The sequence below is a fragment of the Pituophis catenifer genome, unplaced genomic scaffold (assembly GCF_029215685.1).
Source record: "Pituophis catenifer annectens isolate HBS135680 unplaced genomic scaffold, rPitCat1.0.hap2 SCAF_1, whole genome shotgun sequence".
In the NCBI taxonomy this organism is placed as follows: Eukaryota; Metazoa; Chordata; class Lepidosauria; order Squamata; family Colubridae; genus Pituophis; species Pituophis catenifer.
Genome location: NW_027256881.1, coordinates 144,833,575 through 144,977,753, shown reverse-complemented (window position 1 = coordinate 144,977,753; position 144,179 = coordinate 144,833,575). Strand labels below are relative to the sequence as shown.

At 38.3% G+C, this 144,179-nt stretch overlaps 5 protein-coding genes across 7 annotated transcripts in view; 2 read left to right on the top strand and 3 right to left on the bottom strand.

Moving 5' to 3' along the window:
* FOXO1 (forkhead box O1) overlaps positions 1-33,348 on the bottom strand; it is a 47,578-nt gene extending 14,230 nt beyond the window's left edge. The window contains exon 1 of the mRNA XM_070933024.1: positions 32,607-33,348. Coding sequence (XP_070789125.1) covers positions 32,607-33,179 — 573 coding nt within the window. The 5' untranslated portion in view covers positions 33,180-33,348. The remainder of the gene's footprint in view (positions 1-32,606) is intronic.
* Positions 33,349-56,140: 22,792 nt separating this feature from the next.
* MRPS31 (mitochondrial ribosomal protein S31) lies at positions 56,141-71,255 on the bottom strand. 2 transcript variants are annotated; one of them, XM_070956018.1, is made up of 7 exons: positions 71,115-71,255; positions 69,342-69,557; positions 67,129-67,275; positions 63,978-64,112; positions 61,428-61,492; positions 58,233-58,382; positions 56,141-57,103 (listed from the first exon to the last, which is right to left on the bottom strand). In XM_070956018.1, the coding sequence occupies exons 1-7, from the start codon at positions 71,204-71,206 to the stop codon at positions 56,844-56,846; spliced, it is 1,065 nt and encodes a 354-aa protein (XP_070812119.1). In that variant the 5' UTR covers positions 71,207-71,255; the 3' UTR covers positions 56,141-56,843. The 2 variants fall into 2 exon arrangements, with proteins under 2 accessions (XP_070812119.1, XP_070812127.1); XM_070956026.1 differs by lacking the exon at positions 71,115-71,255 and adding an exon at positions 70,056-70,142.
* A 981-nt stretch (positions 71,256-72,236) lies between these two features.
* SLC25A15 (solute carrier family 25 member 15) lies at positions 72,237-91,839 on the top strand. 2 transcript variants are annotated; one of them, XM_070955998.1, is made up of 7 exons: positions 72,237-72,555; positions 75,138-75,269; positions 79,656-79,914; positions 88,284-88,421; positions 89,548-89,717; positions 90,297-90,455; positions 91,570-91,839. In XM_070955998.1, exons 2-7 carry the CDS (start codon positions 75,215-75,217, stop codon positions 91,689-91,691), a joined length of 903 nt encoding a protein of 300 aa, XP_070812099.1. In that variant the 5' UTR covers positions 72,237-72,555; positions 75,138-75,214; the 3' UTR covers positions 91,692-91,839. The 2 variants fall into 2 exon arrangements, with proteins under 2 accessions (XP_070812099.1, XP_070812107.1); XM_070956006.1 differs by lacking the exon at positions 72,237-72,555 and adding an exon at positions 72,739-72,775.
* A 1,584-nt stretch (positions 91,840-93,423) lies between these two features.
* On the bottom strand, positions 93,424-130,672 carry LOC139325935 (phosphatidylinositol 3,4,5-trisphosphate 3-phosphatase TPTE2-like). Its single transcript, XM_070955984.1, has 18 exons — positions 130,635-130,672; positions 126,784-126,864; positions 124,625-124,672; positions 123,787-123,948; positions 116,841-116,960; positions 115,799-115,898; positions 114,034-114,097; positions 111,019-111,083; positions 106,739-106,799; positions 103,485-103,566; positions 101,590-101,678; positions 100,975-101,036; positions 100,109-100,189; positions 99,214-99,319; positions 96,268-96,365; positions 95,200-95,295; positions 94,630-94,700; positions 93,424-93,526 (listed from the first exon to the last, which is right to left on the bottom strand). Exons 1-18 carry the CDS (start codon positions 130,670-130,672, stop codon positions 93,424-93,426), a joined length of 1,527 nt encoding a protein of 508 aa, XP_070812085.1.
* Positions 130,673-136,119: 5,447 nt separating this feature from the next.
* Positions 136,120-144,179, top strand: part of LOC139325926 (fibrinogen-like protein 1) — an 18,628-nt gene continuing 10,568 nt past the window's right edge. Inside the window, exons 1-3 of the mRNA XM_070955972.1 lie at positions 136,120-136,143; positions 142,102-142,191; positions 142,731-142,941. Coding sequence (XP_070812073.1) covers positions 136,120-136,143; positions 142,102-142,191; positions 142,731-142,941 — 325 coding nt within the window. The remainder of the gene's footprint in view (positions 136,144-142,101; positions 142,192-142,730; positions 142,942-144,179) is intronic.

Genomic DNA, 144,179 nt, shown 5'->3' with positions numbered 1-144,179 from the left:
GCAGTTCTCCTTTAAATACAGATCAGAATTGTCCATTAAGACAGTCTCTTGCAATCTGTCTTTAGGTGAGTCAAAGGACTCAGAAAAGTCCTTTGAATTGGGAAATCTCCAGGACAAATATAGACAAAATGATGGATTTGATAAGTCAAAAGTAGAATCATCATGCATTTCCTGGAAAGTAATGAAAAGCCAGCATAGTTGGGGAAATAACTACTTTGTTTAACCCCAAAGACAGGAACCCCTAAATTCAAGATGCTCCCTTCCTGGAATACCAGAATACTGTAAACTAGATTATTAGAAAGCCAAAATATATCCCAAAGTGAGGGTCCTCCAACAAAACTACATGGACATTTCCATAAAGTCATGAAGCGCCTTGTGTGATTGGAAAGGAAGATTAAATAGAAAAAAGGATATATATATATATATTTAAAATTCCTATCTTGTCAACCAGAGTTGCCAATGGCCATTAAAATCAATCCTGGAGATTTCCCAATCCAATAAATGCATGCTTGTAACCCACCTTGTGAATCATGAATATGAATATGAATGAATGAATGAAAACACACATATACAAATGAAAATTTGATTTAAATTAATGATTAATAATTAAAATTACCTGTAAAATAAAGCACCATTGCCCTTACGTGGGGTGCCTTATTTTTGCCAGTATGAAATTACAGATTATTCACGGGTAATTTTTAGGAGAGGAAAGGAAAAACCAATGTATTCTCATTTGTATTGTTTTCTTTTTCATTGTTTATTTTATTGTTCTTTTATTTTACTTCTCTTTCATTTATTTTTTTTCCATTTCTTGCTTTTTATTGTTGTAAACTGCCTAGAGCCGTGATGGTGAACCTGTAGCACGCGTACCAGAGGTGGCACACAGAGCCCTCTCTGTGGGCACATGCGCTGTCACCAGCTGCTCTTCTAGTTTCCAGCCCCCAGCTGGTCATCATGGGTGCTGGAGCGCCAGAAAACGGCCCGAAAAATGGCCATAAATTGCCTGAAAACGGCCCGGAAACAGCCGAAAATGGCCTGAAAACGGCCCGGAAACAGCCAAAAAACAGCCCTGGAAACAGCCCGAAAAACGGCTTGAAAATGGTCTAAAAACAGGCCAAAAAACGGCTAAAAAACAGGCATGCACGCACCAGCCAACTGGTCTTTCGGTTTCCGGTCCTCCGATGCGCGCGAAGACCAGCTGGCTGGCGCGCATGCGCGCGCTGGAAAGCTGAAGACCAGCTGGCCAGTGTGCAGGTTTCTGGAGCTCTGGCATGCTCACATGCATGTGCATGCACGTGTGTTCCAGTTTGGCCACTCGGTGCTGAAAAGGTTCACCATCATTGATGTAGAGTAATCCTATGGTGAGATAGGAAGCAAATAAATTACATACATACATACATACATACATACATACATACATACATACGTACGTATGTACATACATACGTTTTCATTGTGAGTCAAACTTCTTTTATCAGTGCATATCATAAACATTGAAACTTGGCCCATATATTTTTAATTTATGCCTACAGTGAACCATTCATTAGAATTACAGATATTTAGGTATCAAAGGAAACAGTTGTTAGAATCGGTAATGAAAGCTGTCATTTAATTGTCCACCTAGGCCACCTAAACACTTTTGAAAGATCACTGTTTAAAAGCCATCTGAGCTGACAATAAAACGCCACCAACTTCTTTAGCTTATATTTTGTTCCTATTTAGTATTTCCTGCAACTTCAGAATCATAAAACTGGAATGACAGGGCCCTAAGCCAAGAACCTCTATTGTTTTCAATGGAGGCACTCAAGAATTGGCATAACAGGCTGGAAATGACAATGGAAGTGGAACTGGCCAGGCATCCATTCACACTGCCTTCACCCGCTCTTTGTCTCCCCTTCCCCTCACAGGATGAGTTTTGCTCAGAAATTCCAGTACTGTATTACAAACACCAAGGGGAAAAACATGCCATACACACTATATAATGAGAAAGACAAATAGCCTGTTACATTTGTATTCCACCCAACCTCCAAGGAACTCAGTGCAGCCTTTGAAAGTTTCCTGCAGTGCCACAAACACTAGCTTCAAGTTTATGAATGGGGCAGGCAGCAACTGAGATCAAAAGACACGCAAATGGCCCAAAGGGATTTATCAAAGCAACATGCACTAGACTATAAAGTTCTGTTTAGCATAAGTAGTTTCTAACTGCATGGGCATGGTGTTATTCTACACAAAGAATTTATTTCACTGCTGGCAAAACAGTCCAATATCCCAACTTTCATTCTGCTGCTCAGAACAATTCTACTTTTTAACATTTCTGCATGACTTTTTCTTTTAAAGAGAGGTTTGTCCTGGTTCCTAGTATTTATTTGTTTACACGTTAACATATTAGGTATGTAATGTGTTTTCTGTTTCAGAATGTTTGTTTTTCTTCAAGTTACTGTCAATCTTGTCATAATTTCTTTCCAGACCAATTTGAACAGTTAAAAGGAAATAATCAACATTTGTGTAGGGGTTTCTTTTTTCCACAAGGACACACAGATGATGAAATGCAATTCATCAATAGACTGCCTTGTGGTTCCTTTAAGCACTTTTACATTCTGAATTTAATTATCTTACGGAATTCTCCCCTTCCAAAATTTTTCAGCTGTGAAGCACTCAACAAATATTTCTCTTCTCTATTCTCTTTATCACTCTGTGATTTAATTTTTTTTATAATCCCTGAAATAGAGAATACAGCCCCAAAAGGTTTGCCACTACAAGACTTAAAACCAAAGAGAAAGAAAGGAAATACCCTGAGCATATGCATTTTCACATTTTAAACTTACAGTATTTAAATCATTGCAGCTCCATTCTCATAGTCACACTGTAGCTACAGGAATTGAAACCTTGCTTCTGTCAATGCTAAACAATCATACTTTTTTTAAAAAAAGTACACACATTAAAAAAAATAGAAATAAATGTGCCTCCCTCTCTCTCTCCTTCCCCATCCTCTATACACACCCACACCCACCCACACACACACACACACTATGGTTTATATATAAGAAAATAACTGTTTTTATACAACAAATTCAATACACTTGAAAATTTGGTTTCAAATTTGAAATTTGATTTCAAAGATTTACAAATACTTATTAGAATTTGACCTAGCAGAAAATTTAGTTAAAGGACAAATGATAGCTTGGGCAAGGAATATTGGCAAAAATACACAATTGGAAGAATGGGAAAGGGTATGGGAAACCAACTATAGAATAACAAAATCTGTAGCATATAAGGAGAACCACTACAAGATGTGGTACAGATGGTATCTAGCCCCTGCGAGATTGGCGAGGATGTATGAAAATCTTAATCCAACGTGTTGGAAATGCAAGGGAACCTTCTTTCATGTCTGGTGGCTTTGCCCAAAAATTAAGAAATATTGGATAAAAATAAAAATTTGGATATCAGAAATAATTGCGGAGGATATTGAGTTAGAACCAGAATTTTTTTTGTTAGGAATGCTTAAACAAAACATTAGAAAGGAAAAAAAGTACCTAATATTACATATAATTACGACAGCTAGGTTAGCCCTAGCACAAGTCTGGAAAACAGATCAATTGCCAACGGAGCAGCAAATAATTCAAAAAATTTATACATGTACAGAAATGGATAGCCTAACGTTGAAATTGAAAGATAAGGAAGACTCCCAGTATTTTAAGATATGGGACAGTTGGTATGAGTGGATAAACCAATGGAAAAGAAGGTAAAGTCAAAATTTAGTAAGAAATTAAAAGTAATAATTTTACACCATCATTAAGGAAAAAAAAGGGGAAATAAGTTTTTGTATATATGTGTACTTATATACATTATATATACTTTATTTGTTGTTTGTTGATATTGTTGACTGTATTTTAAGGCTGTGAATGTTTTATACAATTTTATTTTTTTTAAATCTAATAAAGTTTGTTTTTAAAACCAAAAAAACAAAACAAAACCCCAGTAGGTTTTTCTTGAATTAAATGCCTTTAGATCAAAAGATACATAGATAACATTGTTTAACGTTAACATTGTTTAAAGGCCAACTCTGTTGATTAATTAATATTGAATGTTCCAATTCCTGTTCCACTATTGTTGCAAATTACTGATACCTACCTGAAAATTTTTCTTTATTAGTCTATTTAAGAAAAGTTGGTCTTAAAAATTTTCCAAAACTATTTACAATAAGCGTTTTGTATGCTGCTGGTGCAAGTCCAAACTGTAATTAAGCAATATTTTAATTATGTACTCTGCCATTCCATGTTTTTAGATAGAGCAAATTGTTCTTCCAGCCCCACAAACATTCTTTAATTGAAAATCAGCTAATCTAAGACATTAACACTATTTCTCTAACCACGAATTTCCCCCAACACCCTTCCCCAAAAGATTTAATTGAAATTCTCAAAACAGTTATCTGATAGATACATTTACTTGGGAAGTAATATTGTTTTGCTGTAGAAAATATGATGGTGTATAAAATAAATGTATATGACTGGCTAACTACTATTTATCTACCTTCGCAGGAGGGAATGATAAGAAAAACATAAGACTATCAGTCCAGTATCCCCATACCAATTCAGCTACTGATGCAGGTGTTTGAGGTTATCACTTTTTGAGTGGGGAACCTTCCTTGTTCTGGGGAACAAGGAAGGTTTGGACTCAGTCCCTGAAATGCCAGGAGATGCTTTTTGCTGAAATGTTTATAAAACTTTTGATCTGGCAGGGCCTTCTTGTAAAATGACAAACATAAGCTGCAACTTCAAATATGAAGGATCATCCGGACTTATGCTATCACTGACATTATTTGGACTTGCACGCTATTCAGATTATACTGCTAGATGACTAAACTCTCAAGATAATTCAGATATACTTACTATGTACTCTTCCTCTATAACAATGAGAATGCCAAGAATAAAAAATAAAATGGACAGCATAGCACTGAAGTCACCCTACTTACATACAGTAAGGTGTGCTACTTTCTAAGAATCTAATTTGCTAATTAAAAAAGAATGGAAACATTTCTATCCGATATGTTTTTAATTAAACAGATTGGGTGGCTGACTGACACTGACTGACTTGTTGGTTATGTACTCAAACTGATGTTGATTCTTAATGACCGCATAGATATTTTTTATAGACAATCTGTTCCTAACCTGGATATTCAGATTTTTCTAATAGCGTGCTTATTACCATTGTAACTAAATCCATCTATCTTGCTGGTGGTCATTCTCCTCTTTCCTTCTACGGTATCTTTGCCAGTCTTACAGCCTTCTGCAGTGAATGAGTCACATAAGGAAATCACTAACAAATTCATAGTATCTGGCAACTATTTATGACCTTGGAGTCAAGAATTAATCTCTTTGTTCTCTAATTTCATATTCAGCCACTGAGTGATGGATTTTGCACTGGCCGTCTTGGAATGGAAATAATGACTTAGATGCTAATTATCAAATTAATAGATGGACTTTAGTAGAAGTGCTTTTGTCATGCTATTGTTATCACAGTCAACGTAATAATACAATCTCTCCCTCTCTTTCTTTCCTTTTCATGGACTCTGTACAGTCATAAGGAACTGCTGATCAAAAAATGGATTGATGAGATTATTATACCCAAAAGAAACTTCATGTTTTCTAAATGATACAGACAGTAATTGTTTCTCCTCATCCTTAAATCTCATTGGAAAAGTTACCACATCCTCAACATGATATACAAAACAACTGATGTCATCCATTAGTCCTGCTACCCAATAAGTAAAAGAAAAAAAGAAAAGAATCTCTTCTATTACTCACACAACAACTCTGAACATACTGTATATTGTGGGGAGAAATTTTGGGTAGTAAAAGCACAATCAAGGCATTTTAATTCTCAGAGACTTCAAATCGTCTACCGTTGAATTCAAAGCAAATACTATCTGGGAACTTCTTTAATCCAGATTAAAGTTATAGTGAGTCTGAAACCTGTGTAAAATGGGATCTGTGTGGGATTAAAACTGGTGCTTCTGTGTCAGAGCAATTAGGTAGATGAAGAATCAACTCCATGTGAAGGTTAAAATTAATTTTATTGAGATTGGTTATATCACCAGAATATTGCAAGTCTGATTGTGCTGTAAATTCCCCACACCGCTCTCTGGCACCTGTATACTTGTACTGAATTAGGGGAAAAAAAATTGAGCCCTCCTTATTTGGGTAAGGATTTTTGCATATTTCTGTCAAGATTGTTAAGGTTATTGTTGTTGTGTTACCAACCAGCAGAGTTGATTGCACAGAGAAACATTGCTGAGAGCAATGAATAAGAGATAAGCAAACTGGTTTATCAAAAGCTTAAAGCTTACTTTATAGTAGAAAAACAGTCTCATAGTCTTTAAACAAATTCCAAGTCTTTGCCAGTAAATCAGTCCAGTAGTTACAGAATCTTCTTACCCAACAAACAGTAGTTGGTTAGAATAACAAACTCACTCTGGTTCACAAACCACGATGGTTGCAGATCCATCAAACGATGATTACAGATATCAACTCCTCTCAATGGTAGCTTATCATATCAGCTTCATCATCTCATCATCTTCATACACAACGGCAGCATAGCATTGCAGCTTCCTCATCAACAGCAGATCATAGCAGCAACTGAACACGTTACAGAAGCTTTGCTTAAATATTCTCACAACCAGTAATTATGTGATTACAGCATGACTCAGCATTAAAGCCACATAATACAGTTTCGGATTAAAGTTACAGTATACTTATATTGCCTGTACAACATAGTTAGGCCCAAACCATATCCTAACAAAGATCATCTTCCTTATTCTGTACATTCTGCAACTTAAGTTTTCTCCCTTAACATGTAATCCAAGAAGGGTTCATGCTTATCATTCCCAATTGCTTTCATTAGTACTTCAATTTGTGTGTGGTCCTTCAGTTGGATAATGATTTCAAACACTATAAATCGAAGCCAAAATAATCAGAAAATGCTTGCAACAAGTCTACAACTTACATCATTCAGTCACCATTCAAAATGACGATGGTGCTGAAAAAGTGACTTGAAGTCATAGCCATTGCAGTGACTATTGATCAAAAATTGCAGTGACTATTGATCACATGATCAAAATTTAGGTGCTTGGCAATCTGCCCACATTTATGATCACAGAGAAGCTTCAACTTTCCTCACCTTCCCCAATTATGCCATTTTGGCTGTTCTGCAGAGCAGCACTTACCAAGAACAGTGGGAGATCTGGGGTTGAAATAGATGCCCAGGGTCTTCAGTAGTCTCAACCAGCTGCCACCTCCCCTAAATCTCGCCCCCTTCCATAGGCCCTGCTATGCCCAGCTGACTTTCTCTATCTTCCTCCCTCTGCTGATCAGGCATGGCTAGCAGAACCATATGTGAGGCATTTACTAGCCACACCAGGCCTTCTCCCCGAGGCTGCTTGCCCCATTCCCCCAATCGCAAGTGTCATTCTCTAAATTGTGTTCCCTCTTCTTGCAGTGCTTTAAAAAGCCTTCAGAAAACTTCTCCAAAACATCCCGAGAATGGGGCATATGTCTTTTTCCATTCTTGTGACGCTTCAGAAAACCAACAAAGGAGAATATTTGTAGCTCAAGGTTGAAATGAGAGGTATTTAGTACTCTCTGAGCTTGGCTGTTTTCTTGCAGACGTTTTGTGCTCTAGCAACTGATGATGTTACTTACTTTGGGTAATGAAACATCTTCAAGAAAGCAACCAAGCTCAGAGAGCACCAAGGACCCCTCACTTCAGAAAACCTTTGGAAAGCTTCTGAGGTTTTCCAAAGCTTTGTGACAATGGTGCATTTGCCATTCTCCAAATGGTGAGCCCGTTTTCATGAGACCTGAGGAAGCCTCAGCAGGAGAAACAGGAACAAGACAGCGAAGGTCATCTAGGATGGTGGGATGCAGGGTGGCAGGGGGCCTGGAGTGCTGGACAGCAAGGGCTGCTGGGATGGGATGGCTGAGAGTGATACCCTCAGAGCTGGGGGCATACCAAAAAGCCCCTCTGTGCCACGCTACTGGGCCAGGCTGTGACAGCTGAGACTTCCAGGGTGGCTACTGCTTCAACTACTCTGAGGATTCTTGCAGCCCACAGCCACAGTGCACTAAGGAGCCCCTGAACGACAGCATATTCTTTCCCCAGCCTTCCTGATCTCGTGCCGCACCACAGCAGCCCCTCTTCCAACTTGTGCGCAGCCTGAACTAGGCTTCCCAGTGACTCCCTTACCTGAGCCCTCCCCCCACCCCCCGTATACTTTACCTGGGATTCCCTCCACTTCTTGCTGTGTCTGGAGTTACAACAACAACTAGGATTGCCTGGATTGCCGTTGCTATGTGATGTAGTCACATTACATTGTGCTCTGCAACCGCATCACTTAGTGATGGCCATTCTGGTCCCTACTGTAGTCTTAAGATAAGGACTACCATACTCTATATAAAAATACGTCTGGGTTATCAGCTATGTAATAGGTGATTATTATTATGATAACTAGTTTTATGTCAAGATGAAAAATCTAGAATGCTCACCACATAAAATTCAGCCACTTGTTAGTTAGAGCTGAGTAAAAATAAAAGCAAAAGGAAGAGTCACAACAACCATTTTGAGGTTCTTGCAAGAACCTGCATGATGAGACTGTCACTTTCACTGATGATTAGCTGTACAGTATGACACAGCTGCCTACAGTATATTAAAAATAAATACGGTTCCTTCTCTTAGCCCGTTTGGTTATACAAACTTTCCTATTCCCTTCCCCATCACTGGTGGGTTTTCTAAAAGTTTGTGCTAGGGATGGAAATACAATTTAAACTGTATAAATTAAGAAGACAACAGTATCTGCCCCAATCTATCTATTATCTACTTTTTCTGAGAGATCCAGCCTCTTGTAAGAATTCGGAAATATTATGAGAACCCTTGTTTTATCTAAATAAAATTATTATATAATTAAATAGGATGGAAGGAAAAAAAAATCCTTAAACTTCCACAATATAGCTTTGCCAGTGCCACCTGCCCACACAGACACATATCTTACAGCAGTAAAGCAAGAATAAAATCTGTGACAAATGTAAAAAAAAAAAAAAACCCACAACATTTAAAATTAGGAAACCAGGGGCCCCAAATTCATTCATCCTTTAAACAGGCCATCAATTATCACCCATCTGCTTCCTGCAATATGTAAAAAAATAACGTTCACTATCCTCAGTCAACCATATATTCTGTATAGCTAGATGGAAAGCAAGCAAGAGACTGCAACGGTCAACCCCCAATCTTTTTCCAATATTATCTTACTATCTCCTACTTGTACAGAACTCTTAATCATTTAAATTTACTTGTTGTCTGTTATAATTTCCTTGCCTGCTCTTTGAGCTGACATCATGATTTTATGAGGAAGACCTGCAGTACGTGAGCAAATTACTTATTCCATAAAGCATACCTTGGTGTACTATAAATAATGAGGAATATATTATTTATTTATTTGTACCTAATAATGAATAATGTATATATTCATCTTAATTAATGACTATCTGCATATAAAAGCCTTTTTAAAATGGAGTTTAAATATTAAGATTATCAACAGCTACTAGTTCTGATGTCTAATATGTGCTCTCTTGTATTATGTGGAATTATTCTAGAACAGGAGTGTCAAACTCAATTTCATTGAGGGCCGCACCGGGGTGTGTTTGACCTCAGGGGGCTGGGGTAGGCGTGGCCAGCATGTCACTCGTGTCAGAGGGAGTGCCTGTGGTGGCCCAAGCGCTCTCCCGAGCTCCATTTTCGGCTGCACTCTCTCAAGCTCAACAACCTCCTGCAACCCTCTGCCAATGAAAACGGTGCTTGGGGAGGGCCACACGCAGCCCTCAAGAGCTCTGTTTTTGGCTGAATGGCCTCCTACAACCCTCTGCCAGAGAAAGGGCTTGGCCCTCATGAGCTCTGTTTTCGCTGGCAGAGGCACTGCAAGCCAGTCTTTTGCTGTTTCCAGGGTGGCCCCAAGGGGCCAGACCTAAGCACCCCACAGGCCGGATCTGGCCCCCGGGCCTTGAGTTTGACACCCCTGTTCTAGAACAAGCTTGGGTGGTGCTATAACAGGGGTGGGCAATTAATTTTCCCAAGGGGCCACATGTGAAATTGGGGCTGTTGTGGAGGGCACAACAAGGGGCGTAGGCACTGATGCATGCACATATGTAAAATTTAAAAAATAGCAATCACCTTCAAAAAAAAGTAATGCAATTGTATTGTATGCACTTATTTGCATTTGATTTCTAATTTCCAATTGACCTCATGCAGGCTAGACGGGAACAGCCAAAGGGCTGTAAAATGCCCAAGTGCTAGAAGATTTGTGTCTTTGTTAATACTGAACTTTTCTCAAACATCTGGGTGCAAAATGTAGAAAATAAGTAACATCATCACAGCATCTTGAACAATTCAGGCTAGTTCCAGATAGAAAGTCCATAAGTGTTATTCATTCAAAAAATGTCCTGCAGCTATTTCATCTTGTCCATGCTGACAGAAAATACGGGAGAGATCCCTGCACGAAGCTATGATTGAGGTGGGGATAACTTCATAGTAGAAATTTTAAATTATCATCATCAAAGTTCAGTCTAATGCATAATTCAGATGGTTAGGTGAGGTGTTAGGTTGTCATATACAAATTACATGATAACTTTAGACTTCAGCAGATGCAAAGAAGGAAAAAGGAAAAGGATAAAAGCATGATTATATCAAACGAGAACATCATCAACAGATCGTTTAAAGGAAAGTCCCCATTTCCTCCCGATCAGCTGGGACTTGGGAAGCAGAGAATAGATGGGAGTGGGGCCAGTCAAAATTTTTACTACCGGTTCTCCGGACTACTCAAAATTTCTGCTACCGGTTCTCCAGAACTGGTCAGAACCTGCTGAAACCCACCTCTGAATCATACCCCTATAAACCTCTCCTTGTTAGTTTTCTCTTGATCTTTACTTTTTGCTTCCTTCCCTACAGATATTCACAGAGTCCACAGTAAGCATGAAATTTGCTTATTTCATAGTGCTTTTGAAACAGAACAATCCTCAAAAGAAGACTATGTCAAAACCAGACTTTTCCCATTTTGAATTATGCTCCTTTGACACACATACACTTCATAAATACACAGTTCTGTCAATTTATGGCTTCTAATTATCAGTTATCATTCTTTTCCCAATAGAATGTCTCCTTAGAATTTTCCTTTGGAGCCCACATGATTCCTCAGACATCTGGGGAAAGAAAATTCAAAAGGCCCTTTTCCTTTTACAAGAAAAGCTGGGACAATAATGAAAATTGGACATGTTACTGACCAGCAAGTTTGTAGGAGGAATTCCTTCCGTTCAAGAGTTTCCTTCCACCCTGTTTCATTTTTTTTTTTTTTCAACTGGAGGGCAGAATTTCTCAGACAATAAACCATGCTCAGTCCTCACTGGCTTATTTTTGCTTTCCCCTCTTTTAAGCTTTTTCCCCTCTAAAACTTCTTTTGGGAGACAGGGTTCTAGAATACACTTGGGTTTCCCGTGTCAGCGGATACCTCCTGCTTGCATAGGGCTGCTGCTGTTTTGATTTCATAATTATGGTAGTCACAGAATGAAATTGGGACAACAATATTGGATGAATCAGCACTGTGTTAGGGTGGGGAAAGTGTCTATCAAAAAGAGATAGAGATGCTTCGAATTAAACCTCCTTAAAAGGCTGTTGCAGTTGTAAAATTATCAGAGACATATAAAGGATATATAGGTAATTCCCTCTATGCAATTACAGAATCTCAGATTTTCTGGGTAAGGGATCAATTACAATAAATCTCCCTTTTCCATTATAAATTGTAACTTTCTGTATGATTTTTGAAGTAATTAACCACAATTGAAGGGATAAGAATTGTATTTTTAGGTGGGAATGCCAGGCTAAGGGAATGGCACAAAGTACCCTAGAAGGCAGCACTCTTGGAGCTATTTTGAAATGAATATTTTAAAAAGACTGTGTAGTAATTTGTGAATTCTCTTTTAGGTTTCTATCTGGTAAGTAGAACAGGAAACGAGTGGGGTAGAGAATAAAAGTAGACCTTGCCAAGTTGTTATTAAATGCATTTTCAAAGGGCCATCTCTGAACATCAAGGATGAGACAAAAACAAAGTGGATTGTATTTTATGTGTATTTATGTAATCAGAATTTAAAGGGAGACATCCTTTTGCAACTTCCTTCCATTCCATTTTTGATTCTTAGGCTGTATCACACATTATTTTGTCCTTAGAGATAGTGTGCATAGATTAGAATAAGAAGTAGAAATTTGCTTGAAGTATCGATTTGACTTTAGCAGCAAGGCTAATAGAATAAAATTTAACACTGCTCAATTTACCATATTGCAGCCAGGAAAATGATAGAACTTGTATGCTTTCTTATAAAAATATAAAAGTAAAGAACATGAGATGCTTCTTCCCAAGAATTTGTCTTGCCTAAAAGTCCCTAACTTTCATAATGAAAGCTGGCAGACATTGCTAAGTAGATCTAGATTAGGCATATCATGACAATAAAAACAAAGCTGAATTTTCTTTGGCTATAACTTAGATTTATTTTAAAATGCAGGCAGCAATTATGCAACTGAAATTTGGCTAGATTACTAAGTAATCTTGGTCATAAAATTCTTACAATATTTTTCAAAGGATACTGTAATAATCTTCACTGGCACTGTCTTCTGATAAATAAATTGATATTTGTTTTAATAAATAAAGTAATTAAACAAACAAACAAATAAACTCTTGTCATTCTGGTACATTTCTTCAGACATTGTTGAAGATACTGTACTAAAATGTAACTTTATCTTATTTTCTGCTCAACGATGGACCATTCATCTAAAATTCAGATCATTTTCATCCACACCCTTTTTAAATATATCATCCCACCAAGGATCTTTTCTATTCTTATCATTAATATTTATTAATATTAATAATATTAATAACAGTTCTGAAGCATGTAATTCTTTTCACTCTATTACAAGCCATTTCCATCTTGATCTCCGTTATATCCACTTTTCACTCATTCTGATGGGAAATTAATATTTTGTATAAAAGAATCATGTCTCTTCCTTCAGATGTTTTATTCTTATTCTAGTATTTTAGAGTTTTTCCTGTTCATTTTTCTTAAGATCTACTCTTGATATTACCAAACATATGCTATATTCTGAACCAATCATCATCTATATACAGTATTTCTGTTTCTTCTATTATCTCCATTTACTGGAGAACAGTGCAAAAACCTATGGATTCCTATTTTCATACATATCATAAGAACCTAGAAGATAACAATTAGTACTTTTGATATACGCTTTTTCTCTTAAATACAGCCTTAACTTTTCTGCATGTACTAATTCCCTCTATTCATCACAAAACTTTCCACTGTATCTTACTTTCAGATGCTTTCTTCCCTCCTTCCTTCCTTTCCTTCCTTTCTCTTCCCTTCCTCTTTACCTACATTACTTATTCTACACGCCAAATCATAATCTTCTGTATTATTATGATTTGTTTGTCATCAGATGGACCCACAAATATTGACCACTACTGATCATTGTCACTTTAGTCAATCAAAGTTTTCATGTAATATATTTTAGTAACATAAAGGATGTAAACCATCTTTACTTATGATAATGCAACACATGTTGCATTAACTACTAATGTTAAGGACAGTGTTCGTCAGTTCGGTATACTTTACCAATATCCTACAAGCATAAACAAATCTCAATTATACTACAAGTTGTATCCCATGCTATTCCATGCAAGCTAGGATCTCTAGTCTACTAAATGTAGACTAAATGTACATTTAATACTAAATGTACTAAATCCCACTGGATAAAAGATATAAGCAGCATATTAACATACATTCAAATGTATTAATTTGTAAAATCTAGTGAATGATACTCCTCCCCATAAAAAAACAAATCTGGGGTTAAGAAAGCTCACTTGGTGATGACTAATCAGGGCAGCTAATTTGAAGAACTTCCTAACATGGAATTTTTGAACATGTGCATCTTTGTGCATCTTCTAAAGTTTGGAAACTCCATTTATAATCCTTCCAACATGTTGATAAGAGATGCTTGAAGTTCTTCAGTTAAGATCTGCTGAAAGTCTTTTTCTGACTGGAAATAAAAGCCTTTGAGATAATTTACTTGGATTTCAGTAGGGCATTTGACAAAGTAGACCATAGCCTACTACTTGATAAAATAGAAAAATGTGGGTTAGACAACATCACCACCAGATGGATTTGTAACTGGCTGACCAACCGTACTCAACATGTAGTCCTCAATGGAACTACATCTACATGGAGGGAAGTATGCAGTGGGGTGCCCAAGGCTCTGTTTTAGGCCCAGTACTCTTCAACATCTTCATCAATGATTTGGACGAGAGGATAGATAGAGAACTCATCAAATTTGCAGACAACACCAAGCTAGCAGGAATAGCCAACACTCCAGAAGATAGGCTTATGATACAGAAGGATCTTGACAGACTTGAACATTGGGCACTATCTATCAAAATGAAATTCAGTGGTGAAAAAAGTAAGGTTCTACATTTAGGCAAGAAAAACAAAATGCACAGGTACAGTGTATGTGGTACCTTGTTCAACAATAGTAACTGTGAGAGGGATCTTGGAGTCCTAGTGGACAGCCATTTAAATATGAGGCAGAGCGTGTAGCAGCTGCCAAAAAAGCCAACACAGTTCTAGACTGCATAAACAGAGGGATAGAATCAAGATCATGTGAAGTGTTAGTACCACATTATAATGCCCTGGTAAGGCCACACTTGGAATACTGCATCCAGTTTTGGTTGCCATGATGTAAAAAAGATGTGGAGACTCTAGAAAGAGTGCAAAGAAGAGCAACAAAGATGATTAGGGGACTAGAGGCTAAAACATAAGAAGAATGGTTGCAGGAACTAGGTATGTTTAGTTTGATGAAAAGGACTAGGGGTGACATGATAACAGTGTTCCAGTATCTCAGGGGTTGCCACAAAGAAGAGGGTGTCAAGCTATGCTCCAAAGCACCTGAGGGTAAGACAAGAAGCAATGAGTGGAAACTAATCAAGGAGAGAAGCGACTTAGAATTAAGGAGAAATTTCCTGAAAGTTAGAACAATTTATCACAACTTGCCTCCAGAAGTTGTGAATGCTCCAACACTGGAAGTTTTAAAGAAGAGATTGGATAACTGTTTGTCTGAAGTGGTGTAGGGTTTCCTGCCTAAGCAGGGGGTTGGACTAGAGTCCCTTCCAACTCTGCTATTCTATTCTATTCTATTCTATTCTATTCTATTCTATTCTATTCTATTCTATTCTATTCTATTCTATTCTATTCTATTCTATTCTACAGTATAGGGAAGTCCTCAATTCTAGCATATGTATTTATTGGTTCCATCTGTTGGGGACCTTCTGAGAATTGAAACTTTTTAAAAAATAAGTAATTTTGATTCTCCAACAGTCCCTTGGTCAACCTCCAGACATTTATATTTAGGAATTCTCATTTCTGGTTTTGACAAACCTGGCTTAGTAGGTATTTCCATCAGGGGATGGAATCAATCCATTCAGCAGAAAACAAGAATTGGAAACTATAAATACCTTGGTTACTTCAGCGTTATGAAGATCTTTTTTAGCCATTAATTTCTTTATTTGTATGATTTTGCTTATCAGTGCCAAAAGAAAGGAGGCACAAAAGAGTTAGATCAATTCAACACTAGACCATCCATTATTGTTACACCGTTCTCTTAGAGCCTAAACCAGTGTTTCTTAAATTTAACGCAATTTAACAATGCATGGACTTCAATTCCTAGCATGATAGCTAGGGAATTTTCATCTTCTTCTGATGTCAAGATTGACAATTAACAAGGAGAGTGAACTGAAGCTATATGAAGGACACCAGCCTCTAAAGTTACAGAGTCCTGGAATCCAGAGATTTAGAGGGGGTTTGCCCTCTCTAGAAATCAGGAAAGTAGAGCTCCTATAATGAAAGCCCAAAAGAAATTATTTTGCTTTATCGTACATGCATTATACTTTATCTGAAAGAAGATACTGTATATTATATTTTTCTTAAGTCACAAGCATCTTGCTTATAGTTCAATATAATAAAAAGGTGCAATTTGGTAACCAGGTTGCTCTTCTAGCATTCTGCATTATTTTGATTTAAAAGACCCAAGAGTCAAAAAGTCATAGCTGAAATAATAAATGAGTTATTTTTCATCCTGGTAAAGGAAATACATCATGACCCATTGTGATACACTCACAGATGCTGTTTTCACAGGAAAGTTTAAAAATAACTGAATCAATCTGCCTTGCTACTAACATTAAAAAAAAAAAGCACCTTCCCACAATTCATTGGGAAAGAAAAGACATGTTTTCAATACATTGAGTGAATTTAGAAGGAAACTGCATCTCAAGTGGAGAAACAACCGAACCTCTAATTAATTTTAAGAAAGGAAATTTTTTTTGGAAAAACATAACCTGACAAGGCTGAACAAATCAACTCTTCCTATAGGCCACTGTTCTTTAACTCTAGAAAAAAGGCATACATTTAGGTTGTATTTATACAGAATTTTTCTGATTCTCCTGAGAAAGTTTTCCAAAAATCAATGAGTGCACACTTCAAGATGAACACCTGAACTCCAAGGGGTGGAAATGAACACTGCTAGATTTAATGGGGCTACTGAGACATACACAAGACAAGGTTCCTCTATGATCTTTAAAAAATTATATCCAGCAGGATTTCCTTATTGCAAGTTCTACTCGTTCATCCTGGCCAGCTATCCATAATTGCAGATTAAGTATGATTAGTATTTAATATTCCTTTAATTGGTGTTTCTTTCCTACAGGAGATTTTTTTAGTTACTGGCTTCCTAGTATCATGGCCTCCTTTTACAGTGAAATATCACTGCCATGAAGAAATGAAAAGATTATGCAAGGTATAGACAGTAATTAACACACCCACCCACTATATGCACATATAAAGAATTAAGTCAACTAATTAACAAGCATTAATCACTAGTCAGGAGGCAATAAGATTGCCAAAATCCATATCGTAAACTTTTAATTCAAGAGTAGAGAATCTGTGTCTTAATTATGTAGTTGTAACATAATGCCAATTGTCTTTCCTTGTTCATCAATCTGGCTGCCACTTCAGCTGTATTTGGAGACCAGATATAGTTACTCTCCAAAGTTTCTGTAATATTTTTTTCCTTTGTTGCATTTTTTTGCATATTAGCACAAAACAGAAAAGAAAAAGAGAGAAAGCTCTGGAATATAATCATTTTAGGTGGTAATGTCATCTATATTATTTGGAAGAGGTAAATGATAGCAATTCTAGAGAAAAAGATTACTGTGGCAGTACCGTAGCAATATATTATTGACCAATATTTGAAAGTCTTCTGAAGAAACCTGTATGAGCCTAAGCAACCTGCATTATGTCTGTCTATAACTACTACCAGTACTACTCCTCTTGGAAATCTGAATCTCAAGATTCAACCATCTAAAAAATAGCCTAATCTTATTATCTACCTCTGGAACAAAAGTTAATTCCATTCTTTCCGCCTACAATTTCTATTAAGTACTGAAATAACAGGGAAGGGTGATGAAAACTGAGACAGAACTGAAAAACAAACAAATAAACCCAGATATCTGACCATAAGGGATATTTCCATTTTTGTTGTTGAGAACAGCCTTTAAAACATCAGGTGCTTTGTAAAGTTGGGTCTGTGAGTGGGCCAGTTATGCCACTTCTTTCTATCAGATAAGAAAGTCTGGTATATCTGAAGTCTCAGAACAAAAATATTATTATCATTTATTTACTATGACAGAGAATCCAGGTAACATTTTTCCATTGGTTGACATTTCATGGTTTGCCACCAGAGCTATTATGTTTACATGAAATATACATCCAGTAACTTTGAATGTTCTCTTCTTACTGGAAAAAAAACCCATTACCATCAAATTTATTTTTGTGGTGTTGTCTGTAAATATAACTGAGGCCTTCTGGATGAATGGGCATCCACCCTATCTTAAAACTCATTTGCCAGATGTTCTGGAAATTAAGTTGTCTTGCATTAACTAAAGAAATGGAGAACACAACCTGGCCCAAGGGCTCTATCGTCTCCTCCTAAACTTGCTGGACCAGACTGAAAGCTCTTCCACACCACAGCTTTAAGTTGTGTGAATGACTCCCATGCATAAACCAGCTAGAAGCCAAGTTCATTCAAGAAATCCCTTTTCTGATTTCAGCTTCCTCCACTTGGCCAAGGAGATGGTCTACTATTGTCTTTGGATTAAAGGACTTGATGTGATCATTTATTTGCTCCATCCATTCATGCTGGGAAAGGAAGCTGGACAGATCTTAAAGGATGTGGCTTCTACTGAGGGACACCGTGTAAGAATCCCCTTACACCCAGTGGCCTAATAGAGAGGGAGGGAGGGAGGGAGGGAGGAAGGAAGGAAGGAAGGAATGAAGGAAGGAAGGAAGGAAGGAAGGAAGGAAGGAAGGAAGGAAGGAAGGAAGGAAGGAAGGACTGACTTTGATTACATGGTTGCAGCTGCTATCTTTACTTCTTTAACTCCTTCTGGATGCCCAAGAGTAGCAATATCAGATACAGAAATACCAGAAAATCATCTTACCGATGTGTTTAATTAAAATGTACACTCAATTGCATTTTGACATGCAATTTCATTAAACATCAATCATGTTCCTGCTTCCCTAAGAAAGGTGATTTCTAAGATAACAGTATTATGTTTAATTTTCCCCAGATAATTAGTTTTACTATTCTTCTTGTCACTTAGTCTAAAAGGGGAATCTGGCAGAACTGTTGTCAATTTCATCTGATTAACAAAAGGCCCACCCTCAGCTGAAATCACACACACACACACACACACGAAAAAAGGAATACATGTTAATCATTCCACCAGTGAACTTGTAAAAGAAATGAAAATGATGAATCATTTAATTGGACCACTAGAAAAGCAAAAAATGGTTCACTGGTTAAGGTCTCTTCAGAAGGGGGCATACAGCTGGGAGATTGATCAGTGACTAGAAGGAAAGGGATATCCTTCACTAACATTGAACCTAGTACTGAAGATGCTACCTAGTCTGGTAATGAAATATCCAAACAACCAAGCTTAGATAGCACTCTGTGGTGTCCTTTCCTCCACCAATTGTAGTGGAGATATTCGTCAACACAAAACGTAAGACAGCACCTTAACCCTAACCCGACAACATTGTTTGCCCCAGAAGAAATCAGAAAGCACTATTTTTGATGCAAAAGTCAAGTGGAAGTTGCCCTCCCAGTGAGCTGGAACTGGGTATATAATAATGACCATATATCTATGTGGTTAACAATGTGATTAATCTAAGAGTTAACAACAATCTGATAGCACATACCCAATCAATCTGATGACAATGTGAGTTCCTGCCCTTGAAAAATGGTTAGTAGGTCATGCTTGCACTGGGACTGCCCGCTGTGCAGAACAATCCCAAATCAAAGAGAGGAACTTCTTCTCGTGAGAGACAGTTTGGTCTAGTGGTTAAGGCACCAGGCTAGAAACAGGAGAGTGTGAAAGCCTTAGGCATGAAAACCAGCTGGATGATCTTGGGCCAGTCTCTCTCTCTCTCTCTCTCTCTCTCTCTCTCTCTCTCTCTCTCTCTCTCTCTCTTTAAGCTCACCGCACCTCACAGGGCTTTTATTATGGGGAAAATAGGAGAGGAAGCTGTGCTGAATATGTTCTCTGCCTTGAGCGATTTCTAAAACAATAAAGACTCAATACAAATAAATAAATAAATAAATATGATAGAGACAAGGAGTGACTGATCTGCAGGCCAATTCTGCTGACTGCCAGCAGTTCAGCAATTCAATTTTCATCGGCTCAAGGTTGACACAGCCTTCCATCCTTTCAAGGTCAGTAAAATGAGGGCCCAAATTGTTAGGGGCAATATGCCAACTCTGTAAACCGCTTAGAGAAGGCTGTAAAGCACTGTGAAGCGGTATATAAGTGCTGTTGCTATTGCTGTTGGTCCCTGGTTCATTGGAGAAAGCAACCTCTTTCTCTAAAGAATGGGAATGCTCCTGATTTTTCATTTTTGGTATTTAGACAAAATTGTAAACAAAATTGCTTTCCTTTGATTTACTGCTGATCAGAAGTAACAGCAATAGTCCTTAGATTTATATACTTACTTGAGATTACAGGAGTTGTTGGCTCGCTGGCTAGATTGGACAGGTGCTCTTCTTGTCTACCCTATTACTTAAAACTGATTTTATGCAGCAATAAAATATTATATGTCTCCAAATTGTAAAGTATATATAAGTGTATAACACCTCATATATATTCTCCCTATATATATTCTCCTGGTATACACAGTTCTGATATGTTACATTTTGAAAAGCAATTTATAAATTGTTTAAATATAAGATTTGGTATCTTACCTCTAATTGCCAATGTTTCAATGTTGCTAATTACCAAATACCTGAATGTGCTATAATCTCAAATAGGAATCTGTCACTTTATATATGCCATATAAAATGCCATTCAGTTTTCAATTCCTTTCAATGGAAGAAAAAGAATTTGAATGTGCTCCCTGCCATAAACCAATGATCCTCTTTAACTTGGATTAGTGATAATACAGTGAAGCCTCAATGCAATGGGCTTGAGATGCAACAGACAAAATTTCCATGGTGCCAATTTGCCTAATAATGTCATTTGCATGAAACTTCAGATAATATACTCTTCAATTTAATAAACCTTAGCATTCTATATATTTGGTTACCAACAATTAAAATCACATGTTTTCAGTTTAATCCATCACACTAAAGGCAGCAAAAGAAAGTGTGAGAATTTATATATTTATTCATTAGTAGGCAGCATATATTTATGGTACTGGTAAAATACTTTGAAAAACTTGGGTTCAGCTTTCCATTCTTGAGTCTTTTAACATAAAATGTATAATAGCTTTTTTCAATCAACTAGAAGCTACTAAAAGAAGAACTATTTTTTTTAATATAGAATTGTATTACCCATCAATGCTCTTCCATCACAACTCTTTATGTAATGTATTCATAATTCATTCTTTACCTCAATTTTTAAATGCAGTTGACCCAATCGCCATGTATATTAAGTGAATATGCATCTGTTCTCATGGCTTTACTCTCTTAGGCTATTATATTTTTAATACCCACAGAAATGTATTTTTAATAAACTAAATCATTTCTGCTCTCCTAATGCTTCTAAATGCTTGTTTACAGGCTCCCCCTATTTTACTACTGTAGGAAGTTAGCACCCACCCCTTTCCTAGAGGAATGAAAAATTTTGGGAAATATTAAAAAGGCAGAATATTATGTTTCCCTGGATGAGAAATGGAGAAGCATGTTTTAAAGATGAAGCAGCTCCCATCTTCCTGCCCCCACCCTTTGTCAATGGGCCAGAGGCGGAAACTCAATTCCCTCCCATCTTTGTCAAAGGACGATCATCTGCAACACAATGGGACCCATCTAGCAGCAGAAACTCACCACATGGCACCTGGGAAGATTACATCAGCCAGCAAGGCTAGATAAGACCTCCACCCCCTGGGAGTCTGACAACCAATCAGGATACTCTTTCAGGGCCCCAGGAAGTTCAAAGCCAGAGAGAGCATAAAACCCAGAGACTCGCTGTGTCTCGCCCCTTTTTCTGTTCAGGAACTCAAACCATGTGATCCTGTCCACCATTAAACCATCTTTCCAAGCAGTCTCCATATTTCCAGTGTCTTTTTCCCCACTTGGAGCTGAACCCAGAAGGATATTTCTTCCTACACTACTTCTTGCTAGTCCAAGTTAAGCTATTATCAAATCACTACTGATTTGTTTCTTGAACAGTCTCACTAAGATTGAGCCATATAGGTCTCTGTTCTAGAGTTATATAGAAGGAAGGCCAGAACAATTCTTGAGTAAAATCTCAGAACTTTTTTCGGCCCTATCTCCCTCCTCATTTTTATATATTCCTAGGGGTATAACTGTAGAGGGACACTTTAATTATTTCCTTTATTTTTTTCTTAAAGTGACAAATAACAATGCCGTTAAAAAATGAGAGTTCAGTAAGGTTCCCCACCCCATCCCAAATAGGAAGAGAAAGTTTTATCTGAACAATGTAGGGATTCTGTTTAAGAATCACATCAGAATTATTATTCATTTGTAATTTTCCCAGCTCAGTTAAAAAAAGAAAAAAGAGAGAGAAAGAAAATCACCAGAATGTGAACTGCAAGCAGAAAAGCAGTATTTAGTTTAGGGCAGAGTTCAGCCTATTTTGCAATCAGTTGCCCTCCGATTAAAAGATAAGGTCTGCAAGGACTCCTTGATTTTCAGCTGCATATAAATTTACTACTATCGGTGGCGGTAGAAATGTTTCACTGTCTATGCCTAATATAGAAGCTACAAATATTTCTGAGTGAATCTGATCTAGCAACAGTGAGAGATAGGTAACATCATTAGTGCTACGGTAGTAAATAGTAAAGAATGGGGTTTCCTCTCACTTTATATAGAAGTAGAATAAACTGAGAGCAAATCCCACTCCCTACTTACACTGATGTTACCTAGTTTGGGTAATGAAATGTCTGCAAGGAAACAATTAAGCTCAGAGAGCCCCAGGGACTCTTTATTTCAACCCTGAACTAGAAATATTCTTCTTTATTGGTCTAGCAATAGTTTTTACATAATCACGATTATACCACGGCAGTGTGATCTATGCAGAAACATCCAGAAGTTCCACTGGAAAAAAATGCAGTGGTTAGGCTGCTAATTGATATACAGTATTGAGCCACTTATCATCTCTTTATTGAGAGATCGGAAAAAAGGGCATTGTTTAGGAACTCTTCAAAGGGTAATTTTCTAACATTTGCTCAAGACCTATCAAGTGAGATTTCCTCTTCCTTGGGTCCTAGTATTTGTAGAAAAACATTATTTATTTGTTTGTTGCACAAAAATAATCTCTGAAAACATTCATAAAGAAAGGTGTTGGGCTAGAAAACAAGAAATCATGAGTTCTAATCCCACCTTAGACATGAAAGCTGGCTAGGTGACTGGGCTAGTCACTCTCTCTTTTTCAGCCCAACCCACATCTCAGGGTTGTTGTTGTTATGGGGAAAATAAGAGGAAGAAGGAGTATTATGTATGTTCATTGCTTTGAGTTGTTTATAAAGTAATGAAGGTGGGGTAAAAAAAAATCTAATAAATAAATTAAATAAATAAGAAAATCAGTTTATTTTTAATTGAATGCACACACCTTGGATTCAGTTGCATCGATCAACTGTGCCTATAAAATAGAAAAGACTGCTTTTCTTATCCAAAAATACATTATTGTTCCTTGCGTACCCTTGTATTAACAAGCAACCTAACTACTGGATTTTGTTATATTCAGATTATATCCCTAAGATTTTTTAAATTGTTTTCTATGTTCTATGTTCACCATTGCACTCATTTCACAAGCTAGTAAGGTTATGCTTAAAATCCTACAAGCTAGGCTCCAGCAGTATGTGGAACGAGAACTACCAGAAGTACAGGCAGAATTTCGAAGAAGCAGAGGAAGTAGAGATCAAATTGCCAACATACATTGGATCATGGAGAAAGCTAGGGAATTCCAGAAAAACATCTACTTCTGCTCCATTGACTATGCTAAAGCCTTTGATTGTGTGGATCACAACAAACTGTGCCAAGTTCTTAAAGAGATGGAAGTACCAGACCATCTTATTTGTCTCTTGAGAAACCTATATGTGGGTCAAGAAGCAACAGTGAGAATTGGACACGGAACCACTGATTGGTTCAAAATTGGGAAAGGAGTCTGGCAAGGCTGTATACTATCGCCCTGCCTATTTAAGACTCCTGCGAGTCCCTTGGACTGCAAGGTGATCAAACCAGTCAGTCCTAGAGGAGATCAACCCTGACTGCTCTTTAGAAGGCCAGATCCTGAAGATGAAACTCAAATACTTTGGCCACCTAATGAGAAGGAAGGACTCACTGGAGAAGAACTTAATGCTGGGAAATATTGAGGGCAAAAGAAGAAGGGGATGACAGAGAATGAGGTGGTTGGATGGAGTCACTGAAGCAGTAGGCGTGAGCTTCATTTTATTCACAACTATTGAAGTTGGAATAAAAAGCTAATAATTCAATTAAAAACAAGAGGAACTTTAAAAAATAAAAATGGTAAAGTACTGTAGGTTATGAAATGTACACTTCTGAATTTAATACAAACTTTTCAAGAATTCACACTTAGTATTTCTGTTCAGAAGGATATTTGTTTAACATATCTGGGCTTAATATTACATTTAAACACTGAGATTATCTTGCTTTTGAAATAAAGCAGATATACATCATTCTTGAAATATTATTATTGGTCTTAATCAATGAAACATATATTATATGAAAGAATGACTAAATGTGACTCATTTGGTATTTATGACATTCTTTTTCCAAAATGTACTGAGTCACAGAAGTAAAATTTATCCTGAAAATACCTCTCCTTTTGGAGGTGGGGGATTTTTTTCTTTCTTTCTTTCTTTTTTTTTTTTGGCATGCAAAAGAATGCTTCTTCTGAATCACTTACATGTTCTTTCTTACAGGTGTGTCTGTTCCCCAGGCTCATAACTTTTGGAAAATAAATTAAATTTTGGTTCTTCAATCAGACCTTTTATGTCATTTTAAAAAATGTAAATCCCATCTTTGAACATTGTTTTGTATCTTTTTATGCGAGTCAGCCTGATCACCCTGACTGGGTAGAAAAGAGGGGTATAAATTAAGTGCGGTAATTTAAAAAACAATTTTTTTAAAAGATATAGAGGCCATTCACAACACTGCCAGAACTTACTTGTGCATAAAAGCTATACAAAATACAGGAAGTTTATTTTAAAAAACTTTAAAATGCAAATGGCCAGAATGACATCATTTAAGTCCATATAAATCAAATAACATATTACATATTAAACCCAGTAAGAGATTTTGATTACATGGCTGCAGCCCCCATCTTTACCTCTGTGTTTAGTTAAAATGTACACTCAGTTGCATTTTTAAAGAAGGAGAGAGAGGAAGAGGGAGGGAGGGAAGGAAAGGGAGAGAGAGAGAGGGAGGGAGGGAGAAAGAGAAAAGTATAAAGAAAGCACAACCAGTAATTCTTCTTGTAATTTCCATCTAACCTGACTGGCTTTAAATTCCTGGGCAAAGCATATAAAAGAAGAACCATTACAGTAATCAGTAAGAGGAAATGTTGAGGCAGTAAAACATGGGAAAGCACATCCTGAAAAAATATTTTTAAACATGCCTCTTGGCAGTCAATTATTGGATGGCAGCAAGCTGTCTTTTTCAAGCTATTTAGTATTAATAAATTCCCTTTGGGGTCTGCTTTTAACATTGCAGCTCTTTAAGCTGTACATTGGGCAGGTGTCAAAATTACACGTGTCCTCAATTAGCATTTAGACATGCAAGTACAGTTTTCTTGCCACTTCTCTAGTAAAATGTGGGAAAATGTAACAAATAGGACCACAGAGTAGAAAAGGATTGCTCAAGATTTTTTTCTACCATTGGGGCAGGAAACAATACATGCAGAAAAAATAATGAAAGCTGGGAAATAACAGGGTCACTGGGAGTTGGGTGGCATATGAATAATAAATTATTATTACTTACATTGGAAACAAAGGAGAAAAAACAATATAATTGTAAAATTGTACAATAGACAGGTTTCAAAATCAAATCCACATCCTCATTCTTAAACTTATAAGTGAAGTCAAGTTGAGCTCAACTGCTCATGATGTGTGTGGCACATCCCTATAGTTTTCTTGGCAGCATTACAGAAGTGGTTGTCACTGCTTTATCTTATTTTTTTAATTTCCCAGCCTCTTATAAGCCTGCTCTTTTGTAGTGACTTCCCAATAAAGTACTAATCAAATGCAGTCCAACTTAAGTTTTTTTGACATCAGCCAAGGCCCACTGATTTCCAGATAAAAAGTGATTTCATATGCAGAAATACAAATCTTTAACAGTCTATTTTTAAGAAATTATATGTAGAAAAAAGTGCCTGAATTACCCTGAAAAAGTTCAAAATAGTTTCTACTGAATAAATATTTTATGATTTTATAGTTAATTGTGTTATCCCAAGCAACAGCATCTTATTGGGCAAAGACATATAAAATAACATTAGAAAGGTATTAGATTACGTATATAAAGTCATAATAAACTGTAAGCCACCCAAAGTGGCTGCATCAGTGAGATGGGCAACATAAAAATTTTAAAATATAATGTAGTATTAGTATGATTACTATAAGTATAGTAGTAGAGTATACAATACAGTATAATAATATAATTAAAACAATGCAAATAGTGTATCAAAGTAAAAAAAAAAAGCAAAGCTATTTTTGATATTAAAAGCAGTTTCCCAGATATGAAGTCCTGGAAATTCACATGTCTTTTGTAAGCTTGCAAAGTGGATAGCAAGGCATATTATGCAGGTAAAAGGATGCCAGATGTTTTGTTATTCCTATGGGGGGGGGAGATGGTGGCAGCATAAAAAAACCAATCAATTTGCCAAAGAGGAAAGCCCTGAAACTCAGCATTTTTCATGCAAATGACTTATATGGGTAAAACTGATATATTTTTCTCATTTAATTTAATCAGTAAAAGTGCAGTGTCACAGTCCCAACATAGGTGGCTAATAAATCACTTAAATAAACAAGTAACATCCAATGATTTATTTACAAATAAGAATTTAAGATGCTCTAAATATAGCAGTTTTTTTCTTCTTCTGTGAACCTTCCTATTAGTGGGCTTTGAATTAACATCACAAACCAGCATTTTTTCTGCAGCGAAGTCTATTCAGGAATAAGCACATTGTCACCATTTCATTATAAAACTTATGTTTAGCATTGCAATGATCCTGCAGATTAAACAGATAAATAGATTCTTAAATATTTTATTTAATATTTCATTAATATTTTATTAATGAGGAGTTGTTGCGAGACATTAAGAATTTCAGTTTCCACCTGAACTAGAAAATTTGACTGTGAGCGCCACCTGAAATACCAGCATACATCCATGCAAGCATAATACACAGACAGTCTGATAAACTTGTGTTGCATGTATGAACCAATAATGCAAAAATAGTATTTTCAATATTATATACTGGACCAGTGATTTTCATTTTTCCAACATAGGAAGCATATGTAAGGCAGTTTAAAGGAAAAATATAATTTTGCAACATAGGATGACTGGGATTTAAAGAAATACAAGCTGTTTTTTACTTTTTGAAAACAGAATGAGGAGGAAACATTGTTAGCACATCACTGAGAGGTCCTGAGTTTCTACACTGTTTCCTATCAGAGGCTGTCATTTTTTCCACTCTAATGAGAGATCATCAAAGTGTCAAATGAAACCAGGAAATCCGAGCTGCAGACAAAGAAATTATCAGTTGTATACTTTCTTATGTCTGTGCCTCAGACAAATAAAGATAATTCAGAATTCATTTCTCACTTCACTTGAAAGGCACATTGGAGCTTCACAATAATTCCACTGTCCAACTGAACTTGATTTTCCTTTTCACCAGAGTTCTCCAAGTTGCAAAAAAATTGGAAAAAAGTGGGACTTTTCTCTCCTCCTCAGCCTAAATACTTTAAAAAATGGAAATATCAGAAAACAGAATAGGCTTTTTTAGTTCACGCGGTATAACTTGGAACAATTATACCAGATGTCACAACCAGATGAGGGTAATTTTTGAGGCAACCCTATTATTTCAGAAAGCAGGTGCAATGAAACTCTTGTTGTTTTCAAACAAAAATTAGTATACTGTTTGAAAATATTTTATATAATGGTATATTGTTATACCAGTCATATCTCTTTAAAAACTTCCTTTTTAAAAATCTACTCTGGTGTGTAGTAGAACTGTATTCATCCTTTTGGGTTGTGGTGTGGAGACTTATTCTTGTGCTTCAGAAGCAGAGCGACTTCTATACTTTTTCACTTTTCAGAATTACTAAGATGACCCCTAAGGATACAATTCTAATTCCTGGATATTTCTAAACTTCAGGTTATCTCTGACCACTGACTATCCTGGCTTGGCTTTACAGAGATTATAGCCCCAAACAGCCAGTTGCCAACTTTTGCCCAAAAGTTTAAGAAACATTTAAGAATGGGAGAGTCACAGTTTTCATTAGCAACAAATGTAGTATTTTAAGTAATGAAAAAGTAAAAATACTCAGGAAACAGATGATCTCTTTTTTTAAAACTGAGAAGAATTGCTGCTTTGTTTGTATATTCCTTTCTAATATGGAATATCAAATTCACATGGATATGCTGAAGCTCCTATTTTATTGGTTATAACATTGTCCTCAATTTTGAGTCCAGAAAACAAGTAAACTGAGTCAAATACACAAATTTCACATAATTTTCACCAGCAGTAACAGGTAATTTTGTCATCAACAATCTGTACTGACTTATGAATATAGAGCACAATGCAATCTACATCATCACTTCGATGTATAGATGAGTAAATCTATTTTACTTGATTTACTTTTTGAGTAAAACTTACATTCAAAAATCAAATTGACAAATCCATCAGTTCAAACAGAGGGCATTGAGAGGTGTGAATAGTTACATCTCCAAGCTTGTTTGAAGAGCTAAAACACTGACAAAAAACCCACATCCTATACTAGAAATCTCCTTTTAATCCTATCATAGCAAACCATCTTTCCACACCAGTTTCTCTATAAAATGGAACAAATTGTTACTGACATTTAACCTGGGCAGATTACAGTTCATTTTTTAAGATTCAAATAAACTGATTCACACAAATTTCTTGGTACTCAAAGGACAAAATTGTATATTTTTTTCCAGAATTACGGTAACAATTAGAGATTGTTGAGGATTAGCTTTATTAGGTTATATCGCCAAAAACATTGAAGGAAATATAGAATTTTAAATACAAATTTTTATGCATTTTTTATCCATTTTTGTACAGAGGCCACTGTGAGCAGAAAAATTATATAGTACTTTTGGCAATTCCTCTTCTCTGTACAATTCACCACACCATTTTCCATGTTGTTTTAAAGCCTTCAAAGCAGATTGGAAATGCAAAAAAAAAAGGGCAAATCACTGAAAACTACTTCTGGCTGCTTCTACTGACAGAAATCGCAGATGACTCAAAGAGCATTTCTGCAGCACAGTGAGCAGTAGGGTGTGATCTACATGCAGATTTTACAACAGAGGTTGCTGGTGGCTTAGTGGCTAAGACACTGAGCTTGTCAATCAGAAAGGTTGGCAGTTCGGTGGTTCGAATTCCTAGTACAGGTTTCCTGCGTGAGCAGGGGTTGGACTAGATGACCTCCAAAGTCCCTTCCAATTCTGTTACTGTTTATTTTTTCTAGGGTCACCAGATCTCGCCTGCAAAACCCAGGACAATTACTAGATGGGAGCAAACAAAATGGAGTTTTCTGTGTCTCTTTCCTGCCATCTAGTGATCACTGGAGTCTTACAGCCCATATCCGATTTCTCTAATTTTATCCATACAAATTATTATACTTTGTTATATGATTCAAGGGATACAGACAGCACATGAACAAACAGATGAAAGGTGCAGCTTTTGCTAAGCCAAACTGTAGTCTGATTAGTTGTTTTTGTAATGTCTTAAGTTTTAAAACTAAAGAATGTAATATATTGTAAGAGCATTTTTCATCTTTAAGAGGTTAAAAGCATGGACAGTCAGGAATGCCTGGCTCACTCATTATACCAGCACTCAAGAAAGACAGGTGTATTTTATTATCATGTATAATTATTTCAAAGTAAATATATTACCAAGATTTATAAAAACTAGATTTTACTTGAATGTTAAAAATTGCTGAATAGAAATGTAATGAAACGTGTAAGTGTCATTTAGTTTTGAATCAATCAAATGCAAGACAATTATTTGTGTCTAGGGATATATTTATTTGATATAAATTTAACCAAATTAAGCTGAAGTTTTCTAGTATAAACCGGAACGCAGTAGTCCTTGATTTCCAATTTTTAAAACTGTATATACTATCAAATGTACTCTCCAGAGAATTGTATAAAAAGGGCATTTCAAGGAAAAGTACTTGCCAAATAATGCAAATATTGAGGCACACACAAATATTTGTATTGGCTTTTTAAGCAATCAGACACTGAGAATAAGATACAACAGATGCATGTTACAGAATACTGAATATTGTACATATTTTTCACCCTATACTAGCCTATTCAGTAGGCATCAGCAGCTAGAACCTTGCACAGCCATGCTATGTAAAAATATTCATCAGCATACATTTTCCTGGGTAAAAAAACTTCACCAAGAAAAGCATTTTTTTTCTCTAAACTAGTTAAAGGCAGGAACGCTTCCTGCTTTCATACTGTATTAGTACATAGCAGATTTCTGTAGAGAAGTTCAGTATTTGTGACATACTCAAATTATAGCTGTCTACATAAACAACAGAGATCAATTATATTTGAAATTACGTCCATACAAAAGGAAACTGGAAATAGTGTCTTATTGAACATTCAATCTCAACAATCCGTAAACATTTGAGCACTTTACTGGATTGCCCGTGACTTCATTGCAGTGTGTCTCCTATTTTCCTTTCCTGAAAATGAAAACTATTGGTCTGTTCGTTGTATTTATGGGATCTATTTATTAGAATTGCAAATATTGAATTAATTAAAGCTAACAATATGAAACTAAACTTTAAATCTGGGGGTCATGCTTTGTTTAATAATATGTTAGCTAAGCAAATGATTACTGTTAACTAGTTTTTTCTCAGAAATGGAGATGGGAAAGCCAACAAACTATTTCTTTTCTCAAATGACTTGCTACCAAGTTCCACTGCTCATATATTTCCATAATGTTCTTCTGGGATTGACAATACTGGACACCACCAAAAGGCTAACTTTGATGAAGACTGCCACCACTCTCCCTCAATACATTTGTCCTTTTTTCTACCAGTAATTATCACATTACAACATTGGGAATTTGTTGTAATTAACAGTATATCTCCTTAATATATTAATAATTTAGTTCTTTTCCTTCTACCAAAAAATCTCGACTCCAATTTTTTCCTTTGAAAAGTGTTCAGATAATATTTGTACGCTACTTTACTGAACTTAAATAGCTAGTGAGAATTCAGGAGCCAAGAAAACATATCCACTCCCATGAGAAATTCTCAAATGTTAGTAAGCTGTAATATCTTGCCAACTGGAAGGAACCCCCAAAAGCTCAAGCATTTCAACTAGTCATTTCCGTCCATTAGGTAACATCTGCACCAAGATACATTAGTAAAATATGAGTGTAGCAGTACCTTTCTTTAAAAAAAAAACACCAAACTATACTGTTGAGATACAGTATTTGTTTTTCCTAATTGTACTTTCTCAAAGCTATCAGATATAGATGCTTTACGTGAATTAACTGACCATGGCTATGAATTCTGGTAGATTTCAGAGAACGAAGAAAATCTGGTATAATGTGGAAGCAGTATAGAAATAAGTCAATGTTGCAATACAGCTAGACCTGTAATATCCAGTTACTCCTCAATCCAACCTTAACCAACCTGACACCCTCCAGATGTGTTGGACTATCGTGTGGGAGCGTGAAAGACTCAAAGAGCATCAAGTTCAGAAAGGTTGCATTAGTCAAGCAAAACTGCTCAAGTGCTTGGTTCACTCAAGGGCCTCTCAAAAATACCAGAGGAAATGACACAGCTGTGCTTGAAACCAGCTGTCTAGCGAGTTATGTATAGCAACTGGGACAAAGACAGGAAAGGACCAAAGGATCTGCAGACCCTTCTTCAACCTAACACTGCCCAAGCGGCTCTTCATCAGCGAACACCAAGAAGAAAGAGGACACAGTGGGAAACTAAAAGTCCACGAAAACCCACCCCTAGACATCCCAGCATCAATAGGAAGGGGAAAAAGCGACTGTATACGAGCCAACTAGAGGTAGTCCTCGACTTACAGTAATTCATTTGGTGACCATTCAAAGGTACAACAGCACTGAAAAAAGCGACTTATGACCATTTTTCAAGACCATTGCAGCATCCCCAAGGTCACGTGATCAAAATTCGGACGCTTGTCAACTGGTTCATATTATGACGGTTGCGGTGTCCTGGGGTCATGTGATTCCCCTTTTGCAACCTTCTGACAAGTCAAGTCAATGGGGAAGCCAGATTCACTTAACAACCCTATTACTAACTTTAACAACTGCAGTAATTCACTTAACGACTGTGGTCGTAAAATGGGGCAAAACTCACTTAACCAATTTCTCAGCAAGATACATTTTGGGCTCAGTTGTGATCATAAATCGAGGGCTACCTGTAGAGATTATCCCGCTGGCTCTCTGCAGATTTGCAGGGGCAGGAAGCGGAGGAAACGACAAGGGTCTTGAGCAGCTACATTGCTCGGCTCTTTCCACTTCCCTCCTCCTCTCCTCCGCCGGCCTCACGTTACCTCTCGGCAAGGCAGAGTCTGTGCCTTTCCACATTTCCTCTACGCCGAAAGCAAAGTTGGCCGGAGTTGGCCGGGCGGGGGAGCGATGCCACCGACCCCAAACCCCATAAATCCCGGTGCCTGCTAACCTTCCATCCGGCGGAGCTGTTGCTGTCTCCCTTGTCCTTGAAGTACGGCACGTTCTTGACCATCCACTCGTAGATCTGGGAGAGGGTGAGCCGCTTCTCCGGGGCGCTTTCGATCGCCTTCGTGATGAGGTCCGCGTAGGACAAGTTGCCCCAAGCGTTGCGGCGGGAAGAGCTGCTCTTGCGAGGGCCCGTCACCGAGGCCAAAGCGGCGGGCCCTGCATGCTGCTGCTGCTGCTGCTGCGGGTGCTGAAGGCACGGGAACTCCCCGCAAAGGCAACCGCCTGAAACTCCGAGGTCTCCGGCTCCGGAGCTGCCCGCCTCGAAGCCTTCGCCTCCGCCCGCTTCCAGCAAACTCAGCAGGTCACCGCCGGCGGAGGAAGAGGAGGAGGCGCCGAGGGCCGTAACCAGCCCGCAGCGGGACGGAGACGCGGCCCTCGCCGGAGTTGCAGTGGGCGTCTGTCCCGGACTGGACGGGGCGAGCTCCGGACGGGGCAGAGGCCAAGTGCAGGACCTCGGGCGAGCCAGCGGCTGGAAATCAGGGTCGGTTTCCACGGGGTGAGGCGCCTCGGCCATGGCGAAGGAGGCGAAGGAGGAGCGGAGCGGGGCGGTGGGGAGAGAGAGAGAGAAAAGAGCGAGCTTTCTTGAGCCGGGCGGGCGGCTTCCTCGTCTGGCAGCGGCCTCCTGTTGAGCGCCAGACGCCACTTGACAAACTCCAACTCCGTCCCGCGGCGGCTGCTCGTTCGCTGGCTGGCTGGGCGACAGGCGGGCAGGGCTCACGCACTTAGCTCGACGTCCTGGCTGAGGAACGAGCATCAGCGCCGCCCACTCCGCCCGGGCCTAAGGGACGAGCGCGAGGGGGCGGCCCAAAGGGCCGAAAGAAACGCCCCTAAGGCTTTGCCCGCCTGGGTGGCGGGAGGCGCTCTCCTCTGCCCTGGGGAGGGAAGCGCGTCGGGGCATTTCCCCCCACCCTACACACACACACACACACACACACACACAGAGAGACACGGACATACACGAACTTTTGCAGTGCAAGTCTCCACACACACACACACAGCTGGACTTTCGCCGTCCAAATCCCCCACCACTCAGCTGGACTTTCGCAGTCCAAGCCCCCCCACACACAAAACAGCTGGACTTTCGCCGTCCAAATCCCCCACCACCACACACAGCTGGACTTTCGCAGTCCAAGCCTCCCCACCACACACACAGCTGGACTTTTGCAGTCCAAGCCCTCCACCACACACACAGCTGGACTTTTGCAGTCCAAGCCCTCCACCACACAGCTGGACTTTTGCAGTCCAAGCCCCCCCACCACACACACAGCTGGACTTTCGCAGTCCAAGCTAAAGGGGGGGAGCGCTGCCCGTGGCGAGTTGTGGTGGGGTCTTCTTGAAGTGCCCCCCCTCCGGCCGCTCAGGGCCAACCCAGCGTCTCCTGTTCCTTCCCGGTGTGTCCCGCCTCGGGACCCCGCTCCTCTTCGGATGGAGCCACCCGCGCGCGTGGAGCGACGGCATGTGCCCGCGGGAGAGGCCGTAGGGGGGGGCGAGGGGTGCGGCTGCGGTGAGCCAGGCAGGATGTGCGGGTGGAGGGTGTGAGCGGCGAGCGCCGTGAGGGAGATCGAAAGCCGCGTTTTAGATCGGTTTAAAAACTCCAGAAACGCGTTCCGATCATCAGTAGTCCTTGGCGGGGCTTTGGAATGAAAGGGGAACGCGAAAATAATAAGATAATATTATTATCTGAAAGAAGCACAACGCAAAGCATAAAGACCGTTTAAAGAAGTTTAAAGACCGGTTTAAATGTGGGTTGTTTACTCGCAGAATAGAGACTGTTCAGATCCGCTGCGATAGACGGGAGGCTAAGAGGAGGAGGGACCCTTTATTAATCTGCTGAGCAAGTTAAGTAAGATCCTCACAACACACACGATCTGGGGTAGGATCTTGCAGGAAGGCCTTTGGGTGCAGCAGAGACCTTCAGGCACAATAAGACTAATGTATGCAAAGACTAGGGCCATGTAAGACCTTTTTTTTTTTTTTCAAAAAAAAGTATATACTGAGCACACTGTTCTCTCTCAGAATAAACTCATGGAAAGCAAAAATAATAAAGTGTGGTAAAGCAAAGATATTAAAAAGCACAAGACTTAAAAAAACCCCTCTTAAACCAACTTTACAGCAACCCCATTCACCCCATGCCTCTCCAAACTCATTTATGCTTACAAACAGTACTCAACTCCATCACATGTGCAGTAGAAACCAGGCCTTCCTGCCTTTTGGAGGATCTCATCAATTGCTTCCAACTACTCCTTCCTCAGTATTCACCTTCCTCTCAATCCAGTCGCTCTTTCTTTGGCAATTTAATTTCCTAAAAATGTGGGGTGGAGGCAGGGGGGGGGGGGAAACGAAGTTCCAGATATATTTTTTTAATGAATAATCAGGTCATTGGCATGCCACCTACTTACAATACTCAAAATGCCCTATGATATAAATATAATAATAATTTAAAAACAGTAATGCAATAATTCAACTAAAATCTAAAAATAAATTCCATACTCTCCCTGTAATGGGAGTTTTCCCTGTGGAAGAGCATTGTTTGCAACTAGAGTATTAACTGGGCGGTTAACCAGAGTATTATTAAGGGTAAGTGGCTTTCTGACAGGAGTAGACAAACTCTTCCAAGATGAGGAGGCTGCATCAAAAAGACCATGATCTGTCACATAATCTCGTTAGATGCTGCTTCCCATTATAATGTATATTGTATTCAGTTTTTTCCTGAAGCAGACCACCTCAAAGGTAGCAAGAAACTAATCCATAAAAGGAGCTAGAGGTGACATCACCACCATGAGTTGAGGCAAGAAGCTTACTGGTGAACTGTGCTGCTCCCACAGGATGGAGATGATTCTGCTACTAAACTTGTTAGTGCTAGTTACAAACTAGGGAGCCACATTCAGTGCCTTTTGTAGCTTCCAGGACAACATCAAGGGCAAGTTCATGTACAACAAATTGCAGTAGCCTAACCGGGAATTGATAACAGCATGGTTCCCTGTGTTTGGAACCTTCTCAGCTAGAAAAGATGGCAAATGGTGCACCACCATTTCTATCTCCTGCTCTAGCAGGAGCCAGAAGTCCAGAAGAATCCACATATTGTAGAGTTGATCCTCCAAATGAAGTGCAACTCCATCAAGACCTACAAATGGATCATCCATAGAACCTGTTCTGTATCAATAGAAACTAGAAGTCGCCACAAAATCCATGCTCCAGGTCAAGACTTTCACCATCTCTTCTACTCAGCCTGGGGGTGCAAATATATAACAGAAGACTCCTCTCTCTCCCACCAACATCAAATGGCACCACCTACTCAGAAAGAACAGTGTCCTCCTAACTCCAGTCTTTAATAAATAGTCCAAAATAATACCATGGTCAAGAGCATTGGATGAATATCATTTAGAGATGCAATAATAGTAGAAGTACACTACACTCATCTAAGTCCCAGTAAACAAATTTTGGGGGACCACCAGCCTGGCAATGAAATCAAAGCTCTTAGGCAGGGAACCTACAGGATATTACATAGACCAGTATACTAGTAGTACTCCCACCTTATGGCTTTTAACAAAAATCACTTATAGTGACTTCAGATTCAGAGGAAAAATACATCTTATTCTCACAGTATATCCCTCCTCCATTTCCTGGTGTAGTGGCTGGTGTACAACTTGAAATCTGTTTCCCAGAGCTTGTTGAGCCAAGGCTCTGTAATACATTCTAGCTCTACTCGCTTCTTCATTCCTGGTAGTCCTCATTTAGTGATCACAATTTGGACTGGCAACTCAATCATTAAGTAAGAGATTGCTAAGTGCAACTGCTGCTGTGCTTACAATCTTATTTCAGCTTTCCTTTGCTTTAAAGATCTGAAAATGTCATAAATGCAAAGATTGGTTGCAAAGTTACTTTTTTTTCATCATCGTCATAACCTCAAATGTTTTTGTTCAAGGCAGTCACTAAATGAGGACTACCTGTAGAGAAGCTTATAACAAACAGACCTACCATGTAGCAAACTTGAATCCAAGATCTTCCTAAGAGATTGTCTAATGTTAGTAGATGAGGTCCCTGCTGAATTTTCTACACTGCCTTCATAGGCTGACTTTTTTTTTTTTATTCCTAGCATTGTCTCATAAATACAGGGGCCACTTCCCCCCCCCCCAGATTCAGCATTTTAATCTATTGTACACTAGAATATAAATAAAAGGTCCAAGGTACCCACCTTTTGGCAGCAAACATAGCTGTATCTCAACAACTTGTGGAACAATTAAGCTTAGAAAGAGGTATTGACACAGCCATCCGAGGAGTTTATGATTTGTGGAAATGTTAATTGTATGCTTTGTTTCCTTTATTTATATATCGGCTTGTTTAGAACAGTGAGCCTAATGTATTTATTTTCAACCATAAAGTTGGAAGGCTATATACACTGCAGGATGTCAGTTCCTCAAGCTCAGGAGAGATTAAAAGTGCAAAAGGTTGTATTGCCAGAAGTCTAAACCATTGTTCCATTTCCCATATAGGAAAACACACAAGTTTATCCAGAAGAACACTAAGTCCTTGTTTTCATGCTTGAAGCGAATAGCAATGTCAAGAAACAGCACGTGTGTGTATATCCACACGTACATATATGCTGAAAGAAGGAATAGCTTTAAATGGGGTTAGATTTAATTAACATGAATATGCCCTCATGAAAATCTCATGTATTATAATCGTTTCATTATCATGCTTAATTATTTTTTAAAAAGTCAATAGCAAATATTTAAAACAGGCTGGTGCAGTACAACTGACTTGGTTATGTGCAGGAACAGACTCGCCTGTTGTGACCTGAAGAGGCCCCCACAATAAGCCTGATTCCCAGGAAGTCTCACACTGCCAGACTTGGAAGAAACAAAAGAACTGTGGTAGTTGAAGAAAGAAATTTGTTTTATGGTCCAGTCAGAAGCCCTGACTGAGAAGTCCTTAGAGTAAAAAATACCGTAACTTTCTCCCAGAAGTGGGGGAATGCACAGTTTCATAGAATCCGATCTATGCAGTCCAGGAGTTTTCCACACTTTCACCTGTTTTCTTTTTTCTTTTGAATTTTCCCTATAGGTGGGAACAATAACAACAAAACTTGGCTTTATTTATAACATACTATCTCGCCATGGCAGCTTGCATTATATCTGAAACAAACATTACAATATTTTAATTGAATAAAATATTTATGATTATTTTGTTGAAAAGTCTCTTTTGTTTCCATTTTATAAGAAATTATAAAACTATAGCTATAAACGTGCATCGTCATGCTGCAAGCTGCAGCAAATTTTCACCAAATTTTACTTAACCTGGCTAAGAAATTCATTTCAAAATTGGGAAATGTCTGACTTCTTGATAGAAATGACTGAAAAGAAAACCCCAAAGAATGCTTCTTAAGGGTGAAGTAAGCTGTCACTTCCTTCCTGTGCTTTTTTTTTTTCCAGAGAGGCACCTATACATCTGGTCAAGTTGCTTGCTTTGCAGACTCCTGGTGTGCACCAAATACACAACACAAAGCGCAGATTCATTTCCTTCAGAAAAAATATGCATATGAAAGCATTTTGATTATTAAGAAGCGCAAAAAAAAATAGTTCTATGAAGAACTATTCCTTTTTGCAATGTTATCTTACTATATTAAAGAATAGACTCTTGATCCTTATGGTAAGCTTTGTTTCCCTTCCCCCAACATAGCTTTTTCCCATCAGAAAACCAAAACAATAGAAAAAGACATTAAAATCTCTTAATAGCAATGATTGGCAAACTAAACTTGGCAAAAGGTGTGCCATGTTTTGCAAAGATGTCTGCATCCTTTTCTTCCCCAAGATAAAACAGACGATGGAGCTGTTGTAGACAAACAGTTAAATATTCAGGGCCTATGACTGGCTTGGCTAAGATCAGGCTAGTTAGGGAGTCAAGGAGCTGCTGGGAAGCACAATTCTGTTCAGGAGAGAGGAATGTCCAGGGAGCTTGGGAGACTGCCGTGCCTGCCCCAATGGGTAAGGCAGTTGCCTTACTACCCAATGAGAGGGCCAACATGGACATTATTATGTCAACTCTGAAGCGAACCTGGCTGAAGCCATCTTTTGCTGCCTCATAGTTGCCACAAGCCCTTAGAGGGGGAAGAGAGGAGGGAAGTAGATAGACCAGCTGATCCGTCAAAACAAAAATATATTCTTTGAGGAATCTACCTGTTGTCAGTCCTGGAAGCCATCTTTTACTTTGGATCTCCAGGGCTGCCACATTTAGTGCTGTGGGAAACTGGGACGGGGGATTGTATGGAGTTGGAGAGATATCTAGCCATAATAACATTCTTTTCTTTGAGAGTCAAGGACATCCTGCCTTGCATCTGGAGTGGCGTGACTGGGAGGCATCTCCAGTTGGGACGGTGCATTGATTGGACCATGTGATGGACATGTGGGAAGGGATTTAGATTTTATTTTGGGTGGGGAAAACCTGGAAGCTTTCAGATTCAGGTTTTTCCAGATGTGTTAATATGACATCTTTAATAAAATGGAAGTTTGAGGAACTTCTAGCCTCGGAGTCTTCTTTCATTGCAGGTATTACTTGGAACCGTGACACCTGCCTTGGAGTTCTGCTTTCAATGTGTGCATTACTAGGAACACTGGCATATTAAAGATATCTTAAAATTACAACATTGTAAATAAACTTACAACAGTTCATTTAGTGACTGTTTGAAGTTACAACAGCACTGAAAAAAGTGATTTACGACCATTTTTCGCACAACTGTTGCAGCATCCCCCTGGTCACATGATCAAAATTCATATGCATGGCAACTGACTGATATTTATGATGGTTGCAATGTCCCAGGGTCATGTGAATGCCTTTTGCGACCTTCTGACAAGCAAAGTCAACAGGGAAGCCTGATTCACTTCACAACCGCGTTACTAACTTAACAACTGCAGTGATTCACTTAGCAGCTGTGGCAAGAAAGGTTGTAAAATGGGGCGACACCCACTTAACAAATGTTTCACTTGGCAACAGAAATTTTGGGCTCAATTGTGGTCGCAAGTTGAAGTCTACCTGTAAGGTAACTGCAGAAATGTAGGCAAGAGTCACACCTGCTGAATTCCAGGCTTTAGTGCAGGGGGTGTCATTTTAATTATATTTCAATGAAATGTGCTCCTGTGTATCTCTGCTCTTGGGTACATGGAGGTCTTGGTCTTGGAGCTATCTGCAGTTCCAGCTTCTCATTCAAAACTCTGACATAACCCTTTTCTGCAGGTTGGTTAGGCAACTCTGTTTCAGGTCTGGTCTTTAAAGGAGGAGGACCATAAAGGAACCGTATTATAATCCTAGCCTTTCCTTGGTCTGTTTGATATTGTGGATGAATGAATGGATGGAACATTTCATGTCAGAATTGCTTAGCCGGTTGTCCAACTGGAAAGGAGCATCAGTAACGTGATGCAATTAACAAGTCACTGCTGACTATTCAGGACCACATTTTGTATACAACCTTAAACCGAATAATCCGTTTCAGTAACAAATACATACTTTATGAATGTTGTTTCAATTAAACATTGTAGAGATTTGCAGCCTGGTTGTAGGGATTCAAAGCGCATATTAAATTATTACTATTCCCCTGGTTATCCAATCACCCTCACTCCCCCATCATTAAGACATTACCATCTGGCAGTATCAAAACACCTAAAAATACATTTCTGGAAATATTGCTGGAGCTCATTACTTTCCATGTATTGTTCATCACCTTGAGTTAAAATGAAGTAAAACATTTTATACATAAATGAAATAAACCTCCTTTTAACAAAAAACAAAACAAAACACACCCTAACTCGTCTGTTTTAATAAAAGCCAGGACTAGTCACAAGACGTAAATGTAGATCATGTTTCAGTATTGATTGTATGATGTGGGTCTACCCATATGCAAAGGGCAATGTACCTGAGAATAAATGCAGCACAAAAAGCTATGTATTTTTCTCAGTATCATGTTGCTGTTTTGATGTGCTGGACAGCTATTATAGTATTGCCCACATACCACCTCTGAGATCCATCCTTTATTTATTTTTGTATTGCAATATGCTGGAAGAGTCTAATCGTACAGAGCACCTTTGTATATTGAATAATTTCAATCCTTGAATAATAACCTGGAAATAATATATTTTGACACATTACACCCCAATTCATTTTTAATTTTAAAAAGTCTCAGGTCAGATTTGCAAAAGGATTAGCATTTTTAAAAATCCATTTTCAATGTTTTACAACCCTGTTTACTTCCTTGACTTCTTGTCATTTTCTGCAGTATATAATCCAACAAATCATGATGTAATGATCTCACAGTTCTAATCACTTTTAAGAAGCATGAAGTTGCTGCAATCGGTCCCCAACTATCCTTCCAAACACTGTTCTTAGTCTGCTTGCAGAGATTAATCAGATTTGACACACTTTTAAAGTCTATAACATTGAAAGAGGTTCCAGAAATGTAACAACCAACTCTTTATTTAAATATGGCTATGAATTATTATTACTTGTGTCATGGCCAATAGCAATTCCCAACCAATCTTGGCACAGCTAAAAGACATAAGCAGAGCTACACCTGGGTGGTAAGCAAGGAAATTCCAGAATTTTAAAATTGTGGAAATACTCTGGAAGTTAAGCATTAATGGCAAGCATTTCAAAATTATTGCAAATCAAATTACATATTTATGTCAAGACAATGCCCAGAATCATGCTTGACTCAAGGGTCTTTTCATCTTTTTACTGTAGGAGAACTTTAAGTAATAGCCAAAGGTGCCTTTTATTCATTCAGACCAGGAATGACCAGTTTGTTCTGGATTGAAGCCTATCCTTGGCCTTTGAGGATCAGACTCCTTGTGGTGATGAAGAGAAAAACTAAATTTGACTTATATATTTAAATTAAGTATAAATGTATATAATATCTTCAGCCATGTAGCCAATACTTCTGGCACATTAAAAATTACACATTTATAATGACTTTGGAAGGTTTCCAGAGGCTGAAGGCAACGTTTTAGATTTCACATGCAGGCTAAAGAGATCAGCTTGTACACATGTGGTTTAGCTCTGCTCCCTCAGAATGGGCCTCACTTTTCAGCCTTGTGGGCACATGGGGTGCCATCAGCCTGAAAAAGTGGGTGTAGCCAGCTTTGGAACATCCATATTGCTGAAGATAAACAAAGCAGGGGGCTCTAGTCCCCCCAAATTTTATTTTTTGAGACTGTTGGTGAGCTCAGCTCTGTTGGTGAGCACATTGTTGTAACCGTCCTTGGCACCTTGCACATGGAATTAGAGATGGATGAAGTATACATCACATTAAAATTTATATTTGAATAAATACATTTCAAACCTTTTGCATAGGACTAGATAGAACATACATATAAGCCAAAATTAACATTTTTTCCAGAATTTGCAGTAAAGTTTGTAATTTGTTGTGTGCCCCTTGTGTATCACATACTAATGTACACAGTAAATGTCAATTTTGTGCATGCATTCTCTGGTACACATAGAAAGAAATGTATATTAGTATACCCTAAATTACTCTGCAAATGTTCATGCACAACTTTTCCAATGAGCTCACAAACAATGTAGCAGTAATGGGCTACTGCATTTCCACTCATTCCCACCCAGCCTAGCAATGAAATGCTTGACTTCAACAATTAAAGGATGAAGCTGAAAAAAAATCAAGAGATCCATGCAAACTCAGCATCAATTTGTATCTTGGTTAATAAGCTTTTCCCTCGTGTTTTCTCATTTTACCTTCAGTTCAAGTATCATACGCTCATATTAAAGCAGTTGTTTTGTAATTTCTCCCAAATTCCCCTTCTGGAACCCTTACATTACATTCACTGTGGTCCCTGTTCCACCAGCACTCGGCCACTCCTGTACATATGCTTTAAAATGTACACATTCTTGCCACTGCTTTTGTCTGTTAACATACAGAGTGACATATACAAAGCCAGCAAGTTTTGTAATTAGTCAGCTTTGCTCTCTCTGCGTTTTAACTGTCAGTTCTCCTTGCATGTGAAGGGAAGACAAGTAGATAATTGCTTATGTTGCAATTTTATCCTATCAGACTTTAATGGTTCAGAAGTTCAGTAAGATAGCAACATTTGCCACTCAGAATTGATGATTTGGTTAGAAAAACTGCCGCTGTAGCAACTGCGGGGGATATCTCCTGTTGTAACAATTTCAAAGGTGTAGCTCTTCAAGGCAGTTATTGTTCCTTGTATGTATACTGAGAGCTTATGCACTAGAGACACAATCCTTGTGTATCCAATCACACTTGGCCAACAAAGAATTATATAAGTTTCTAATGCCTATCCTTAAGTCAAAGAAGGCTGCATGGCAATGTATCTTATGAAACTGGCCTGACCACCAAACTCAGATCTTTATAAAGTATTCACAGGATTTTAAAGTAATTGTTTTCAAAAGATTGTTGGCAATTATTTTGGGGTACAATGGGACACGGTGGCTCAGTGACTAAGATGCTATATCTCCACCATATCTTAATAGAACAAATCCACAAAAAAGTGGGGCTCCTACACATTACCTCAACAATATTGTCCTGCCAATACTAGAAGAGCTTTTACTCTTGCCCACTGTAATTTTCTCCCCTCTCCCCTTTTAGAGGAAGGTCTTTTAACACAGCGTCCCCTAACCTTTTGGGCACCAGGGACTGGTTCCATGGAGAGAGGTTTTTCTGCGGACCGGAGATGGTGTGGTCTTGTGTGCTGCCTGCATCCTGAGGATGGGGCTTCATTTGTTTGCTTGGCCAAATGCCCGTCCACAGACCGTGGGTTGGGGACCCCTGTTTTAACGTACCAAAAGTGCTGTAACTTTGTCCTTGCAATGAGGGGAAAATTGAAACAATGGGTCATGTAATGTATATTTCCCCAGATACTGTATAACGTAATATCTGGGGAGGCCCAAGGTTAATTACTCTTGCTAGCTGTAAAGGTGGCAGAGAACTCAGACAATGTAGCCTGACCTGTGTCAGAACTATGATTAAACAAGAACAACTCTTCCAAATGAGGTGATATCAAGGCTTAACTAGGCTTCCATAACTCAATATATTTTCTTTGCCCCCCACTTTTTTTTTGTTTTTCCTTCCTTCTCCTCCTCTCCACATTTTTCTTTTCTCCTTTTTGTTTCATTTTGCTATTTCTTTGTTATAATTTGCTTCACCATAATTTTCTTAATCCCAACAAACCCTAGCATGGTTTCAGGAGTATTGGAATTAATATAAATTAGCATAGTTTTACATCCTCATAGTGTTCAATAAATTCTAGCATTACTTAAATTATGTCCTTTTATCGATCCCAGTCATTTATAGTGTTTAGATTATTCATTGTAAAATTGGTTGTAATTTTTTTTTAAAATTGGCATTTTAATTTCTATACTCTGTAATTTTATGTTAATACCTTATTTTATTCTATCGATACTTTTTATTTTATGTTAGTGCAATTGTTATGGTAGTTCTATACTCATCTATATAAAATTGATTGATAGTTAGAGCGGATATCACTGGGGTTTATCAACCATGAACCAAAGATATAGAATATCTGAAAATGCCACATCAGTATTTGAAAACCCTTAAAAATGCTTAATTAGAAAACAATAGACTTGAGACTACCATAACATGATTCAGCAAAACATTATATTTCAAATCTATTATACTTCCCAAAGAATATATATTTGAAAGTACGGGGTGGTAGACTGAATCTTGAAAATGTGATTTATCTATTTTGGGAAAGGCAATATTTTCACCTAATCAGAAAATGAAGCAAAGTGTTTTACTTGGTATAGATGTCATGATATTTATTACACTAGAATAGTATCTCTTTCTATTTGATAATTATATAGTATTGTAAGATGATAAATATGTAGATGATAGATAGATGATAGATGATAGATGATATACAGATAGACAAATAGATTAGATTGGTATTTTCATTTTTTGTGTGGTATCTTTTTTTTTTCTTTAAAAGAGAAAAAATGCTATGTTCTATTTAAATTTTTTGGTCATTTATTAATTCTCTTTAGTATTTCATTGTTCCTTTCATTATATAACGTTTGCATTTTTTGTACTCTGCATTTTTAAAATCTTGCTATAAAAATAATATAATGGGAGAAATTTACAAAACCTTAGACCTATATTCAAAATATTCAAAATTCTCTTTTCAACCACATGGTGTTTTTTAAAGCAACTAACTACAATAATGCAAACATAATTAAATGGAATAAATAATAACAAAAGTAAAAAGCATAATATATTTTGAAAGGCAGATAGCTCAAAAATAAATGAAAACCCAGTTAAAATTCCAGAACCTTTAAAGCAGGCACTGTGCCTCAGCTGCTTACCGAATAGACTTCAGATGTTTATGAAATTTTATTGGTATTGCATGTCAAATGCGTATTTTTCCCCATTTGATTGGATCTGGAACGTTACTTTTAATGAGATGAAATAAGGTCAGCTTATTGTAACCCATTTTCTGTTGTTTTCATTTGTTTCTGTGTATTTTCTAAAAGCTTCAGCTCTGCATCTAGAGTCCTAAATATTAGCGGATTTTAGCTTTGAAGAGCAATGATAAAATCGTATGATTTTTTAGGGCCTGGGAGACTAATGTGGAATTTTAAAAGCATATCATGTGCATTCTCACAAAATGGGTAGTGCAGTAGATTTGATCAGTCACAAAACTGACTCCTTGTGATATTCTTTGCCATCCAGGTTACTTTTATTTTTTCTGGGCTACTTGTCACAGTTCCAAACAGCACAGTTTAGTTTAGTTTAGTTTAGTTTAGTTTAGTTTAGTTTAGTTTAGTTTAGTTTAGTTTAGTGATTAGCCCATAGCAGGGGTGAAATGTAAAATTTGTTACTACCGGTTCTGTGGGCGTGGCTTGGTGGGGGGAGGGGTAATGTGACTGGGTAGGCGTGGCCAAGTTTTTTTTTTTAACTTTTCAAAGCATTTTTTCTACAACTTCTTCAGCTGAAGAGGTTGCAAAAAATGCTTTGAAAAGCCTCTGCCGATCAGGCAACACAGCTAGGATCGTCAGAGACTTTTCAAAACATTTTTTTTAACCACTTCTTCGGCTGAAGAGGTTGCAGAAAAAAATGCTTTGAAAAGCCTCTAATGATCCCAGCTGAGCCGCACAATCATCAGAGGCTTTTTTTTTTTACTTTTAAAAGCATTTTTTTGTTGGAAGAGATTGTAGAAAAAATGCTTTTAAAAGTAAAAAAAAAAAGCCTCTGATGATCGTGTGTCTCAGCTGGGTATGGTGTGTGTGTGGGGGGGGGCGCACAGGGATTTTTGGTACCGGTTCTCCGAACCACCTGCTGCCATTGCTACTGGATCGGGTGATCTGGTCTGAACTGGGAGCATTTCACCCCTGGCCCATAGGCCATATCAGAAATTCCAAACATAAATTATTAATAAAACCCTATAAAACAATTTAAAATAAAATTGGAGTAAAATACAATAATTTGATATATAAATAAGTAAAATAAGATAAAGTTATATTTCAGTATCACCCCTACAACCTACCACGATCAATCCCAGATATGCCGATCTCAGCCGAACCATTTTACGCAAGAACTGTGCCGTATTAAACTTTGTTTTTGGATTCTGGCTGCACATAAGGTATGTTGTTTTAATACGGGGTTCCCAATGGGCCATTTGTTTAATATATGAATCAATGTACCGGTCTCTCACCCTCTTATACAGACAACAATCAAATACTATATGAGCCAAGTCTTCTACCTCTACAATATAATTTTATCTTATTTTACTTATTTATATATCGAATTCTTGTATTTTACTCCAATTTCATTTTAAACAGCACTGAATAAAAGCCACTCATAGTTTTAAATTTGTTTCAATGCAACCCAACAGAACGTTCAAAAGAAACTAAGCACAATAAAGGGCTCTGGGCACTGCCCATTTGTCCAGACATCTCTCGGTAGAATAATTCACCCAAAACAGAGCACAACAGGACAACACTATATGTGGGAGAAGACATTGACAAAAGAACAATTAAGTTAGTTAAACTACTATATCAGGTTTTAGACATTCATGTTTACCTGTTGTCATTGATATCAAGAACGGGTGAAATTATGTTAACCTCTAAGGTTTAGCAGAGTGACATTTTAATGAGGTAGGCTGCTCTCGGACATCTAGGTGAGCAGCTGTTGTGAAGTCATCTCAATTTTGATGCCAGATGTTAGGCATTTTTTTTTCCTCCTTTTCATAAATCTTGGGATATTATTATCTTTCCACAGTGGCATTTGAATGATGCATCCTGAATGTTATTGTGAATGTGAAAATTGATCTCCTAAGCTTATATCTGCATGAGAATAGTTAATTAAACCCATGCAAACAGTCAGAAGCACACTGTCAAAGTGGTAACTGGATGTCCTTCCCACCCCCACCCCCTTTCCCCTTCAAAATCCCAGTCCCTTGGCAACCGTTGCCTGTAGCTACACAAGCTTCACTCATCCCATTACTCCTTCACAACAACGAATGGATGAACCCCCTTGTACTTGCCCAGAATAATTACTGCCACCCATCAAGAATCCAGAATTGATTGTAGCTTCCCACTACTGTTAAATGTATTTTATTTATTTTATTATTCATATTTCTATGCCTCCCACTCTCCGAGGACTCTGGGCGGCTTACACCAAAGACAGTATACTAAATAGCATATTGCCCCCAACAATCTGGGTCCTCATGATAAATGATATTCAAATTATATTTGAATGAACTCCAAACAACATTTGTGCAGAGCCTTTGGCTCTATGTTTAGTCCTTTGCTATGAAAACTATGAAATTTAAGATTTGTCTTAAGTATTCAAAGCATCATTGTACAGTATCAGGCTTTTTTTTTAAATGGATTAACCCTGTATTTTGGTTTTAACAATGTTATCAAGCATGGAGCAGGAAAACTGCCACCTGCGGTATATGTAAACCAAACCTACATATAACCATTTGGCAGCTACTGATTAGTTTAAAAAGAAAAAGAAAAGAAAAAAAATATTATTTTGTCAGAGCAGCCAGAAGAGTAAAATATGATGTTTACCTTACCCCCAAATTTAGTTTTTATAGATGGAAAAATGTTTCAAAATCACTTTCTTGTCTATAATGTATTTGCTCAAAAAGTCCATAGGGCACAGAGCATAAGATGTTGGACTAGGCCTGAGAAGAAGCAGGTTCTAATTCATCCTTAGTCCTAGAAGCACGCTGGATGACTTGGCTCAGTTTCTGACTTTCAGCCCAACCTACCTGTCAGGGATGTTGTGGGGAAAATGTGTAGTTGTAAGTTGATGCATCACGTGACTGGGCCCGATTTTTCAACATTTTTTGCAATGGTTAAGTGAATACTTGACCACTGCAAAAGGGACGCAGTGGCTCAGTGGCTAAGATGCTGAGCTTGTTGATCGAAAGGTCAGCAGTTCAGCGGTTCGAATCCCTAGTGCGGCATAACGGGGTGAGCTCCCGTTATTTATCCCAGTTTCTGCCAACCTAGCAGTCTGAAAGCACGTAAAAAATGCAAGTAGAAAAATAGGGACCACCTTTGGTGGGAAGGTAACAATGTTCCATGCGCCTTTGGCGTTTAGTCATGCCGGCCACATGACCACAGAGACGTCTTTGGACAGTGCTGGCTCTTTGGCTTTGAAACGGAGATGAGCACCACTCCCTAAAGTCAGGAACAACTAGCACATATGTGCGAGGGGAACCTTTACCTTTACCTTTAAGTGAATACATGATTGTTAAGTGGATTGGTTTTTCCCAATAGGCATTTTTTTGCCAGAAACTTGAAGTAAACACTGGAATCCAGTGAAAGACTTTGCAAATCGTGGTCATGATAGGACACTGCAAATAAAGGTGAGCATTTGTTAAATGACCGGATGTAAGTCAAGGACTACCTGTACACTACATAGTTCTTCTCTCTCCTGGACATACAGGGTGGCATTCTGTACTATATTATTGGAAGTACAGTTTTATTTCAGGAGCTGCAACCATGAGATGGAACATTATCTCAGTACTGAATTGAAGATTCCAATACTTGGCAGATTATTGTCATTGTCACAGAATCTGTATTCTGTATAAACTCTTGTAAGCCAGTCCTGATACTAATAAATAATATAAAAAGTTTCTTGTTAAATGTTACCATTGTTGGTGGTATGAAGATTTTATGTATTGCATTCATTACAATATACAGGATCTGGCTTTGAGCCTATCCAAAACACAGGGAATGTCCCACAGAAGGCAAATGATCAATCTATGAAGATGAGATAATTACTGGTATAAAAGGTCAGAAGCAAACAGCCTGAAATCAGACTGGCCTCCTATTACAGCAACAATATCCAGAGGTTAACTGTTCCTCTCAGCTAAAGACACAAGGCTCTCAGGCTGTAATGCCCCATAGAATAAAGAAAGCAGCATTCAAATTGAACCTGGCTTCTAATATAAACGGGGCTTGTATTTTACTCTTGGCAGTTACTAGATTTCTACTTTAAGGGCTTTAATTGTTCTCACAATAAACATAACTTATCAAAGATCCACGTTCTTGAATCACTGCCTGTAAGGCTTCTAATATCGGATGTAAGAAACCTGACACCGAATCCAGCAACTTTATGCTCACAATTTATGGGAGGAAAGAATAACACGAGTTCATTGACCCAGGCTATGCTGACCAACCCTCTCGCAATACTGTTTACTTCTGATCAGGTTGCTGGCGTCGACAGAGCAATAGAATTAAACTAGCACAATTGATGCATCAGAGTTAGGTTTTCACTGGTCACTATAGCATCCTTTCGTGCTTAAGATGCTGGAGTTGTAGCTTTAACAGCCATTCTCCTACATTTTCCTGGCTGATTGGTTGGTTGGACAGATTTCTAGGCCACCCAACTCCAGAGTGACTCTGGGTTACTTAATGGGATTAAAATATTAAGGCACCTTCCCCCCTGTAAAATGTGGATGGTTCTCACTCTGTTGTTTAGAAGAGCTGTAAAGACCTGCTTCATCACCCAGGTGTTTGGCAACGGAAACTGACTCCTTGCTTCATTGTGCTTGCCATCTTTTATCTTTATTTTTAAAGCTTTACTTAATGAAATAAGTAAATGCCAAACTCACAAGCTCTGCAATCCCTTTCCATGTAGAACAGGACTTTTCCAATTGCTGGAAATTTACCAGCTGCTCCATAGAGTGTTAAAAATCCTACATAATTCTTTTTACAAAGATGAGAATTGTGCAGGGATTTTTTTTTTCAATAGGTCACAGCATCTGAATATCTTTTTCAAGGTTTCATTGCAACTGCCAAGCTTTATTCTGTGGGATATACCTTTCCTGGTTATTCTTTATGGTCTATAGTCAATCCTGAAAGGCAGAAGCTTCAGTCTCTTCATTATCAGTTTTAAGGCTACAATAGGTGCTACATTGTCATTACTTTGGGCTTTATATTTAACCATAGTCCCTTATTTTCTTTTTTTTTTTTAAATAAACTTTATTGAGGTTTTTTACAAAACAAAAAACAAAAAAAATATAAAAAATAGAAAAAAGAAAAGAGGAAAAACAAACATTCAAACAGAAATGGAAATGTGGCCATGGTCAAGGCACCTTCTTTCACATGTGGTGGACATGCCCGGAAGCGAAAGGATACTGGAATAAAATTAGGAGGTGGTTACAAGAAATAATTGACGAAGATATTGAACTAACACCAGAGATTTTCCTCCTGGGAATAATAAAGAAACCATATAGAAAGGAAATGATACATTTAATGATCCACATAATTACAGCCGCTAGATTGGCATATGCACAGTACTGGAAAGAGAAAACTCAACCACCAGAAGAGCTTACAATTAAGAAAATACTCGAGTGCGCAGAGATGACTAAATTAACTTATGAATTAAATGATGAGAAGTCAGTTTACTATATGGTATGGGAAAGGTGGTACAAGTGGTTGCATGACAAAATGAAAGAAAGATCTAAAGGTGTGTTAAATATTGGTTAAAAGTGAGTTGAAATGTCACCAAATACTATTTATGTAAATAGTTAAAACACTGCACATCCGATACTAATTGAAAATGTTATCATACTTATGTATTTTATGTTTTATGTTTCTGTTTGAATCATAGTCCCTTATTTTCATTAGGCTCCTTGTCTTCTCCTGCAAAATTTGGAGATCATTTGCATTTTAAGCTGTCATCAGCACAGTATTAGGTTCTTTCCGTTTTAAAACAATGCTTATCTTCTTCCAATCTAACCTCCTTCAATTAATGTTCAGCATATAAATTGAATAAATAAGGAGAGCGTATACAGCCTTGTCTCAGTTCCTTGCTGACTTGAAACCAGTCTGTTTCTCCATGTTCCATCCAGATTGTGGCTTCCTGTTCTGCCCCTAGGTTTCATGTGAGCACAATGAAATGTTCTCGGATTCTAATTTTCCTAAAGACATTCCACAGCTTGACACAATCAACACAACTGAAGGTCTTTCTATACAGGTAGTCCTCAACTTACAATAGTTCATTTAAGGACCATTCAAAATTACAACAGCCCTGAAAAATGTGATTTATGACAGTTTTTCAGTTTTGACCTTTAGAGCATCCCCATGATCATGTGATCAAAATTCAGATGCTTGGCAACTGATTCATATTTATGACGGTTGCAGTGTCCCAGGGTCATGTGATCCCCTTTTGCAACCTTCTGACAAGCAAAGTCAACGGGGAAGCCAGATTCATTTAACAACCATGTTACTAATTTAACAGCTGCAGTGATTCACTTAACTGTGGCAAGAAAGGTGGTAAAATAGGGCAAAACTCACTTAATAAATATTTCACTTAGCAACAGAAATTAAGTATGCATACTGACTTTTAGAGGCATTTTTTTTTGGTTCAACTATCCACTATACTTCAGCAAAAATGTACTTTGTTCTCTGACCTGTTTTAAAACCATCTTGAACATCTGGCAGATCCTTTTCTTTCTGGAGTTCTACACTGCCTTGAATGTTCCTAAGCATTATTTTAATAACATATAAAACTAGGGATATTATATGGTGGTTTGCATACCCTATTATGTGCCTTGAAATATCTTGCCATAGATTCTTCATTAATTCCTGTAACTTCCCAACTTGGTGTTAACCAGAGTATATTCTAAGGTATCTTGAATGTTGACATCTCTATAGTACATCCTTTCCTTCTTTCTTTGATCTTCATTGAATCAATAGCGATCCATCCAGTGGCATTCTTTAGCATGCCAGTTCCAGGTAGAAACCACCTTCTGAGTTTGGAAATCTTTTGTAAGACTTTTCCTGTTTTTCCATGTCTATTTCCATTTTCAATATCTTTACAGATGTTGTAATACCGCTACTTGTCTCAACTCTCTGAAATTTAGCGAGAGAATTTGTCTCACATCTTGCTTGCTTATGTTGTCAATTTCAGATTGAACTTGGACATAAAACCTATCAGCTTCCTTTTCTTCGCATCAGTGATTGGAGCATAAATTTGTGTGATTTATATTATCCAGTGATTGACTGTGTTGAACTGAAGTACAGCCTTTGCTACATTCTTCCTTACTATAAAAACAACATTGTTCCTTTTTTATGTTCCGAGTAGTAAATAGCATGATATCATGAGTGAAAATGTCCAGTTCCATTTCAATTCGTTGATGCCTAAGAAGTCAATATATAACCGATTCATTTTATCTTTCACTATGTTGAGGTTTCCCATATTCATGCTTCTTACATTTCATTTTCCCATTGCTATTCTCTCTCTGCACTTTGGATGTTTTTCTCCTGCATGGCAACTGATCAGCAACTTGATGTCCTGAAAGCCTTAATTTAGCCACATCATAAACAGCATTAGTACTCTGAGGTCCTCAGTTCTTCCTCATCTTTAGTGCCATCTGACCTGAAGGGCCCCATCATCTGGCACTATATTGGCATATTTAATATTTTCTATCCATGTGGGGCAGGGGTGGGTTCTACTTACCTTTACTACCGGTTTGCAACGGGATTGCGTGCATGTGGTTGCTTAGCTTGCACAGATGCACAGCATGCACAGATTGCCGATGATGACATCCAGGGCAGTGGGCGGGGCCTCCCGCTGGTTTTACTACCGGTTCTTGCGAACCAGTTCGAACTGGGGGGCAACCAACCACTGATGTGGGGTTTTTTTAGGAAAAAAATATATAGGAGTGGCTTAATCTGCTTTTCTAGTGCAAAATGAAATAATGCATTTGCTATTGTCACTAAAATTATCATCCACCCACCACCACCCTCTGCCCGATATAGGAGCTTGCTTGCTTTAGTTGGGCACTCGGAATGACTTTCACATCTTTAGTGACTCTCCTTGGAGTATATTTCTGGTGTTCTATTCATATCTGCCAGGAACATCCCTACCACGATGGAGCATAGCAGGATAGCCAGGTGTTTAAACTGGATTTGGCATTTTTGTCTACCTATCAAGTCCTTTTCAACAACCTGGGTTAGGCAGATGTTGTTTAATATTATTAAAGGTATTGTCACAGGATGTAAGCTGTTCCAAGTGAAGCTGCCTTTTGCAACTGACTGATGGTGATTTTGTCAATGCCGATACTGTTGTAAAGTGCTCCAGATCTCAGTGGACTTGATTTGTAAATGCCATGCATCACTAAATGTCTAGGAACTCCCAACACCTAGTGTAGTCCATGTTGACTTGGATGATGACCAATCTAGTATGTTTCTGTAATTTATGTCTTGCAATATTGTTTATGAGAGACACTTTTCATCTGGCTCCTCTGATGAGACCTATCCAGTATGATTGAATTGGTTATTATGTTATTTTATCTTGCTCTTTTTAGATATAACTCAAAGTGGTAAACATACCTTTTGTGTCTGAGGCCTCCCTTATACACAAAAAGTGACTGAGTGATTTTGGGCTAGTCATTCTTAGCACAACTAGCTCACAGGGGAAACCATCTCATGGGGAAAATGGGAGGCAAGAATATTAGGTTTAATTATATCTAAAAAGAGCAGGATCAAATAATGATTTTTAGCCAGCACCTTAACCACTACACCAAACTAGATTGCCAGAAGGTAAATTCAAATGTTTGCGACCTAGTTCTGGGGGGCGGGGGGGGGGAGGGGAGGCTAAATTTAGAAACAGAGATAAAAGTTATTAATTTTTAAAAAATCTGAAATATTTTCATGGTATCTTGCTTTAATAGCAAGTTTTTTTTTGCAAGCTATTGTTTAGCTATTATAGGATTACTCGATTAGAGTCTGGGAAGATGTTTACTTTAGTTAGAAGTAGGTCAACACTGACATCTTGTGGGAGAGAAAATGTGGTACAGTATACCGGTAGCTTTTTTTGTAATAATCAAACAAATGTTTGCATATAATCTTCAACTGTCTGAACTATATTAGATCCCATTCTCTAAATGTTTTGTTATGTAGTTAATTATATCTAACTATTGACTTAGATTCTGCTTTCTTTGCTGGTCCTGGCCCTTAATACTGACAGATGGTTTTTAATCCAAGCGATAAGTTATCCTTTAGGCATGCACTGCCCAAGCTTAAGTTTAAACCATCTTATCTACTCCCAGTTATGATCAGGCAATACTATTTCTTAAATCATGCATTATGGATATAAAATGACCCTGACTTAAGTAGATTTCCTAACCTTCCCTAATCAAAAAGCAGATTAACACCTTCTAAGCAGTTTACAAAACTAACAGTCCCAGCCACAGAAGATATTTATAGTAAGTTATATTCAGTTATATTGAAGGAAATATAAGAAAACTTATGGTGCTTATGCCCATGTGAAGATGAACCGTTGAGGATGTTTCTGCACTATAGTTCTATAGTGATATTAGCAGTGCTCTTATTTTCTGAATACCAGGTCACTCGACTCAATTCTCTTTTAAAAAACCTTCCCAATGTTTTGTCTGTGAGGTTGCAAAATTCTTTGCAAGAACACTGATATTTCTACCTTATGCTGGTCCAACACCATCATAAAAATTTGATTGGCTTTACCGGATCATTCTTGATCATCTATGTAGTATTTAATTATGACTGGGCCACGCCATCATTCTTAACTCAATGTAACTCACTAGGATCTTATTGTACAGAAAAGGGGAGGAGGCAGATCTAGTGGTTAAGGTGCTGGCGTAGAAACCAGGAGGCTGTGAGTTCTAGTCCTGTCTTAGACATGAAAGCCAGCTGGGTGACCTTGGGCCAGTTACTTTCTTTCAGCCTGACCCACCTCACAGCGTTGTTGTGAGGAAAATAAGAGGAAGGAGTATTAAGTATGTTTGATGCCTTGAGGTACTTTGATAAAGGTGGGATAAAAACTAACTAAACACATGTCAGGGTTCTGACCGATGCCCCCTGCCTATGGCAACTCGGGAGGTTAGGGAAGCTTCGCAAGTTGACAACATACACACAAACACACACACACTGCCTTGGGCTCCTGAATGAAAAGTAGGATAAAGATAATTTCTACGTTTTTACGTAGAAATCGTAAAAACCAAGCCAATAAACCACAATATTACGCACAGTCACTCATGCCCTCGTCACCTCTCGTCTGGACTATTGTAATGCTCTCTACATGGGGCTCCCCTTGAGGTGCACCCGGAGGCTCCAACTGGCGCAGAGTGCGGCCGCGCGGGTGGTTATGGGAGCAACATGGAGCTCCCATGTAACACCTCTCCTGCGCGAGCTGCACTGGCTCCCGGTGGTCTTCCGGGTGCGCTTCAAGGTTCTGGTTACCACCTTTAAAGTGCTCCATGGCTTGGGACCTGGTTACTTACGGGACCGCCTACTACCATCAACAGCCTCCCACCGACCAGTGCGCTCCCACAGAGAGGGGCTCCTCCAGGTGCCGTCGGCTAAACAATGTCGGCTGTCGGCCCCTAGGGGGAGAGCCTTCTCTGTGGGGGCACCGACGATCTGGAATGAGCTCCCCCCAGAGATACGGAGGATTCTGGATCTGCGCACCTTCCGCCGCGAGTTGAAGACGCTTTTATTTCATCAAGCTGGCCTCGCCTAAATCTTCTCCCTTTTAAGTGTAAATTCTAAATTTTAATGGATTTTAAAATATGGGTATTTTAAATTATGGGTATTAATTCAGCCAAATTTATTTAATTCATTTTATTCGATTTTAAATTTTGTATATCTATGTGTTTTATTTCCTGGCTGTGCACCGCCCTGAGTCCTTCGGGAGTAGGGCGGTATAGAAATTCAATAATAAATAAATAAATAAATAAATAAAATATTGTACTCAACAACCAGCATTTTCTTTGAACTGAAAAGATATCATTTGCATAAATTAATGCCATTATCTTGTCCTTGTAAAACAGTAAACTTACTTGAGATTGTTAAGAAAACTGGAATGTTACTTAAACTGCCTATTGGATGGGATTAAAATATATGTACATTGATCTCATGAGAAACGTTGAAAAGGTATTGAATATAGAAGCATTAACTGAAGTGGCATAATTAGCCAAAAACTGGAATTTACAATACAGGTAAAATGATTTTTTAAAATGATTTTTAAAAAACATTGAAAATAATGGGAGAGGTGAAAAATCAGACAACACTGATAAATACATGGGATTTGTTTTAAAAATATAAGTATTTCGAGCAGTATCTAATATTATTTATCTCCAAATTCCAAAGCAATCAGCGAGTCTGAATAAAATCTTATTTAAGCATTATCTAATTAAATGTACACACACACACACACACAAAGTTGAGGATGAAGGCACAGAAAAGATAAGCTGGTGCAATATGTAGATCCATGTGGAAACAGCATATCCTTTTGCAAGGTATTTCTGGAATAAATCTCAAGCAATAATCAAATTGAATAAATTCTGGGATCTAATTCTATTTTCTATTTTCATTGTTGAAAATGGGGAAATAAAACTATAAAAATACAGAAAGGTTTATCTTAATCCTCACTATTAGTAAGCATTACCAATGAACATCAGTTGATGGTTTCTCTTTAATCTTCAGACTGATTTCACTCCAATATTTTTAAAGCAAAACATTGTAAACACTATTTTAAGAACATTAATAAACAAAGAAACATACATTTTATTCAACAATTTGCAAGCCAGATTAAACCATTGTTGCCAGTTTTGATATTTCTGAATCAGGTTCTTTCCAGATTATGATGTGCAACCTCTCAATGATTATTTACATTAGAACATGACTTTTGGAGTTTTCATTTCGATATATTCTCTATTTGAACCAAGGCTTCCTTCTCATGGGCTTCAATTTCCTTAAGCAACTGTTCTTTTTCCTTGAAATAATCCCGGAACCATTGAATGTGTTCTACTTTTTGTTTCACACTTAAGTAGGGATTTTTGGAAAGTCCGCATGTTACAAGTTCCATGAAGTGGCGAATTGGTCCTTCTTTAGGAAAGTCTGCCAAATGCTTATCCAGAAATATATGTTCATAAAATTCACCATCTATTTCAAGACCTGACAAAGGAAAATATACAATCACTGTCAAAACCTTTCAATTCACAACCTCCCTGAGCGGATTGCCACATCTTGTCTTATAATTTGCAAATGATTTGCAAACATTAATCCCTATGGTCATCTAAGGCAATATTCCCAATGATATCTTGAGCTTTTATAAGCCACTTTGATAATTATTTGTTTTTAAAACAGTTTTTATAAATTCAATACATTGCTCAGCTGACCAAGTGGAATGAAAAGCTTTATACATCCTCTTGTGCTATCTGGATGTCCCAAAAAGACATTTACATTTTTGAGTCTGTCACTCAACTAACATTCTATTAAAAGGATTTTTAAAAAGTCACATTGATAAAGCTGAAGAAGAGCAGATAATTTATTTATATTTATCAAATTTATATACAGTGGTACCTCAGTACTCATCATTAATTGGTTCCAGGAAGCACGATGAGTATCAAAAGCAATGAGTACCAAACAATTTTTTCCCATAATGTACTGTGTCACAAGGCAGCCGACAGCAATAAGGTCTAGCTCATGCATTGAGTACCAAACAAACGATAAGTACAGGGACAAAATTTTTGTGTCAAAATGCGTTGAGTTGAGTACCAAATTCGATGAGTTTCAAAGCAATTGAATACCAAAGTACCACTGTATTGCCCATCTTGCGGTTCAAGGTAACTCTTGATTAAGATGTATCTGATAAGACCACATACATTATCTTTTTCACTTATCAAATGAAATTATGTCCTGTTTTCTTCATTCAAATATTTGCAGTAACCTTTAATTCTCATTTTGGGGACATGAAGTAAAAGGGATCTCTTCTTTTTAAAAAGTGATAAAAAGTGATGGCAATTCAGAATTGGTTTGTTTGTTAATGTATTTAAACAAAACAAAATAAAAAACAACTATGTTTGAAATGAGTCAAAAATAAGTCTCAAAAACTATATGCAAATTCTGCAAATGACTTACCCATCTTTTGTACAATATACTATATAATACTAGACTAGGCTAAACAATATATATAATAATATGAACATTTTTTCAGCTCCCTCCAAATCCACCCCGCAAAACCTCCCTCCCCAATTTTCACTGAGGGGTGGAACCAAGTTCAGAGGCCTTTTAGGATACTCACCAACTTCATTGTTAATTGGGAACTCCCAAAGTTTTCCCTCATTTGTCCACTGTATCATCTCCTCAAAACCATTCTGTGGTGGATGTGAAAAGTTGGATGTAATAGTTTTGGCAAATTCCAGATCCCAAATTGTTGGTATTGCTAGTGAGTCTAAATTGTCAATGTATTAAAAAAACACCATCAAAACAAGTAACTGTTTAGTAAGTCAAGTTATCCACAGAAATGCTATTCAATGAAATTGATTATACATATATATATATATATATATATATATATATATATATATATATATACACCTACTGGTATATTCAATTCACACACACACACACACACACACACATATATATATATATATATATATATATATATATATATATATATATATATATATATATATTTGTCAATAAATATAAATTTAACACAAAATAGTTTGTCGACTGCCTGAGGACTCTTGGATTGGGGCTGAAAGGTGAAAGGAAGCAGTATGCTCCTTCCTATATTTGGGTAGACCAGGTTGCTCTGATAGAAAACCCATATATATATATATATTTCAACTTTACATACATACATGTATGTGTATGTATATATATGTGTGTGTGTGTGTGCATGCATGTATGTGTATATATACACATACATACACGCATACACACATATACATATACATACATGTATGTATGTAAAGTTGAAAAATTTGACACACCCTAACAGCATAGCACAGCTCGATAAAAGGACAACTGTTTTCCATATCACTTTCTGTTTCCTGCTTTATTAGCTCCAAAACTGACTGAACAGATATTACAATTTTAAAAATAATTATTTGAACATATGTTCAAAAATGCTACATGAATGAAGAGTACTATGAAGATAAGTATTTTTTGACATTATTTGAACTAGCAGGAAAAGCGAGAGAAATTATAATTTTATTTCCTTGTGTTTCAGCCTGAAGTGAAAAATAAAAAAAGCTGGAGGAATTTTCTCTAGCTTCCCTATAAAGGAATCTGTTCTTTAAAACAAATGTTGTAGTAAGTCCTTAACTTACAACCACAACCGAGACAGGAATTTTGGTTGCTAAGCAATGTGGTTGTAAAGCCAGATGTCACATGATTGCATCACTTACCAACCACAATCTCTTCTTTTCCTGTTGTGGTTGTTAGGGGTTAGGGTCAACTTTCCCCACTTCCCTATCTCCAATTCTGTGCCTTTTTGGCTACCCTACATTCTGCTTGTGGAACGGCAAGCCTCAGCAAGTGTGGCGTGCGAACAAATGCTGGCGCTTGCAGGGAGTGAATGAATGCAGGTGTGCAAATGAAGACTGTTTTTTTTTTTTAATTTGATTTATATGCTGCCCTTCTCCGGAGACTCAGGGCGGCTTACAATGCGTTAAGCAATAGCCTTCATCCTTTTGTATATTTATACAAAGTCAGCTTATTGCCCCCACAACTGGGTCCTCAATTTACCTACCTTAGAAAGGATGGAAGGCTGAGTCAACCTTGAGCCTTGGCGAGATTCGAACCCTGCAGTAATTGCAGGCAGCTGGTCTTAATAACCAGCTTAATAACAGGGTGCCTTAAACCCCTGTACTACCAAGGCTGTTGCTTGCTAAAGTTTGTTGCCACAGAAGGATGGCCAAAAGGGCATAGATGGAGGAGATAGGTGGTGGGGTTGCAGTGTTCCTGTGGTTGTAAACGTGAACAGACTGCAGTGTCCCTCTGGCTGTGAACGTGAATGGGCTACCAAAGCACTTGAATTTTGATCACACAACCACAGGGGGCTCCAATGGCCATAATTTCAGACATGGGCTGCGAGTCCATTCTTTCAGCACTGTCGCAAATTTTGAACTGTCATTGAATGAATGATTGTAAGTTGAGGACCCCCTGTATATCACTTGAAAACAACCAGTCAATGAATTCTTTGAAATATTTCATGTTTCAAAAGAGAGAGACAGAGAACAGCGTGGACAATTTTCTTCTGATGATACAGATTTTCTGTAATTAGCAGGTAAACACGGTCAAACATCCAAAAATGCTTTGGAATATAATGCCTATGCTGATATAATGCTGATAAAATGCCAATAAGAATATCCTTTCCAACTCCTATTAAAACCTAAAAGGCAATGCAGATAGTCCTCAATTTATGACCACACCTGAGCCCAAATTTTCTGTTGCTAAGTGAAACATTTGTTAAGTTAGTTTGGCCCCCGTTTACTTCTCTTGCCACAGTTGTTAAATGAATCAGTTGTTAAATTAGTAACATGGTTGTTAAGTGAATCTAGATTTCTCATTGGCTTTGCTTGTCAGAAGGTTGCAAAAGAGTCTGAATTTTGATTGGGGATGCTGTGATGGTCATAAGTATGAAAAATGGTCATAAGTCACTTTTTCCAGTGATGTTGTAACTTTGAATGGTCACTAAATGGACTGTTGTAAGTCGAGGGCTACCTGTATCTGCCTCAAGTTCCTCATTAGTGGGAACCTAGGATGCTGCTTTAGATCAAGTCAGATTATTGAACTATTTGGCTGTGTACAACTGTTGAAAGCAGCTTCTGCTACCAGGAATCCTTTAATGCAGGGCTATCGAACTCCCAGCACACAGGCTGGATGCGTCATGTGCTGGCCACGCCCATGTCCAGTTTAGCGAAGGAGAAAAAAGTCCCGATATGTCATGTGACACCGCTGTGACAATGTGAATTTGACACCCCTGCTTTAATGCATTAGCCTACTGCAAGGCATGAATTCTGGGAATTATAGAATTGTCAGTTCAATGGATCTAGAGGGCATCAAACTGGACAAAACTGGTTTGGGCATTCAAATTGGATTTTTTTTTAAAAAAAATCTTATCTAGAGATACCAGGAATTAAAAAGACACTTTTTATATGTGAAGCCTGCACTCAATTACTAAAGTGAACCCTCTTCTCTGGCTGAGAGCCAAATGCCTGCATTTAACATAATTTTCAACACTTCTATGCAAACACCAGGTAAAATTCCCTAAATTTTTATTGATTTACACTGTCTTGAGTATCTGGTTCTAAATTCTCCCTTGCTGTTGAGCAATTAGCCTCTTCTCCAAATACACATAGGGAGTTTCTATAACATGATCTGTGGCATGTTCAAGACTAATGCAATGAGCATAGAATGGATGAGTTTTATTATACTCAAATTATCTTCCTGGTATGATTATAGTAACTATTTTGTTACTAACCTGTTTCATGTGCTCCCTCTGATTTAGGAGTGAAAATCTGTAGCCTTTCTTCAGAATAGAGATTCCTTAAAAAAAAAAAAAAAAATTAAAAATTCTCCTTTTGCTAAAGGATCCAATATAAATAATTCTGAATCTTGTCCTAAACAGTTTGAAAGCTTAAACATACTCCTGATCTGTTTTCAAACAATCATTGGCCACACATTTTTCAACTTTGTAACAATGAAAAATATATTCATGTATTCACACAAACACAAAATTAAATTTATTTATACAAATTTATGTGGCCACCCAACTTGCCAAAATGTGACTCTAGGCAGCGTACAATCATCAGATTAGTTTCCCATAAACAAGAACAAAAACAAATCACATAATTGGGGCGAAACCACATATGATCAGACTCCCAAGACATCTTGAGGGAATATTGACGTCTTCAAAGACTTCGTGAGGGCCAACCAGGCTAGGCCAGTTGAATCATAAGGAGAGACCATTGCACAAGGCAGGCATTGCAGCCAATTACTATGCCTCCTAGATTCCAACAGATGGCATTGTTTTGGGGAAGGGACCTAATAAGGAATGTTCATGGTCACAGGAAGGGATCTGTTGGTTGGGATGTGAACATATGAATTTTTCAATATGAAGACAACATTGCCTTGTTAGCTGAGAACATGAATGATTTTCAGCAAAGGTAAGACAGACTATATGGTCCAAAAAGGAGCATGGATCTAAAAATGTACATATTGAAGAGCAATATACTGTATTTAACAGGGAAATGGACTGAACAATTTCATATTAGACACAAATGTGGTAAAGGTGAGTAGCTGCATTGGTATACTTTGGGGGAATGTTCACGAAAGGCTGGAAAAGGTATAGAAAAATGTTAAGATATGCAAATAATGGCTGAAAGGTAGTATGTGGAATATAGTTTACCCCGAGGAATAAATGCTTGTTAAATGAAGCAAAAATGACTTGTATAAGAGCATGCTTCTGTCCACTGGTGAGAATTTTAACAAACAAAGGGTGATGTATGAAGGAGTGTATGGATGTGGTAGAGGCAACAATGGTTAGTAGGGTAGAGAAATATGGAAGGGTACACTGAATGCTGCTAGTACAATCTAACTTTAGCTATATTTCATTTTTTGTATCATGCTTTACTTTCTTTGCTAACTATTTCTTATTGCCTTCTGAAAAATGTTTAACCCAAAATGTTGCTTACCCCAAAAGGGAATAGTGAGATGGGGAAGAAGTTGATTATAAATAACATTAAAGAGAACTCTCTAAAATTAGTAACCTATTTTGATGATTTTTTAAAATATGCTTGTTTTTCAATATCTATGCTCCATGACTGATATAGCAGTTGGCCAACATCAGGTCCACAGAGGTCATCCCTTCTTTTTGCAGATACCCAACAGCTAAAGAATAATAGCAATAGTAATAGCACTTAGACTTATATACCGCTTCACAATGATTTACAGGCCTTTCTAAGCAGTTTTACAGTCTATTGCCCCCAACAACCTGGGTCCTCATTTTACGACCTCGGAAGGATGGAAGGCTGAGTCAAACTTGAGCCTGGTGAGAATCGAACTGCTGAATTGCAGTCAGTGGCAGTCAGCAGAAGTAGCCTGCAGTTAGTTTACATACCGGTACCTGCCAGCCTTAAGCTATTTTATTAAGTCTGATTTTTATGGCATATTAAAAATGTGACAAGTCTAATCTTCTGTAGCACATGACAATAAAGGTGGGTGGGTAATAAGGAGAAAGAATGTGGCAACATCCTTGTACAGCAAGTCCTTGTGGCAACATCCTTGTACAGCTAGTCCTTGACTTACAACTACAATTGAACCAAAATTTCTGTGGCTAAGCCAGGCAATTGTTAAGTAAGTTGTGCCTCGTTTTGTGACTTTTTGCCACAGGTTTTATGTGAATCACTGAAGCTGTTAAGCGAATCTGGCTTCCCTCATTGACTCTGCTTATCGGGAAACTAGATGGGAAGGTTACAAATGGTAATCCGATGACCCTGGGTCAGCGCAGTGTCATCAATGCACAGCGATTGTTGCCAAGCACCTGAACTTTGAGCATGTGACCATGCGGATGCTACAACAGTCATATCAGTGGTGGGTTCCTCCCGGTTCGGCCGAGCCGGTAGCAGTGACAATATGACGTCACCGAACCAGTTCTCTTTGTTCAGGAGCTGGGCCCTCCCGCCCGCCCCCCCATTATTCCTACCTTTTATTTCTTCTTTTTTAGCCCAGCTGATAGGTGCGGCAGATTGCCACACCTCAGCTGGGCAGATTCGTAACGTGCTTGCACAGAAGCGCATGCATGAAGAGGTGATTGCGTGCAAAGCGTGTGCACAAAGAGAACCGGTAGTAAAGCCGGTTAGAATCCACCACTGAGTCATACGTGTGAAAAATGGTTATAAGTCACTTTTTTGGTGCTGTTGTAACTTCGAATAGTTACTAAACGAATAATTGTAAATCAAGGACTACCCGTAACGGTTTATAGGTTTAAGATTTTAAAGAGATACATGCAGAAAATCATCAAGTAAAGTACCTTTTAATTCTACCGATTTCATTAATATGTGTCATATTGCCATCTTCATCTTCATCACATGCAATTTCACTGGATGCTTTGAAGGCTTTCCGTGCAATAGGCTTTCTTCTAATTTTCATGCTTGCCATAATCTTGCTAAAGTTAAAAATATTAACATGTAAATATTGGCATGTACTGAAGGATGCACGGTACAGATTTTTTGTTCATGTTTGCTATTCTGGTGCAATAAAGAAAAGAAACATAAATACGAAAATATGAAAATGTAAAGAAAAATTCAATTGTGTGGATGTTCTGAAACCTATCCTTTTCCCCCCCTTTCCATCTTCCCCTATTTTTTTAATCTAATGTTTCACAGACCAGAAACCTAGCAGCAATGACTTTATTTTCTGTGTTTGGATTATGGAAATGGGAACCTTATAAACTAAAGAACAGTGCCAAGAATGCTTTTAAACAAACAAATAAACGTTGATATCCATCATCTTTACAATTACAATTTACAAAATAATACAATTCGGTCTATCCTTCTCCGGAAGATCAGCCGGAACAAGGCTATTTTCCCTATTTTCTTAGAATTCAGTAGGAATTGGCGTATATTGGCAATGTCTTGTAGTAATGGTCTTATTAAGCATTAAGGCAGTAACAGAAAATGGTCTGTTTAACCTTGCATTATTTCTAAGTAGTAAACTGAAAAATGATGCCAGACCACAAAGAATTCTGTAAGTCAGTACAAGCACCTTAACTAAATTTGGCTGCTGAAGATCAGAGAAGTTCTATTAAGGAAGTAATGAAGATGCACCTGACTGCTAACCTAGAGGATAAGCAAAAGATGCTGTTAGCAAAACTCCCAGGGTATTTCCAAGGAAAGCATAAGTATCAGTTTTCCAGTATACAAACCTATAGATGGTAGAACAGGAACCTGGAAGCATACCTGAAGAGACCTACCTGGCCACCTATTTTTCTAATAGCAAGCAATTTAAACACATTCCCAGGTGAGATCCTTATATTGGGTTTTAAATAAATAAGAAAGCAATGTCGTTTAACCATAGTCTTCATATTGACTATATACTCCGTCAGCTGACCTGAGAGTTCTATCTGATGTTCTCAAAGATGGTAATAGCATTACTGGGCATTAACAACATATTAATGACATCTTATTCCATAAAGCTCAATATATATCGCCTCTTCCTATAGGTATTAAAAGGTCTTATCAGCACAAGGATCCCCCCTCCCCAAAAATTACATGCCAAACTATTTAACCTTTAGCTATTCAACCTTTAGCCTTCCTAATTGGTATCTTTCAGAAACATTGGGTCTATGAGCTCCTGTAATTTTTAGCCAACTGGCCTAGGAATGCTGACACTGCAGCCCCAACACATCTGGAGAACATCACATTGAAGAAGATCGCTCTACTTTTTTGAGTTGTTTTAAAGGAGGCTTACTTGTCTGCAAGTAAGGCTGACTGCAGCCTTCTAGTTCAGACAAGAAATCTGTAGGACAATGGCCTGGAGAAGATGAGATTAAAGGAAAGCTTTAATGAGTCAAACTAAAGCACTAATTTTTAATTGCATAAATCATTATGTCAGACTGAATATTTTCATCACTGACAGGGCAGTATGATGAACAAGCCAGTTATATTGATTTGGTAAAAACACCAGTTTATTTCATCCATAAAATGGCCAGCTCTGAAATTTTTCTTCAAAATCACTCTTAATAGAAAGAGCAAGCACTCTAGAATGCATTCTTTTCCCCTCTAAGCAACATGTTACTATTGTTGCTGTATTTTTTGTGAGCCATCCGAACTGGAATTAAACAAGATCTGTATTATGCTTGTTCAATTAATTGTTATGTCAGGGCACAGTGGGATAAAGAAAATGTTGTTGTGAACATATACAAAATTAGTGTCTGAATGCCATGCCATCCTTTAAATATCAACTTAAGTTTAAAGACCTGGGATACTGGAGGTGTATCTTGGCGCTAAATTTTACTATTTAAAATTTAAACATTTAATGTATTTTGTGAATTTACGTCATAATTTCCATTGAGAGAATACACATTCCACAGTCAAATTCTGTACTGCTATAATTTCAATTCAGCAAATATTCAGTGTTTCCTATGTTTACAAAAGAAACTGATGGTGAAGATTTTGTAAAGCAGTGATACCCATAGGTTATCTTATATCACTGTAAAAACAGAAAAGCTTAGCCATAATTTTCTGGCAGAAAACAAAGAAATGCAAGTTATAAGGGATACATTAGTTATATAGGGATACATTTATTCATTTCTTCTTGAGAAAAGTAAATTATTTTCTGAAAGATCTGTGTGTGAAGAATTTTGTTTTATACACCAGGCATTTAAATCAGAATAGGTATTAACCTAACTACTGTTGGATTCAACAAGGGATTATTTAATTGAAACATAATACAAGTTTCTATTAATGGGTAAACATTAAATTGAAGAACTAAATGTCTTATAAGGATGTGCAAAATTTGTAAGTCTGAGAATCAGGAACAAATGTGGAAGGCAACAATGTGATCCCAAGAAGCATCACAGCACCTGTACAGAGTTGCTATATTTGTCCTGGATGTGCTCCAAGTCCAAAACATCTTTTAAAGACTGAATCTAAAGTGCTGGACAGCCCAAATATCTTCCGGCTTCAGGCTTATTGTAATTTGGTTTTGCTTAAGTTGTTCTGCAAGAAGTTGGCTAATAGATGGTTTTTCTTCTGAGCTGGCACTTTGATGGATTCAGCAGGTTTAGTATGAATGCATTTTATAAACTTCTCTAACTAATCTCTTAGTTAAACTTGGTAGCCCCAAAACCGTTTCTAGCCAATATTGGGGGGGGGGGGGGGAAATCTGAAATATATTAATGCAAATATTTCAATACCGCTTGTTGCTGCATATTTGATTTTACACTCTTTTGTGGAACTTACCAAAGAAGACAGAAGCAGAAAAGTGAGAAATTACAGCAATGTATTGTACAACTTCAAAGAAATACAGAAATGAAAAGATTGGCTAAGACTGCTTTAAACTTTCTTGACTCCAAATCCAATTTTGCATTTTTAAAAGAAAGCAAATAAAAGCAAATTATTATTATTCATCTCTTTTCAATGTGGCAAGCATATTATGGGAACAGAATTATAGCTACAAACCTTAGGTCGGCCATTCTATGCGCATTCATTTCTTCCTTGTGCTTTTTTACCAAATGCAACAGTTCAGAAGTTGTCTTTTGTTTATCGAAAGGGAGTGAAGATGCAACAGCAGAGGCTGCTGCCTCCAATTCTGGAACATGTTGGTTGCTGAAAAAAGAAATCCAAAATATAAATGCTCATTTTACATTCTTTGTTGCCCATATTTTGCTAACCTTCTGAGAACAGGCAGAAAATTAACAATGAATACAGTAGAAGAAAGCATCATCCAATTACTTTTTTGAAATGATCCCACTGTACTAGCAATGTTCAACTGACAGACAGCTTCAACCCCTTCAAATAGCGAATCGTTCTCGGTAAAGCAGGACATATGTCCACTTGATTCCTTATTAGTCATGGAAAGGAAACATTTTCCAGGCCTTAATTTTTCCACTGAAAAATAGCTTCATAAATGTAATAATTTAGTAATGGTTAAATTATACCAATTGCATAATACAATATTAGACAACTTTAACATTTCAATTACTGTTTTTTAGGTGATAACCCCTTGCAAATATTTTAAACTATTCGTTCTTTTTATCAGAAATTTTTCCATTTCAAACTGGCCATTTTCCTATTCAAATTCCCTTAATTTGCATAGGAAATTTTCCAGTTCCTTTTTTTTCTCCTTTGGAAATTTGAATCATTATTAAGAAGACCAAATCTTCGATCTCAGGAAAGTTTGTTCTGAAAAATGAATCAAACCCAAATATATGATTTTTTAAAAAAATATTTAGCACAGTCCTCTTATGACTGATCAACATCAGGCAGGCTCCAGCTAACATATTTTTAAAACTGCAAAATACTAGCACTGACAGGATATAACAAATATTCTGGTTATCTTCATATTTTCATCTCTAAGAAAAAAACCCTACACATTTGCACAAAAATATATACCAGTAATGTTTACATGCATCTTTGCATATCCTACCGTATGTAACCCCGAAGTAGTCAACCTATTGTACTCCATATGTTGCTAGATTCTAGCTCTCATCAATTGCAGTTATAATAAAAAGCAACAGCATCCTGAGGACTTCAGATGTTATCCAGAAAACTGAAGGAGCTTTAATCTACTTTCTTCTAACTGTATAATATTTTAATATCCTAGTCCCTCTCATATGCAGCAGATAGAACTCTTTCTGCCTAGTTAACTGATCAAAGTTCTCTAGTGCAGGGGTCTCCAACTTCAGCCACTTTAAGACTTGTGGACTTCAACTCCCAGAGATACTCAGCCAGCTTTGCTGGCTGAGGAACTCTGAGTTGAAGTCCACAAGTCTTAAAGTGGCCAAGGTAGGAGACCCCTGCCCTAGTGGATGATCCATGATTCACAATGAAAAGGCAGAAGCCAGGACACCAGAACAAGCAAGCAGGAAGGAAGCCCAATGCTTACTGTATAATGAAAGCAAAAAATCAGAAAGTGACGTGAGAAACATTAATGCAAGGAAAAGAAACCTGGAATTGTTGAGGAACCCTCATAAGGCTTTAGCTGTGGTACTGCAGAACTGGGGTAATAAACTGCTAATGCCAACAGAAACAGCAACAGGTATCCTGGTAAAAAGCCAGTTTGGCCTAGTGGTGAAGGCACTAGGCTAGATACCAGGAGACTGTGGGTTCTAGTCCCTCCTTAGCATGAAAACAGCTGGGTGATCTTGAGCCAATCACTCTCTGTCAGCACAACTCATCTCACAGGGTTGCTGTTTTGGGAAAAATAGGAGGAGGAAGGAGTACTGCCTTGAGTCATTTGTACAAATAATAAAGATGGAATACAAGAAATAAACATAAAATAAATAAATGGGACTGTCTAGTTCCTGGCAACTGGTTGGGATTTTTTTTTTTTGGTCCTTGCCACCACAATTTGACAAAACAATTTAAGGAGAGAACTCTTGGGGTCATACTCAGAGCCCACAGGTTTTGAATCCTTGATTGAGAATGACTCCACACAAAATCAGAATAAAGAGTCTGAAGAATTTCTCCTTATTTTCACAACACAATGAATAAAGCTGGTCATTTCTGAATCAGACAGAATACATATCAAGTGTCCTTCTGGCTCTTTATTCTTTTTCTTTTAAATACACCATTTATTTATCATATTCACTGCCCCTTTTTGGTATGTATCTCTTTGAACAACCACAGTATTTGTAGACAAACAGTATAAAAATATGCTATCATAACTTTACCTTTTTTCATCATCTTCCAGCAATCTGCTCTGGGCATTCTCCATAATCTTCTTCTTTGTGCTTAGTTCTATTTTCATTCCATGGATTAATTGCAGCAATTCTTTCTTTGTTTGTACTTGTGTTTTCTGCTCCTGATCTGGTGAAACATTTGTATTGGTGCAGCTGACTTGGTCATCTTCCTTAGTGCAGAAGGCAGGGGTGGTGCTAAAGAATTTACTAGGAAAGATGAAGAAAGCACAGACTAATGATACAAACTGATTTTTATTTTTTACAACTTAAAATCTCATAACAAGAGATTATTATGAGATCATGCAAATATCTGCAACAAGACTGAGATCTATAATACATGTAAACATTTAATGTTTTATGGCCAGTTAATTCCAGGGTTTTTTTAAAAAGTACCCTAATGTTAAAACATACAAAATGTGCCTTGTTTCACAAAGCTGCTATACTATACCTACTATACATATAGTAAACTCCACCAGAAACTCATATTTACTCTTAAATTTAAAAAATGCAATTCCAGGGATAATATATGCAATATAAACTTGTTAGCATTTAATAACAATCACACCTTTGTTTTTAAGTTTTTCTAATATTTATTCAATTTGTATGGCTGCCCATCTCAAACAAGTGATGCTGGATGGCAATCACAAAATCAATTAAAATCCAAACTACACTCACAATACAAAAAAATAATAATGAAATACATACAGTAGCCAAGATGTGATCATCCATAGATGTTAAAATAATCAGGAAATGAGCTCCTTCACATACTCGGGATTTCAAGCCAGGGCACATAATTAAGCTTTCAATGCCTTAGTAAATATTTTTCTGGAGAAGAACCATATCTTACACTGATTTTGAGGTTTTTTTTAAAAAAAGATGCTATTTTGCACATAAAATTGATTAGAAACAATCTTGTAAGGGTTAGGGTTTACAGAATGGGGGCTATCAGATGAGAAAATCCCAAGGATGACACTGGGTGTGTTTGACAGAGACAAGAAGAAATTCCCAAATTCCCACAGTATGAACTCTGAAGAAAGAGAATCAGGCTGGATATGTTCATCTTAATGTAGTTGAAGCACACTGCAGTGTTTTGTTTAAGCTGTTGCCACAAAGAAGAGGGGATCAATCTATTCTGCAAAACACCTGAAGGCTGGATAAGAAGCAGTGGATGGAAACTAATCAAGGAGAGAAGCAACATACCCTAGAACTAAGGAGAAATTTCCTGACATTTAGAACAATTAATCAGTGGAACGAGTCGCCTCCAGAAATTGTGGATGACCCAACACTGGAGGTTTTAAAGAAGAGATTGTCTGAAATGGCATAGGTTTTCCTGCTGAGCAGGGGGTTGGACTAGAAGATCTCCAAGATCACTTCCAACCTCTGTTGTTGTTACTGTAATCATGTGTTGCTGAATCAGCGCCCAGTGTTCAGTGTTCACACTGACACTATTCTGATTTAAAAATTGGTCGAATTTGTAGCAACCACAACCAAACCTCATGTCTTTCCTGAATTCAACCCACAACTTCCTGAGCGAGCTGAATTTAATATAAAAAAGGGCGTTTTATCACTCTCACCTCTAAAACCTACCGCCTGCGCATGATTCGTCAAAGAACATTTGGAAAAAGAATGATGGGAAATGGCAACACCCACCCAACTACCCCTGCAGACATCTGAGAGTATTAATTGCCTTGGAAATGGGGCATGGAACACCGATATACTCTTACGCGGAGGGGAGGGGGAGCCACCTTCTTCTCTCCCAAGTACCTGTGCAAGGCCACCACCACATCCTCTCTTGGAGCACAGAAGCGAACCAGAGCAGAGAGGGTCCCGGGGACCCTGGCGCTTCTCCGCCACATTATCCTAGAAGCGGCCAGGAGTCACGCTCAATCTTTCCGTACCACAAAGTGCTTCCGCCACAAGGTTCCGATAAGGTTCCCCCACCCCCACCAGTCCGTCCGGAACGCAAGCGCCCGAATATTGGTTCCGCAGCCGGATAAACCTTCGCGCTCTTTTTTTTTTTCTTCTTCTTCTTTTTTTGGAGATGGTCATTTCTCGTTCTAAACGGGAGGAGAAAGGGACGCCGCCGTTTAAATATGTACTGCATGCATGTTCAGAGGGTGGGAAATGATGATTTCTAAATTGTACTTGTGAGGTTCACCGCCCCAAATCTAACGAGATGATTGATTGATTGATTGATTGATTGATAGATGATAGATACTGTATAGATAGATGATTGATAGATAGATAAGATAGATATTGATAGATATTGATAGATAGATATTAATAGATACTGTAGATAAATAGATGATTGATATTGATAGATACTATAGATAGATGATAGATTAGATAGATAGATAGATAGATAGATAGATAGATAGATAGATAGATAGATAGATAGATAGATAGATAGATAGATAATCCTGCATATAGAGCGAGGTGACAATCAGGTCTATATGTGTGGCATGCAAAGGGATAAATCCATCCAAGAAGGGAATGTAATTTACCAATATCTAAAAGGTAATTTCAGGGTGCTCTCTGAGCATGCTTGTTTTCTTGCGGACATTTCATTACTCAAATGAGATAAGATCGTCAGTGATGATGTTACCTACGATAGTAGTTTGGGTAATGAAACCTCTGCAAGAAAACAATGGAGCTCAGAGAGCACCAAGGACCCCTTCATGTCAACCCTGAGCTACAAATATTCTCCTTTAAAAGGTACATTGCAAAACGACCCAGAGACTCACGGTCTCCCCCGCTCCCTCTAAGGTTGCCAAGGCCACCTGGCCGACCTTCGGGGCGGGCTTTGGAGGAGGGCGGGCAGCAGTAGCAGCACCCTCCCCGCCTCCGGTTCCGCTTCCCAGGCCGAGCTCCAGAGCTCCAGCTCCTCCTCCTGTCCTTTCCACTGCCAGGCGGGTGGCAGGCGGGCGTCCCTTTGATCGCAGGTATATAGCGCTCGCTGCGAGGGAAGCGAGCCGAGCCGTTCTGGAGAGGCAATGCAGCTGAGTCAGCCGAAGAGAAGCGCAGGGCTTTCGGTGGCAACTCCAGCGGAGAGAAGTAGCCGATTTCAGCGGACACACACCTGGGACACCGTCCCTCCCTCTCTCGGGGAGCTGCCCTCTTCGGTCTGCAGGGATCGGTCGGCGCGAAATCTTGTTTTCTTAGTGCTCGGATTCTTCCTTGGTCTAGTTACAGTCTTTCATCTCGGGTTTGTGCCGGCTTTTTTTCTTTTATTTTCTGTTTTTAAATAATGCATCACTTGATTTTCTACTTGGCAGACCCAAGCTATTACTGGCTTTGCAGCTGGAGAGATGGAGATAGCATCTGCCTGCAGATCTTTAAAATAGCTGAGCCTCTTCCCTGGATGAGCTGGTCCACAAGCCCCGGAAAAGATGCAGTTACTTTAAAGAGCTGTAGAGTGATGCTAGGTTAGTGCCCTTGGTGTTGCTAAAGGAAATTTTTGGAATAGAACCCAAAGCATTCCCCAGCCCTAATTTAGGTGTATACATACAATGACACATGAATTTACCATATGCCTAAATATATATGCCTAAATTTATCTATATATCATCTATAACTATATCTTATCTATCTATATCTGTAATTTATTATTTGATTTGTATCCCACCTTTATTAATGCATGAGTAACTTAAGGCTGCGAATATACGTAATACTTCTCTGAGAGAGAGATTGGCCCATTGTTACCCAGCTGGCTTGGTACCTAAAGGCAGGACTAGAAATCACAGTCTTCTGTTTTCTAGTTTGGTGCCTTAAACCACTACAGGTAGTCCTCAATTTACAACTGTTCATTTAGTGACCGTTCAAAATTACAATGGTACTGAAAAAAGGAACATGATTTTTTTTCACACTTACAACCATTGCAGCATCCTCTGGTCACGTGATCAAAATTCATATGCAACTGATTCATATTTATGACGGTTGCAATGTCCCTGGGTCATGTATTCACCTTTTGCGACCTTCTGACAAGCCAAGTCAATGGGGAAGCTAGATTCACTTAACAACCATGTTACTAACTTAACAACCGCAGTGATTCACTTAACAACTATCGCAAGAAAGGTCATGAAAAACTCATTTAACAAATGTCTCATTTAGCAACAGAAATGTTGGGCTCAATTGTGGTCGTAAATCTGTACTGATTTCCTTTTTCCTATTAGTGTTTATACATATAAGATCATAAAACCTTGGTAAACTTTGGAGATAACTAATTTCAAGAGCTGAAATAAAGGACTCGAAAGTAATACATCCATTAAATATTACTGTTACATTGTTACACCTCAAAATAGCAAATTTCTTGGTCCTGATGATCATCAGTTTTATATACTGTATGATAGATTTACTAATACAAAGGTAAAATTAGCTATATAATATTTAATTATGTTTGTTTTGTTGGCCACTGAGATTGGCAAAATTCTGATCCCCCTATAGGTATCACTGTAAGATGACTATTTTTTGTTGGGCTGCCAAGTTTTTCTATAGGTGGAAGAGGGAGGGAATGGAAATAAAGATAAATGTTGTTTTGCATTGATACCTCTCCATTAAAGTCATTAAAACTGTTTAATAATAATTTGTGTGTTACTGATTGCCATCAATTGTCTGCTGCCATTCTGAAAGACACAATTTTAGTTAGCTAGTGATGGGATTCTTGTATTTAATATTTATATATTAATGATTATTTGTATCATCATTACAATTATTGTAACTGTTCTTGCAGTTGTAGACTGCACATTTGACCTTGGTCCAGCTGTTCTAGAGAAAAGGGTCTGCTACTAAGAATATCTCAAGCCCCCTATAAGTGGGTATGATCCCCTGGATAAAGGATAAGACTCTTTGTAGTGCAGGCAGAGTCTATATGAAGATGATCCTAAAGGTAACATGTTCCTAAAATGTATGGGGCTGACCAGATAATCCCACCACTTCATGTTGAGCCATAAACTTACTGGCAAACATTGCAGCTCCTACAATATCAGCAGTACTCTGTAAAACTAATTGGTACCAATCAGCAAGAAGACTGTGCCATTCTCTGCCTTCTGAGTTATTTTCAAGGGCAGCCCCAAGTAACTGATAGATGAGGCAATGCCTTCTGAGTCTTGCAGTTATTTTAAAATAAATCATTCCTCAACCTGATACATAGTGGACAAGAAATCAAAATATGTCTCCTGAAATATATATATATATATATATATATATATATATATATATATATATATATATATATATATATATATATATAAAAGTCTTAAGATTTTAAAAGAATGCATTGGAACAAACTTTAGTCATCTGATAGTTAACCTTAGTGAGCCTGCATATCTTTATAGCAAGAGAGAATGCTAGAACTATGCAGGATTCAATAGAGTTTGAGGAAATATGAACGGAATAGGATGCTGGGGCAGGAGAGTTTGATGGTATTTAGCAATATGGCTTTATTCTGTCTGATGCTTTTATTGGGAGCTAATTTCTGGTGAAAATCACTGAAATTGTTGAGAACTGAAGTATAGTTCCCAAATCATTGTGCTTAGATCCTAACAAGAAACTCACGCCCATACTTTCTTTTTGCTAACATTTTATTTTAAAAGTGCGTATTTCTGTGATATTTCCACATGGTTTGGATGAGAAATCCAATCCCAATAATTTATATATTAAAGTAACTTTTGGTTAAGAAACAAAGGCCTGAACAACTTAGTATATATTTAAATGCAATACGCAGTGTGACTTATTTACTTGCTGTCAAACTAACATTTTCATTTTCCTCTCTCTCCAAATCTAATTTAGAGATATTCATCCCAGCGCCCTACATGCTATAGGAAACTTTGTGATTTAGAGTCACCACAAAGCAAATAAAAAAAAATATGAAAACAAATCCTGTCATCCAAGCTGCCATTGATCTCACAGCTGGGGCTGTAGGTAAGTCTTAGGAACTGCTGTTTACATAAATCCTGTTAAAAACTGATAGCAGATGCTTTTATGTTCTTTAAACAAAACTCTTCTCTGGAGGTGTAAGGCAATTCTGTTGACAGCAGTGTGGGTCCTAAAAGTGGCTTTTATAGTGGAGGGCACTAACAGGGAATAATGTTTTGACCTTGCCCTAAATTATGAGCTTCCCATGAATTGCTTCCTTTCGTCTAATCCCTTCCTACGGAGGAAAAGTAAATGTGTAAGCATTTTTTTGTCTAATAATTTCCTAACTGCGGCTTTTAATTTATTGAGCCCTTATTTCATGCTTACACAAGCATTTCAAAATATGTCACAAGAAAACGTTGAGCAATGACCGATTGGAGAGACAAGATAATCTTTGTTTTGTGTTGGATTCTATAGTTAAGTGGTGTGCTGGCCAGTCAACTGCCTTTTATTTGTTTGCTTTCAGGAACGCAGCAGTGTAGATGACAGCTATTGGTATTTCTCTATAGTCTCAGCTGTTACCCAGGTGAAAAGGGAAGACTGCCCATCAACCACAGACATAGAACAAGGCCTATCCTGATTTGGAGCATAGGGGTCTCCTTGGCGGGAGCTTTCTCCCTCTGAGGCCAAGCAGATGCTCACAGGAAGCCTATAAGCTGGAGAAACAAGAGACGCATAATACTTTAAAGTGAAAACCAGCTGTTTGTGTAAAATAGAGGAAAGTTGCAAATTTACTCTTGAGACTTCTGTCCTTCTGACGAGACTTACAGAGAAAATACTGCTGATATCAGAAGCCCCCAAAATAGATTCCAATGCAGAACTGTTGCATTTTCCTCCTGCTAGGTCTGATCTAGGTGTGTCATCTAGGCCAAGGGTTCCCAACCCCCGGTCTGTGGACCAACATTGACCCATGGCATGCCAGCAACCAAGCTGTGCAAACAAGCAAAGCCCCATCCGTGGGATGCAGGCAGCATGTGAAACCATGCCCCTTCTGTTCTGTGGAAAAACCTCTCCACAGAATTGATCCCTGGTGCCCAAAAGGTTGGGGACCGCTAAGCTAGGTCATCAGTGGAGTTTAATAGCCATCATTAATAGCCACTGCCTGAGGAATTCTGAAAGTTGAAGTCCACACATTTTAAAGTTGACAAAGTTAAGAAATACTACTCTATTGTATATCTGGACAAAGTTCCAGAAGTGAAATCTACAAGAAGCCACTACTAGTATGAAAAAGAGAAATTGGCAGGGATCATTTAGCTGCTTGCTTGTTCTGTTCTTTAAGAAGGTAGGAAAAGCAGAAAATATGAATGCCCACATGCCCAACACAGAGCCAAGCTTGTATCTTGCTTGCATTTCTTAAGTCAGTGTAGTTGTCACTACTGTGGAAGGATAGGGCCTTTTCTATATCTGCATTCAGTTTTTAAAAATGATTATCAAGAGCACAGAATAATTAATTTCAGTTGTAAAATGTGTGTTCTTGGATGCAAAGAATTATTTTTTATAGTTCAAAGCATTTCACTTAGAAAAGCCTCCAGATTGACATTCTTTGGTTTTGGAGGAGAATGATGGGAAGATAACTTTTTTGCTCCCAAGTGTTTCTTCTGTAGGTCCTTGGTGCTCTTTGAGCTTGATTGTTTTCTTGCAGATGTTTCATTTCCCAACTAGGTAACATCATCAGTGTTTCTTTTGCTTAGGGTAGCAGGATTTTATAGGAGAAATCATTCTTTTCTTTTCTTTTCATCATCTTAAGTTCCTCAGTGCCACTCCTGAGCTTTTCCCAGGTTTTTTTTTTTAAATATTAGAAGTATTGTGCCCTTCTTCTAGATCTGGGCTGTCAAACTTGTGGCCCGCAGGATGGATGCGTCACGCGCTGGCCACGCCCACATCCAGTTTAGCGAAGGGAAAAGCCGTGATATGTCACGTGTCGAGAATTTGACACCCCTGTTCTAGAATATTGATCACACAGCACTTCCAAGTTAGGTGAATGTGACCTTTCTTCCGTGCTTTCTTCAGAAGAAAAAAAATGGGGTGCTGGGATTCCTGTTACATGTTGTTAACATGCGGAAATCCCATAATTCATTCAGGTAACTTAATCTTAGAGCAAGCATCAGCAGTTGTTCCACTTTTTTATGATAGTACTGATGTAGATTAAATTTAGATCATGATTCTTTTTCATGCTGAGTGAGGAATTGAACTTTGGTTTCCTAAATCTGAGTCATAGCCACAGAGGTCCTCTGTACTACTTTTCTAAACTCTGATGTTCTCCATATATTGCAACTCCCAGAATTTCCCACCAGCATGTTAAAAGCTGCATTGGCTGAGAAATTTTAAATTGTTATTCTAAAATAGCTAAACAATACCAGATTAGAAAAAGCTTGTATTTCAACAGAGGTTCCCAACCTTTCCGGCTATGCAGATTGGTGGAGGGGGAAGAGGGAATAGTTCCACGCAAGTGGCTGGCAAGTACATGTGCAGTTCCTTTTGCGTGAGTGATGGGCACCAGTGCCACTGCTCGCTCAAATGAAGTGCACCCACTCACCCACTGTTTCTGCGGCCCGGGGGTTGGGGCCCCCTATACTACACTGATTCAGCTTATGGTATGTGTGGATACTTTGCAGTGAGATTCACTGTCTGAGACTGGTGGAAACATCATTCAAGTTCTAACCAAGGACTTAAGAATTATTAAAGTAGTATCTAAGAATATAGGCAGTTCCAACCAGTTCCTGATTTTGTAAAATTAGGTGTGCAGGTCTGATGAATTCAGTATTTCCAGATACTGAAGGATTCCTTTAGGTTATGCTCCAAGGGCCCCAATCAAAATTGGTATAACAACAGATTTTCCCCCCCCCATCATTTATCTCTGATCTGTAAGCTCTGATATTTCATAATTTTTTCTAACTGTTTTTCCTCAATCCTAGCATAATCTAAAATAGCAACATAAATGAACCAGACTTTCTTCTTTTCCATAAATATCAGGCATGTTATTAAGAAGGTGCTTGTCTGTTTGGTTCTTAAATTCCCATAAAATGTTAACCTCATTTTCTAAAACCTTGATGATCCCAGGGGCTTTTATTACATTCAAATCCAAACCTCTGAAAATGTTTCCAATGAATATTTCTGGCAGTTTGTGAAATTTTGCTGCAGCCACTAATCAAATGGTCAATTGTGTCATCCTTTTTACAAAGGCAATATTTGCTGTTGTTTGTTACATGTTAAATATTTGCCTCCATGCAACTACCGGTAATTGACAACGTTTGTTCTTGAGCTACTAAAATAAAGCCTTCAGTTTCTTTCATTAACACTCCTGATCTTAACCAACTCCATGTGGGTTTTTTTATCAGCTTTTCCTTCTATATCTTTAATGCATTGATTTGTTCTTCCAATTAACATCATTTTTCAGTTGTTTCTTTTCTATACTCAGCCTTCATCTGTGCTGTTTTCAAGAGCTTTCCTTGATTACTTTCAGCAAGGATTCTTGGCTTTTCTTAATGTAGTCATTCAGGCCATGCTTTTCTTTCTTCAGTTTGTTTCACCTTTAGAAGTCCTCTAACTTCTTCAACTCTTGGCAAAGAGACCCAAGAGTTTTAGAAGCTACTTTTTAGCTACAAAGCATGGTCTGTTGTCATTAGTTTTCTTGTCTTCCAATCCAAGTCATCAGTATTATTATTTCATCCCACCTTTTGTGCAATTCAAGATAGCATACATAATCCTCTCACTTCAAATTTTCCTCACAACCACCACTCTGTGAGATGGGTTTTAATAAGTCCCTTATTTGAAAAAAATAATTGGGTTAGTATGATTTTAATATATCAGCTCCATCCAGGACTCTTATCCTGAATTAAGGAATTATAGGCTTGTAAAAAGGGAGAGCATGATTTTAATACATATTCTATACTATACTATACTATACTATACTATACTATACTATACTATACTATACTATACTATACTATACTATACTATACTATACTATACTAATACATATTATTATTTATTTTGAAAGAGGGAAGGAATGACTGAAATGAAAAATAATCCAAATCTCAGAAAATATATTCCTGCCTTCAGATTCATAAGACTTGGCTTTTAGCTTTGAATATTTTTTAAGATGAGGGAGGTTTGAAACATATGAAATTGCCAGATAGTGCCCTATGTGGAAAAGTTGGAAACTCCTAGAGCAAAGCAACTATTGTGGTTATCCCTACATTCAATCTTAAAATATTGTAAAATTGTAACTAACATACACATTAATATGTGCCTTTTTTGTCAAGGATAATTTTCTTTCTCCAGTTTACCTCCTTTTGCTTGAGAATGTTATGTAACAGCCAAAATGCAAAACAAAAACCAGCCACCCAACCACTCCCATTTCTGATGTTTTTACTTTCCTTTCTCATGCAGGAGGTACTGCCTGCGTGATAACCGGTCAACCATTTGACACAGCAAAGGTGAAAATGCAGACATTCCCCACCATGTACCAAGGGCTTGTGGACTGTTTTGTGAAGACCTACAAGCAAGTAGGGTTCCGTGGCTTCTACAAAGGGACCACCCCTGCCCTTGTGGCAAACATTGCTGAAAATGCCGTGCTCTTTATGTGTTATGGCTTTTGCCAAAATATCGTGAGGAAAATTGCTGGCCTAGAGAGGAAAGCAAAGCTGAGGTTAGTATGTTATTCCCTCAACCACTCTGCAACTAATAGAAGCTATTTTTTTTTTAAGTATCACAGCTAAGAAGTAGAACTGCAGTTTTCACACCAGAAAATGGGAATCCTGTTGAAATAGAAACTCTGCTCCTTGACTTTCATGTTTTTCTTTTAATTATATCTTGATTTTTTTCCCCTCTGCATTTCTGGTATTTAGGACAGATAGCAGTAGTTTAAAACATAAATAGCTGTGGATAAAATCATTTAAGATTTGATTAATTGAGCTAAAAGCTTTCTCCAAATAATTCACTTAATTAGGCTATGGGTCAGACAGTATTCCAGGCAAGCCAGCCTACTACTACGACTTTCTCAGTGAGGAATCTGCAAGAACTATTTCTTTTGTCATTTAGAAGAAAATCTGAAAACGTTTCCTTGCCTTCTTATTCCTGAAGAAATGGCAAGAAAATTTGCTGTTTGTAACATGGCACTTTCTGTCCTTACTTTACCTTAAATTAAGGATGGGAAGCTCACAGGCTGCCTGTCTGATTTGGGTGGGAATGTAAGGCTTTTCAGAGGCCTAAAAACAAGCCTGCAATCCAGGTGTTTAGGATAGCAGAAACTCAATCATCCAATTTCATCCTGTGTGTGTGTGTGTGTGTGTGTGTGTGTGTGAACAAGGATGATCCTTAAACAAGGATGGGGATAAAAGTGGCTTGCTCCCATTCTCACTGTACATCCTCAATACCTTGAAAAGCAGGTGAAAAATACTGAGCTCTTCCCCTTCTGTTGATGTCACTATATCATTGGATAGTTTCCTGGTGACTCTCCAGAAAATCAGGAGTTGAGGTCCCCAATCTAAAGAAGTTGCTCACCAGTTTTAAACTATGGTTGAAGGAATTCTAAATAGCTGAGTTCCTATAACATGATAAATGATAACTCATGATTTGCAAATCATAGTGGCCAGATTCATATGATAACTGAACCAAAAATCAAATCATATCATGGTTTTGCAAAGTATATAAACCACATCCATCCACTCTCTTCCAGCCTATTCAAATACCAATTTCTTTACAGATAAGGTTTTTTTACTCCTTGCTAATCAGATTTCTATAGCAAAGGATGAAATGTTCCTTTGAACATTCCAATGAAAATCCAGTTAACAATATCCATCTCCATCAGATTGATAGATTTCAGGTCAACCAGAGGCAGGTAATATATTCTTTCTGTATCTCATGTCCTAAATCCTTGAGTTATATCCAGAATTTACCTGTTTGTGATTGTTAGTCAACTGGCAGAATCATGTGAAGCTTCAGTAGATTCCTCCATGAATCTGCTAATCTGACCTGTGACCTTTGACAAATACATGACCTACTTTCAGGGAGTTGCGTGATTGGAGAATTGTTTATTCTTTTTTTTTTATTGCAAAAGTTTTACAATTACATTTTCACCCCATTTTCCCCCCCAACCCACCCCAAGCTCCCCAACCTAACCCTCCCAAACCCCCCTAACCCTCCCCTCCCCCCCTGACTTCCACAGAATGTAATCCCATCAAAATCCCCTTTTTATAAAACCTGAACCCCTCAATCCCCCATATAGTTTTTTCATCTTCACAAAATTCAAATATTTCTATTTTTATATAATACTTTCAGTGAAAAGCTATTTGATACTTCCTAGTTTGATATTTGTTCTGCACATAATCTATCCACTTTTTCCATTCCCATTCATAAGTCTCTTGTGAGCGATCTTTTAAATATGCTGAAATCTTCGCCATCTCTGCAAAGCTGGCCATCTTCAAAATCCATTCCTTGATAGTGGGCAAAACTTCATTTTTCCAATATTTACCTATCAATAATCTCGCTGCTGTTATCATATACAATATCAACTTTGTTTCATCCATTGTAAAACCCTTAACTATACCCAGTAAGAACAATTGTGGAGAAAATTGAATTTTTTTCCTCAGAACATTCTGCATAACCCACCAAATTTTTATCCCAAAAGCCTTAACTTTCTTACAGGTCCACCAAACATGATAATATGTAGCATCTAAACAATCACATCTCCAACATTTTGGCTGAACATTAGGGTACATACACGACAATTTCTTAGGATCTAAATGCCATCTATAAAACATTTTATAAAAATTTTCCCTCAAATTCTGCGACTGAGTAAATTTAACATTCTGAACCCATATTTTTTCCCATGTTTCCAACATCACTGGTTCTGCAAAATTTTGTGCCCACTTAATCATGCAATCTTTAACCAATTCAGTTTCTGAATCCCTTTCCAACAAAACATTGTAAAGCCTTTTAATATGCATTGGACCTTTCTCTTTTATATGTCTAACCAATTCTTCCTCATGCATCATAACACCAGTTTTTTGGTCCTCCCTCCATCTCAATTGAAGTTGATTATACTGTAACCAAGTTAAATTAATCCCTTCGTCCAACAGTGTCTCTAATGTCTTCAGTTGCCATCTGCCCACATCTGTAAAAAGAACTTCTTTATATAAACCCCCCCCCCCCCGAGTGACATTATATTTGTATTCCACATGATATGACCAAGATCCAGCCATAACGGTATTTTATAATCCCATTTGAGTCGGTGCGTCTTCCAAACTCTGATCAAAGAATCTCTAAGTATATGGCTTTTAAACACTTTATCCACTCTGTTCTCATAAAATAAGTAAGCATGCCAACCAAATTCGAGATCAAAACTTTCTATATTCAATATTCCAGTCTTTTTCCTTCCAAACCAATCACTTGCTTGAGTCAAAGCTGCTGCTTCATAATATAACTGTAGGTTTGGAAGTTTAAGACCTCCCCTTTCTGGAGCATCTTGCATAATTTTCAGTTTCACTCTCAGTTTTTTTTTTTCCAGACAAACTTATTCAATCCACTTTGCCATTCTTTCAGTTGTTTATCACTTTTAAGCACCGGAATCATTTGAAACAAAAAAAGAAATCTTGGCAAAATATTCATCTTAACTGCTGCTATTCTTCCAAGTAAGGACAGCTGCAGTTTTTTCCAAGTCTCTATATCTTTCTGTATATCTCGCCACAACACCTCATAATTATTTTGAAACAATTTCATGTTTGATTCTGCAACCTGAACTCCTAGATATTTAACCTTAGGTACAATCTCAAAACCTGCCCTGCTTTCAAGTTCATGTTTTCGATCTTGTGTCATATTTTTAACTATCATCTTAGTTTTTTTCTGGTTCAGTCTAAATCCTGATACTGTGCCATAGTCTTTTATAATGTCTTTCATCTGGATTATTGATTCCATCGGCTGTGTTAGGGTAACAACCAGATCATCTGCAAATGCCCTTATTCTGTAGTCCTCTTGCCTTATCACTATACCTTTCAAGATATTCGAGTCACGTATTGTATTCAATAAGACTTCTAGTGTTAAAATAAATAACAATGAGGATAACGGACAACCTTGTCTTGTTCCTTTTTCAATATTAAAATCTGTTGTCAAACTTCCATTGATAATAATCTGTGCCTTTTGCTCTTGGTAAATTGCTGAGACCGCCTGTATAAATTGATCCCTAAAGTCCATCTTTTTTAAAGTCTTTAATAGAAAATTCCAGTCCACCCTATCAAAGGCCTTCTCCACATCCAAGAAAACCAGCACTGCAGGGATCTGTTTATTCTTCTCAAGATATTCCAATAAATCAATAACTTGCCTTACATTGTCCTTCATATATCTACCCTCTATAAATCCCGCTTGATCATCATGAATCACCTCTTGAATTACTGACATCAATCTGTTGGATAATACTTTTGCGTAAATTTTGTAATCATTATTCAGAAGAGATATTGGTCTATAATTCTCCGGTTCTTTAGGACCTACTTGCTCTTTTGGTATCAAAGAAATGTAAGCTGTTTTCCATGATGGGGGTATTTTACCCCCTTGTTGTATGTTACAAAATAAGTCTCTAAGTTGTTCCACCATTTCTGCTTGCAAAGTTTTATAATACACTGCAGTCAAGCCATCCGTTCCAGGAGCTTTAGCTGTTTTCAGTTGTTTAATTGCTGCAATTATCTCCTCAACTCTTATAGGATAATTCATTCTTTCCTTTTGTTGGTTGGTAATTTTTGTGATTCTTTTATTTTCTAAGTATTTTTCTATAAATCCATTCTGCATATCATCTTTAGCATATAATTTAGTGTAGTAATCTACAAAAACTTCTTTAATTTTTGTTGAAAAATTTATTTGCTTCCGATATCAATACTATCAATAGTCCGTATACTCTGCTTCTTCCTTAATGTGTAGGCCAACCATCTGCCCGGTTTATTGGCATTACAAAATGTATTATGCTTCGCATATTGTAAATTTGTTGCAGCTTGTTCCGCCATAAGCATTTGGAATTGATCTTTCAAAAGTTTTATAGCACCACGTATTCTTTCGTCTGTTGGATTTTTAATAAGTAACTGTTCTTTATTCTTTATTTCTACTTCCAGTTCAACTCTTTTCTTTTGTCGATTCAATTTATGTTTAGAATTCATATGAATGAGTACCCCTCTCATATACGCTTTACTCGCATCCCACACCATTTCAATTGGGGTACCCTTATACAAGTTTATTTCAAAAAATTCTTTAATCTGCTTTTTAAGTTCTATTATGTTTTTTTCATATCTAAACAAATTTTCATTTAATCTCCATGATCTTCTCTCAGTCTTTCCAGTCTCAATTTCTATCCATACTGGACTATGATCAGTTAGAGTTCTTGGAAAAATCTTTGTTCTTTTTGTCTTAACAAGTAAATCATTTGATAATAAAATAAAATCAATCCTAGAAAAAGATTGATGTCTATCAGAGAAAAAAGTATAGTCCAATTCTTTTGGATTATGTATTCTCCAAATATCTTTTAATTCCAAATCTTCTTTCATGTCGAAAAAAGTCTGTGGTGGTCTAATCCTTGACTTCGCCAAGCTCTTTTTAACTAACTTGGAATCAATTACTCCATTCCAATCTCCCATAATTAAAATAGATCTGTAATCCCATTGCAATATTTTGGTGTACAAAGTTTTATAAAAATGATCCTGTTGTTGATTAGGAGCATAAATTCCAATCACGAGAATTTGGCCATTTATAGTGTTCAGTTCAATTGCTATAAACCTGCCGCCTTCATCTGCTTCTATAATTTTAGCTGACAGTCTTTTATTTATATAAATGACCACACCATTCTTTTTTTCCAAATTTGAGGCTATGAAATGTATTCTTAATTTTGAATTTATCAAATATTTTTGATCTTGTGTTCTAACATGAGTTTCTTGTAAACAAATTATATCATTATTAAATTGTCTCAGATATGTGAATAACTTCTTCCTTTTCTGTGGTGAATTCAATCCATTCACATTCCAAGATAGAAACTTAAGCGTCATGTATACCTTTTTGAAGCGACGAGCAGAATTGCCGAATATCTTCCGAAATCTTCGGCTTTGCTCCCCCCATGGCTTCACTTTCTTGTGTAGTACTCTTGACTCCCTTTATGTATTGTTGTGCCTTAGCTCTTTCCTGTAATTGCTTTTCTTTGAGTTGCTTGGAAATTGCACGAGTTAATACGCTGGTCTTTGGCTTCAGCCATCCGAGCTAGGTCCAAAGCCACATCTCTTGTAGTCAAAATTGGAGAAGATTCTAACAGAGGCTCCTCCAAAAAACCTCCTGTAGCACCCTGCATTTCCACTGGCTCTAATTCGACCTGCTTAAGCTGCTCTTCCATCTCTTGCTGAGGTTGCTTCTCCTTATCACTCTCCTTTATCTCCAACACAGTAGATGTACGTGGGGATGGTGATCTCTCTTTAAAAACAGTATAGTAGAAGTGTTCCGCCTTTTCAACAGTATTCAATCGATATCTTTCTCCATTGTACTTCAAAATTATGCCAGTTGGAGCATCCCACCGAAATGGAATTTGAGATTTTTTTAATTCATTTACTAAGAAACCAAAATCTTTTCTATCTTTTAACATCTTAGGCGGTAATTCTTTATAAATTCCAATTTGAGCTCCCTCCACTTGCACAGAAGAAAGAAAGGATTTTTGCAAAATGTCATTTCTCATTCTTCTATCTGTAAAATATATCACCACATCTCTAGGCAGTTGTCTTTGTCTGGCCACCCATGAATTCACTCTGTAAATTTTGTCTATTTTGTAAAAAATCTCTTCAGAATTAATTTTTAACAACGCAGCCAAAGCATCAGCACAAATCTGTCTCAGGTCTTGTTGATCATTCTCCTTAATACCTCTCATTCTTATGGCAAATTCCATGGACCGAAATTGCATCATCGTAATTTCGTTTTCCACTCTCTGCATTTTATTATCCACATCAGAAATTTTAAAATCAGTATCCTTTATTTTAACATTCACTTCTGATTTAAATTCTTCCAATTTAGAGTCCACTTTAATAATAATTTCTGACAGGCCAGACACCACATTCGATAATTTATTAGTCACCTTGCCATAATTCTCTTGCACCAGCTTTTTCATTTCATTAATTTCCTGCTTAATTTCCTGTTGAGATTTTTGAAATTTATCATCCAGAGCCTGGGTAATAAAATCTTTTAAACTTTCAAAATCAAAATCTTTTTTCTGGCTCTGCTGAGTAGGAGGAAGCTGCTGCTCAGGTTTACGCGTGGGGGATCCCTCCCCTGCTGCCTTTCCTTCCTGTTTCTTAGAAGCCATTCTGCCATGTAGATTAGCTTTTCTGAAAAAGGAGATCCTTTTTCCTTTTCCACCACCACAAAGTCCTCTAAAAAAATCCCCCAGGTTTAATCAAATTGGGGATAGAATTAGACTGAAGCAAGCTCAGGCTTATTTTAAAAGAATTTTTCCTCTTCTCCTATTCCAGCTTGTTACAAGCGGCGCTACTTTGTAGCTTGTTAAAATAACTTTACAAAACCACTCTCACTCTCAGCTTGTTAACACTGGAGCCGGGCGCCATTTTTTCAAGCCGCTTTCACTCGCTCCGACTATTACTTAAATCAAAAAGTCACAAGAAGAATAATACCTGCAATTTCTAGATTTGAAGGGTCAGGTTGTTGTTTCCGCTAGTTATTGAAGTTAGTTTGATTAGTTTGAAAGGTTGCTGCAGCCGACTTGCTCTGCACAAAGCAGAGTCGTCCCACGCCGTCCGGAGTCTCCGCAAGTTGAAAGGGAGCCGCGCCTGTTTCCTCCCCAATAGCGATTTTCTGGGGGCTCACAGGAGCTCAACCTGCTCTTTGCTTGCTCTTCTCCACCAATCCTTCAGATTTGGGAGTTTTCAAGCCGCTTCTTGAGATCGAAGCAGCTCTACAGGCGGCGGGGCTGGCGGTCCTAAAAAGGGACCGTCTTTCATTGGAGGCAAACAAACCGGAAGTCCGAGAATTGTTTATTCTTAAGATCAATTAATGATTTTCTAAATGTTAACTGTTGACAATATGAATTGCAAAAAAAATCCCAAAACAAAATTAAAATGAACAAAAATAAATATATAATATTAGTTTAGCATCTATAATGCAAAGCATCTATAAGATTGGTATGAAAATTGATGAACTGAGAGGGAGTATTAATGTCCCTTTAATGCCTATGAATTGGGTTAAATTAAAGGATTCTTGAAGATGGATGCAGGACATTTGAAACTTTTGAAAAGATAGAACACTCGGGACAATGGATAGGCCTGGAAAAAAAATGAGTGAATGATTATGGAGCGAATGATTGAGTGAATGATTATGGAGCTTTGAAAACATTTGGAGGACTGCCCCATTTAGATCATGTAGGCATCCAAGGGTGGGCAAAGCAAAAATAGAAATATTGTGGAAATGTGCTGGGCCACTGAGCAAGAAAGGATGGTGACTGAAAAAAAAATGGATGTAAAACTCTATCACATCCCCAACTTCTTTCTCTCCTCTCATTTCATTACTGGTTTATCCCTGTTGATCAGTTGCCCATTGAAAACAACAAAAAGAGGCTATGCTTACTTATTTTTTTAAGTAATGTTGAAGCCATCTAGATACATTCTGATAGAGAGTAAGATACTTGGAACTGTTGTAGACCACTCTTTTCCTTTAATGCTTGGTACAAAAAGACCCTTATCTATCAATGATAATTATATAGCATCCTGTTTTACGGCATGGAATTTAAAAGATGCTTTATTAAATCCAGTGTTGAAAGCATGATCATGGTGGTATGATTTTATCCCATTAATTATATATATAATTCAAGACAGCAAGCATACCTAATACTCCTGTCTTCTGTTTTCCCTGTGGTTGCTTCAATTAGGTGGGATGCTGTAAAATGCTCCTTTGCTATCTCTTTTTAGAATTACTTGCAGCAGTGACTGGGTCAAGGCATGCCGGTTTTGAGATGCATGTGATTTCCATGTACTAGATACATGTCTTTTTTTGCAGTGACCTTCAAAATGCAGTGGCTGGCTCCTTTGCTTCTGCCTTTGCCACTTTGGCTCTCTGCCCTACAGAGCTTGTTAAGTGCCGTCTGCAGGCCATGCACGAAATGCAATTATCTGGGAAGATAGTGCAACAGCACAAGTAAGTAATTCGTTAGCCTCAACCCTGCCTGCCTTTTCCAGGTTTGGAAGTGGTTTGACCCTTTGAATGAGTTTATTTCTCTGCACTTACAGGTTTGTATATTTTTTTTAAAAAAAATGTTTTATTACATTTTTATTGATTTAAATTCATTTAAGAATTTTTTCAGAGTAAAAGATAAATGGAAGGAAAGAAGGAAGTGGGGGGGGAACTAAAACTAGGAAATAGAATCACTTCCCATCTTTTTTCCAGTCCAAGTTACAATCGTACAGTCCTTTCTCTCTTGGATATTATGCAAGTCTCTTCAACCCCTCATTTAGTCTACATCTTTCTTAATCTTCAAATCCATAAATCTTTAGTTGTTGTTATATATGCCGCTATGAGTTGTCTTATTAAGTACGGCATATAAACCAATTAATTAATTAATTAAATACATACATACATACATACATACATACATACATACCATGATAGATAGACTGTTTTTAAAACATACTTATGGCTAGCATTAGCAATTTAGTCCAGTGTTCTGGTTTATATCTTGCTAACACAACACACATTTCAATGAACCTTTGGTGATAGTGAGGTACTCCTTTAAGATTTATTCATAAGAATCAACTCCATCTTTATCTCATCTTCTCCCTCAAGCATCGGCATCTATAATTTAGATTTTATGGAATCTGGGACCAGTTATAGTGCCTTAGCAGATCTGCATTCTAAAATAGTTTAAGCCCATTATTTTTCTCTCATGACTAGAAAATATATGGCTCACCAGATATGAATGAACTGCAGCTCTAGGATCTGTCCAACATCAATCACACTTTTCCTGTTTTAAGTAATAGACAAGAATCCTAGAAGCTTAACCACTGGCGATTAAAAGATTTTTTTAAATGAGGGATTAGTAGTATCTAGATATCTATAGTCAAAAAATTGTACCAAACTACTTCTGAGATGGGTTTTTGTGAAATACACACCTTGATTTTAACCAATTTTAACTATTACTGTGTAATGTGGTTTGACAATGCTCCAAGACAGGAACCAGACATCTTTGGATGCAGTTTTCCCAGCTAGCTTTTCCCATCATTAGCTGGCAACTATGTTTGTAACAATATTCTTTTTCCTCTCCTAGTACAGTTTGGTCAGTAATCAAAAGTGTACTGCAAAAGGACGGCCCCCTTGGCTTCTATCGTGGTTGGTTCAGCACTTTGCTACGTGAAATTCCAGGCTATTTTTTATTCTTTGGAGTCTATGAACTGAGCCGGACCTTTTTGTCATTTGGAAAACCAAAAGACGAATTAGGTATGTCTGAGCTTGCTAACAATATGTCTTCTTGTCTCGAGATAAATACAGCCTCTTTTAGTCCCACCCTTGCTGACTTTTAAGCCCAAAGGATTTCTGTGTAATAAAAAAAAAAATCTTGCTGCCTGTTCAAAATCTTCTCATATAAACACAGTAGCTTAAATTATTTATTTATTTAGTGTATGGCATATCATACATGGATTAGCAGCCTTAAAGATTACTGCTGATTAAAGAAAAAAAAGCCTAACCCAAATTAGGTGGAGAAGAACCAGTGCCCATTCCTTCCTTCAGTTCTTGACCTGCACAAGGAAGGAAAAAAAACAACAACCCTAACAGCAGCCAAGTCAGAGATTTAGTGGAGAACTGGTCAATTCAATAGCCAACACACACATATTTCAAGTGATTCTCATAACTCACCAATACACTGAACCTTAAAACAAATATACTTACCTGCTTTAGTAGGATATGGGAGCTACTTTTTTTTTTTTTATGAAATTGTGGGTTGGGGGAAAATCACTTGGGCTTTTTGCTATCATACTAGGGTATACAGTATTAAGCTCCTGCTGCTTGTTTTTATAGGTCCGGTTGCGTTGATGCTCAGTGGTGGCTTTGGTGGCATGTGTCTCTGGATTGCTGTTTACCCAGTGGACTGCATCAAATCTAGGATCCAAGTTCTTTCCATGGCAGGACAACAAACTGGCTTTATGAGAACTTTTGCAAGTGTTGTCAAGACTGAAGGTTAGAATATGGAAGAGACTAATGGGGCCATGGGTGAGGGTATCTCTTAACTTCTGCAACGCCACAACTGAGGGATCAGCTATCCCCTACAGAATTGTTTTTATGCCTGCAGGCAAGACTAAATCACAAACAGTAACCCACATTTGAACTTGGTATAATCATCTCAGCCCTTAGAATGGTTAATTAGTCTTTAGGATCAACCTCTTTTAATATACGGTAGACTTTCCTGATCTGCCCCCTTCAGGTTTGGGCTGCAGCTCACATCATCCCCAGGAATGTTCCATATCACAGTAGTATGTAGTATGACTTGTTTAAGGCTTTAGAATAGAACAAGGGCTCCTAAGTGAAGGACAAATATGTGTTATGTCATTTGAATCAAATATGACTTTACATAACTACATCATTTGTATTATGTCTACATGTCATTTTGATGTTACTATACTTTTTATAAACTGTACATTCATTTCATTTATTGTTGATCCCTTCACTTGCACTTAGCAGCCTTCTAGTCTAATTTTCAATAAGAAAGTTAGGTTGTATAATTTAACCATTCTAAGATATAATTAACCTATGACACTGGTTCTCAACCTGTGGTCCACTATCGTAACGGGGTCCACAAAGGCTTGTTATGATTTAAATCTTAAATCTTGAGGGTTCATGATCATGGTGTGTGGCCACAAAAGAAGAAGAAAAGGTTGAGAACCACAGACCTATGATAGTCATAGTCCAGATAAAAATTTAGATTTATTTTTTCTTTCAAATGCACTATCTCCAAATCAACCGGATAGATTTATATATAGTTGTATTATTACTATAATCTAATCATTTCAGACATACAATTTCATCTTTTATTTTTTGAATAGATTATATTGCTTAACACATTACTACTTGTTAAAGTAAGATAAATAATAAATTGAGATAAAGTCATCTGATCAAGTCAAAAATATTTAACCATTTCTTCTGAATTTGCAGGCAAGCTGAAATGCCTAAAAGTTTAGCTTTTGCTGGATTTCCTTCTTCAGTTTTAAATCAGTATAACATAGTCCAAGTTTTAAAAAAACGATGGAAATGAAATTCTAAGATAGTTTTTCTAATGCTTATGTCTTGCTCATAGGTGTGTTTGCCTTGTACTCTGGACTGAAACCTACTATGATCCGTGCATTCCCAGCCAACGGTGCCCTGTTCCTTGCCTATGAACACAGCCGTAAACTGATGATGAACCAGTTTGATAGCTAGAACTTTTATCACAGACATCATTAGACTATGTGTGGTCACCACAGTAATTGTCCAACTGTGAGTGACAGATTTTAAAATGTGAAATAAGAGTGAAATGACTAAATTTTTTTAAAAAAATGATTTCAGTAAAAATGCTGTATTTTCTAAATGTTGTGTGCTTTATGAATTTACACATCTAGATCAGCACTGATACTACATGATTTTATAAGGGATTTTAATTACTCACTTCTATAGAAATGTTAGTCATGGGGCTTTAAAAAAGAATATGCTGCAATATCAGTTAACTATTATCTTGCAACATAGTGACTGCATTATAGAAGTAACTTAATATGCTGGGAAGCTGAGCAGGAGGTGCATTGCAGAGTAGTTTTTATAATGTCCCACATTAGTTAATTTGTATACAATTCTACTTACCGGTTACTTGATTCTCACACATCAGAGAGCATTGGAAAGCACATTACACATAAATAGACTTCTAAAAAAATCACTTGTAATCCGGTACCCAATATTTCTTTATAATGTTCCGTGTTCCCAGAATACAGTGCCCTTTGTTCTGAAACTGTTGATTAGAGAAATTAGATTTTTTTTCATTCTCTAATGACATATAATCTACACAAGTCTAAGCATTTCTTTTAAAAGTAAAAGGTATTCATATAATCTGCTGTGTTTTGCTATAATCATGTCATATTACTTAGTTGTAGCATATTATTAGTAGTGACGTGGACAACAATTGGCTTAGCTCAGGGGTGAAATCTACTTACCTTCCCTACTGGTTTGGAAGTGCGCGCTCCGCACTTGAAATGACAAAACATCAATGTGGAACTAATTTAAAGCTGCTGAACTGGAATTCATGAAAAATATTACACTGTAACTAAATCAACAGGTAGAATTTCTTGCTTGCCAAAGAAAACATGAAAGGTTATTTATAAGGAAAAATTTGGGGAGGTAATGTAATCACTTACATGCACTATCTATGGTGAAGGAGCCATCATCATTACATATCATAAACTCCAGCCATTTTAAAACAATGAACTTCTGTGGCAACTTTTCCTAACATGATATTCTCCGTACATCTACTCCTATTGTGCCTGGAAACTGAACTGTGATTTTAAAGCCTTCCCAATCAATGCAAATTATGAAATTATCTGATCTGACAATGTTTGGGGTTCCCACGTGTAGCATAAAAATTAACCCAAATACACCAAATCAGAAACTCAGTAAAAGGCCTATGGAATGCAGAGAGAGAGAGGGAGAGAGAGAAAGCAGGTAAAATCTTTGATCTCAAACCTTGGGACATCATGGCTCACACATAAATCTGATGAATCTGGCATTAGAAGTCATTACAATATAATTATGCCTGATCTCCAGACTCCCAGTCATAAACTACTATTGGAAACTGGCCAATAACCTGGTCATTTTAAAAAGATTTTTATAAGATCAGAATAAGATGATGAAGAACTTGTGAACTTGCTACTGAGTTGACAAAGAGGGGTGGGAACAGAAGAGAGTAGTAAAACTCTTTGAAGACTCTGTAATTGTCTTACACATAATCCAGATGGCAAAATTAATTGTTGTAATCATGATAGCGCACTAGGCCTTAGTTTTATTTTTACATTCAAGGTGATTCTGCACACTGAGAAGTAGTAGTCTCAAAATACAATTCCATATCGGGTGCGAAACCAGGTTACTGAATTATGCAATTTCCAGTTAAGTCTGTTTCTGCTTGCTTCAGTCATGGGTCAGTGAAAACTATCTCCACAGCAAAATTATCTCTGAACATCTTCCACATCTTTGGCTTGTGTAAGTTATCGATTTCATTTCTTGTGAGGAAAAGACTAGGAAAAAGAGGAAAAAAACTAGTTCTCTTAATGTAAATGATTTAAACTGTTGCACAGAAGAGAACAAAATATTTTTTCTTATAACACTGAATATTGAAGTAACAGAATATAGCCTGTTTATTTTCTTTTCCCAGAAAAATATTCAGCTCTTCAGCAACCCTTTGGTTCCCATTAGGAATGCACATGTCTGTCTCCTGTGCATGGATAGTGCCATTGTGTCTCTGCAATGCTATCATTCACCTCCAAACATTACTCATAGAAAGAATGACAGGTGTGTCACATCTAAGAAAGCTGAATTTTCAAGCACATAAAACTCATATTTTCATGACTATTGGCACGTGGCAATACTCATTTATGATGATGTCACATAGATGCAATCAATAGATGCAATTGGGAGGGAAAAATGTATAAATGCCCCCAAGTAAATAAATATAAATAGTTTAAGAAGAGCATAGTTTGGGGAAAAATATAGCTTGACTGCAAAATAAATTCTAGCCAACGCTAAATGTATTTCCAAACATTAGCAAACAAGCAATATGAAACATAGTTTAATAGAGACTAAAGAAAGAGAGAAATAACACTTGCAACAGAAATTATCCCCTTGCTTAAAAGCACTAAGGTGCCACTCTAGTATTTTGGATCTCCTACATGGCAAATAAAGTTATTTATCTGCAGTGACAAACTGAATGGTACCACTGAGGAATTATTTTCAAAAAAAGAGTTATGAGTTTTTACTAAATAATCACATAACTTTTCTTAGAGACTTGATAAGCTTTATAAATCCATTAAAGGAAAACCAGTAATAGGAACATAGGAACATCTCTCAACATGGTAGAGGCTTTTTTTTTTAAGCTGGCATTTTCTCAAGAGTTGGCTCATACCAAGCAATATTAAATGGCAGGCCTCCTTTTCTCAACAGACTATCCCCCCAAAATATACAACCACATAGAAATAAAGAAATGACTGTCTCTTTCTATGGAGACTTAAGCTAACTTCTAGTCTCAGTGTAACCTAAAGTCTCTTACACCCTGGCTCATAAGTCTGGGTGCATTTTTGCTTTCTTTTCCAGTACATGTGTGCTTTCAAACATTACAACTTACTGATAGTCCCGTATAAAAGCTGTGTGGAACCAAAAAAAGAAAGCACAGCCATCATAGCCTTTTGGAATATCCTACATTTTTTAAAAAAGACAAGAAATAAAGTTAATGCTACTTAGATAAAACATCAAGCCATCATCACAGCCAAAATATAGAAAGAACTGAAATCCACAATAAGATGTCTTAAGCTGGCCACTTCTGGTCAATTTATGCAGAGAAGTCTAGCAGCTTAAGACTGCAAAACAGAAAAGTCTGAAGTTTTGTTGTTTTTTTTTCCAATCCAAATCAACAATTGGTCACTTTGTGGCATGTCTATGCAATTTCCTTAATAACAATCTGGAAGTAGTTTGCCACTGCTTTTTAGAGTTTTTTTAGTCTGACATTTCCTGGTGGACTCCAAAACAGGCCTACCCAGCTTAGTTTTTTAAAGTCAGCCAAGTTTGGTAGGTGGGTGTAAGGTCAGCAGGATGGTTAAAACGTTTAAAGGTTTTGTGACTGAGATGGAATGGAATAACTATTTCAACAGTTACAAATGTGAAAGGTATATAACCAAGTCACCATTTCTCAACTTACAGAAGTAGCTTCAAATCTGACTTTCACATCATTTCTGATGACAGGACAGTTCTTCAAACCAATTGCTAACAGGTCATTTTCATGATCAAGGAACAACTGAAACAAAATAGATACACATCTTATTCTCATTCACTAAATGTCTTTCACCAAATGCAAGACTGTAGTTTTTTAGTTCTTTTTCTCATGCACTGAAATCACCATGAAGGAGCTTGGAGGGAGGTTCAGCTCAGTATCTGTTAATATTTCAATAAGTCTCTCCACTTCAGAGGACAAGATTATGTATGTGAGAGACTGACAGTTATGTGCATATTGCATTACCCATTCAGGCTCAAAAGGAAATTTTAAGGGTAAGAAGTCATGCCATAAAACTGCCATTTAGCTCTTGAACAGATTATAGTTCTATAACTATATAGCCACATGCAACATTAAGAGTTCTCCACTAATGTTCTAGGTAATAATTAGCTCTACTTTGAATGCAGCTTTTCCTAGTTTGCTTCTCAAAAGTTACTTCTCTCAGGGCATGAGCATTAAAAATGCATTATTCTCTGATCCTCAGATAGATTAGTGCCACCTCTAGTTAATTTATCACTATTTGTGGGAATTTACCTGACATATAATAATCTAACAGCCTTTCTGGATTGTAGTCAAATAGCATGCTAGCTATTTTTGTAAAGAATTGCAAAAGGATCTGTTTTTCTCACAACACAGCCAAAAGGAATTGCAGAAGCTGCCATATTGCAAGTCAGATTATTAGTGTCCCTAGTACTTTCTTTTTTATACTGGTTCTCCAGGACCTCAAATAAGTTTCTCCTCCCCATTTATAAATACTACAGACTGAATTGAAACAAATACCTGGCATGCATACCACTAAGCATGGCCCTTCTCACTACTTTATTCATTGTTGCCTATTTGGAGTTGTTCAATCAGGGAATTCAAAGCAAGGATGCATCAGTTTCCATTGCAGTACACACATCTGTGCAGCAATTGAACATGGGATGAATGGGAACTCTATCAACAAATCCTGGCCTTCATGACTGCAAGATCCTTAAATTAACATGAAGCTCTGACCTTGCAGTTCATTAGTGTTGCACAATTGCATTGAAATGCTACTTCCTTCTTCATGATTATCTTTATTCTGAAATCAGTCCCATTGCCTTTACCAACTCCTAAAGAGGGGAAAGAAGAGAATTGGAGACAAGACATGCATTAAATAATTACTGGAACCAAACAATGGAATTCATATTTTAAACCAAAAATATCCTGTGATGTTGCAAAATGACCAGCTCTTTCATCTCCTAGTCCAGTGATGGCGAACCTTTTTGGCATTGTGTGCCAAAAGTCTGAGCGGGTGAGCGCTATCGCGCTCCCGCGTGCCAGAACCCATAATGCAATGCGCGCTCCCGTTTACGCATGCGTGCACGACACCCCCCATGCTCCCTCTATACATGCGCTCACACTGCACATGCGTGCCCCCCCAATGCGCCCCCCCACTTTTTCCAAGTGGACCGGCATACCTCTTACCAGAGGACAACTAGGTACCAGCCCGTTCCCTGGTGAGACAGCTGTTCCCCATCCGGCGCATGGCGTTGCCAAGATGGCGGGGCTGAGACTGCCCCCGAGGAAGCTCCGAACGCGTGTCTTGTCTGGGCTCCTTCCCACTGGGAGCTGCAGGTCGAGCAGGTGGTGGATGGGGACTGGCTGCACCTATCGCCACCTAAGTGGAAAGCCCAAAGAGGGGCATCCCAGATGCATATGCTGCCTTCAGCACTTCCCCAACACCTGCCTGCCGCCACCGCCGCTGCGCCTTGCCTGTTTCCCCAGCTCCTCTTCTCTAAATGAGCACTCGGCAGCTGGGAAAAACAGGAGCCGTCACATTCGCCGAGCTCGGCCCTGCAATTCTGCTCAGCTCAAGTTCATGGAAATCATGTGGTGGCCCTTGAAACTTTAGGAGGGAACTGGCTCCGAGACCAGAGGCAGCCTTTGGCGGAGCCAGCCCAATGGGGAACTGAAAAGAGAGGGGCTTTTCCCTTCTTCCGCCTCGCTTGTGGGCTGTAGGGTTTGGGGTGGCTCTAGAGCCGGAATTCGCTTGGCTGATGATCAGGCAACTCCAGAGCTTCCTGCTACACGTGTTCGTTCTCTTGCCTGTCTTCTTTCCCTGTTTAAAAGAGCCGCGCTTGTAGGGGGAAGCGATCTGACTAAAGAGCTGTGCTTTAGCTGTGCTAAAGAGCTGCCTCCTGCCTTCCACGATCTCCAAAGTTCCTCCCCCATTGAATCCTAGCTTTCTCCTGCCTTCCACGATCTCCAAAGTTCCTCCCCCATCGAATCCTAGCTTTCTCCTGCTTTCCGTGCCTCCTCAGATCTTTGTAGTTTCTCCCCCCATCGCGTGTTAGCTTTCTCCTGCTTTCCCGCCACCGAGAGGCATCTGCAGAGGGTAGAACTGCAGAGATAGGGGAAGGCTCTGCCTCCGTGCATGCGCGGCAGACCGGAAGACCAGCTGGCTGATGGGAGGTGCGCGCATGTGCGGTGGACCTGGTCGTGCCGGCAATAAGGGCTCTGCGTGCCACCTGTGGCACGCGTGCCATAGGTTCGCCATCACGGTCCAGTTTAAAATGCTCCCAAGTTTGATTTGGACTGTTCTGACAATTTGACTATTTAAATGCTAGGAATACAATAGTATTTATAGGTTTGCTAATCTATAATTCATAGAGAACCATCAATCAATCATTCCTAGATTGCTTTATTTTCAAACTGGCCAATAACTGCCTTTCACTTGATCCACATCTAAGCAAGCATTCCTTTCACTCTTCACAAAAGGAAAAGACTAAAATTGACAGTGTGTTTTTCAATGTTTCATGTATGGCTATACATTTATGTGTCCACTGATTTTGGGGGGGGGGAAATGCAACTATAGTATGAAAGAAAGCTGTGCAATAGGGAGATAGATTGCTTAGAAATTGCAGGTGCATTGAAAAATCTCAACAGCTTTCAGCTTCATGGCAGCAAACTTGCCTTCCAACCTCTGAAACTTGCAATGCTGCTAAACCAGCAATTCTGTATTTGTGTACTTTCCCCAAATGTACAAGCACATTTCTGCAATGGAAAACTTAAAATGCTGAGAGACAGGTTGAATAAAGAATCTCCACCAAAGAGGAGCACAGATTTATTGAAACCCAAGGCAACTGGTCAATTCATTTCCTAAAATGACATCAGTGGGCTGAAACAGCACCAACACAAGGATATGTTGTAGCTGCTACCCAGCTAAAATGGGTGGCTGAACATGTGTGGAAATAGTCTGAAGGGTTTGAACATCCTCTTTTTAAGATGATACTGGTCTGCTATAAATAGCGACTTTCATGGAACTCAGAAGAGAAACTACAGGGATTCCAACTCATAAAAGTATCCTAAATGAATCTAGTGTCTTCATGTCAAGTTTGAAGAAAGGATAACAGAGAGCTGAGCATAATATAGCCAATGTATTATCCTGCATAAATAAATACAGAAAAAATAGACTTAACAGCCAGAGAAAACCAACTAAAAATCTAATGCAAAATCCTGTTTTACCTATTTCTACAAAAAACTAGTGACTTTTAAATCAGATGTTCCTTCTGATTAAATTACTTAGACTTCTCCTTTGATTTATAAACATTCTAGCAATTTAATAGAGGCTGTTCAATGAGAGATTAAACTCCACTCTTTCTCCCACCTTACTTCTGTAACTTCTTTCCAAGTTCTTCCCCAGGTCCTTGTTTGTTTTTTATATTCTACTTCCAACAGAGGGAGATGGGGCAGTCTGTTTCAACACAATCAACAGCCATGCTTTTTTTTGTGGATATGAACTGACCAGCTAGAATGAGTCCAGCAAGCTGTAAATGTCTAGAATATTCAGCCTGATCATTCACAGACCTACTTTGATGGTTTAGTACTGTGTGATGGGGGGAACCCAACTGATCTAGGTGCTGAGATTGCAGCATCAACTGGAAAATCCCCTTCCTACAGCATTTTAGTGGCACTTACCTTCGATAGCATAGACTTTTATGCATCTGATTCTGAAAGGCTTCTCTCGTGGGAGGATCAGGTTGTATTCCGATTTCAAGATTGCATAATATTCTACATACCTACTCTGCAAATAAAATTTAGGAGTGCCTTGAGACAAAAATAATTTTGTAAAGAAATCTATAATAAATATAGATAATTAAATATTCATATCTGTATGAAATCAAAATCTTAAGGAAAGCAAATGCCCTGCTAATCCAAAAAAAAGGAAAGGCTATTTGTCATGATATGTGGCAATGTTGTTGGGAGATGGAGCAAAGAGATATTGCCCAGGAAATACCTTGCAGTTGGATGGTGGATGGGGCAATAGGCTCAGGAAGGACCCTCCTGAGTTTCTTAGGCTATACGTGAGACAGTGGGAGAACTGTACTTTCAAACTTGCAAAACTGATGTCAGCCTTACCAAGTTGCCAAACAGGAAACAAATCAGATAAGCTAATTCTACTTTATTGTGAAGCTACATTAATAGAAATTTGAAAGTCTGAAGGTACAGCCCAAGAAACTCCCTTCTGAGCCTCTTGTCCCAACTATTATCCAGCTGTGGGATACACTGTCTCTTATCTAACCATTCTCTAGGCAGCATCTCTTTGCCCCATCTCCCAAGATATTTTCCATACCATTCTCTGATGTTTGACTTCATAAGGGGGAAAAATTTAACATTCATGTCCCAAGTTTCACTTAATCAAAACATGACCAAACCCAAAGCTCATATGATTGGATAAAAGAAGTGAAGCAGCACTTAAGAAATGCAAAGTAAAACAGGAAATAACTATTTAAATTACACAGCTATTTTTTGCCAATCAATTGTGTTAGTTCTTTGATTCAACCTTACACATGGCTTCATAGTACATTTTTACCTGTGATGGAGTTTCAACACCCTGAAACTTGGTGCTAGTAGTTTCATCAGTTCTTCGTTTGCCAAAGTACTCCAAACTTTCCTTAAAAATTGAGAATGGTGTTACTATAACTATTGTATTTAGTTACAAATACTTACAGTATTTGGTTTAAGAACAACTAACTAGAAATCTTATATGAGAAAAGTGCACAGCTTTGGATTGGCAGAATGCCTCAGAACTACTCATTATTTGTGAGTAGCATACCAGAGCTATACTTCAGAAAATAGATGTGTCCAAGAAAACCAACTGGGCAGAGTCGGGCAAAACTTAATTTGGATTTAATTAAAGAAACAGTGACTGTAATACATATTTAATTATTTTCCTTTTCAGTCACATTATAAATTACAAATCATAAGCAATTTTTGGAAGCAATTCTATGGGCAACACTTCAGTTAATGTCAACTTTAAATAGAATTCCAGGAGACATCCAAGTAATTAAAAGTTGGTCAATTTAACATTTACTGCAAGCAAACAGGTAAAATAGTAATCAGAGAAAAAAAAAAACAATTGGACACAGATAGGAACAAGCCTTGCTGAAGAAATTTCACACGGTGACAGAACAACATATCAGGCTCTATTACATGAAGTCCTGGATATGACAAATTCAGAGTCCTTATCAAAGATGACATTGAACAAACAAGAAGTTGCATGCTAGGTGGTTTGGTCAAGCCATACTGAAAGTATCAGTTTTTAATCCTATTTTACATTTGGAACCCACACAGAAGAAATTATAGGAGGTAGCATTTTTCAACATGCTCTGCATAGTCATTTTAGATACTTTAATTCATTCAGAAACAAGAGGAAAAAGATCAACATTACTTTGGTACCTGTGCAGTCTTAAACTGGCCGGTGTCAATAAGCCAGATGCAAATCATAGTTCCAGTCCTACCTGTATCAAAAAGGGGAAATCAGTGATTTAGGAATAATGATTCTGTCGTGTTTACTTGTCCCCAAGAATGAGGCAATGACAGCATCAGTATTAAGCAATCCCACCCCTGTACTTCCTAACAAATCTGAAAAGCATCTGAACCTACGAAAAGTTTACCCTGTACATCTATCACCAGGTGATGCAAACAGCTTTTGCAGACAGATACTATCAGTGAATGCTAAATCTATTACAGAATTTCCATGCATCTCAGATAATGACTAATACTCTTAAAGTTTACAAAAGGACTAAAAATGACATTCCCCTTGAGCATGTCTGAAAGAGACTGGATCACTACAGGGCGTTTTGCATAGGGCTATTTTTCAAGACCATGTGAGGCTATGGTCAGCACATCCCTTAACTAATACATTATCTGAAACCATTTTATCAGCCCTTCAGCATTAATACTGACCGCTGCTAGCCTCTGTGTCCAATTCAGGGCATCATTTTACACCATCTCCTGCACCAGAACAATTGTCAAAACAGGGATCTTTAGGAAACCAGAAAGTCCACATACCTTTCCCACCTTTACAGTGTATTGCTATAACATTGTGGTTGTCCTGTTCCATCCACTGCCTCACATTGGCAGTGAATGTGAGTGTCTCCCTTAAAGAAAAGGAAGAATGCCTTGTTTAAGAGCTTATGTAGATATTACTGTAGAAAAATTAAAGTGTTCTTTCATTTATCAGAACAGCACAAATCCATCTGGCAGTGGAATTTCTTATAACCACATACCATTTCCATTTAGGATTCTTTAGTTGCCTCTGGAGATAAGTCATATGAAGCACAAAGTTCATAGGAGAAATTTTAAGGACTTCCCACTAAAAGGGCTTACATTGTTGCTCACAATTGGAAACAAGCTGAATTTATTAACAGTTTTTTTTTCTTGGGAGAGGAGACAGGTAGATTAGGCAGGAGAGCTTTCATGTGGAAGAGCATTTTGAGAGATATATTATGATAGATTATGGGAATAGAGGAAGGGTCAGGATAGGATAGCCTGCTAGAGTGGCTTGGCAAGAACCGGACTACTGAGCCCAGAGTGTGGCTGTATGGTTAGTTAACTGGCTTGTAAGGGAGGGACATGTATTGTGAGCACACCATTAAGGATGGCAGCAGGATGATCCCAATTATGGTGGGTTGGCCCAGAAAAGCAATTGAGGAGGAAGAGTAATCAACAATTTGATGACCATCCCTGCTTATATCCAGTGGGTTTGATTCTGAATTTATACTGTACTATCAGCCTTTCAAGGTAGACCAGACTAAGAAAGTGAAATCATGCAGGCCAATACTATTTTTACTATAAAGTTACAGTAACACAAACCTGCAACCTAAAGGCATCCCCCCCCGCCCGCCATTTATGAGAAATAAGAAAACATCTTGTATGAGACGTTTTCTCAGGTTACAATATTGCTCCGGACTCAGATTTTTTTTTATCTGACCCTTATCTTGGTAGCATCTCTTCCTTCTGTTCCATAAGGTCATCCCTTCTTTCTATTACATCTTCTAAGGTTGTGTTAGTATTATTTTATGATATGGTATTAGGAAATACATATGTTACTAGATAGTTTGATTGTTATTGTTATTTATATTGCACATAATGTTTTAATTTCTTTCTATTGTGTTTAATTACATGCACTCTCTTAAAAAATTACTAAAATTACTACCAAGGACCTTGGCTCCAATTGGCTGCTAGTAAATGCCATTTCTACCTGCAGTAAAACCACTTTTGCCCACAACCTACTTGTGAATAAATTAACAGACCTGACATGTATTACCTAAATTTGGTTTCAGAATTCTGCCCTTCTTGATCTCGGATCCTATAGCTACAAAAGGCAGGAAGGAAAGTAGCACTGTTTCAAAAAGACTCTTTATTTGTGACTGCAGTTCCGCACCAGAATCAACAGGATGCAAATGTTTGCATATGAATTAGACAGTAGGGATTTCTACTAGTTGATTCCCTTGCTGAGTTCTTTGGTCTTTCAGCAGGCTCCTCTCTCTTTTTGGTGCTGGATGACCTCACCCTAGCCCGTATTTTACTGGCCCTGAATACTGGGTAAGGGAAGGCCCAGGATTCATGGCCTCCATGGCAACCATATACTTGTCCCCTGTAATCTGGTTTCACAAATACAAGTAGACTTATACTGATTTAGTTTCTCCAGGGAGTCTTTTCTCCAGGGAGAAGCTGCTGGTATTGCTTTATTTCTAGGAAATGATGGGGCTGAAGTCCACAGGCACTATTTCTCTCTGATGACCCCTGCCCTCTGGAATGGCCTCTCTCTCTGGAGATGAGATTGAGTCCATTGATTACAATTTTCTATAGATATATGCAAACTTTAATCAACTGGACTTGGTTTATTCAGCCAATTGGTTTATTGTCAAATCTACATAGAACCATTGCAGAATCATACTTACGCTAAAGAGGGAACATTGTGGTCATCAATAAACATCCGCTCCACTCTATAATGGAAAATCTCTGGGTCATAGCCTTGCTCACCTGCAGGAAAAAATATTATACAGATATTATGTATATAAACAGAGACCAAGTTCCATTAGGAAGATTAAAAAGCAATACTTTGGACAAATATCTAGATCTTAAATGGTACTTGGGACATTATTTACCCCACAATTCCCTTCAGGCATCTACACAACTCCATGCTCCACCTGATTTTTTTAATATTAAAATACCCCCCATTTTTAAAATGAGAAAGTGCATATTTTCATCCTTCTTTCATGAATATCTGGGTTCCTTAAGAAAATAAAAATGTTAAGCAACTTTAATCAACATGTTTCGTTTGGAACTATGCCCATCTGCTCAGAAAAAGGGCAACACTAAGCCAGGGCAATATATATAGTAGCATATCCAGTAAAAGGAATACTATTTTTTTGTTTTCAATTTGTATCCCGCCCTTCTCCTAGTGGACTCAGGGCGGTGCACAGCCAGAACTAAAACACATACCAATACAAAATTTAAAATTTTTAAAAGAATTATATGACTTTGGCCCAAAATTTAAAACATTCAAACTAAAACCCATTGACAATTTAAAAAGCTAAAAAAAAAAAAAAGGGGGGGGGGGGTTTCACGCCAGCCCTGCTTGATGGAAAAGTTTTTAGGGCATGGCGAAAGACCCGGAGATCCGATATCCTTCGTATCTCCAGGGGCAAATCGTTCCAGAGGGCAAGAGCTGCCACAGAGAAGGCCCTCCCCCTGGGGGTCGCCAGCTGACATTGCCTGGCTGACGGCACCCTGAGGAGTCCCTGTCTGTGGGAGCATACTGGTTGGTGGGAGACTATCGGCGGCAGAAGGCGGTCCCGCAAATACCCAGGTCCTACGCCATGGAGCACTTTAAAGGTGATGACCAACACCTTGAAGCGCACCCGGAAGACCACTGGAAGCCAACGCAGCTCACGCAGGAGAGGTGTCACATGGGAGTGCCCCTTCGCTCCCATAATCCCCCGCATTCTGCACCAGTTGGAGCCTCTGGGTGCTCCTCAAGGGGAGCCCCATGTAGAGAGCATTGCAGTAGTCCAGGCGGGAAGTGACAAGTGCCTGAGTGACTGTGCATAAGGAGTCCCGATCCAGAAAGGGACGCAACTGACGAATCAGGCGAACCTGATAAAACCCCCCCCTGGCCATGGCCGTCATATGCTCTTCTAAAGACAGCCGTGCATCCAAGAGGACGCCCAAGTTGCGAGCCCTGTCCGTGGGGGCCAATAACTCGCCCCCAATAGCCAGCAATGGTACCAGCTGGCTATATCGGGACGCCGGAAGCCACAGCCACTCGGTCTTGGAAGGGTTAAGTCGAAGCCTGTTACTCCCCATCCAGATCCGCACAGCCTCCAGGCACCGAGACATCACTTCAAGGGCATCATTGGGATGGCCTGGGGTAGAGATGTATAGCTGAGTATCATCAGCGTACTGATGGAACTCCACCCCAAAGCCATGGATGATCTCACCCAGCGGCTTCACATAAATGTTGAACAGAAGGGGCGAGAGGACCGACCCCTGCGGCACACCACAAACAAGGGCCTCGGAGTAGACCTCTGCCCCCCTGCCAACACCAACTGCGACCGGTCGGAGAGATAGGAGGAGAACCACCGCAAAACAGTGCCCCCCACTCCCAACCCCTCCAACTGGCGCAGCAGGATACCATGGTCAATGGTATCAAAAGCCGCTGAGAGATCTAACAGGACCAGGATAGAGGAGCAACCCCTATCCCGAGCCCTCCAGAGAACATCCACCAATGCGACCAATGCCGTTTCCGTGCTGTGCCCAGGCCTGAAGCCGGACTGGAGCGGATCCAGATAGACAGCTTCATCCAGGTATCCAGGAAGCTGTCGCGCCACCACACTCTCAACAACCTTCCCCAAGAAGGGAAGGTTGGAGACCAGACGATAGTTAGCCAAAACAGCCAGATCCAGAGCAGGCTTCTTGAGGAGGGGCCTCACTACCGCCTCTTTCAAGGCGGATGGCAAGACACCCTCACTAATGGCATGGCAGGTAACATTCTGGCAAACCTTTACTTTGAAATTGGTTACATTCCTGCCAGCTATATTGAGAACAGGCAATCTTTACCAGCAATTGTTTTGCAACAACACCATTTGTACTCAAAACTTTAAATGTCCAAAAAGGCTGGCAACTCCTGATCTATACCAAATTTTATATAAATTTGATGTAAATCTGCCTCCCCCCTAATTAGTCAGTGGAAATTCCAGTTTTAACAACAGATTGGAGAAGATTTTTTTTAAATTAGCAATAAAAACATCTACATTCTATATTTATAGAATCAGATGTATCAAATTACAATATGTATTTCATCTCTGTATTCAAAGGTCAGCAGCATATGGCCACCTGAAGTGGTTCATTAAATACATGCACAAAGATGCATGCTATTAAATGGTGTAGAAAAAAAGCAAAACTATATTAATTTCAAATTTCTATTGGAGTTGACAGGGTAGCAAACAGCAACATGTTCAACCCTCCTCCCTGCTATTATATTGAATCTTGTTGCTAACAGAAACAGTCTTCACTTAACATCTATAGTTTTTAGATACTGCTGAGCTACAGGTAGTCCTCAATTTATGAGCACAATTGGGACCAGAATCTTGATTATTGAATGACATAGATGTTGTAAACCTAGAAAAGTTTGATTCAACAGTTGCCACAATGAGGCTTGACAAGAAGTGAACCAAAAAAAATAGATTAATTTATAACTGAAGCAGTTTTTCCCTTCTAGATGTTTTGTATCTTCCAGATGTTTTGACATTACAACGCAAGAATTTCAGTCAGCAAGGTATTGAACCCATCAGATGGAAACCACTAAGCTGGGAAAACATGGGACTGAGGAAGAAAGACTAAATGACAATCATGTTAAAGAGGTTTTTAAAAATGGGAATATGAATGTATTTTAAGGCTATCATAAACACTGAGTTCTATATAATTCAGAACTTCATTTTTAAAGGAAGCAGTTACTAACTTAGTGTGGTGTGGTTAAGATATGCGATATCCAGGTTCATGTCCTCCATCAGTTATGGACATTCACTGCATACCTAGAAAACAGGGCTAAAACTGAAGATGGTGAATGGCCTGGTTTGTGATTAGAACAAATACAGTTGAACCTTTCCTGGCTGTTCCAGTTTTGGTGACTAGGAAACAAAGTAATACTTACTACAAAGATTGTAGACTTTGTAGTGGTCTTCATGTTTTGTATCCAAGAATTTTGCAACTTCCTTATAAAAAAGAATAATATATTTTAATTGTCAAGGTAGCGTGAATTATTAACAACTTTATTTATATAGCTGGTTTCAGACAGAAAGCATTTCAAGGAAGATTCAAATCTCAGATAGAGGGTTCTGGTGCCAATATAGATAGGTACAGCAACATCCTACAATCTGACTTCTACTTCCATAATTTCCAACCAGTATGCCTGAGTGAATTATAAATAGTGGTATTGCTAAAGTCCATCAATAAGCTAAAGAACTACTTGGGGAAAGAGACAAACCAAAGTACATATACTGCATATTTTTATAGATCAGTCCATCCATTGATAAGCTGACCCTTGAATTTTTAATCAAAATACCATGAAAAATGTGCCACCCAAGGGGAAGCCAACCCTAAAAATTTTCATATGTTTTAATTTTCACAATTTGTTTATCTTCAGGTGGCACATTTTTCATGGTATTTTAATTAAAAATTTGAGGGTCAGCTTATCTGCTTATATACAAGTACTCCTCAACTTACGACCTAAGCAAGAAGTGAATTTTGCCCCATTTCATGACGTTTCTTGCTATGGTTGTTAAATGAACCACTGCAGATGTTAAGTTATTAATACTGTTGTTAAGTGAGTCTGGCTTCATTTATTTTGTCAGAAGGTCACAAAAGGTGATTACATGACCCTGGGACACTGCAACTGTCATAAATATGAGTCAATTGGATTCAACCAGAAGCATCGCAACAAGACAGTCGGGAATTAGTGGGCTCCGATGAGCCTCACGAAATTCCAGGCTGACAAACAGTTGTCAGAGGATCTTTGAAATGGATCTGTCCTGTAGGGAGGGAGAAGAAGGAGAAGCATTTCGGACGACCAAGAGGAACAGGCAAGTTCCTCAGAGGTCAGAGGAAACTCTTCAACTCGGTGGCAGGGGTGGCAACCATAATGGCGGCCATAAAGCTGGAGCAACCAGACTAAGTTTTGAGCAGAAGCAGTGATTTGGACGGAGTACTGATACCGGGTGAGTGACTGCCAGCTCACAGGTAAAAAAGAAATATTTCTAAGTTGTTAAAAGGTGCCCCAGCAAAGAAACAGCAGCTAATGGGCGTGGGGGAATGTTAATGGAGAGAGAAGAACAAAGCGGAAGTTTAAAGTCTTAAAGCCCGAAACAGAACATGATTTTTGGATTAGAATGTGAGTGGAGATAATTTAATTATTAGAGGAAGAACCCGAAATAGGAAATAACTTTAAAAATTTTGACCACTGAAGGAAGAACAAAGAAAAACTTAAAACTAAAGCCCTGTAACAGAAATCTTTTAATTGGATTTGGAACTGGATTTTAAATTGGATTTTGGGGAATACAAAATTAAGAAGAAGAAGATGAAATTGGCAAATATTGGCAACGTGGATTTAATAAATAAAATGGATATTTTCTTATTATTGGAATTGTGGATTGGAGAGAGACATCTACAGGCAGAAAAAATCATTACAGCGGTTAACTTGTATTTTGGAAAAAAAAAACTTTTAAAAGTAATAAGAGCGATGGGAACTTTTGAGGAGGATTTGTTTTCTTTTAAACTGTTTGATCTCGACAACCAAAGAAGGTGGGTTATAATAAAACTTAAAATTGGAACAACAACAACCCAGAAACAACAAAATGGCGCAGGAACTAATTGAAATGATTAAAATGATGCGTTTATCATTCAAATTGGAATTAAATGAAATGATTATAATGATGTATGGAAAACCTAAACCTGATGAACTAGAGACTGTGTTAGAACATACCCAAGTGGATAAAGAAACTATGAATGAGAAGAAAGAAATCAATATTGAAGATAAAGACATTAATTATGAAAAGTCAAATGATTATGTGAGGAGTAACAATGAAAAAAAGAGAGGAGTTAGGAGAAAATTAACTGGAAAAAGGAAACAAATAAAGGGAAGAAAAGGAATGGGAAAAAGATTAGGAACAAAGGTGAACTTTAAAGATTACATTGGGATTAACAATGACAAAAATAGAGAGGGTGGAAAGAGACAAGGAGAGAAAGAAGAGGGTAAGAGACAAAACACAAAAGATTCAAATGATTACACTGGGAACAACAGTAGGAAAATAAGAAAGGGGAAAAAGGAGGAGAACAGATGGAAATACAGGGCAAATCAGGAGAGTAAGGGACTTTAAAATTAGGAGAAAAAAGGGAAAAAGACAAAAATAAGAGAATAGGATAAAGGGAGTAAGGAGTTTAATGGAAAGGAAAAGGGAAAATATGTTTTATATTTAGAACTATAAATGATTTGAAGTAAGATCTATGATTATAAATGAATTGTAGTATGTCTAATATATGTGATTGTAATACTTGGAATGTCTTTAATTGTAATAATGGAATTCAGCTAAAGCATTTGAAATGATATTGTATTGTGAAAAGGGATTAATGGATTATTAAATCCATTTTAATAATGGAGAAGGAGAAGAGGAAAGGGACAAGATGAAAATTGACTTTGTTTACTGTTTAACATGAAGAGTTTAAGACACTGTTAGCAATAATTGAAATTAACTTTTAAGAGGGGGAAATATTACTGATTATGATTATGGTTTATTATGAAGAGGTATAGATAGTATATATATTTGAAAAAGCAATGGAAAATTGGGTTTATTTTAAAAAACAATTGGAATTGAGAAATAGAAATGAATGACTTTAATGTTTTATACTTAAGTGAATTGTAGTAATATATTGATTGTAGTATTTGGATAAGCTGATAAAGGAAAGAAATGGAAAAGAGGGAATGGGTTATATATGTAACATTGTATGAATACTACCATGTTTCTCCAAAAATAAGACCCTGTCTTATATTTTTTTGAACCCTGAAATAAGCACTTGGCCTTATTGCCATGCACTCAAAAGCCTGATTGGACTTATTATCAGGGGATGTCTTATTTTGGGGGAAACAGGGTAATATCTATAATTGGAATAATGGAATTTAGGTAATATATTTGAAACTATATTATGTTGTGAAAAGGGAGCAATGGGAAAATGTTTGAATAAGATGATTTAGAGCTAGGGTTAGGTTTTAGAAAAATGATTGGCTTTAAATTTAAGGGTTTCCATTTGGAAAAAGTAATGCGGGGGGAGGGGGGGAAGAAAAATTGACCAAGATTAGAGATTAGGGCGAATGGAAATATTGGTTATATTACCAGAAGAAACAGAAGGAAAATAAAACAAAAAATTAGAGAGAAAGAATATTATGGCAAAAAGTGAAATATATAAATGTAGAAAACTAAAAGCTGTACAAATTTTGACTCTGCCAATACTCTGTTCAGAAAAAATGAATTGTTTGTTTGTTTGTGTGTGTTTTGAAAAAAAAACTTTTCTTAAAAAAAGTTATCAAGCAGCTGAAACTTGATCACGTGACTATGGGGATGCTGCAACAGTCATGTGAAAAAAGGTCATAAGCCACTTTTTTCACTGCCATTGTAACTTCAAACAATCACCAAACCAATTGTTGTAAAGTCGAGGACTACCTGTATATGTATTTTAAAAGTACTACCATATAAACCCACCTATGGATAAGCTGAACTCAGTTTTGGAGGTGCATTTTGGGACCTATAACTCCCTGCTTATCCATTATATGGATATGTGCTTATCATACCATAATCCATAGTGTGGAGTGCGGATCATACTGACTTTTTATTCAAAACGCAGAAAGTACTTCTGCTTTATTTGCAAACTCAAAGAATTGTACCAAAAAGTTGGAAGGGACCTTGGAGGTCTTCTAGTTCAGCCTTTTGCTCAAGCAGGAATCTCTATATCATTTCAGACAAATGGCTGTCCAATCTCTTCTGAAAAGTCTCCACTGTTGGAGCAACCATAATTTCTGGGCAAGTCGTTAAACTGATTGTCAGGAAATTTCTCCTTAGTTCTAAGTTGGCTCTCTCCTTGAGTAGTTATCATTTCTCATTGCTTATCATTGAAACCCATTTTTTCATATATTAAGTAGATACTAAATTTATATATGAATTCATGACTAAAGTTTTGAGGAAAAATCCTAAAGGTAGACTATCTTTTACTTTACAATATAGCTTTAACTACCAAGAGGTCTTTTCTTCTACAATTATCATTACTATCTCTTACAATCATACTAAAATTAAACACAGCCAATAATACTGGGAGTGGAGAAAAACAAAGAGGAAGATTCATAGAATAATAGAAGCTATTTCCATTATTTTTTAATCTTTAGATTACCCATATAGGATTCCTGTAGAAAGCTTGCTGCCCAGAAGATGGAAACGACATTGCTATAACACGAGCTAATGAATAGATACAAATAAGCAAAAAAGAAAGAAAATGTAAGATCTGCATTGTGAGACAAATGTGAGATTTTTCATAGGTTCACTACTTCAAGTAGAGTCATGTGAAAAAGTAAGTATACCTCATTGGTTTTTTTATGTTTTCAATATATTTCAACATACAAATATTTGATCTTCATTTCAACTATGTTAGTAAAGGAGATAAATTATTAGAAATATCATGCACCATTGTGGAGTACATTGTGTAATTTACCTAAGTAAATATAAATGCAAATTTTGCATATGGAAAAACTAAGTAGACCCCCAACATTTATCACTACCATATCTCAAATACCTAATATTAGACTCAGGTATACCAGATTAGGCCTGATTAAACCTATTTTACTAAAACTTCAAACATTTAATTGATTTTGCTCTTTGTTCTTGAACACCTGCCTAGATCCAAAGAACTCTCAGAAGCCTTCAGAAAGAAGATTATAATGCCTATAGTCTGGGAAAGATTTCAAAAAATTGTCAAACATTTGGGACATCTATGATTCCCCTATCCAGAAGATCTACAAGTGGACATCTACAAAGTCCAGAATTTCATCACCTACAAAAATTCTCACCACTACTGATATCAAAATGCAGGAGTTTACTATTGTAAAGAAGCTGCACAAATTACATCTACGTGGAAGGATGTAAGATAGAGTTATTTGGCCACAGAAGACATGTGTAGCGAAAATCAAAGTCAGCATTTCACCAGTAAAACCTGATACCAATTGAAAAGGATGTTTCTATCAAAAAAGATAAAAAGATAATTCCAGGTGTTAGAACCAAAGGTATATTTATTTTTTCCACAGAATTGCTCTTTTTTGTTGTTGAATTAATGATTACAAAGTCAATTATATAGATTTTTTTCTTCAATTAATATCTCTATATTTACATACTGTTTGAATGAAGATAAAATGATATGCCCACATATAATAAAAAAGAAGAAAAAACTTTACATGGAGTGTACTTTTTCATATAATTGTAGATTAAAAGCAAGAAAAAACATTCCATGGTTTCAGAGATTATGACAAGGTCCTTTCTGTCACATACAACTCTGGGTTTTGGAATTTGTACATTCTCTTAAGCAAAAACGTGACAGCTTGAAATCCTGTGGTCATAGTTGCAGATATAACTCTGGTAAAACATTTTTTAAAGGGAGAAAACTAGATTAATTAGTGACTTAAATCAGTTCAGAAGTACAAAAGATTTTTTAAAAACTGAAGCAGGACAATTTTAAGGTTAGCACCACCAAGCAAAAATTAAATTTTATGCAGAAAAAAAGTAAGTCTTTGTTTGCTGAGCTTGTTTGCTTGCAGATGTTTCATTACCAACTAAGTAACATCATCAGTGTGAGCAAAGTACAGTAGCTTGCCCCTTCCAATGTTGGTAGGGGTGTGTTTTTTTCTTATTAGTTCCTTGATTAAAGTATTGTTTTCTACTTGAATGAGAAAGTGTGAAAAACCATCAAAGTCACATTTTTCAATGCTGTGGTAACTTTGAACTGTCCCTAAATGAATAGTTGTAAGTCAAGGACTTATGCTTGCTGTATAAATTTGCTGCTTTATATAAAAAAACCCAGAAAAATGTGTTGTATTATAATAAAGGGTCAACAATTTACTAGTATATTAGTGGCATACCATCAGGTCTTATGACACTAAAATGGAAAAGATGCTTCAACTATGAAAATTTGATTTTAAAAGAAATATTTCTAAATAAAGAAGTATTTCATTGGCACAATCCTAAATCCCAATATCAATCAGTAACTGTTTATATTATGCAGTACAAATGGATTATAAAGCTCCATGAAAAAGATAAATGTGTTAATAATCTAATTTATCCTGTATTAGATATTGCAAGTTTCCACAACCTAATACCTTCCAAATACACTAACACAGATCCCAGAATTGCCAGTCAATATTCCAATAGCTATGTTACTTATGTTACTTAGGGCATTGTAATTCCAAAACACTTGAAGGGCATCAGGCTGGGGAAAAAATGGACTATAGTTTCTTTCAAACTACAGCCAAAGGACCTGCTCAAGATCTAGTCACCCGTGAATTATTAGCAAGAAAAGGCAATGCCAGAGTCGTTGGCAAAAGCTGCTAATGCAATTAATTCACACTGGTATTCCCTCCCAACTCTGACCATTGTTCCTCATTCCCTAGGACCAGCACTCTGCCCTTCGGGAGGAACATCACTGACCCATGATATCAAAATTTTTATGCATAAACGTTCTCTATTATAACCAAGCATAATGGCAGAATTAAAGATCTAATTTCCTTTTCGTACAAAGAGAGGCACGACTATGTAAATGGAAAGGTTGAAAGAGGTGGCACTGGCTCATGGCCACATTAAGATTTTTTTACATGACTCTCACTCTAGAAATATTCTGTTGCAAATAGTTAAACTTTAACTGCTTAGTATAATCGGTAATATCTACCTCGGCAAGCACTGATTATCAACGCAAAGAAGCAATAGTAAAGAGAAACACAGGTATCATTATATTTCCCTAAAAGCAGTCTCTAAAGATGGAAAATAGAACGAAGGGTTCTTCTTGTGTTCATTTTACACACATTCTTCCATTATCCTTGCATGCCTAGATCTCCATTTTATTTTATTTTTTTTAATTTGATTTATATGCCGCCCTTCTCTGGAGACTCAGGGCGGCTTACAATGCGTTAAGCAATAGCCTTCATACTTTTGTATATTTATACAAAGTCAGCTTATTGCCCCCACAAACTGGGTCCTCAATTTACCTACCTTAGAAAGGATGGAAGGCTGAGTCAACCTTGAGCCTGGTGAGATTCGAACTTACGGTAATTGCAGACAGCTGGTGTTAATCACAATGCTTTTAGTCTGCTGAGCTATCAGGCCCGTCATTTTTGACCAATCTCTCCACTACTCAAGAAATACTAACCAGTGACATACGTGAGATCCAAGTCAAAGCCACCTCTTGTGTAACGCCTTTTATTTTCTGAGACCTGTCAGCCAAAAGGGAAAAAAAACAATATTAGTGATCTTAGAAAATAAGTAGTCATGGAAGCATAGATTCCAGAAATTACCCCTTGAAAATTACATTTTCAAATCACTCATCTCCTGATAACTGCCTAACACACCGGAGAAATGGTTTGCCACTGAATACGTCTTGAAAAATTTTCCAATATTTTTCTGCCTAACTCTGAAGCACCTTGGCTTTAAAATCATAACTTATAATTCAGCAAGTGCAAAAGCACTTTTTTAAAAAAACACTGCAAAGGCTGGTACAATGAATAGTAATCTGTATTAAACATATTACAGATTACTATTAAATATAAACTCTATTCACAAAAAAATCTCCTCCCCAATAAATCTCTACAATGAATAGGTTTTATAAAATTTGCAAGGTTTTTTTCTTTCAAAAATCTGGCTATTCTTTGTTCACATTTTAGGATGGAAATATAGATACTGGAAGTCAGAGAAAGACAATTTGCAAGAAAGTACTATCTGCAGCCAAGTCTTTATCCTAATCTACTGTAGGTGGCTTTTTAAATATATCCTCAGACAAGTTACACATACATGATGTTATCTTTTTTAAAAAAAATAGATCAAGTGGTACAAAATCAAAAAGATATGTTTAGACACAGTACTGTCACCCATTTGCAAATATGTCATACTGCTACTTCACTGTCAAAATGAAGTACCACACACACACACACACACACACACACACACACACACACTACTTTGAGCCCAGGCTTTCAGTGCATAAAATTCACTAAGATGCTGATTTAAGAGCTTCAGCCTTATAGGTAGTCCTTGACTCATGATCACAATTGAGCTCAAAAATGTTGTTAAATGAAACATTTGTTAAATGAATTTTTGCCCCATTTTACGACCTTTCTTGCCTCAGTTGTTAAGTGAATCATTGCAGTTGATAAGTTAGTAACCTGGTTGTTAAGTGAATCTGGCTTTCCCATTGACTTTGCTTGTCAAAAGGTGATCACATGATCTTGGGACACAGCAACCGTCATAAATACGAACCAGTTGTCAAGCATCTGAGTTTTGATCACATGATCATAGAGATGCTGGAAAGGCCGTAACCCCGTAACTTTAAAAAATTGTTGTAAGTCACTTTTCACTGCCGTTGTAACTGAGCGGTCACTAAATGAACTATTATAAGTCGAGGACTATCTGTACTATCATGGGTTCTTCAGAAAATCAAGAACAAGAGTTTAAAGTGCAAAATTTGTAATCAATGTGAAGCAGATATCATCTGAAACCCGGAATGAAAACCTGAATATTACATGGAATCACATGTAATAGCCTGAAAAGGTCTATCTTCCAAGAAAAGACCTCAGTGTTTTCTGTCTGGTGCTCTTTAGATAGTTTGGAAATGCAACCTTCTATTCTAAAGCTAACATTGGCCTTCCATCTCCTGTGAAAAAGTCTTCAAGTCCTTCTATCCCATTTTCCTGTACAAAGCTAACCACATAATTTAAGGAAAAAAGTCAATTAAAAATTAATTAAAGTATTCATGTTTATTAAAAGAAAGAAGAGTCAATCAGAGATTTCAAAATATATAGATAAAAAGGCTGTTCAGTCTACCTGTTTACAACAAGCCCACAAACTACTATATCAGTCTTCTTAGGAAGTGAATTCAGCAGATCTAGGCACCAGAGCTGGCAACATTTTATTTCACTTACCAACCTCCGGGTCACTTTTTCAAGTCGTTCTGCCTCAGCAGCCAATCGAAAAATTCTTACCAGAATTATAATTCTCAACATTCGAAGAATGACAACTGTTCTGGGAAATAGAAAGAATGAGATTATATCAACTATTAGCGCCAACTTTGGCTATATCCATATCACAGTTTAGACCCACCTACAATGGTATTCAGGTTTGGGAATCTTTAAATTTCAATCCCGTCAAACTATTATACAACCTCATCTCTTACCATATTGTCCCACAGATAAAGAATTTCTATAGGTATCAGCATTATTGTGATAGAAAAGGGAGTAAGAATGCCATTTAATATCTACTTTGTTTTGGGAGCAAATGAAACGACTATTGTTATATATCAAAATGATATCACTCTTCAAACAAAAAACCCACAATAAGCTAGGTAAAAATCAATGCATGCAAGACCTGATAATTTATAATCTCATCTCATCCCATCTCTCCCTTTTAAAGAATAAAAATTGAGGTCTTTAACAAATAAGAAAGAAAGAAAACATTGCATTTCTTCATTTTGGAGTTAGGCTGATCAGGTGCTTGTGGAAATTCTTAGTCATGCAGGTCAGTTATCTGAAAGGTGCTTTCTCAAAAAGGCAGCTTGACTGTTTTTTTCCTGAGGAAGAAGAAGACATTTTTCTTCTCATCCAAGAAGCTTCATGGTTCTGGCAGGATGGTGGGGGTGATGGAAAGATTAGTTCAGACAAGATGGGGGGGGGGGAGTTGGAAGGATTATATTTCTTTGCATTCAACTGGTTGTTAGCATTCTCCCTGAAAGCTCTTGAGGCCACTTGGGAGTCTGTCTGTGCCCTAAGGGTCATCTGTATCAGAGAGCAAATGGGGGTGGAATCTTCTTGTAACTGCTGCAAGGGCTGTGTTATATGACATAGGATAAGTGGTGTCTTATCCCTCCCACTCTGTTGAGAGAGAGGGATGAGAAGCAAAATGTCTTCTTCTTCAAGGAAAAAACAGTCTAAAAACCATCTTTGAGCTAGAGAGGTGCATATTTCTTACCTTGGAATTACAGTTATTCCACCCAAGTCAGAGGAAATATATACAATATCGACCAACAATGTACCCACAACAATGATGCTATCTAGAATGTTTAATTTAGATTTGAAGTAGTTTTTGAATCTGAAATGCAAAACAAATAAGAATATTCAAACACTAAGTAACAATAGCTTAATGGTGTCCCTCTCCCACTGTCAGAATGATATAGTTGCCATCAAACAGCTGCTGCCAATAAGACTTCAGTGCTAAAGAGATAAGGAAGGAGGAAGAAACACAAATATCTACCTTGGAGTTCTGCACAGAACCTATATTTTTCTTCCTCAGATTGTAACTGAACTGTAGAAAATAGTATAGTTCTGTTCTGATCTAGGCTTTCCCAGCAGCATGAAGCCGAGTCTTTGTCCCGATAAATCCCTTTTATTTAATTTACAGTGAATTCCTCTCCAGCAAAGTCTTTCCTCTCCCACAGTCTTTCAAGATAGTTCACAATTACCGACTTTTATCAGGCTTGGAGAGTGGCCAGGCCGATATCTTTCAGACGCCACAATACTGGGCAAGAATGCAGTAATGAACTGTCTCCTGCAAACTCCACTCCCCTTTCGCTGCTTTTTTAGTCCCTCTGGGAGTGGCCATTCATCGTCCACCTGTGGCCTTACTCCCAAGTCGACCCTTGTTCTTTAGCTGTTCCCTTCGTCTGGCAACTCTGTGCACGCGTGCACTGGGAACAGGCTCCAGCTGTTCGTCTGCCTCACTGATGTCTGACAGCAAAGGCAGCTAATAACTGGCATACGGCTCTGGCCCCCTTTCTGCCTCCGATGCAGAGCCTTCATCAGAGCCTTCCCCAGACTCCAGGATTGGCCCATGTTCCTCCCCAACCTCCTCACTGTCCGAATCTGCTGCCAGATCCACTGGCTGCTGGCAGGCCACAAGTTCTATGGAGGGTGACAACAGGATCCATACAGGTTTTACAACAAAAGAAACATAGATGTTAGTGTTAGATCAGGCGCAGGTAAAGAAGACGTGACCAGCGATGGTCCATTCAGCACTTTATTTCAGCTCAGAGCTGAGTCTCGAAGTTCTTCTTGCTGGTGACACCGGTCCTCTCCGTCGTGGACGCTGGATGCCTCACAGCCGGATATCGCTGCTGATCGATGGGGAACGACTGGTGGCCGGTAAGTCCTTGGTTTTTTCATTTGGCTTGGCTGCTTGCGCCGTTGTGGGGTCTGGTTGGGCCCCCGGTTCCCGCTGTCGTTGTTGTTGTTGACTATGTTTCTCTGGTTGTTGTGGCTGGTGGTCGACTCCGCCGGGGGGTCGTCTGTCTTCCTCGCCAGGTTGGTGCAGACCTCCCTTGCTGGGGTGGTGGAGGTCTCCCTCGCCGGGGTGGCGCAGGTCGATCTCGCCGGAGTGTTGCGGGTCTCCCTTCCCCGGATGTCCCCGGTCTCCCCCATTGTCGAGGTGGAGGTCTCCCTCGCCGGGGTGGCACAGGCCAATCTCGCTGGAGTGTTTCGGGCCTCCCCTCTCAGGATGTTGCCAGTCTACTCCCATGGAGCGCCGATGGCCCGCCTCGCTGGGATGGTGTAGGCCTACCTCGTCGGGGTGTTGTAGGCCTACCCCATAGAGATGTTGTAGGCCTATTTCGTCGGGGTGTTGTAGGCCTACCTCGTCGGGGTGTTGTCGTCCCGCTTCCATCCACCTTTTCTGGAGTTGGTCGATGTGACGTCTACAGACCTGTCCGTCTTTCAGCTCCACTCGGTAGGACTTCGGGCCGGTTATACTCGCAATCTTCCCCTTCAGCTATTTCGGAAACCCGTGGAAATTGAGTGCAAATACCCGATCTCCTATGGTGAAGGTGCGCGGCAGGCGGCTGGCATTTGCTGGCACTTCTGGGCTGTATTGGGGGTGCAGCCGATCCAGAGGTGATTTCAGTCTTCTGCCCATTAGTAGTTCGGCTGGGCTCTTGCGAGTGGTGGCGTGTGGCGTGATGTGCTGTGTAAGGAGAAATTTGTCAATTCTCTCTTATCAGTCGCCCGTGCCCATCTTGGCGAGCGCCTCCTTGGTGAGTCTCACCATTCTCTCCGCTTGCCCGTTTCCAGCAGGCCTGTAGGGTGCTATCAGGGCATGACGGATGTCCAATTCTGCCAGGAACGCTTCCATGAGCTTGGATGTGAGTTGGGGCCCATTGTCGGAGACCAGCACATCCGGTAGCCCGTGGGTTGCGAATAAACTCCGGAGCGCCCTGATCGTTGCCTCTGTAGTGGTGGATGTCATGGGAATTACCTCAAGCCACTTCGAGAAAGCATCCACTATTATTAGGAGATGTTTCCCCTGCATTGGACCTGCAAAGTCAATATGGACTCTTGACCATGGTTTGCTAGGTGTCTCCCACTCCGACGGCTGGGTATGGGGAGGCGCTGGCCGCACCTCCTGGCACGGGTCGCATCTGGAGACCCATTCCTCGATGTCTCTATCTAGGGTTGGCCACCAGACGTAGCTTCGTGCCAGCCCCTTCATTCTCATGCCTAGGTGCCCGCTGTGGAGGGTTTCCAGGGTCTTCCGTTTCAGGGTGCTGGGAATCACTACTCTGTCACCCCATAGGAGACAGCCCTTCATGGTGGATAGCTCTTGCTGCTTCCTTGTGAACGGGCTGAATTCTTCTGCCATCTTCCCCGTGGGCCAGCCCTGCAGGACCCATGACTTTACTTGTCTGAGGGTCTTGTCTTTTTGTGTATGGGCTGCCACATCTGCAGAGGTTACCGGGCAAGCTTGGTCGTCGTCGATGTGGAAGAGCCCGAGTGTGGGGGCTGGGTCTTCCACCGGCTCCTTGGAAGGGCATCTACTCAGGGCATCCGCGTTTTCTATGGTTTTGCCGGGTCTATGGCTCAGTGTGTATGAGTACCCAGCTAGGAAGATGGCCCATCGCGTCATCCTGGGGGACGTGTACGATGGTGTCGGTTTATCGCCCGCAAGTAGTCCCAGCAGCGGCTTGTGATCGGTGATGATGTTAAATCTCCTGCCGTAGATACTCGTGGAAGTGCTTGATGCCAGCGACGATGGCCAAGGCTTCCTTGTCCAGCTGACTGTAATTGCGTTCAGCGCTGGACATCGTTTTGGAAAAATAAGTGATGAGTGCTTCTATGCCATTGGGGAGTTTGTGGCTGAGTACTGCAGGTCAGCATCAGGGGGAGCGTCTTGTGGTATTGCATGAGCACGCTGTCCGAGGAAAGCAGTCCTTTGATGGCTTCCTCTTCCTCCTCCCATTTCCAGGGTGCCGCTTTCCCCAGTAGGCGATGGAGTGGCTCAGCAATCGTGGCTTTCTGTTTTAAGAAGACACTGTAAAAATTCAGTAGTCCTAAGAAAGCCTGAAACTCCGCTTTGTTTTTGGGGCTTGGAGCTTTGTGGATAGCTTTGACCTTGGTTTTGGTGGGGTGGATGCCAGTGCTATCAATGAGATAGCCCAGGAACTCGACCTCCTGGACTCCAATGATGCACTTATCTCTCCTGACTCTTAAACCCTTCGCCTTGAACCTCTGCAGGACAAGCCTGAGTCGCTCAATTAGTTGGGTTTTTGAATGCCCGGAGATTAAGACATCGTCGAAGTACGGTACCACCCCTGGAATGCCTTGGAGTAGGCGTTCCATCATGGATTGGAAGATGCCTGGGGCTGCGCTGACTCTGAATTGGAGGCGGTTGCATTTAAATGCGCCCCTGTGTGTGACGATTGTCTGGGCCTCTGCAGTTTTTTCATCCACTGGCAGTTGCTGGTAAGCCTGGGCCAGGTCCAGTTTCGCGAATATTGACCTACTCCCAAGTGAATGCAGCAGATGTTGCACCACTGGAACTGGGTATGTGCTCTGCTGTAATGCCTTATTTATCGTGCATTTATAGTCAGCGCAGATGTGCACAGATCCATCATGCTTCATTGGGGTCACAATGGGGGTCTCCAATGTCGCATGATCCATCGATCAGTTCCAATACGCCCTGGGCTATTAATCTGTCCAGCTGGGCATCTACTTTGGGCCGCAAAACGAATGGAACCCTGCGAGGCTTGAGCCTAATTGGGGTAATTGCCTTATCTAAATTGAAGGAAATGGGTTTCCCCAAATATTTACCTAGCTTACCATCGAAGACTTCCTTGAATTCTTTGATGAGTTTGTCGAATTCATCCTGCCGAATTTAGTGAACCCCTCCAATTGAGAACCCTAGAGGCTTGAACACTCCACTCCCAAAAGGTTCGGGCGGCTGTGCTCGACGATGGTGATTGGGAGGTCACCATGGAAGTTGTGGTAGGTCACCTGGTGTGAGGTTCTTCCAAGGACTCCAATGGGATTACCTCCGAAATCGACCAGCCTTGACGCTAGGGGTTTCAGGTCCTTCTTACTGCAGCCCGGCTTTAAACGCTTCAGCTGATGCCAGTCCATAATAGAGTAGATCGAGCCCGAATCTACTTCCATGGAGCATGGTGTCCCTTCCACGTGCACCGTCACGTGGAACTTGGTGGCGCTGTTGTCGTCGGTATGGGCAATGGTGGTCTGATGGACTGCTCCGCTCCTGGTGAATTCATCCTCCCCCCCGTCTGGGTTGGTAGGAGGACCGTCTAGATGACCTCTGGTTGTCTTTGCGATTTTCGCGAAACCGGTGCTTGGATGGTTCTGGGGCTGGATCCTCGGCTCTGCAGGCTTCCGCGATGTGACTCCTCTTCAAACAACGTCTGCAGGTCGCATCTCTCCACCGGCATTTGGCCCGTGCGTGGTCCCCTCTGCAGCTGCCGCAGAGTTCCCCCCAATCGCCATTTTGAGTGGTTTCCCGCCTTGGGGGTCTGGAGACCTTGTGGATGGCCATTTCCTCCTCCGACTCGGATCTAGCGGTGGATTCGTCGGTGGAAAGTTGGGGAGCCCTTTGGATCTTGTGAACCGCTTTGGCTTTCAACATTGCGGCCGCTGCTTTCTCCGATGTTTCCGCAGCCGTGGCTTCTTCGACAACTTCCTTGAGTGCTATCTTCTTTCTGCTCAAGAATTTCTTTTAGAGTGCCATATCCTTCATGCCAAAAACAATGCGGTCTCTGAGGGCATTGTCCACGTTGTTGAATTCACAGTTGGCTGCGATTTGGCGCAGGGCTGACACGAAGTCCTTGATCGACTCTCCTTCCAGCTGATTCCTCTGCTGGAAGGTGAAACGGTTAGCGATCGGAGTTACTGTTGGGGCATAGTGCTCTTGTAGCACTTCTTGGAGATCGCCCCATGACATTTCTTTGATGTCCCTCAGGGCCACAAGGTCGATGGCCATTTCTAGGACTTCGGAGCCGCAGTGGGCCAGGAACAGGGCTCTTTTTCGGTCATCATTCAGGTCTTGGAAGTTGTTGCCCCTAAGGAACTGGCGAAATTGGATCATGTACGATCTCCATTTTTCTTTTCCAGGGTTGAATGCAGCTAGTGAGACTAGCGGGGCTTGCGGAGTTGCCATGATTCTGGTGGCTTCGGATCCTATGACTTCAACTCAGTGACTAGCTCTGTTGGTCGGCTGGCGATGTGCCATGAGGTTCTTCGCTGTGGTTCTTTGTGTCCTTCGTCGCCAGTGTTAGATCAGGCGTAGGTAAAGAAGACACGACCAGCGATGGTCCATTCAGCACTTTATTTCAGCTCAGGAATAGACTGGCGGCTGTGCTGCCGGAGCTCTCTTTTATAGCGCTCCGGCAGGCTGAGCCGCCCAGTGACAGCAGTTCATTTTTCCTGCTGGTGGATTAGCCAATCCCCGACGGATGTCCTTATAAGGACATAACAGTTAGCAATAAATATATTAGAGATATATAGTAGAAATATAGGAAGATACAGAATACAGTGTAGATAAAGAGCTCATGGAAAATAGTTAAAAGATAGTTTAGTGATATGAAATAGTTAAAGGCCTTATAATTTACTTTTTTTTGGTGTGTAAGTTTTCCTTGTTTCGTAAACTAAGTCACCCCAAGCTGTTGAAGGGAGATTCAGAAACCAAAATCAACTGTCCAGATTTCTAACGCTTTGAGTCTTTATCAAATCTGGGGCAATTTGATTATTCATGGTTCAAAAATATCCTGCCACAGCATTCCACATTGCAACAGTCTGCTGTAAAACCCATATTGTATACATTATCACCTCAGAATCTGTATGTAATCCATTCTTTTATTATTATCAGTACATTTGGGGGGAAGCACAATATTTTTTTAAAATACAAAAAAAGTCATTTAAAAAAGCTAGACACACAATCCATTTAAAAGAAACAGCTTAACATTGATCATGTTCAGTGATAATAAAATATAGGCTGTTGGGGGAGAAACTGGAAGGAAAGGTAGAACTAAGTTTGCTTCTAGATTATTCCTCTGAGATGCAACAATGCTGCCTACTAATTCATGACATTTTACAGTCAGTAAAGATGATATAAAATTCCACTTAGAAGCCTCCTGTCTTTTCCTGATCAAGTTTTCCATCTTTTCTTTCTACCAGAAACATAAATTAAAAAAGAAAAGCTCAGAAAATATCTTTGGATGCAATCTACCTGAAAGCATTTCAGTGTCTTGAATAATTACCGTAATACAATCTCTAGAAATATGTACAGGAGTATTCCAAACTATTTTTTTACAGATTCCCCCAAAACTTTAAACCTTTAAAAAGAAAATCTTTAAAACATTTTATTCCCAGTACAATAAGAAACCTGGCTAGGTGGCTCAGTGGCTAAGATGCTGAGCTTGTTGATCAGAAAGGTCGGCAGTTCGAATCCCTAGTATAGGTCTCCTGCGTGAGCAGGGGGTTGGACTAGATAACCTCCAAGGTCCCTTCCAACACTGTTACTGTTGTTATTATTATAAGAATATATAGATCTCCCTTCAATTCCTAGGGCTAGTTCTAAATTCCCACATTTCATTCCATCAGGGTGCCTGTAATAATCAGCAAATTTCTATGTGCACAGATGCTCTTACCCTTCAATAAACACTCGCAGGAGTACATCTATGAAGAAAAATAGTGCTATGCTCAAAGAGAGGTTTGCAATCATGGATTCAACAGTAGCACGTTCTTCATCAATCAACAGAGAAAGAATCACAAGTGAAACATCCACAAAAATAAGCACCACACCAAAAAATCTGCAAGTGCAAAGGAGATGAGAAATATAGGCATATTTCAAAACAAAAAGAATGAAAGTCATAATTCTATACTTGTTGTTTTTCTGTTACATAAGATGTTAAAATCCAATTGGTTTTGAACCACATTTTCTGTAATCTCTAGTTATCATTAACTACAGTTTTTGATAATGAGAGCTGTAGAGAAATAAATTCTGGGGATGCTTATTTTGGAAAGAAACGGTCTTATCAAACCCTATCAATTCAGTAGTGGAATGACAAGGTGTTGGAGAGCCACAAGTGTGATGTACAACCTGCCCATGTGTACAATAAAACAGCTGAAAAGACATGGAAAAAAACCCAGTCAATTATGTTATTAATGCAAATGTAGACAGTGTCCCCAAAGTTATATATGCAGGAGGCATGTGCATTGTAGACTTCCTACATTGTGCTAAACCATAATATAGTTTGTTATTATGTGTCATATGTAGTCAGACTCTATGGATTGTAAACTATAAATTATGGCTTAATAGTTGAATGATTCCAGCAAAATGACACTGAAAAAAACCATGTTTTATAAAAATGTATAAACTGAGCAATACATTCTGATACAGTAAAACTGTGGTAATTGAAAGGGAAAAAATCATTGTATAATTCTTTCCCTGTACTTAATTACATTTCATGTAAACGTAATATTTACCTGAATCCAAAAGACATCACACATGGAGATATCTTTTTTTTCATCTTGCTGAATAGTTGGTGTAGAAAGGGAGTAAAAGAAAAATTGTTAAAGATTTTGACTAAGATTTCAAGGAACAAATCAAGCCTTACAAAATAGAATTATATTTGTACTCTCTGATCAAGTTTAAGTACTGTAGTGGTATCAATAATACAGAAACTTTTATTGTACTTATAAAACAGTCTAGAATTATACTCCCAATAACACTCACATTTCTAGGCCAACTAGGTACTAGTTAAATCTTCCTAGCAATCCTTTTTGTTTTCCTTATAATTCCTCAAAGTAGCAATTGTTTCTATTTGTCTCAAGGGTTTTTGAATCCAAACTTTAAAAGATAACTAAATTGACATATATAAATTTTATTCATTAATAGAATTCTATCAAAAAAGAACAAACAGGATTCCATCAAGAAAGAAAGCCGGTTTGGTCTAGTAGTCAAAACATCAGGCTAGAAACCAGGAGAATGAAAATTCTAGTCCTGCCTTAGCCATGAAAGTCAGCAGGATTACTGTTATGGAGAAAATAGGGGGAAGGAATATTATGTATGTTCATCACCTTGAGTTGTTTATAAAGTAATAAAGGTGGGATAAAAAATCTAATAAACGAAATAAATAAGAAAACCAATTGAGTGCTTACACCCTGGATTCAGCTGCACAGATCAACTATGCCTGCAAAACAGAAAAGCCTGCTTTTTTATCCAAAAAAATAAGAAAATAATGTCCCTTGCATACCCTTCTATTAAAAAGCAACCAAGAACTAGAGTCTGAAGTTTGTTATATTTTATGTCTGTAAGAATTTTTTGTTTTTTCCCCTATGGTTCTAATGTTTGTTAATTGTGTAATTAATTTTTCAATGTTATTTTACTATTTATAGTTATTTATAAATAACTATATTATTATTTATGAGAGAGTCTCATAACTACATTGCCAATTTAGGAAGTGCTTTTTATTTTCCAGAACCACCATTTGACAGGAACTAACAGAATGGCATATTTTAAAAACTAAATGCACTTTAAATTTAAATGAAATTATAAACCGAAAAGGGCCAGGAACAAATAAGGTATATTTTCAAACACTAGTCTTCCTCAACGAATGAAACCAGCATTCCATGCCTGATCAAATGTTTAATCTCTTCTGATCTGTACTGGATCTTACTCCCCTCACTGGCCACATTTTTCCTTTATACATACTTTCACAATCTTGTGTGACTTTATTGCCATTTCGGTATATATTGACAAGGAATTTACTATATATAATATGGGGTGGCCTATACATCTCATAAATAAATGCATACATAATTCTGTGAAGTTTTCTGTGGTCCACTATTTGGGTTGATTGATTGCTTGATTAGATTTATTTGCCATCTCATTTTGAAGTGACCGTGGGTGTCTTATAGCATTAAAATTCATAAAAAATAAATATTTCTAAAAAATAAAAATGGAAATTACAATAGTAAAATTATAGTTAAAAGATGGGAAGGGAGGCAGTAGGATATGCAGGAGGGAGCACTCTTAATTCATCAACCACTTCCAGTGTGATGCTCCGCCATTGGGACCCCAAGCCATCTGGCAGAGCCAGGTCTTCAGGCCCTTATAGGTCAGAAGGGTGGAAGCTGATCTCATGTCAGAGGTCAAGATGTTCCAAAAGGTATGGTAGAAAAGACCTCCTGGATCACACCAGCCAGAATTGCTTCACTGTGGGCCCCTTAGCATGTTCTTTCTTCCAGCATGGGTGGGGTGGGCCAGTCCCAAAAGGATGAGGCAGTTTCTCAAATAACCTGGACCCATGCCAAGCAGGTCTTTAAATGAAATTACTAACATCTTGAATTGCACCTGGAAGCAAACTGGCAGCTAATGCAGCTCACAGAGTAGCGATTAACATGTCTTATCCTAAGGGCCTAAAGAACTGCCCACACCGCTGCACTCTGCAACAGTTGAAGTTTCCAAACGCTCTTCAAGGATAGCCCCATATAAAGTGCATTGCAGTAGTCCAAATGCTTGCTAAATATAAACATTAAAAAAAATCCTAATTTGATTTTCTCAACCAAGTCAACTGAATAACAGAGAAATGTTATGTTATTTATAATATTATATTGTGTTTTATTTAAATTTATCCTCTTACCTCGACCATGAGTCTGAATCAGTATCTTCTTCCTCAACACCATCATCAAGAGGAACTTCAGACTCCTTGGTTACCTCAGTTCTGCCATAGAATTAATCAAGCTGCTATTATAACATTTCTTCAATGGTAACATAATCATATCCATTTATACCAAAGACAAATGACTTGTTGTTTAAATTTGTCAAATTTAAACTTCCTATTCAGGAAGTTCAACTTACTTAGTACATGCGCCTGCATCCTCTTCAGTAATCCCCTTGGTCACTTGATTTCTGCCACAGAATTACAGGTAGTCCTCGATTTATGAATCTAATGGATCCTGCCCATTTCCTCCGTAACTCAAGAATTTGTGGGAAAGATCACTCCCTGCTTTCGCCCACACATTCACTAATTTAATGTATGGACAATTGCGTGGCTCGTTAAGTGCACATGAGGTACCTTGGGGTGGGGAAGGCCAAGAGGGGACTAGTGAGGGAACAGGCCACCTACTTCAGACCACCCAAGGCCTCCCCCGACCCAGAGATACCTAATTCTCCCTCCCCTGGGGTCCCCACAATTGTTTTCTCCCCATCCTGCCGCACTGCATGACTTACCTTATGAAGATGTGTCTCCTCCCCAGCCTGTTTCTGTGCCTGCTCCCTTCTTTCTCGTCAGCAAAGGGCTTGACAAGGCCTCTGGCGGCAAGAAAGCAGCCCCATAAGGCTGCATGGGGCCTTCCGCAGCTGCTTTCTCATTGGACATCAGTTTGACAAGGCTTCCGTGGTGAGAAAGCAGTCCCGTAAGGCTGCCTGCGGCCTTTCGTGGCTGCTTTTTTGCCAGAGATCAGCTTGAGGCCTCCGGCAAAGAGAAAGCAGCATGCGGCTTTCCGCTGGAGGCCTCGTCAAGAAAACAGCTGCAGAAGGCCGCATGTGGCCTTATGGGGCTGCTTTCTTGTCGGCAAAGCGCTTGAGGATTGCGTCCCTGTAGGCTTCGGCAGCCCTTTGCAAATGCCAGTAGAAATAGGGCTTCGGAGGGACGTACCCACTCCTCTCAAGATCCGCTGGTGCCAACAAAGGCTTTTTGAAAAGGCTGCTGAAGCCTACAAGAACAAAATAATGTGAGATCTCACGCTACAGATCTCGCATGATCTTGCTTCGTTAGGCCTCTGTTCTCTGTGAATGCAGGCAAAGAAACTACAACAGAGAGGAGATCTTTGCAAGGTGAGTCTCCACAGGTGAAGTTTCTGTGAAGACTTGGCGGGGGGGGGGGGGGATCGGTGGGCTGAATGTTGCAGAGCCTCTGTGGTAGTTCATAACAGAGAACAACTGTCATAGTGCTGCAATATTCCTAATTTTGGGACTTGTTTGTAAACGCTAAGGGGCACTTATCACATAACTTCAAATGTTCGCTAAGGGAATGCTTGTAACCTGGGGATTACCTGTAATCAATCAAGCTGCCATAGTTAATATTTTCTCTTCAAAGGCAACATACAACATCATTTTCCCCATTCCAATCACTGCCCTCCAGATGTCACATTCTAGGATTCTAGACTAAATTGGGAAGTAGAAAATATCCCAGAAGGCAGAGGCAAACAACTTTCATATTGGTGTTCCATGTGTATGTGTCCATGTAATCACCAGGAACTGAGTTTGACTCGAGAATGATTTTACCGTTATTATATCTGGAAGATGCTAAATTGAAAGATGCTGCTTTAACACTGAATGAAAAGGCATTCTGTCTAATATATTTTTACACACTATAGTTCACTTTCTAAATATGTACTTTCCTCTTTCTTCAAAAACTGCAGGAATCAAAATTAATCAAGGATGGAAAGGAACAGCCAAAGGCATTATCTTGAAAAAGTGTTTTATGAATGCATCCTCTTCACATATCTAATCAGTAGTAGCATTGATTTTTCTGTTTACTCCACTGAAAGTCATCACCTCCAGTACATAAAACTGAGACAGTTTCAAGTGGGAAAATGTGCAGACTAATAAATGTCATGGGTTATACTACACCACACTTGTCTGTACAAGCTTTTTCCACATTCAGACAAAATACAAAATGCCCTGTACATCACAAGATGTGATTCAAGTTGGCATTCAAATGAAATCTTATCTACTGTAAAATATGAAAGTTTGCCTATTAATATTACTGCCCAGTTCAAACTATTGAAATAATAATGTGAGGGGAAGTACACATGATTGGATAATAAAGGTATTAATTCACACAACTGCATTTTTTTATTCAGGTTAACACACGATAGGATCCGATATACAATCATTTGATTTGATTATGAGTTAGCATGATATAGAAATGTAGCCATTGTACTGTAGTTTATAAATAGTATTATATGCAGAAAAGGACATTATGGATTTTTCCACAAAGCATAATAAAACAAACCATAACTTACTATCATGTGTGAAACCCAACATAAAGTGCATCTTAAAAATATTTCCATTTCCAGTTTTTGAATGAAACTAACTAAAATGTAAAATCTTCTCCCAGTTTGAGCTTGACCTGAACTGCTTTCATGGACATTCTGTGTAGTTTTCTTACCAATAAACAGGAGTGCTTTGCCATTTACTTTTTTTGAATTTTTGTCTTTTATTTTTCAATCTAGCCTATAGCCTAGGCATTCAGTGCTGCCTGCAGACCTAATGATCTTCTGACAAAAGCAGTATCAGGCTGCAAGCTTAACTCCTTTGAGGTATGTCTGTGATATTTTGAAAAATGGAGGAAGATCACTCTCTTCCAACACTGCTGGGATTACTTGAACCCGCCCTGCCCCACTCTCCCAAGCTGTACTGCTGGTATTCCTGGAGATATTCCCTCAAGGGCAGGTAGGTGCTGCCACACAAAAAGAGATTTGAACTAATTGTGCAGTTTTAGATAATTTGGACCCTTCTAGGATGTTCACAACTTCCCCAGTCACCAAGACCACCGTTTTTTATATGTACACAAATATTCAGCAACGGCATCCTGAAAAGTATGCTAGCAAGCATCCAAAACCCATATTTCTTTTTATCTCATTTTATCTAATTGATAACAGAGTACTTATAATCTAACCAATAACCAAAGTTGTCTGGAAGTTAACAAACAGTAAAAATGAGATTAATCTAGAAAACATAAAAATCAATTATATTAGAAAGTAAGATTTTTCAATGTTCTTTTTAAAAGTTTATTTGGAATAACTTTTGTAGTGATACTTAAGTTAGCAGGGTTTAACTTTCTCACATTAGTATTGTTACTTGAAAATCCAAATTATCTATCTTACATTTCTATTGTTTGTACTTTTATTTGCTAGAGACGAAAGCAAGTTATGCTTCTTGTCTCCAGAAAAAGAAAGAACAGGCACAAGCATGCTTAGAATATAATACATAGTTCATTTTAACAACTGTATTCTTAAAATGCTATTTATAATTTGTCCATCTTTGCCCCTCCCCTGAAAACAAAACGAGGACAAGTTAGTAATTCTGTTAATATTTCTGAAATAAGGAGTGACACCTGTACTTAAGGTAAATCTGATAGAAGAAAGTAGAACTTACTACAATAGATGTAAATTTTTATTTATTAGAACAACTGTAAAGTTTTAAAATATAATGGAACAATTATAAAGATGGTAGGAATGACAAAGCATTTCAAGGATTTATAAATCTCACAAACCAAACACACATTAATTAAATTAATTCATACTTTCACAAAAGTATAACTTGAACTCAAACTGTATTTTCATATGTTTGGGTACATATGTTATTACATATCTAGTATTAACTTGAGGCACTAGCAACCGAATCTGAAGTTCTTTGCATTCAGAGCATTGGGGGCTGCCATGGAACTATGGTTACATTTATATTCCAATTAAAATAACTCACCGAACAGAGCCTTCTAATTTAGGTTTTACAGTTGACATTGTATTTTATTTCTTATGTTGTGTAACACAGCAGCCTATGAAGAGAAAAAAACACAGAAACTGTTGAGAATAACAAAAGTGGCATTTTATACATAAAAGTTGCTTAATAAATATAAAATAAATTATTAATGTATTGTTGTTATTTTTTACCGTTTAGTGGTGTTTGACTCTTGGTTATTTTATAGGCAAGTGCTCTCCATGCTACCCCGTAAAGTACAGCTTCTTTCAATTAACGTATACATACAGGCTATTTAAATTAATCCACCAAAATCAACTGCACATTGTCTATAAATTGGTTGGCACATCAAAGCCACATGCAGATCTGGAAGGCTTCACTACAGTGGTTCCAGATTAAAAGTTCTCAGTATACTGAAGAAAATAAATAAAAAATAAATAAATTTATGACTACAATGGAGCCTGTCCATCATGATCGTAAATTGTGATGGTCATAAATCAGGTCACCCACTTGACCAACCCGATTTTATGACTTTTGCGGCAGTTTTTGCTGAAAACCAGAAATAAATGCCATAAATGTGGTCATGTGATTGTGGGGGTGGCTTTTAGAACTTTAGAACCAAGTCGTAAGTATCCACAGGGACTTCTTCATAACTTTGAATAGTTGCTATGCAATTGGTTGTAAGTCAAAGACGACCGTAAACACATATTCCATTTCTCTTTGTTTTTCAGAAAGAAAAACTAGAAAATACAGGAAGATTATAAATAAAAGTACCAAACACAGTACCGAAAATGGAGGTGGATGGCTGCACAATAAAACATTATCTGGTAGGCTTATTCACTTTGGCCAGCCTTGCCCAACTTCAGTTTACTATACATCAAATTACGAATCCCTTCAATCAAGGCCCAAGATCGCTGCTAAATGGAAATCATGACAGGTGCACTTCTGAAGAATACCAATGTTAGAGAAAGCTGGCTTCAACCTATTTTCAGAGGTGAAGTTGGTTACATCATTACTTGAGACCGGAATGAGTAATTCACCTGATCAAGTTTTTAAAATATTTCCTGCAAAATGAAAGGGAGGACTTTCTTAACATTCTCAAGGTATCAGCTTTTCTGTTGAATATTTTAGAACAACAAAGGAGCTGTGGCAAGTAGATTGCACATCTACAGCTAATGTGCCAGCTGCAATCATTCATGAGCCAGTCAGAATTGATGAGCTATATATTATTATTAATTTATATTATTATTTATTTACTATTTTTATAAACAACTCAAGAAGGCGAACATATATAATGCTCCTTCTTCCTATTTCCCTGCAATCACCCTGTGAAGCAGGTCTCTTTGTTACAACCAGTGGTGAAATCCATTTTTTTTTTACCACCAGTTCTGTGGGTGTGGTTTGGTGGGCATGGCAGGATACTGCAAAATCTCCATTCCTACCCCCACTACTGGGGGAAGGATATTGCAAAATATCCATTCCCACCACACTCTGGGGCCAGCCAGAGGTGGTGTTTGCCCCTTCTCCAAACTACTCAAAATTTCTATAGGTTCGCTGAACTGCTCAAAAAAAATTCCGCTACTGGTTCTCCAGAACCTGTCACAACCTGCTGGATTTCACCCCTGGTTACAACCCAAAGTGAACACTGAGATATAATCTATGTGGAGCTAGTTTGGAGAACCAAAACCCCTTTGGCCTTCCATAAGGCTCCAAAAATGTGGCTTTCTAAAAGTTTGTGCCTGCTTCTGGGGCTCTTAATGTGTTAAGAGCCCGATCTCTTGGCTTTTTATTGCTAAAATTGGATAATTACCTCAGCTACCCTCTCTCTCTCTCTCCCCCCCTCCTTCCCTTCCTCCTTCTCTTTCTCTGTGTGCTGTTTTCATCAGTTTAAAACGTTTTATTGTTTTGGAATTGTAAGCTGCCCAGACCCTGGGTTGAGATGGGCAGCCGTAGAAATTAATTAAATAAATAGAAATTAGTTTAACAGATGCAATCCGATCACAGCAGGAAAGAGGGAGGAAGACTCCGGATTTTCCACTTTCAGTTTTTTTTTTCTTCTCCTTCCCAAGCGAGACTAAGGTTGGGGGGTGGGGGCTCACTCGTCGGATCGGGGCTTACAGGGAGGAAAGGGCACAAAGGAAGCTCTCTTTTCAGTTTCCACAGACGGCAAGGTGCCCGGTTTCCAAGCGAATTGGCTACCGGGCCATGAAGGGCTGCCCCTGTGCCCGGCCACCTCATGTTCTACTTAAGTGTAGGAGAGAATCTGGACGGCACAAATCAAGTTCCCGGCCGGCTTCACGCTCACCTGCGGTGACCCACCCCCCCTCCAAGGCTCTCCGGGTTTAATACCGCGGAGCCCCTGCCTGGTAGTTTCGGGCTACGACCAGCGGCAACCAGAATGGCTGAGAAAAGCCGCCCCTTTGGGGGCGCCTCCTCATGCTGGCTCGGCTGCGACTCCACCCGACGGGGACTCGCGCCTGCTTATTGCCATCACTGGCGGGAAAAGCGGCGGACTGAGGCGATGGCGGCTCCCCGCAAAGTTCTCTTGTGGAACGCCGTTGCCAAGGCCGCGCGTGGCCCAGCCCGGAGGGTGCCCATTATCGCGGCGACCTTCCTTCCCGCGAAGCGCGTGGACGTGTGTGCGCATGCTTTGCAGCGCAGAAGGGCGCAAAGCGAGTGGATTTGCCTTTTTTCCTTTCACGAGGCGTTCGGCTGCCTCAGGAACGCTGCACTATACTCTTGATTTTTCATAACTTTGGACTTTATTAACCGTGGTCTTGTTTTGAAAAAACACACACACAAAGAGACACACACACACAACTGACTGGTGCTGTGTCATCCTAAACCTTGGTTTGACTATTACACGAAATTGGCTGTATTTCTGCACCACATAATAAAAAGACAGGATGGTATAATACATAGGGGATTCTCATTTAATATGATAATATGCCAAGCCATAAAACTTGATTGACAAGCCTCAGCACAAATCCACCAGTGGTTTGTGCAATGCAGTGTGCTATTATGATTTGTTTTAATCACAATGCAGAGGAATGCAGAAGACTGGGAGCTTAATTCTGATTTAACGTATTTATTTTGATCTGGTATATATCCACATTGTATACCATCTACTACTTGTGACTGTATACAGGCTGTTTAGTGTACATAAAACTCTAACCCATTATGGTCTCTTGTTCATATTAAACCATATTAGCCTTATTTACAACAATAAAGTTATATTAAAAGTAAGGTAATAAATAGAAAGAAGGAAGGAATTACAGTGGAACAAATAACACTCATCTCCCAAAAGTTCTCTAATTTTTTATACTACCAGTAGTTTCTAGAAGGACATTAGTGTGCATGGTTATTTGACTTCAAGAAGGAAGTCATTCTCTAACGTATGGCTTTCTATAGGAAAACTTCGGGGGACCATTAAGATATTTTTTTAGAGAGCATTCACCAGATGGCATGGATGAGTCTTATTGCCAACAGCTGCTCAAGACCAAGGTCATTATGTATAGACTTGGCCATTGTGGTTTGTAAAACTATGTGACGGTAATCAGCAACCATGGACTCCAGTTGTATATTTATATCTCCAGATCTCCCATATTGCACTGCTGAAAACTAGATTTTGGCAACATGATTTTTCTTCACTTTCATTTACATATGCCTAAAATAGTAAATTAAGCCTGCTGCACTTTAATTTTAAAGCATTTTAATTTGGTAGCTAAAGTACAGCAATGAACAAAAAATGATTAATAATTTTAATTAAATAATTGTCATGACTTTGGAGGCCAGGTTTATTTATTTTAAGTGTGTGCCTTAGTCCCAAAAAAGGTTACTGCCTCTTGGTTTATTTCTTTGTATTCTGCTGGAACACAACTATTTGAAATTATGCATATGTGATTACTGAAGTCAACCTCAAGAGCTAGACTATTCAAAAATTAGCATTAGCATTCAAAAATTCCTAGAATAAGTGCCATTAAATTAACAAGAACTCACTTCTGAGCCAATAAATACTAAAAACCTAACCCCCTTTCAACAATATAGAGCCATACCCATTAATTAATTACAGTAATTTAAATAAGATTGGAAGAGTTTTCAAACAGACGTTTCCTTTTATTACCGTTCAAAAATATTTATGGTTTTTCTGTCTTGCTCATTGATGGAAATACTTTGTAGAATATAAATTAAAAACAGCAATATTTGGATTTCCTACATATGTCAGTTTGAGAAGCAGAATGGTTCTATAGTAACAACCTCACACGGAAGCTACATTATTATAAGACTGAATTAGTCCATGCTATGGAAGGATAAAAGCTTCTATTTCATTGAAGTGTCCAGTTATGTCTGTTTATCTGGGCTGAGTCTGTTTTGGTTACAGAGTCTGTGGGACATTGAATCCTACTATTTGAAAGTTATATTCATCTCCCTCCTGGCATGTTATGGTCTCTCAGGAGGCGATATTTAGCTATGTCAAGTGGTAGTAAATGTCCCCTTTTAGGATGGAGTGGCTCCCCCTGTCTTTAGGGAAAGTAGGTGAGAAGGTGCTGGTAGGCCTGCAACTTCAAATAACTCTGTAGGAAGCATCTGGACCCATAGCAGTCAGAGTTCAGGTTGGGATATAGCACAGATATGGCACTAATCACACTTTTGGATGACCTTTGAAGAGCTCAGTTTGGAGGAGTGTACCTGTCCTGGCCATTCTTGATCTGTCAATGGCTTTACAATTGATTCTGGGCCAGCTGAGGGGGCTGGGAGCAGGAGACCCTGACTTCTTCCATTGTTGCTTTCAGTTGGTGTTTGGGGAGGGGGGGGGAGAGATTCAGCTTCAGCCCTCTGCTAAAATTATTCATTTCTGCCCCAGGCCATCCAGATTATGCTGTCAAAGTGCTTTCTTAATGTCTGGAAGTTTTGCATTTCTAGATAGGGTTAAACTGTGTAGAGGGAGTAGGGAATGAACTTGAAGGACAGGAGGAAGATTTACCAAGATTTATTAAGATAAGTAGAACTTGAATCTGGGCTAAGAAACTGACTTGAGAAAACTATTACATGAACATAAATGACTAAGAGAATATTAAACATGGATATCTCACTTCTAATCCAATATCTTAATCTGTACACCACACTGACTTTCAGAAGTATTACAGCCACAGAGGATTTGGCCTTTATTTGTCATGTTCTCTCTGTTTTCTTCTCCCTTCCTATCCTCTTTTTCCAGTGAAAGGACAAAAACTCAAATTCTCTTCTTTCTGCATATTGAAGCACCTATGTCATTTAAGATTTTTTTCTAAAATTTCCAGAGTTTGTGCCCTTTATTGTCAGTAGAGGGAGCTGAACGTATTTCTAATAAAACCTTTGACATATTTTTGATTTTCCTACATATAAATTTATATTTGTTGACAGGGTAGGGAGGGAAGAAGATAGGGAAGCATGCACACTATCTCTACAGAAGAAGCAAAATTCATGCATCTTCAGTTGCTCAAGCACTTGAATGCATCAAACCATGACAAATAGGGTAAGCTTTTTTCATTTACATCTTTCTACCACATTTGTATACGTTCGTTTTCAATTTGTTTTATCTTTAATTATAAAAAAGCTCTCAGATAGATTTATAGTACTCATTTTTACAACCTGTGAATATTTCCTAATTTGCTTATACAATTTGAGGGAATGAGCTAGTTTGGTTAGGACACCAAGCTAAAAAATAGGAAACTCTGAGTTAAAGTCCCATCTTAGCCATGAAAGCCAACTGAGTGACCTTCAGCCAGTCACTGATTCTCAGCTCAATCCAACTCATAGAGTTGTTGTTGTTGTGGGGAAAATAGAAGGAGGAATGTGTGTTGGTTATGTTCACCACCTTGAATTATTTGTAAAAATAATAAAGGCAGATATAAATAAATAAAATCTGACATTTAATCACTTTTTAAAAATAAATGTATTATTGCCATCAAACTGTAGCATTTTCCCTTGGTTATAGTAATTTTGAGGCTCTGCTGTATATTCTTCAATGGATCGGGATATAGGACTTTAAACTTTTCTACACTACTATATAAAAGTGAGGGGGAAGCACAATTTATAGTAGATGGTGCTTAAGGAAATGCCAGGAGAAAAGTGACTGCACTTTGTATTAAGGAATTTGGTCTTAACTCTGGTTTCATTAAAGTCCGTATCTTATTACCTCAGGATATACATGTGGACTGTAATTTGCATTGGTTAGAACAGAATTAAGTAGTTTTACTGTTCTGTCACTACAAGATATTTCTGAAGCCTATCAGCATGTTATCATTTGAAAGATCTCCCTGAAAGTACAGATATTGTCTGTGTCCAGTCTGTGAAATCCTGTACTCCCATATAAATTTTCATTGAATGTGGAGCCAACATTTAGGAGTAGCTGGAAAGTGTGAAGAGGAAAGCCACAAGAATTCATGTCTACTACAAGCTCTCTAAATTAATTAATAGCATGATCATATATATGTTTACTATGTTAAGGAGGGTTTCCTCTGATAAGTGTGCAGTATAATGAATGCCTAAAGTAAATATTGCTGAGGCAATCCCATATTTACAGTCTGGGAGACTAACACCAGTGAGTTGCAGTACAGATTCATTCTCTAAATTTGCAGAAACATCCAGTATCTATTTTTATTATTCGCTGATTTGAAACAGATGCTGGTCCACACTATAATGTTTCTATCCAGCAAAATATTTCTGTCCTCAATAACAAGCCAAGTTACTCAATTGGGGTGCGGTTGGTATGTTTATTGCAACCAGTTTCTATCCAAGCTGAGAGCTGCTGCAGCCGCTAAGACACAGGAATATCATTGGCCAAGTTGTTGGCAAGATGGAAGAAATAAGGAAAATAAAAAAGACAAAAGAGACAGAGGGAAGCTTTTAGTATGTAATTAATTTTCACATAATATTTTTAAAAAGAGTCAAATCAGCTGCATTCAATTCTACAGCATTAATGGCTAAGAATCTAGGTCACATTTCGAAAGGTAGAGGATAGAATTTCCATAATTTGCTTTCCTCTTGTGTTTTGTTATTCTTTCTTCCTATTGTTGTTGTTGTCCTTGTTGCTGCATAGATTTAGTGGTATCTGTTACTAACACGAAGGCTCCTATTTATTTTACACAGTGGCTGGTTTCCCAAAAAGCGGGCTTGGGCCTGGTTGGTACTGAATGGGAGACCACTAAGAATTCTAGGACCGTAGGTCAGATTTAGGAAATTTTTAAAAAAACCTGCAAGAAGACAAATCACTTACGTATTTCTGTCAAGAAAATTGACATGTAATGATCTGGTCTGGAGCTCAGAATAAGAATTTTTACCTTATTTTGTATACTTGCTTTGCCTTCCATGGGAGCTGAGGTTCAACACATCTGAAAGGTATGAAATTAATTGCTCGAATAAAAGTAACTTGAACAAAACAAAGTGGAAGAATTAAGAAATCAGAAACCACTGTATCTTCTCAACAGAATGAGATCTTAAGTCTGTTAGATCAGCATTGCTAATGATTGGGGGTGATAGGCCTTACAGTTCATCAACACCTGGCAACCACATTTTTCCTAATCATGTTATATACAGTACAGCTCAATGGAGGGGGATTGGCCTTTATGATTTTACTGAAATGCTGAGAAAACACATATTAGAAATATTCAATGCCTTGGATTTGTTTTCAAAAAATATGTTCTGTTCAGGAGAATGTAGGTAAAATCTGCTTGCAACTTTTTAAAACAGCAGCCCTTTTCCTAACATCATGCAGCTACTTGCTGCTGATTTTGAGAAAAGACATAGCCCCCAAAGCATTTTTGGGGAGAATTGAAGCGTTGCCTAGGTTTAATGAAGAGCATCATTGAAGCCCAATGCTCAACTTCTTTCTAGTGGGAATACTGTTATGCAGTGAGGAAGGGAGCAAGAGAGGGTGTCAAAACTAACAAAATGGTGAATGTGTCATCCTGATCCAAGCCTTGCCCCTTTTGTATGTGCAGCAATGACAAAAGTACGATCAAAGGAGTAGGGCTTGAATTGTGACTCCCTACCTGACATCTTGCTACTTTTGATATCTCTGCAATATTGCACACCTTGCAGACATTACTGATGTAATTAAGGTGCACTTATGGTTAAGGTGCTGGAACACATATGGTCAAGTAAGGAAACTTTAAATCTACACTTCAGCTATCAATAGACACACAGAAATAAACCATATTTAGACACAAGAGACAACAAAAAAGTTAAGAAGGAAACAAAAAGACGTGAGCACGTTCTCTTTAGCAGCCAAGATCCAGATAAACAGGGATTAACACCAGACAAACAACCAAGCAGAAAACAATATCCTAATCGAGGAACTACCAAGGAGAAAACCATAATCCCACCAATACTGGCTGGGCAAACTACTGTATAGGAACAAACCCCACAGTCACTTTTACTGATGATATTACCTAGTTGGGTACTGAAATGTTGACAAGCAAGCAACTAAACTCAAAAGTTAGGTTTTTATATCTGAAGTTAATCTGCTTAGTTTTCTTCATAGCATTATTTGAAAGCTGTCATCTACCTTTTCTTATTTTTATTTTATAAATTCATGCTATGTGTTGCCTTTAATATATTAATATTATTCTAAGTCTGTTTTCATGTAGAAGAGAGAGGGTGGGGGAAAGGAAAGATTGGCTGGTTCAGACTATATATCACATGTAAAGTCCCTACTGATTTCACACATAATATTCTAAGCTAAAACTATACATATTTTAAACAGCCTAAGTGAACTTGGCCAGTATGTTCACTTTGCAGTCAAAACCACTGAGAGCAGTGAAACAACTGCCTTCTGAGAATTTTGTTGTTTATGAAATAGGCTAATGATAATATTACTTGTTAAAAGTTCATCTTCTTTTTTTAAAAAGGGGAGCACATTTATGTAATTTACATTATTGCCAGAAGAATAGGTGCAAATGCTATTTGGTTTAAATGCTATTCAGAGCTTCATGAGTAAACTAATATTTAGAGGTCATTATTGTAATTAGCTGAGAAGAGATTTACTCTGAATTTTGTCTATTCCTGGAAAAGGGAGTAACTTTGGCAGGCACAATTTGAAAGGCTTTCAGAATTTAAAAATGGCTATCTTGGGAAAGAACAAAATGTTCTGAGTGTGTTATGATCACAATGTTTTGGGTCTAATCACAGAGTACATAGGTCTACTCCGGTCATACTTTTTTTTCCCTGTTCAGATACAGTCTCTGCATTTTTGTAGGGACACAACATATGTTGTTTTCTAATATGTCATATAAAAACTTTACCAAGGGAACCCATAAATGGCTGCAGTTATATGCTCTTACTCAGTACAAATGTGGTTTGCATAATATCTGAAGTAGTCTATGGTTTCGGTCAAAATGTATAAAGCATTGGCAGAAATATAGATTTGCCTCATAGACAAGAAGGCTGCAATCATCTAACCACTTATCAGTGGGAAGTACTTACACACATAGGCTTGTGCTATAAGCTGTCAGAGGAATGGATTCAATCATGTAATTGCCCATATAATGAGTACTGTATACTTGAACTAGGGAAGCATAATAAGGGAGGTGCAGTGGAACCTACAGAATTCCTCATTGGGTATTGAGCTGTGGTGGTGCAGTGGTTAGAATGTAGTATTGCAGTATTGCAGGCAAACTCTGCCAACTGCCAGCAATTTGATCCTAAGTGGCTCAAGGTTGACTCAACCTTCCATCCTTCCGAGATTGGCAAAATGAGAACCCAGATTGTTGGGGGCAATATGTTGACTTTGTAAACCACTTAGGATTGTAAAGCGCTGTGAAGCAGTATATACAGTAAGTAAGGGCTATTTCTATTGCTATTCACATCTTGTGCTAAAACATAATATGGTTTGTGGAGTTTTTGATTTCTGTAATGCGTGGACATTAACTATTGTATTTTTATTTTGTATCTGTTTCTCAAGTAGATTTATTTTGCAGTAAAGTTTAATACATTAATGCTTAATGGTACATCATATGCCTATTTTCATTTTGACTCTCTATAAACTTAGTACTGTACATCAGTATATGAAAAGGTTTCAGTTCGTCAACAGGTCCTCATACAACACTCATGACATTCATGAGACCATGAATAAATCTATGTTTTCTGAAAATGTTTCCTTGAAATTATGATTTGCCACTGGGCCTCTCTTAATTCCAGAACCAACCTGAGAAATTAAAAATGACTGGACAATGCTTACTTGCAGAGTAGAATTGATGGTCAAAATAATGAAGACCCCTGTATGTAAAATATCCCTCCAGTCTCATGAATGTCATGAGTGTTGCATGAGAACCAGTTCATCCCTATTTTCGTACAATGATGGTTTTTCTCCCTAATGGGATGGTTGTTTTTGCCCCTAGCAAAGCTAAATGAATAAAACAGGAAGCCCCAGACAAAATGAAGTTTGTAGGAAGAATAATAAGCTATGACCTGTTGTGGTTTTCATTTTGTATATTCTGTGGCATATTCTGTGGTGTTTGAGGCATGATTAACATTTTGCATTTTGTGCAAATACAATTTACTGATTGCTGATAGGAAGTTGATCAATTGTCTGGCAAGCTGGCACCAAGATGAGTACAGCCAGCCCACAAATTATACGTATCAGGTGATCAGCATCTCAAAGGCTTAGGTTCATGTATCCTCCCTAAATCACATTAAGGTTTACATTGAGTGCAATATGTCAACACAAATATTTGGAGATCAGCTAAGCAACCAGTATGGCAACATATCATAGTGAAAATCCTATTGCTGCTATAGCAAATAAAAAAGGAAGTTGCTTTTCTCCCTGTGTTCCTTTGGCTGTGATGCTTTATATCTCAATCACTTTGGAATAGAATCAGATAGCAATACTGTCTGCCTATAAATCTAAGGATTGCTGTGCTGTAGCTGGAGATGATTTGAGCAGATGAATAAACAGCAAGAAGTTGAGGAGAATCTGAGATTGCCTTGCACACCAGATGAACTATAAATTAATCTGAGTCCTGTTAGAGAATCTCCAAGCAGAAACTGGCATCCAAATCTGCAGAGGATAATTTATGACAGCAAGCTTGGTTTCTGTCTTAACAAACTACCCAAGAAATTTGAATTATAGATATACTGAAGAATGCTGGTGTCAAAGCAAATACAGTAAAAAGACTTCTGCATCTCTGCTGCCACCCGGTGGGAAGTGTGTAGGAAATGCAAAATGTTAATGGCAAAGCACAGCAACAAAACCAAAACTAATAACGCTTTCCTCTTTTTTAATACTGCAAATAAATAGAAAATAAAAGATGTAAAAATAAAAAGAAATAAAACTGTGCCAAAGCACATGCTTTAATTAGTTATCATCTAGAGAAACAAGGGGAAGAGAAGGCATGGGGATAGCCCTCTCAATGTCAAAAAGGAAAAGGTTAGAAAATAAGTTATTGTCAGCATGTAATACAAGATATCCCTGTCCTCCCCTTTCACCTCCCAGCTCTGTCAAATGAATATCCCAATGATTCAGCTGCTTCTGCTGCTGTTCCTGTTCCTTGGACCATTTTGTTCACCTGCACCACGACTCTCGGTACGTAGAAGCTGGATACATGTGATGGGTTTTCTACTAACACCAAGAAAAGAATCCTGAGTGGCTATAAAATTGCTGAATATTTGGAAATTTTCTCAATTCAAGGAGAGTTAGCTTTTTTGATTTGGTCCACACTGAAGCCATTGCTGAGGATTATAATAGATTTACATTTAAATCTAAATATATAATAAACGCACCTGTCGTTCACTTGTTCAATAATGAGCAATTCTCTGTTGTGGTGTATAAGACTTCAGCCTGCTCCCTTTTTCAATCATGCTGCCTTCAATATGAAAAAGTCCTACATGGTATGGGCTAGCACACACATGCATGTGCAGGGACACACACACACACACACACACACACACACATACACTATGCGTGTACACTAACCCTACTGGCATCCTATTGCTGAATGACCATAACTACCATAGATTGAACAATCAAGGCTGAGGATCGTGTTAGGAACCTTTATCTTACTCTAAATACAAAGTTAAAAATAGATGTGTTCTTCAGGCGAATATTTTTCCGCTTACTTTCAGAAAAAGGAGGAATGCCTCTTAGAAAACAGCAAACTACAGAAGAAGTTGAAAATGCTTCAAGATTTATTCCAGTTATGCGAATTTCAGTTGAAAGACTTGCTGGGGAACAACTATCACAGAAGAAAAAGCAAAGTTTTCTCTGCCAGGAAGATGGTACCTCTGGATATATTTTTGCCCATAACTAGTGGAAGTCTCTTAGTCTATGATCAAGGTACACTATTTAGGGGATATATCTGTCTTTCTTGAGAATTATCTTGTTAGGATAGCCTTCTTTGGACTCTTGGTTTTCAGGCATATTATGACAGTTAGACCAATCAGTTGAACAACATGGCTTCAGAAGTTGTGGGTGTTCCAACACTGGAGGTTTTTAAGAAGAGACTGGACAACCATTTGTCTGAAATGATATAGGGTTTCCTGCTTGAGCAGAGGGTTGGACCAGAAGACCTCCAAGGTCTCTTCCAACTATTATTCTTTTTTTTTTTCTGTTCCAAACATCCTAAGAGCCATATTTCCTGGAGAAGTAGGGATTTGTAGTCCAAAATGCCCTGAGAGCAATTAATTGGGGATGGCTATATTGACCAGTGGGAACCCAAATGATTTGCAGCAAACATTAGAAAAATTGTATGATGCAGATGAGGTGTGTAGCTCCGGAAATTAATGTAACAAAGGTATATATAGTTGTTCACAAAGAAAATAGAATATACAGTCATACCTCCCCTTCAAAACTCGTCAAATATGATGCATTTTGAAGCAGAAATCTTATCCTGGCGCTAATCTTTCTCCTGGTAGTCGACATGCAAGGAAGAACTGGCTGATGTCCGGCTACCTAGTGACTGTCTATTTCTAAGCAGAGGGATGGATATGAAGACCTCCAAGGTCCCTTCCAACTCTGATATTCTATTTTATTCTTCTAGCCAAAATAGTGGGTCATGTGGTAAGTCACACAGTTTTCTCAGTACCCACTGGTTTTAGTATTTGACGTGTCTTCCAGAACGAATTACTGATGAGCACCGAGGTACCACTGTATGACTGAAAAGTTTAATTTGTATACTTTGAAAAAACATTTACTAAAGATGGGAAAATGAGAGATTTTAAACAGTATAAATCTTGATAGAAAGATGGCAAGTAGTACTACGTAATCTGTTGCAAGAAAAAAATGCTTGTTAAAGAAACAAAAAAGCTTGAATAAGAGTGAAATTCTGCCTATATCGTGAGAGTTGGGCAGGTCTTAAGAAACATAAAAGCAAGCTAAACACAATAGGAATGGATTGTTCAAGAAGTGAATGTGGTGAAGCCAAACATAAGACCAAGAGTTGTTGATGAATGAGTGTGGATCAAGTACAAAAGGGAGAATGACCAGTCTGAAAGAAATATGTTAAGGTGGTTTTGACTGATAGAACGAACGAGGATCTAATAACTAAAGGAATACACTATATGAAAACAAAATGA

Excerpts from the sequence above, each read along its gene's own strand:
- MRPS31 (XM_070956018.1), bottom strand. The coding sequence starts at position 71,206 with ATGTGGCGGAGAAGCGCCAGGGTCCCCGGGACCCTCTCTGCTCTGGTT. Across the intron at positions 67,276-69,341 it reads CTGGAAGATGATGAAAAAAG|CAACCAACATGTTCCAGAAT; the intron begins GTAAAGTTATGA and ends TTCTTTTTTCAG. Across the intron at positions 64,113-67,128 it reads CATAGAATGGCCGACCTAAG|CAAGATTATGGCAAGCATGA; the intron begins GTTTGTAGCTAT and ends TTTTAACTTTAG.
- SLC25A15 (XM_070955998.1), top strand. The coding sequence starts at position 75,215 with ATGAAAACAAATCCTGTCATCCAAGCTGCCATTGATCTCACAGCTGGG. Across the intron at positions 75,270-79,655 it reads TCTCACAGCTGGGGCTGTAG|GAGGTACTGCCTGCGTGATA; the intron begins GTAAGTCTTAGG and ends TTTCTCATGCAG. Across the intron at positions 79,915-88,283 it reads GAGAGGAAAGCAAAGCTGAG|TGACCTTCAAAATGCAGTGG; the intron begins GTTAGTATGTTA and ends CTTTTTTTGCAG.
- LOC139325935 (XM_070955984.1), bottom strand. The coding sequence starts at position 130,672 with ATGTCAACTGTAAAACCTAAATTAGAAGGCTCTGTTCG. Across the intron at positions 114,098-115,798 it reads AAAAAGTGACCCGGAGGTTG|GTCTCAGAAAATAAAAGGCG; the intron begins GTAAGTGAAATA and ends TTTGGCTGACAG. Across the intron at positions 96,366-99,213 it reads AAAAGTCTATGCTATCGAAG|GAGTTGGTAAAGGCAATGGG; the intron begins GTAAGTGCCACT and ends TCCCCTCTTTAG.